This window comes from Dicentrarchus labrax, unplaced genomic scaffold, assembly GCF_905237075.1.
Source record: "Dicentrarchus labrax unplaced genomic scaffold, dlabrax2021, whole genome shotgun sequence".
In the NCBI taxonomy this organism is placed as follows: domain Eukaryota; kingdom Metazoa; phylum Chordata; class Actinopteri; family Moronidae; genus Dicentrarchus; species Dicentrarchus labrax.
The window spans coordinates 22,424,320-22,567,983 of record NW_026136710.1 but is presented as its reverse complement, the minus strand read 5'-3'; the positions used below and the strand labels follow the sequence as shown (position 1 = coordinate 22,567,983).

Here is a 143,664-nt window from a genome sequence, read left to right as displayed (position 1 = left end):
TTACTCTTGATCTTGTACTATCATATCCTTTCCTATCTATATTATTTAATATTAATATTTAATAACTTTTGAATTCATACTATTAGATTATAAGCCATTAGGCAAAACTTCCTACAGCAGATGTCTATCTGACAGTGCTGTAGCTAAATTAAAGGAGGAGATTCCTTCAGTGTTTAATTCAATGCCATGTCGGAATTTAACAGAGTCCTATAACGACTTTAGTCCCTCCAAAATTGATAATCTTGTTGATAGTGCTGCAGGCTCACTACGAAGAACATTAGATTCTATTGCTCCTATAAAAAGGAAATTATTAAAACATAGGAAACTAGCATCATGGTACAACCACCAAACCTGCCAATTAAAGCAAAAAGCTAGGAAATCTGAAAGGAAATGGCGCTCTTCCAAATTATCAGAATATCGCTAAATTTGGCAAGATAATCTTAAAACCTATAGAAAGGCCTTCCGTAATGCCAGAGGAGCCTATTACTCAGCACTAATAGAAGAAAATAAGAATAACCCTAGGTTCCTCTTCAGCACTATAGCCAGGCTGACAGAGAGTCACAGCTCTATTGAGCCACATATCCCCATAAACTTAAGTAACAATGACTTCATGAGCTTCTTCTATAATAAAATTATTACTATTAGAGAGAAAATTAATCACCAACTGCCATCAACAGTTATCAGTGGCTCTCCAAGTTCAGGAACTTTAACTAATGTAAACTCAGATATATATTTAGACTGTTTTTCTGCTATCGATCTTCATCAGTTAACTTCAATAATTTCTACATCAAAGCCATCAAGCTGTCTGTTAGACCCGATCCCAACTAGGCTGCTTAAAGAAGTCGTACCCTTAATTGGCACTTCTTTACTGGATATGATTAATCTTTCTTTATTATCAGGATATGTACCACAGTCCTTTAAAGTAGCTGTAATTAAACCCCTTCTTAAAAAGTCCACTCTTGACCCAGGGGTTTTAGTCAACTATAGACTGATTTTTTAACCTCCCCTTCCTCTCTAAGATTCTGGAGAAAGTAGTCGCCAAAGAGTTGTGTGACTTTTTACATAACAATAGTTTATTTGAGGATTTTCAGTCAGGATTTAGAGTTCATCACAGCACAGAGACAGCTCTGGTTAAAGTTAATAATGACCTTCTGATTGCTTCAGACAATGGACTTGTCTCTGTACTTGTATTATTAGATCTTAGTGCTGCATTTGACACCATTGACCATGATATTTGACTTGAGCATCAAATTGGCATTAAAGGAACCGCACTAAGCTGGTTTAAGTCATATTTATCAGATCGTTCGCAGTTTGTACATGTTAACGATGAATCTTCAATAAATACTACAGTAAGTCATGGAGTTCAACAAGGTTCTGTACTTGAAACATTTCTATTTACTTTATATATGCTCCCTTTAGGCAACATTATTAGGAATCACTCCATTAACTTTCACTGTTATGCAGATGATACGCAGTTATATCTATCTACCAAGCCCGATGTTATTATTATTATTATAAGTATTAATATAGCTACGGTTACTGTTGTTGCTGTTGTCACTGCTCATTGTCCCCCATCGTTGCTGTTGTCATGTTCATCATCATCAGTCACTACTATTAGTGTAGTTGTTGCTACTGTTGTTTCTGTGCACCTGTCTGTCTGTCTGTCTGTCTGTCTGACTCTCTCTCTCTCTCTCTCTCTCTCTCTCTCACCCCGAGACAGACGACCACCCACCTAGAGCCGAAGGATCTGTCCTAGGTTTCTGCCTTTTAACAGGCAGTTTTTCCTTGCCCTTGTCGCCAAGTGCTTGCTCATGGTGGTACTGTTGGGTCTCTGTAAATAATGTTATAAGGAGTTCAATCTAGACCTGCTCTATTTGAAAAGTGTCCTGAGATAACTTCTGTTATCAATTGGCGCTATACAAATAAAATTGAATTGAATTGAATTGAAATTTGAACACAAGCTTGTGCTTCACTGAGGATCTTTGTCCTTATGGATGGCAGTGAGGCAGTGCTCAGCCTCTTTTCTGGAGGTTAACAACACATTGAAAACAGGAATTCTGAATAGGCTATACAATGTGGTTTATCGAACCTTATACATACCATTTATGTTTGAATTGAACTTATAGTATTATTAATTTAGAAATTGTGCATGAGTAAGTATGTACGACTAACAGAAATACATCTAAAAGTATTGGAAATTTGTTTCGATCCAAATTGGAAATTTAAGTTCCTGTTAACTTCTCTGATATTGACTTTGTTTCACCTTACATGACTAAACATTTATAGTAAAAAACCAAAAAGGTCAAGTCCTCCTTGCAGTACAAAGTATTCCCAGGGAACATGTACCCCTATTTAAGAAACACTGGGTTAGTATATTTACTCGTGTTGTATTTAAAGGCAGTTTTGAGTTTCCATTCTATGTTACGTTTAAAAAAGGTGCATGATAAGTTTAGAATATAAAGTGCATCATTAAAGATGAAACCACTGGTTCCCTCGCAACAAAGCAGCATCTAGTTGGAGCCTCATGTTTCAGATGTCTATGAGTTGTTAGCAGTTGCAATAATGTCACATACTGTAATGTATCAGCCAATTTTCTGCTTTTACTTTCACTTCTAGCACTTTAAGTACATTCTACTATAACAATTACTTTTACTTAAATACTTTTACTTAAGTCAAATTTAGAATGTAGAACTTTTACTTGGATTGATACAGAAAATTTCTGACTTCTATATACGGCACTCAGCCCCAAGCCCATTGTTCCCTGCTGAAGACATAAACCTTTAAAAATGTTTCACAAATATATAGTTCCATTTAAAGAAAAAAAAAATTGAGCAACTGAGCACTGTAGTTTTTAACAAATGTCACTCAAACTGAAGCCAAAGGTTGCATTCGGGACTATTTTCAGTGGCAGATTAATCCACATTTGTTGCTTTAGTGAGCATTTGGTACAGCAGGGCATTGTATGTGGGATTGAGTCAAAATAAACTGCTGTGTGTGTTCATTGTAATGAAGGAACAGTCACCAAGTGCAAATGTGTAGCTCACTGATGTGTTTTTAATAGTTGTTAGACAACAATGGAGCTCTCTATTTGTTGACAATAAGAAATATAGAATATTGCCAGACTCATCTTTCAGGATCGAGACTCAGTAAACTCCACCTGTGAGGAAGTGGGTACTTGAGAAATAAATAAATAAAGGCTTAATGCACCAGTCCTGTTGTGGCAAGCAACTTAACTTGCTTGAGAAAACAACGCACATATGTGAGTATTTATAATCTCAACCAATCCTTTGCTGCAGGTTCATGTGATGTTTCTCCGTGTTCAGTCATCATTCCCTAGACTCATGAAGCCTGAACATTATGTTTTTGTATTTAGAACATGTGCAGATTACTTTATGTTTGGAAGTTTCAGATTGAAAGTGGTTTAAAATATGAAGAGTTAACTCTTTCATTCTCCTCTTTTTCTTTTCTCTTCTAGTCAGTCTGTCTCTCTCTCTCTCTCTCTCTCTCTCTCTCTCTCTCTCTCTCACACACACACACACACACACACACACACACACACACACACACACACACACTCTGTCTCTCTCTTTCTCTTCCCCAGTATGATGTCATCAGGCCTGTTTGTTCAGATGATGTCATGGCAGCTGATAACTTTCAGATGTGAGTGAGATTTTTTCCATTACACTCAGAGGACTCTTCCCCCGAACAGCCAAATAACCTCGGAGTGAAGTCACTTTCGCTTCATGCGCTGTGTTTCCATTCAGAAGGTCAGTTTACAGTCTGACACTCAGTGTGTCGCACTCTGACACCATTCAGATGATTTTTGCTCTGCTTCTATGCTGGACGCATTTACTTTGTTGTCTTGTTGCCTTTTTACACTTCGGTTTGATTCAGTATCAATGTACACCTTTTCTCGTTTTAAGGACCAGTTTATTTGGCTCATTCTAAGGTCACAAAAACAATAGATCCTCCTCAATGTTACACACTGGACCTTTAATATGGCAGCAGCATGCGGTTTCCTCTGTCTCTGTAGTTTATTATCTTTATACACTTTGTTGGTGAACAAGGACGTCACAAAGTCACATGTCAAATTTCAACAATAATAAACAAAACTGAATTCAAACAAAATGTGTGTTTTTCATTTTAAGATCAAACTGATGTTCTTCAGTTCCCTTGTTTTTTCAAACATGTTTCCCTCCAAGGCAGGACGACTCATCTCATCTCTGCATGGACAGTGTGTGTGTGTGTGTGTGTGTGTGTGTGTGTGTTTGTGTGTGTGTTTGTGAGTGTGTGTGTGTTGGCTGCTCCACCTACAGTGAGAACTATAATTACTTTGCCCTGCCAAAGTAAACACACTGATCTGTCATTACACACACACACACACACACACACACACACATACACACACACACACACACACACACACACACACACACAGTAGTAATTTGTTGGTTGGTCTTCAGGCAAAATATGTGGACAATCAATAATCAAATATTCATATTCCAAATGGCTTGTTCAGTGACCCTCCGCGTCTGTTACACTGGAGGTATCTCTCAAGCATAATTTGTGCACAAGCAGGGCTCTGTGGTCAAGTCAGCAATAAATATACTACGAAGACATCGTAAGTTATGTTATGTCTCTCACGTCACTTCAGTACATTATGTACGTATGTTATTTCAAAGAAATCAGCGGCCTCCAGGCATACAGGGAGGGGATCATGTGTTTGGTTGTGTGTGTGTCCGTGTGTGTATCTGTCCACAGACAATAGATCCTCCTCAGTGTTACACACTGGACCTTTAACCGTCCAGTAGCGGCTCCAAGTGATCAGCAGCTGCTTCAGTTTGGAACCTGGTTTCTGCGGTCTGCCGGTCTTGTTAGTTTTCACTATTTTGGGATTGACGGGGTTAGTCTCCATATAGCCTGTGTACTCTGGTCACACCTCGATAATGTGACCTGCATATTGTCTCTCCTTTATTCAACCGCTCATGCATACACACTGGACACACAGCCTGCCCTGCACTCCCTGGTCCTCAGATCTTCCCTCTTCCAATTTAAGTAATTTAGTTGAACTTGAGTGATGGTAATTTAATCATTTAAATACACTAAAAATAATCAAAGCAACACAGAAAAGCAAAAAGTAATATGACATTTCAAACATGGCCCTAAATAAATGACTTCATTAGAAATGTGTTAATAATCTAATAAAGAAAACGTCAGAGTGAGTCACTATGATGGAGAGAGAGAGAGAGAGAGAGAGAGACTGTACACACACACACACTCTCTCTCTCTCTCTCTCTCTCTCTCTCTCTCTCTCTCTCTCTTTCTGACTCACTCTGTCTGCTCTCGGATCGGTCAGCAGCTCTCTGCGTCTCTCTGTGAGTATGAACCTTTATCAAACATTTTAAGAGTTCAGATGGACGTCCAGACGATGTGTTCGGCTGTAAAGCGGCTGTTTCGGATGGAGCCATTCGCCGCTTCTGGTCGTTAGTTAGTCCGGATGCATGCGCTCATCCATCGGATCGCGCTGCTGTTCTCTCCCGGTGTGAAGTTAACGGCCGTACCGGGAACTTTAACGCGTTTACAGCGGGGTTGAACATCTGATAGAGGAGTGGAGAGATCAAACTGTTTCTATATTGAGAGGTTAGCACTGTCTGTCGAATTCAACCTCTGAAGGAAACTAATGATTAATGATTGTTTCTTATTCATAATGGGCTGTGGAATGATGTGATACATATGTATCTGGTATATCATTATATATGATTGGATTATTATTGTTGGGTTAACATGTAAGCAGTATTTTAATGTTGTAACACTGTTGGGTTGTATAACAATTTTATGAACTGATCATTTGCTTTGTGTGTAAAATGTATCTGCAAAGCAACTCCTGCTGTCCAGTAAATGTATATATAGTATAAAGCACAGTGCATTTCCCTCTGAAGTGTATAGTAGAAGTATAAAGCAACAGGAAACAGAATTATTCAAGCAAAGTACCTCAGAACTAGACCGATAAACTGGCCAGCCTTCATATCTTCTGATATCACCTTATTGAATACAAACTGTATCAGAATTGGTGTATCTAAGTTTTTGGAGGTCATTTAGAAACAGTATTGCAGTTACATCGTTTGTCCACCAGAGAGCACTGACAAGCAGTGGTGTGTCATATGAGCTTTTAAAATATATTCTGCAAGATATTTATGCAATAATAAGAATATTTATGGCAATATGAAAAAACATCTATAAAAAAGTTATACAGTCCGCTCCTGAACTGTGTCTGTGTTTCATGGTGGACTCTTTTGGAGGAGCAGTCAGAGTTGTGGTTCTTGATCCAAACTGAGCAGCTGTACTGTTGTTAGTCAGCCAACTTCAGCTCATCAACTGGATGCAGCTGGTGACTGTCACACTAACTCCAACCTGGTGTTTGTGCTCCTCTGCATGTGCGGTGACATTTTCTTTACACTGCACATCCCTACCTAAATGTGAGTAATGAGCTGTTTATGTCATAAAAACCTGTGTGTGCTGGAGTATGTGTGATTTGTTGTGTGATGTAGCCTCAGACAGCAAATAACTCACGTTGCCTGTGTCTTGGCCAAAAAGTCAACTAGCTCGTACGTTCTGTGCCTGCGCATGAGGCAAAAACTGGATTATAGTGGCGGTAGTCTGCGTTCCTCATTTAAAAAAGAACATGGGAAGACCTGGGAATGCAGATATAAACAAAAGCACTCGGTTTGAGTGGTCTCACCCAGTCGGTTTTGTAAAACAGCTGCTTGTTGTTAAAATATTGGTATATCTGAGTGGTCGGATAAGATGAAATTGAAAAATGAGATAATGCTTTCCTGCGTGCCACTTTTAATGAAGTCGTCACTTCCATTTCTCTTCTCGTGCCCTGATTCAATAAAACTGAACAGCCAGTCAGAGTAATTTCTTCCACCGATGGTCTCCGCTGCACGTGCAGCAAAGGGCCACAGATTGGAGTTGAACCCCTGGCAAGGAAGCCTTGGTACATGTGGCGCCAGCTCTACCAGGTGAGCTACCAGGGCACCCAAGAAGTAAATTATTTATATTTAACATACATAAATTCACTTATTATTAACTTATGTAGCCAACTTAAGTTGTGTCAGGTGCATTACATAAGTTAAGTTTTACTAAAGTTATGTCAGGTACATAACGTAGCTTACGATTACATTTTCCTAATCCTAACCGAGTAGTTTTGTGCCTGAACCTAACCAAACTGCAACCTTGTCACAACATAAAGCATGCAAGTTTAATTTTGAAAGTCCAACCAGATGTTTGTTATTTACTATTGCGAACTTGCTATGCACGTTGGAGGGATACCTACAGCGACATATTTTGAAGCAGAGCTCATTGACCAAGTGGCAGTATCTGAGTGAGTGAGCAGCAATGATACTTTTGTATTCAGTCATGTGTGTTGCTGCTGCACATATAAACGTCAATATGCACAATATTGTTAATATCATGATGTGATATGCCATCATCAGATTTTTTAAAACTGTTTAATTTTGGTCAGGCTATACTCAGAATTATACTTAAAGGTAACGAGGTTTAGAACATTAATTTAGCAGCAAATATAATGTATAGACAGAGTGAAGTTATGGTGTCCTGAGCAAGAATGGCATCACACTCCTGTGTGTGTGGTTCTCCAAGCTGTTCTGTGCTTTGTTTATACAGCCGTCCCGGCTGTGCATGTTTGCGCATGTGAGTCCCTCCGTATGAAACTGTTGGCTTTGAGTGTTTGTTTTCTCATCACTGTCGATGAATTAATGATTTATTTCGACCAAACCAAAGTAAGTGATTGTTGGAACAGTGGAAAGACTAACAGAGACTGTTTAGTGAGTTTAATTTTGTTTCTCTCCACTTTAAATGAAGTTATAATGTTACGATGATCAGCAAGGCCAATTGCAGGTTTTGGTGGTGAGCGATAGCTGTTTCTGGTTAAACAAAAAGGAGCTTGCTCTTTAACAAAAAGGTCCATCTCTGTAGAGATCCTTTCCATAATGTTGTCAGACTCTTAATAATAACAATCTGAGCCTGTCAGTGGCAACAACAACAACTTTCAGTCGACGTACTTTGACAGGCATATTTGTTCCCAAGGATTAGTTAAGGTTACATTGTAGCCATAGCATAGAATATTTTTTCATCTTACTCCGTGAAGTAAGGGTTTATTTTAACAAAACCGGTGTGGAAAGCCTAACAAGGACCTATATTGTGTTAGTGGACTCCTGACTTTGTACTCAGGGTCCACTATGGCTTCTTCCTGAGCTTTCAACTACATCCCCTTCAGTTAACCTAACTGTCCCATTTGAAAGACTAAATTCAACTGACTGAGATAGAGGGATAACAGTGAAACTGACAGTAGTATACAGCAGAGCTTTATTGTCCAATCAGGTCAATCTCACCTCTCACACACAATATATACATAACATATACAGAAATACACACACACATACAGCAGTAGTATCAGTAGTCTTAACACCACCTCCCAGTTTACACCTAAGTAATCTTTCAGTCCTCCTCATCCTCTCACAGACATGTTTGTTTTTCCTGCAGGCGCACATCTTCTCTTCTTCTTCTTCTTCTACTTCTTCTCTTCTTCTCTTCGTCCTGCCTTCATCCTCCAGCCGCCGACGTCAGTGGAATGTTTCAATCCCTTCTGATATTCAGGTTAATCTGATTATGAAGATTCCCTCTGAGACGCCCCTTTGTCAATGACGGCCAAGATGGAGACTCCTTTCTATCACGATGACTCCCCCACCATCCCCGGCTACAGCCAGATCGCAGAATACGAGCGTTACCAGGGAAACAAGATGCTGATGAGTAAGAAGGCCATGTCAATGGCGGGCAGTCATCACTTTGGCGGTGGTGCAGCGGTAGGGAGGGGCGGGAACCCCAACAACCTGGGGCTCACTGGCAACAGCTCCCTGATGACATCAGCCGCGCCCTCCGCGGACATGAACCTGCTGAAACTTGGGTCCCCCGACCTGGAGCACCTGATCATCCAGTCCAACCAGGGTCTGGTCACCACTAGCCCTGTGTCCAATTCCACCAACCCGTTCATGTACCGCAACCAGGCCACCAACGAGCAAGAAGGATTTGCTGATGGCTTTGTCAAAGCGCTTGCTGACCTTCACAAGCAGAACCAGCTGGTGGGAGGCGGCCCCATGTCCCCGTCTTCGTCCTCCACTGTCTCCCTGCAGGCGTCCTACCAAAGGAACCTGATGTCCAGTGGGGATATGCCAGTCTACACCAACCTCAGCAGCTACAACCCAGGTCAGATGGTGTACACTGGAGCACAGATGGCATACGGTAGTGGTTCGGGACATGGTGGTGGCGGAGCCCCTCAGCATCACGCCCGAGGCCTGGACACCCCTCAGACCGTCCCTGAGGTGCCTCACCCGGCGGGCGACCCCACGTCGCCACCTTCCCTCTCCCCGATTGACCTGGAGACGCAGGAGCGAATTAAAGCGGAACGCAAGAAGCTCCGCAACCGCATTGCCGCATCCAAGTGCCGCAAGCGGAAGCTAGAGCGGATCTCACGGCTGGAGGAGAAGGTGAAGGTCTTGAAGAGCCAGAACTCTGACCTGGCCTCCACTGCTGCCATGCTGCGGGAGCAGGTCGCTCAGCTCAAACAGAAGGTCATGAGTCACGTGACCAATGGTTGCCAGATCGCCGTCGGATCGGCCACCAAGTCCAGCGGCGGAGGTGGGGGCACCGCCAGTGAGGACTCCAGCTGCTGAGGTGGCGGGACATGGGGTGTGAAAATAAGCCGAGAAGCAACGGGTTTACTTTTACGATTTTGGCGTTTCGCTCGCACTCTCGGTCAGAGCGAGCAGAGAGTGAGGTGTCAACGACTCCTCAGCAGGACAGATGGATGTTTAACGGGATTTATGTAGCCCCGTAAACAACCGTCAGTCAGCCAGCCAGCTTAAAGAAGAGAAAAGAGACAGGAGAGATAAGTCCCTGAAGTTCAAATTTGGATAATTTGAATGTTGACTAGGATTTTTTCAAAGACATGGTGACAGATTTCATTTGAAGAGACTGTTTAGAAGCAGGGTTTGACATGTTTGAAGAGACACTTTTATTGGACAGGTGAAATGAATTTATGGACAGACTTTCAAGTTTCCGGTACAAAAGATTTTGTACGGTTTGAACAACTCATGACAATATTCTTTGTTTTCAGATTACATCTCAGTTAATAAAGTGTACTGGAAATTGTGGGAATTATTTCCCAGCAATGATTATTATTATTTTTTTCATTTTTAGTAAAAACATTGTTTGAATAAATCACATGTTAAAATTAAAATTTTTTTTACAGTGAAGATAACAATTTATGTGGAAAACAGTATCAAGTAATCTGATTACTTTAAGCTACAGAATGAGGGCTGTAATTTGAATATTCTTGTCATAATTTCCTATAATCAGTGTTTTCAAATTTACAACAGCTGATGCTGCAGTTTGTTCTGTAATCTGGTTACAGTATTCTTTTTACTTTTTACATCCAACTGTGTTTTAATGCACCTAAAACACTTAAGAACACCTCCACTTTGACAACTCTGTTTTTACAGTAACTCTTCATGGTAACTGTGATAGATTAATGTAATTTGATTACTACAATCTCTTGTCTGTAACTGAAGTTCAGCTATGGTTGGTAATAATCCAGTGACTTTTCAATCGTGTTTCTGTGTTTTCTGTCTGTTGCTGCTGGAAGTCAGAAAACCTTAAAAATTGGAGTTTGAAGTTCTGTCGTTCTGTTCTTCTGGTGGAAACTTTTCTCACTTTCTCTGGATCTTTCGGGAATCAGGACTGAAGGGAAATGTTCAATTTCAGATCTGCCGGTGAGGACGACTACATGTGGTTTGAGTGTGGAAAGCAGACTCATGTTTACTTTAATCTAAATCAATGAGAGTTTTAATCTCTCATTTAGATTGAGATTTTTTACTTTTCAACTTGTGGAATAAAATCCTGGTATGGGGAAAGAATTTCACTTCCGACAGCAGTTTAAAAAAAACTTACGTCTACATATTTGACTGGTTGTTTACATTGATAGTTTCTATAGCAGAAGAAATCGTAAATGAAGACGAAAAATAATGCTTCATATCTCATTTTTTCTCATTTCACATAATATTGTGCAAACCTAATATGACTATTGAATTATATTTATTATTTTGATAATAATAATGTTAATACTTGTTATTCCTTTACCTACAGTACACAGTAAAAAGTATCATTTCATAACTCAATTTATTTTGTTATGTTTCTTGCAGGTTTGTATGGAAGCACATTTCTGTCAAGGAAAGAGAAAAAGATGAAATGTTAGGAATGATGAAAATAAAAATACTCATAATCCTATATGTCAGAATTTGAACAACTATTTTGTCATTTTGACTAAAAAAAATTAAACTTTATTTTTTACTTTACCTTGCTTTCTTCCTCCCTGGCAGTAATGGGCTTCCACAGGTTAAAGACTTAATAAAAGGCAGAACAGTATCTCTGCCGCTGGTTCTAGTGTACAGTACATTCCTTATGGAAGTTGATTTTGTTTACGCGAACATTTTCTCAGGGGAATATGATGTGTTCCACCTGCTTTGGTAAGAAAACACCTTTAAGACTCCATTTCAGGTTAAATTACTTAATAACTTGGATATATTTTTGTAGTGTAAAAAAGACAGAAAGAAAGAAAGAAAGAAAGAAAGAAAGAAAGAAACAAACAAACAAACAAACAAATACACAAAACAAAAAACTAACAGAAAGAAGCAGAGCTCTAAAGGCAAGCTGTGGTCCTTATGGGGTTCTTGAGGTCTATGAGGATATTTCGGTGGTTCTTGAAGGAGCTCTGATGAGGTTGTAGAGGTTTCTGAAGGGGTTTCTGAAGACCTTGATGAGGTTTTAGAGATCTTTGAGGGGGTTTCAAGTCCTTTAGGAGGTTGTAAAGGGCCTTGAGGGGGTTCCTGAGGTCTGCCAGAAGTTAGCAGAGGTCCTTGAGGAGGTTAAAGAAGGCCTTGGGGATGGAGTAACGGTCTTAAAGGAGGGTCCTTGAGAGGTTAGTAGAGGTCCTTGAGTAGGTTCCTGAGGTCCTTGAGGAGGTTGTAGAGATCACTGAGTGAGCTCACCGCCAACAGAGACTGAAGCATCAGTACTGTTGCCATGGTTACCTGCAGTGTAGTGTAGTTTAAGGTCTGATTTAGAACAGTGGTTCAACTGTACTATGTTTGAAAAGTCCATATAAGATTTTAGCAGACACCTGTCAGCCAATCAGAGAGCAGGATATTGTGTTACTGTGGTATAATAAAAACACTCACTTTTGAGAGTGTGATATTGTTCAATAACTGCACATTTTCTTTTGGATTTTCTCACTTTACTCAAGTTATTTGTCTGAATACACCTCAGATTTATGGTGAAAAAACTGACAGATCGGCCCTTTAATATCTCAGTCCACGGGCAAATTCACTAAACAAAATAAGTAGACGTGTTGTTGTTAATGCAGTGTGATACTAATGATCCCTTTATTTTTTTGTCCAGTCAGCACTTCTGTGTTATGTTACAGTTTGTAAATTGCAGATAGAAAAACATGTAACTGCAAAGAAAGGAAATAAATCAGATTGTTTATGAAAATATAAAGCTCTGCTATTCTACAGACAGTAGTAGAGTTTAAACTGAACATTAATACTCAAGTATAAAAACATAGTTTCAGTTGCAGTTATGTGTTTTCTGTCTGACAAATGAAGACTTTCAAAAATACTGTTGGTGATCTTGGAGCAAATATTTATTTTTTTTAACATGAACGAGACTTTTGACGTCTCTGATGATTCTATTTTTGTACAAATGTATAGAAATTGCTGTTATTAATATTCCAAAATGATGTGTGTGTATGAGCTGTTCACTTTATGTCTCTATTTATTATGAATATCTTTTGTTATACAGATGTGTGTTTATTTCCCTCGCACTGTTCTGCTGTGTTGAGATGTTCGTGTCAGTATATCAGTGATGAAATATTTGCCTGCTGCTGCTTCGCTGTCTGTAAATTCAGAGTTGGAGTGAGGGGTTTTCCACGAGATTGTGGCCACTTGTTGTAAAAAAGTGCACTTTCCTAAATGCATTTTAGCCAGGGATCAAACATTTCATAAAAAGGATGAAAAGCTCAACAATCAAAATGTAATTTCTGTGTTGAAACTGCCATCATTTCAGGTAAAACAGATGTTGGTTTCATGTTGAGAAATTCGGGGATTGTTGTAATTACAAGGTACATCCTACACTTCCCTTTTAGGAAGCTTCCTAGTTTTGTTTTTGCTGTAAAATGAGACACTCGACAGAATGAATCCTGGTGAATCCTTAAACCTGCAGAAAAGACATGTAGGTATGACTGTAATTACAGTGAAAACACTTCTTTGTTAGCAAGGCTGGAGCCAGAACATTCCAGCCAAATGTCACACAAATAGCAACGAAAAATGTGCAGGTGTAACATCCTGAAAAGGCAGAGAATCAATAAAGATGTCCACACACGATGTTCACTCTCTGGCATCTTTATGAATATATTTCTGAACAGAAAAACATATTAATGAAACAACGCAAGAACAATGATGTTCATAATAAGACTATGTTCACTCTGATTGTTCTGTCCTTCTGTTCTTCTGGTGGAAACACTTTCTCTGGATCTTTTGGGAATCAGGACTGAAGGGAAATGTTCAATTTCAGATCTGCCGGTGAGGACGACTGCATGTGGTTCGAGTGTTGAAAGCAGACTCATGTTTACTTTAATCTAAATGAATGAGAGTTTTAATCTGTCATTTAGATCTAGATTTTTAACCTTTTAACTAGTGGAATAAAATCCTGGTGTGGGGAAAGAATTTCACTTCCGACAGCAGTTTAAAAAAAGTTGTCTACGTATTTAACTGGCTGTTTACATTCATAGTTTCTATAGCAGAAGAAATCTTATTTCTGAACAGAAAAACATATTAATGAAACAACGCAAGAACAATCATGTTCATAGTAAGACTATGTTCACTCTGATTGTGAAAATAACTGAATTATCTCAGTGTATACAGCTCCTTTAAATGTCCAGTTGAGTAACATATGAATGATCCAAGAAATGTCATTAATTACCCCAGTAACCAAAGAAAATGGTAGCCTATACACATTTCCCATGAGAGCTGACTGGTATGTGTCTGCTGTTTCTACAAATAACTCAAATAACCATTACTTTCTACATCTACATTAAATGTGATATAATGCATTCATGACATATAGTATATAAATGCATCTAACACAACAGTTCAAAATATCAACATGTACATCAGCCATTTTTAGAGGATAGCATATGTAGCTACCATCAGTGGCTGAATGTTAATTTTTAGCAGGTTGGATGGCCCAATACTGACCTTGTCAGAGTAGCAACACGTGAAATGATTTACAAACACATTGCAATGGATCTTTGAGTTTGGCCGTTAAACCAATGCCATCAAGGATAGAAACCTTGCGACAGTTAAAATAGAAAGGTTGTGTCAAAATGAAATAATTTTCAATAATTTGTCAGTTATAGGTCTAGGTATAGGATGGAGTCTGGGTCCGGACACCGACTGCGGTCTACTTATCAGTCAGCTTGGTACTAAAGGATGGTGAGGGTGGTTGTCAGGTTAACGACATCTTCCCTCAATTCGCCTAGCTACCACTGATTGTCAAGCTATGGTAACTTTAGCTGTCATCTATCAATTGTTCATTATCAGAAATGTATAAAGTACACGTGATAGACATATTTTACCAGCATTTGGCTGATGGCTGGTACTAAGTTTTGTCCTGACTGTCACTAAGGATGTTCAGCAAAAGTAACATACATTCATAGAAAAAGAGAGAGAGATAGAGCGTGGAGAATCACAAAGGCAAATCTCCCTTCTAAGACAATCCATACATTTATATATATAAGATACATGGGTTATCATACAATTCAATTCAATTTCAATTTTCTATTTTATTTGTAAAGTGCCAATTCATAACAGAAGTTATCTCAGGACACTTTTCAAATAGAGCAGGTCTAGACCGAACTCTTTATCACTTCATTTCAATTCAGGGACAATGCATTTTAGCATAGAACAATTTGGTGCGATTCTATGTGATATGATCCAATCTGTAAGTCACTGCTGTCCGACACATCTTACAAATGGATAGACTTATCCAACTTTCCTTTCTTCTTATAAAATCCAAATGTCTTCCAAACAAACATACCATCTACCAGTTCATGGTACATTTAGATTGATCCAGTTGCCTGCGTAGCTATGTAGTTGCATCCATAACGTTAAAACCAATTTCCGACTTGAATCGGTAAACCTTTACGCCTATATAAATAACGCTGCACCATAAAGTTGTTTAAAAAGTATTGGTCAGTAAAACTATGTTTATGTTAGCGACCTAGCTGTTAGATAACATTTTAATTCCCTCCCTTGTTTAGACTGTTGGGAAGAATGAAAAGTAATCCCATGATCTAATACTTGTGCAATTGTCTATTGGCTTGACAACAGTGTTTACTGACCAAGTTGAGTTGAATTGGTTGAGGCTACCAAGATTGACAGGTCATCGCGGTGTGCAGATAACAGTTGGTGTCCAAAAATGTCCAACATGCTCTTGATGACGTAATATTCCGATTCCCTATAGCTATGACGTCTGTGAACACTAAACTCTTTAGATTTATGCATTTAGCTGAGTTTCACAAGAAAAGAAAGAAAGAAGCAACCGCTGTGAGAGCTCCCCCTTCTGGACGTCTGCAGATATAGCTAATCAATCAACAATAACATCTCCTGACAGCTACTAGGTAGATGAGCTTCACTTTAATTAAAAATTCATATTATGTTTTCATGGAGATTATTTCCTTCCTCTTTGCTCACATAACCTGATGCTTTTAACCAAATAATGATCTAAACAAATGATAATTTTCATCTCATCTCAGTAATAGTTTTTAACCATTTTAACCTGTATTATTTATATAATAAAACTACAGTTCATCTATCACATCACAGAGAGGAAAAAACACCCAAAAGGGTTTATTAATTAACTGTACTGAAATAATATCAATTATTAAGATAATAAAACAGAGACTTTTTAAAATACGCTCTGTAGGAGTTTAAGGAAAACATCATTTTAACCAAACAGGAAAAAGAGTTCCTGTCTCTGACTGAACCTTGACTTCTGCTTGCAAGACGTTTGGGAGGATGACTATCAGATGACTGTCTGGTTGAGTAAGAGTGAAACTGTGAATTTGTTTGAAAATAAGACATGAAATGATCTGCGTAATTTCCCTCTTTTAACTGTATCTTGTACATAAAAGCCGTCGCCAAGTGCTTGCTCATGGTGGGAACTGTTGGGTCTCTGTAAATAATGTTATAAAGAGTTCGGTCTAGACCTGCTCTATTTGAAAAGTGTCCTGAGATAACTTCTGTTATGATTTGGCGCTATACAAATAAAATTGAATTGAATTGAATTCAAAAGTAAATTTATATCGTAGATTGGAAATAAAGAAGCTAATTTGCTGATTTTTAATGGACTGCATCTTCCGCTTTTGGAGGAAAAAGATTGATTTTGAAGGTAGAAAATGTACTTACCCATGTACAGAATGTATGAGAAGTAAGGTCAGTTAAAGGCTGCGGAAATATTATCCACAATATAACGTACAGTACAAATAGGTTTGGTCACTTTATCATTGACATGGATCAGTGTGTTCTCTCAAAGATGACTGCTACTTGCGATCCGTGAAGAATATGCAATACGTCCTTTCAGAACTGACAATAATGAAGTTAGAAGATTACTTTATTGTCAATTGAAATAAAGGGTTCTTAGGAAGAGATGTTGGGCACAGTAGATGAGAAGTTGGGTTGTTTCTTTAGGTATCTGGTGACAGTTTTTCCGCTTTGAACTATGCTGCATACACAGGCAAACCAGGTAGCTTCTTTGATCAGTGAGTGAAAATCTTAAAGAACCAATGTTGTGTCAACTGTAAATAGAGAGAAATTATATTGGACACATTTGGTAAATTAGATTAGGGCTCTTTGCAGGCCCTCACCTTTGTACATGGGCAAGTTTTCATGGCAAAACAGGAAAGGTTCTTCCCGAACTGTTGCCACAAAGTTGGGAGCTCAATATTGTCCAAACCAGGCTCAACCCAAAACTACACTGCAGGATGTAAACATCCACAAACTTTTGGCCATATAGTTTATCTATTTATTCTCGGTGGCTTTTACTCGTTTAACTCATCGATGACTCATCAGGATGAAGTGATTTCTCTCAGTGAATCAGAGCAGCAGAACAGAAGCAGCTCTTTTATGCTTCACACTATTTATTAATCACAACAGCACATATAAATATGTACATCTCAATCACATACTTAATACATATTAATACATTATTGTTGGCATTATAATTATTATTTTACATTTGTACCTTGTATTTTCTGTTCTTGTTATTGTTTTATATATTGACTAACATGTTTTTCAGATGAAGACATATGACTCCCCAGTAGCTCACAGGTGCGTTCCATATACAAAGTCCTTACCAAAGTGACTTTTTACTGCATGTCATCCCTCATTTCCTGTAATTTGGTTGATCAAATTAAGGCCAAAAAAGCCCCAATGAACACATTATGTATAGTTTTTCTGCTTGATGTTAACCTATCCCTTATATGTAGAAACATGATGATTAACCATGAGATACTGACCAAACAGTGTTTGATCAGGTGGTGACACACTCAAGAGGTCCTCCTAATGTGTTAGTTTCAGTCAAGAAAGGAACTCACAGTCATCTGGGGATTTTTACAGAAATGTTGATTCAAAAACACAGACTTCACTTCATGTACCTTTAGGCATTTTTAGTATCTCCACAAATCTAACCTTAGTTTTATAATAAATCCTCCTATTAAGTCCCCTCCAGTCAGAAATCAGAGTTTCTTTCTGTTCCTACAGTGTGCTGTTTGAATGCTGTATGTGCAGAGTTTGACAGTGGAAGGATGTTTTCACATTAATCTGCTGAAAGTGGAAAGTTTCTCTGTGCTCATTGAAAATCAAATTTTAAGGGGCGGGACCTACCAGCATGATTTAGGACATCACAAATAGTTTGGAAGCAGTCCTGGTCCGGCAGGCAATTTACAGTGAAGTAGACATCTTGAGTCTACTTAAGAACTTTAGAAATTAACAACATTTGCATATTCATACATTTTGTCAATTTTGTCAGCTAAGAGGAGTAGATGCCTTTTTATGGGTTTTAATGTGAAATTTCTTTTTTTTTTGGCAGGAAAAAACACATCTACATACGTATATACTGTATGTCTTATGAAGCCTTAAAATCAAAGACTGAAATCTCAGAACTCTCAGAGTTGGACGTAGCTGAGACCTAACAGGTGAAAGTTTGGCCTCTTCTCTGTTTTGCTGTTGCAAATAGAGCCAAACTGAGTCACCTATGTTAATGACAGTATTTATGGAAATCCTTCAATGATAGATCAGTTAGGCTGTTATCAGTGAAACACACAGGTCAGTCATAGGAAAACAGGAGCCTCGACACTCCTTAGTGAAACCTTCCATCTTTTGACTTTGATGATAACCCTGTAAAACGTCTCAAACTCCATCTGCAGAGGAAGACCCTAACGGCCTGTCCTCACGAATACGTTTTTCTTGAATCCAGATAAATACTTTATCGTATCGGCCTCGCGTCCAGACGGATACAGCGTTTTCGGGATGTGAAAACGGTATTTTTTGGAAATGGGTCCCAGAGTGGGAAAATCCGAAAACGCAAGATTGCCCGGAGTCGTTTGGACGGCGAAAACGGATTAGCCCCGCCTCTCTACCGTTTAACCTCAGCCGCCGCTGCTAGACGCGTCATAACAACAATAGCGGACTACTACTACTTGTTTGGAAACAGCGCATGCTCCATGGCTTCTCTTCCGGTTTTAGTGTATTGGTGTGGCGGCGTCACAGTGCCACATACAGGCCTGGCATATGTACTACAGCGTTTTGGGTCGTTTCAGTGAATCCGTGTGGATGCAGATATTTCTGGAAACGACGCCGTGTTTACGGAGATTTTTTTCGAAACGACATCGTATTGGGTGAGGCCGCGTATTTGTGAGGACAGGCCCTTAGACAGTTGAAAGCTCGTAAAAATTAGTTATGTGCTACATGGCATTTCAGTCACTGGCATAGCCTCTTCTTCTGGAAGATTCACCATGATTCACCAAGTAATCCAACCAACTTCTCACAGAAGCTCTGTCTCCTAAAAAGTACATTTATATACATCTTATTTATAACAACAAAAATGCTGACTAAATTCCATTTTCTATTAAAATAATGAGGAAATGTTGTTAATTAACTAATTAATTAATTAACCTGGCAAGTTGCAAAACTGTTGATACTGAAGGCATCAGTAAAATGTTCACTGATAAATTTAATTAGTTTTTACCCAAATAGTAGGGATGTCAACATTTACCGATATGAGTCAGAAATCATATACCATGATCGATGGTCCGATTCTAAAGTTATGGTAAATGGCCTAGCCTTTCTAGTCTTCCAACCACTCAAAGCACTTTTACACTACATGATTTTTTAAAATTACATTCAACCAGTCTTTCCCTAAACTTAACCTAAGTGCTTTTGTTGCAGGATTCTTGATGTGAACCCTGGACTGTGGTGTGACAGTCGTGCACTTTGTACGCCCACCATCACTCCCCCAACCATGTTACATAAACGCAGTGTCTTAAAAAACGTCTCTGAACAAAAACCCATCGGCTCCTTCCAGGCCAGAAGCCAAACCTTCTGCCAAGCTGAACAAAATCCAGCCACCTTGAAGAAGAAAGCCAGTAAGTAGACCCTGAGTTGAGAGTTGACAACTGATAAATGTTTCAGAAGTATTGCTGACTAACAGACAAACTGGATCAAACCTTCCAGATGATGGTATTTTTCTCATAGACACAAATCACTGTTAAAGCTACCTTAATATCTCAGTATATGGGTTTATGAAAACACTTTGACTTTTAAAGTCCAGATGAAATGAAAAATGCCTTTATAACCCTTTACATCCCCAGTCATATTGTACCCGTTTGACAATGTATGCCTCAGTTTCTTTATATTTTTACACCGATTTCATATCATTTTTCTTCCTGTAAAACAAAATGTGATGTCAACTTTTAACGACAGAGTGAATATTCAGTAGTTAGCTAGCCAGCAACAGCATGCGCTTTATGCTGGAGCGGAATGTTTCTGGTGGCCACCATAGTTTCTCCTTGACACGAGAAGTATTCAGTTTGTCATGATGTCACTAAATCCTACACACCCTTTAAAGTTGCAGTAGGCAACTTAAAAAAATAACTTTTTGTCTTATTTGCTGAAACTTTCACTATATCCTGACAGCAGTACATGAGACAGATATCTGCTGGCTCCTCTTAGTGCTCCTAATGACAGTTGCAAAAATCCTGAACAACCAATCAGAGCCCAGAAAGATAGTTGACGTAATAATCAACTATCTTCAAGCCACCAATCCAAAGTGTCTTTCTATCTCTTTGGTCTCTGATTGGTTGTTTTTATTGCAGCGTGGTGGATTATTAAAAAGCACTAGGAGGAGCCAGAGGAACCGGATTTTTACACAGATTATATGTCTCATTCACTGCTGTATAAGGATATAGTAAGTAAAGTATGACAAAGAGTTCTTTTTATAAAAGTTCCCTATTGCAGCTTTAACACATAAATAAATAGCTACTTTAAAACCATCTTTATTAATGAACTACAGTCTACCTTTTGTCTTTATCACTTCAATGGCTTTTTTCACATTAACAACCTTGCAAACCTGCACAAAAGCACATTTAAAACATCTATTAATTAGCAGAAATAAACCATTTAAAAAGGTCTCTTAAACCAACTCTTCAATAACAATTCATTTGCATTTAAGGGAAACATTAAGGACATTTAAGGGATAAGATCTTGTTGTTTTGGTTGGTAATTATGCTGATTTAGAGCAAATCTAAAACCTAAAATCTAAAGGAGTGATCCAAGCAGCTGATCATCTTACCGTTGTACTGCTTTTACTTCGTACTGACTTCAGACTGACAGATTTTTTTGTGTTGAACCCTTTGGTAGAAAACGTTGTGTTGCTGTTTTTCCATATTCTGCTCCAGATGGAGTGACCCACTTACTGAGAGAGAGAGAGAGGCTCTGTGCCATTTCTGGTGACTAATACCCCCTCCACCCACACCTCAACACACACACACACGCGCACACACAGAGCTGTATTGGTGTGTTCGCTGTCTTGTTGTTTCTCTGTGTTTCTGCTCTCTGATGATTCTGTTTGTTAAAAATAAAGACGTTTGTGAATAAATGAGTGTTGACAGTGAACGTCAGCGCCTGTTATTGTAGTTTTACATGTTTTCAGCTCAGAAACCTTTAGTTCCAGCACTCACTGCTGCTTCGTGCCACTTTTCAGATTCAAGCGGTCAGACCTTTAAATCGAACGAAGACCAAATTCTTACACTTTTTACATGAACTTTTCAAATCAAATATAACAGAATTTTAACTTTTGATTAAAATACATACAACATACAACTTTAATATAGATGAGTCTAAAAATTGGACAGAATTTTTATTTCATTTTGACAATATTATTATTTTCAACATTATGTTAATGCTACAGTCAATGCAACTGAATACCATTGTGACATTTAATCACTACCCAATACTTACTTTAATGTTGACATTTAAATACCACTGAATTCATCAATTTCAAGTTGTGGAATGTAGTAACAGATTCCAAGTAACGCGGGGTGTGTGTGTGTGTGTGTGTGTGTGTGAGTGTGTAAGTTGCACATTCTGTAGGTGAAAATAAGAAGGTTAGCCAGCTAACGTTAGCTATGTTCATTTTTCATGTGTAATGTTAATATTTGATGTTATGATAATGAGGTTATCTTATCTTGTAGGTAGGTAGAGGTAAAGCACACTCCAATGTTAACGTTCATTTTATAATTGCAATGGTAATCACACCCACAAAAATATTAAAATAGAAAATGTAACTTGGACTAATTTACTGGTACTTTTTTACTTTTAACTTTTTTTGTAACTTTTTATGGGAGTAATTGTACCTCCAGTGTGTATGTTTTCATTAGTGTGTAATCACCTGAAAATAAGAATCAATGTTTTTGTTATCTTAGCATGAGCTGCTTTTATCTACAGAAGGGTGGCCTTCCATTGGGTCCGCCACGTTGAACCGCCATGTTTCTACAGTAGCTCAGAATGGACAAACTAAACACTGGCTGTAGAGAGGGCTTTTTTGTGGTTTTTATGTTACGACACACATCAAATAAAGACACGAGCAGTATTCAGTTAGTTGCAATCTGCAGCTTCCTGCACATCCTACACACTGGTCCTTTAACTTGAGTATAGACTCAGTTCTCTACCCTCTGCTGAAACTGTGATTGAAAAGAATCCACCAGGATGAACTGTTAGAGGTCAGGATCTGGCATACATAAATAAATACACTGTTGTGGGGAGAAAAGAGGAGTTTGGCAACAGATATGTAAATCAGATTAGTTTCAGCCTCCTGCTCTGAAGCTGACCTCATGTCAGACTGCTCTGAGCTCCGCCCCCCACCTGCAGGGAAATAGTTGTCCGGTTCAGTAAGGCGTCCTCCTTCATCCCTTCTTTCTGCCTCATTAAATATTCATGAGACTCACCTGAGGCGTCGCAGTGCCCGCCTTCTGCCCCGAGCCTCAATGTCACACTGAGGTGATGGTGGTTTTCTTGATGTGAGCGGGTCTTTGGGGGTGAAATGATACAACATGGTGCATGTCAGTGAGGATCTGATGGAAAGGGGAGATCTGACTGTCTGACAGCCGCTGACTGACAGCAGAGTCTGCTTCACTTCCTCCTTCACAACTAATAGGGTCATTGGCTGAGCTGACAGACCAGCTGCAGGATCTTTCCCACTCCAGGATCTGTTGGATCTAGAACCCCTAGGAATGAAGATCACCTGTTCCCATCTTGGCTCTGATCCCAGATTCAGAGGCTCCACCCACACAGGAAGTAGTCCATGCAGGGTAGGGGAAGGATGGGATGACAGAGAATTTTTACACAAACTCTTTTTGCTTTTAGGTCAACAAACTGTAAATACTTCCTTGTTTTAGGACTACAATGTGTAAATACGTTGTGCTAGTAGGACAACAAACTGTAAATACGTCATCCTTTAAGGACTACAAACTGTAAATACGTCATCCTTTAAGGACTACAAACTGTAAATGCTTCCTTTGTGATTTAAAACATTTTGCTGGTAGAGTTCACATCAATATCCAAGAAGTAATTTTTCTGAAATCCGCAACATATCCAACTTGGTTCTTAATAATACCAAACCACAGGCAAAGAGGCCTCATGTGATCCGTCTATCACTGAAGGTAATTCAATCATTAGAATACTGTACCATACATAATGTACTATGAATGCACAATATATAAGTCTCACACAACCAGCTCTGTAATCAGTACTCCAATGATGTGAACACTCACAAGTCATAAATATGGGAATCTTTCCCACCTCTACCATCCATCCCATTATAGGACAACAGTCTGAGAGGTTGATAGGTCTCTGCGCTCTGCTCAAAGTGTCCTCAGCAGAGCAGGTGTCAGGATAAAGCCCTCTGATTGGCCTGCTTATCCTCACTCTCCGTCACTCTCTCTCCCTCTCTCTGTTGATGTTGTTGGCTGACTCAAAGAGTTACTGCCTGTTACATAACCACACACACACACACACACACACACACACACACAGAAAGTTTTCAGCTTTGTCTTTGTTTGGTGTTTGGGTTTGATGTTGCTATGGCAACGCCGACTAGAAACAAAAACAGAGGTAGAAAAAAAGAAGACAAGCATGACAGGAGACTGTAAAACACATCTGTAAACATTCATAAACAGAACCAATTATGTATTCAACCAATCAGAGAGTTGTTGTTAACGTGACTGAGCACTTTTGAACCACCTCTCACCTCAGTGCATGCTGGGAGATGGTTTGCTCGTTTGGACAAATGGTAGCAATAAATAAATGGAAATCCTTCATTCAGCTAAATGAATGAATGACTGGAGCAGAGAGCAGTTGGTGAACGAGTGAATGAATCTGTTAGAATGTCAGTGAAGCTGCATGGACGTGTGAGAGTGAACTGGTCACACTGGTGAGAAGCTGAGTTCAGAGCTGATGTGTTATGCAACCAAATGTTTGTTTGTTCTCTGAAGAAAAAAACAACAGTTTGCAGTTCAGCAGATCTGATAAGAAAACACTGAGTGAAGATTTAAGAAAATCATCTTTATAATAATCAGTGCCATCCTGGACCTGATGGAGGGATGATGGAGGTGTGCAGGGATGGATGGATGGATGGAGGAATGTATTATTGGCTCCGTAGTTGTTTGAGGGTGACTCAGATGCTCCGCCCACAGACGCGCTGAGTCACCATGAACCGCCAAGTACTCTGTGTGTGCGTGTGTGTGTGTGTGTGTGTTATGTACCTGATTTAAATGTCAGTAAAGTGAGAATCTGACTCTCTCTCACAGTTTATTTTCTTCGTCTTGTGATTGGACGATGTGACTCGGAGGGGTTACAGCAGGAACACACACTTAAATGATCGGAAAGCACAACGAGGCACAAACTCGTTTACCTCCGTGTTGTTGTCATGTTGAGAAGCATTTTACTCTCTGTGAAGACCCATAAGACTACCCAGAAACCCTGCTGGTTGTTTTTGCTTGTTGCTCAATTCTTTAAGATTTATGACTTCTGGAACAAAAATGACACTGTTTTCTCTGAAAAGACAGGCACTGGCCACCTCTAGCAGCCGCCAGTGTAAACTATCAATTAGTCGATCAACAGAAAATGAATCATCAACATTTCTGATAATGAATGAATCATTTATGTAAGCCTGAAACTGTCTCTGGTTCTCAAGTGAGTGTTTATTGCAAATGTTTTACTGTTTTCTGGCTGCGCTGTCAGAACATCCACAGCAGGAGACAAATTAAAGGAATAACCCGAATGAATGCAGAAACCTGACAAATGCGGATGTTTTCATACAAAACCTGAGCTGTCATTAACTGGTTTGGTGAGAATGAAAATCATCTGAACGAATACGACACCTACGGGAGAATCGCGAGACTGGGAGGTTTGTGTTGGTTTTTCCTTTAAATTGTCACCCATCTGTAGCCACAGACCCTTCAACACCTTCATATCTCTGCTGCTACTCCTGAAATCAGGCTGTCCAAACCTTTCATGGCAGACAAAAGTATATAGTCCTGGCCCATGAGTCTTTCAGCCTAAGGACCAGTGTGTAGGATTTAAGGGCAGGTGACGCAACGTTACTAAGGTAACACAATGATTCTTATATCCAGGTGATTATACACTAATGAAAACATGATAATAAATAATAAATATTAAATTCAATTTCTGCCAATAGATCCTCCTAAGTGTTACACACTGGACCTTTAAAGGTGCTGTAAGTGGAATCAGGTCTAACTTCCTGTCTGTTCTTGCAGTCAGCAGTCCCCTCCCTCTTCCTCATGTCACCACACTGAAATCCTGGAGCCTTCATGACCCCCTCTTTGTGGAGTTCTCTCTCCTGATTGGATAAAATGTGAATGGGATACCAGTAAAATGTATTCACTGTTTACTGCAAAAAGAACGGACTGGGAGACCATGTTACTGACTGAACACTCTATGTCAGTGATAGCTGTCAAAGGTTATTTAACACTTATTTAAGCAAAAAAATAATAATTTAAAAAAATAACTATAATCATAGATAATCACTTACTTACTTTACATCTACAGTAACATGATTTTATCACTCTGCAGTAAAAATACATCCTAATGTGTAAGCGTAGATTCAAAGTACATCACAGATGTGACTGTCGGTCATCTTGGACCTCAGTCTGCTCTCTTTAAGCACGATAAGAGAAAACATTCTAATGTTCTTCCAAATAAGCCTTCCAATAAGCCTCATCTGGAGAAATACGGACTTCCAACTCTGACAGCGGAAGCACTGTATCAATAAGCTGCACGTCCTCTTGTTTCTCTCCACAGAACACAGTGTGGAAAGGCTTTGTCCTTCTCAAATCTAGTTTTGGAACATTAGAGTTTGGAAAAGTGGAGATCATTTCCCACAGAGCTGCGACGTGTGACACTGATTTGCTGCTCAAAAAGTCAAAGTTTTGCAACATACAAATGATTTCATGTGCACATACATTTGCCACAGCAGTCCATCTTTTCCTTGCATGCTTTTGTTCACATGGCATCAGCTAAAAAAAGCAGCAAGGTCTGCCAAAATCTCAGGGTTGCTCAGTTCAACATGTGTCATTTATATATACATTCAATTCAATTCAATTTTATTTGTATAGCGCCAATTCAGAAGTTATCTCAGGACACTTTTCAAATAGAGCAGGTCTAGACCGAACTCCTTATAACATTATTCACAGAGACCCAACAGTACCACCAAGAGCATACATATATCTACTATCATTATATTCTACCATTGTTCGCGTGGATTCGGGCAGACGGTAGATGGACAGCACCGTCCTCACAGTGTGGGAAAAACAAACAAACCTTCCCATGATATGTTGCTATGGTGCTGTCATATTGTTTACAAAGAATGGAATCATCCTCATCATTATTCATCATTCATCGTTATGGCTGTTGTCGTCATCGTCATTATTATTAGTGATTTCTACAAGTATAGTTGTTACTGTTTCCATTGTTATTGCTGTGCATCTCTGTCTCTCTTGTTTTCTTCTTTTGAGTAGTAACTAAATACTGTTGTGGACAAAATTTTTTAATATATTTTAACTTTGGACCATTACTATCACAGGTATTCTCTGCCGACCTCGCCTAACTTTACCGTCCTGCTCTCACCCACTGACATGCATCCAGTTTGCTGTCTACCGTTAGCCTGAACCCATGTGAACGCAGGATTATTATCATCATCATATGACCGTAGTATGGAACTTTTAGAATGTGGTAAGACATGAGCATTCACTGAAGAAGAAAAGACAGTGAGATGCTGTCGCTGCTGTTGAAAGCTCTTTTAATAAAATCTAGTTGGTATTTTGAGTCATTTTGTCACACATACAGTTCACAAAGATTGAGAATAAACTTTCATTGTCAGACCTTTTTGAATTGACTCTGACGTTCTCTCCTTTTATAAGTAGTGCCTTTATGTTGTTTCTCTTTGTGTTTAGTGCGCTCACACTCATAAAGCTTCTGTCTCAGTGAGACAGGTACGTTCCTCGGCTGTCACAGCTCATCAGATGCCGCCACAGTGTGATGCAATGACTTATTTAGCATGCTGTAAAAAGTGAAGCTTCTATCTGACTTCTGCCAGAAGTGATACAAACAGTGAAGCTCCTGCTGCTACAGCAGATAAAGTCCTACAAGACACACTAAGATGGAGATGTTTTACAGTGTGGTGTTGTGAGTGTCACGGCTTCATTCTGAGACAAGAGTTCAGAAGGTCACATCAGACCATGACCCTCCTCTTCTTCCTCCGTCCTCGTCCTCGCTCCATTCGCACGCATCACTTCCTGCAGGCGTTTGGTTTTTTTCTCTCTAAATAACAAACAGCAGCTCATTCTTCAGTCTGAGGAGCAGATTAGGCTGCCGGGACGTCAGTCTGGATTAAACTGCGCCGAGGTCCAATCTCGTTTTAGCTCTGACCTCCGGGCTCCAGCACACATCAGACAGTCTGTTTCCAAAGCTCAGAGAGGAAGAGTCCGGTTAGCAGAGGCAAAGTCCCTGAGGGTCCTGTGAAAATATAATGAGATATAAACTGACTTCTCATTTAAAGCTGTGACCCTAAAGTGGATTTACCTGCAGTCCTCAGCTGGTTTTACTCCGGTCAGCTCATCACTGACACAGAAAACTTTCTTTCTGCTTAACAGTGAACAAATATTGGACTTCAGATACTGGAGAATCTTTTATTTGAGTAGAAGTGATACCACAAAGAATGTGGGCCCTCCAGCAATGTGCAGTGCCGAGCACAGGCCCTTTTAAGTGATTCAGATTGAAATACATCTACGTGTTCAAAGATGGTTTCATTTGCAATATTTATACTCAATAAGCCTATCTCTGTCATTGGTTTTTATATAGATAAATATGTTATTCTACATAAACTTTAAAAACTCTAAATAAACGATAAGAAAACAACTTAATTACATGAATAAGTTCTTATTTTCTTTTGTATTTTTTTCATACACCAAAACACAGTGATGATTGCTGGGTAATATCTAGGGATGAGCGAGTAAACCATTGTCTGTATCTGTTCAAACAACTAAATTAATTACTGTATTTCTATTCGTACTTCGAATGGGTGGGGCTTAAACTGAACAAATATAAGAAAAAATGCTTCTGAAATACATTACCTACCCTAGCTTTACAGGTCCAGTGTGTAACATTGGGGAGGATCTCTTGTCAGAAGGTATGTTTTTATTAGTGTATAATCATCTAAACATAGGAATTGTATTTTTGTTACTTTAGAATGAGCTGTTTTATCTACAGAGGCAGCGGGTCTTCTTCTACAGAGTCCACCATGTTGAACTGCCATGTTTCTACAGTAGCCTAGTCCATCTAGGATTATAAAGCTTTTTTGGGGGATTGTTGGTGCCAAAACTGCCTGATTTCATGACAGCTTATCTAAAAACACAACAACACTAAAATATATATGAGTGTATTTTTTTTTGTATAATTCATTAAAAACTCAAGGCAACTCTTTCCAGTGAGAATAGAATCGCTGGTAGCTATGATTGGTGAAACTCACGGGAAACTTTGCAGAAAACTTGCAGTGACTGAAAAAAATGTCAAGGTTGCGCAGAATTCATGGGGATTGGTTGAATTTGTGTTCATCGATCGAACTTCCTGGAGGACTGCTTTTTGCTTTTTTCTTCCACATGCTTGGGAGGCAAGCAGAATTCAGTTGGTTGCAATCTTCAACTTCACTGCTAGATGTCACTAAATCATACACATCCTACACCTACTAGTCCTTTACAGTAACTGTCCCTCAACTTGTGAGTGGGGTGAAAGTTTTAACAGTAAAGGTACTTTGTGTTTGTTGTTCACAACAAACTTACGCAAATGGTTTGGGATAGAATCAGAATCAGTGTATTATCAATATAGTTTACACAACAAAGCTTCCACAGAATGACAATGGAGAAGTGGATGATGCTGCAGTTGTTTGACAAGTTTTAATTTGAACATTGTTAATCTTTTGTCTGTCTTGAGAACTTGTCTCATTAGATTCCAGTGGAACTGTAAACTATAAACTGTTTGCAACCACATCTAAATCCTATGGGTTTTTGATGGATTATTCCTTTAACAAAGATTTTACAACTTTAGGAACAGGAGTAAATAAAATAGATTAACAACCTAAACAAAATAAAATGGAGATGTGAAATTGATTTCAAAGCAGAGAAGAAAATGGTAAAAATAGATGAACTGGTCCAAATATTTGAATTCATTAAATGTCAATAAACCAGTAAGATTGAATATACTCTCTCTCTCTCTCTCTCTCTCTCTCTCTCTCTCTCTCTGTGTGTGTGTGTGTGTGTGTGTGTGTGTGTGTGTGTGTGTGGGTGTGTGTGCGTGTGTGTTTGTTCGTTCTTCACAGCAGTCTGTGGCGATGCGTTCAGACAGCTGCCGTTTCCTTGCGGCTACACTGGTCGATGCCTGCAGACACACACACACACAAGGTTTTTTACAGTGCTCTACACTGTAAAAACAAATTTGTCAGACAGATCTTAAAAATGTGTGACCTTGTGAATAGAGACTTTTTTTTTTTTCATTTCTCCTCCCTACATGATGTATCCAATAAATCAAATACATTGACTGGAAATGCTTGAGATTGGAGGCAATGCCCAAATATGTCCTATAACAAGGTTTCCCCTGTCACACCAACAGTGTGTGGACAGATGAGTGTGATCATCCAGGACAGAAACAGAAGCATCAGATTGGCGGGAAGCCCGAGTGATATGCCATGATGAGACTTTTGTTGTGCTGTGTTCAGTACATTTTCACAAACTGAGGTTTTGGATAGAATGGTACAGTAAAGGATCAGTTATGAAAGCCTTGAGGCTGATAAACACAGGACTGCTGCTGAATGCTGCCACCTGATTCAATATCACTTTTTTCATATTCAGGAAGACTTTTGATTAAAGGAAAAGTTCAGCATTTTGGGAAATTAACTAGACAGAGCTAGACAAGAAAATTTATACCACTCATATCTATATGGTAAATCTATCACCAGCAGCCAACTAACTTAGCTTAGCACAAGCACTACTAACAGGGGAATACAGTTAGACTGGCTCTGTCCAAAGATAAAAATCCTCCTACGAGCACCTCTAAAGCTCACAATTTTTTATATTTCATTTATTTAAATGTACAACATGTAATTTATGAAGCGAACTAAACATGTTTATGAATTATCCCATTGGTCTCCTCTTTTCCAAAACAGACCCGCCGAATAAAAATCAGTTTCTCCCACGCTGTTGGACAGACAAAGTCCCAGGGGGCTGCGAGCTGGGCTGCTGCTAACGTTAGCTCAGCTTGTTTCTCTGATAACTTAAGATCCAGACGTCCGATGACTATTCAATTCAATTCAATTCAATTCAATTCAATTCAATTTTATTTGTATAGCGCCAATTCATAACAGAAGTTATCACAGGACACTTTTTTTTTTTTTTTTTACATATATACTTTATTTTTATTGCCTTTTTTTAATGCAACATATAAACACTGGTAAAGATTTTAAGAAAAAAAAGGAGAAATAAAAAAAAGAAAACAAAACAACATCAAAAAAGGAACATGCTGGGTTGCCATGTCTCTACAGTTTGTTCCAGTGATAATGTAATAGTCCTTATCCTGTCATTGATGTGTGGACAGTCCATTTTTCCCACTTTTCTCGACTTTCTTCCTCTTGAGTCCTTATCTTATGGGTCAACTGCTCCATGACATATACTTCAGTCATCTTGTGTTGGTGGATCTGGTTTGTACCATTTTTTCGTAATTGCTTTTTTACAAGCTGCTAACAAGATTTTCAACAAGTATCTGTCCTCTTTTAACACAACATTCCCTGTCATATTGCCTAAGTAAAGTAATACACATGACTTGGGTATATCATAATCCAGAATTCTGACAATAACCAGGTGAACATCCTCCCAAAATATTATAATTTTAGGGCAAAGCCAAAAAACATGAGAATGATCTACATTTGTTGCCCCACACTTTCTCCAACATGGCTGTGGTACCGACAGGTATTTGTTCTGGATTTTAGGTGTGATAAAGAATCTAATTAAGTTCTTCCAACAAAATAATCTCCAAGCACGTGATGATGTGGTTGACTGTTGTGTTCTCCAAATATGTGGCCATTCATCTTCAGAAATATTCACTCCCAGTTCTCTTTCCCATTTCAGCTTCACGTATAAAGTTGTATTCCCTCTTCTCTCCATTAGATTGCAATACATTGTAGATATTATTCTGTATTTCTTTGAATTGTATATTCCAATTATGGTTCTGATTATTCCGTTATTATCTAAATTTACATTATACTTTATTTCTTTGTCAAAATAGTCCCTTATTTGTAAATACCTGAAATGGTCCTGATTGTTTAATTTATATTTTTGTTTAATCTCCTGGAAACTCATAAAATTCCCATTTTTAATTAGTGTACACATTGCTGTTATTCCACTTGAAATCCATTGTTTAAATGTCTGGTCAAGAGAACCCATATAACCCATATATACCTTGAAATGTTTTTATCCCATATTCTAAATTGTTTCTCAGGTATCTCAATAGGTAGCGACTGAAACAGGTAGAGAATACAAGGGAGAATATTCATTTTTAAGGTCTCTATTCGTGAACCAATGTCTAGTGGAAGGACAGCCCACCTATCCATATCGTTCCTAATTTCCTTATCCACTTTGATGTAATTGGCTTTGTATATTTCGTCGATTCTTCGTGTTAGGGAGACCCCAAGATATTCAATTTTTGTTGCATTCCAATTCAAGTTGTACTTTAATTGTATGTGTTTAGGGGGGTGATAATTTAATGTTAAAATTTGTGTTTTAGTCAGATTCAGCTTATATCCCGAGCAGAAACCAAACGTTTCAAGTTGGTTGATTAATATGGGAATACATGTGTCTGGGTCCTCTAAATAACAAATCACATCGTCAGCAAAAAGCCCAATGGTGTGTACTTCTCTCCCAACCTTTATCCCTTTGAGATCTTTATTCTGCCTGATTGCTTGGGCCAGGGGCTCTATGAAAATTGCAAACAAGGTTGGTGACAAGCAACAACCCTGCCTGGTAGACCGTTCTAAAGTTATGCGCTCAGTCAGGCTACCGTTTATTCTTATCCTTGCAGTTGGTCTTTGATAAAGTGTTTTAATACATTCAACGGCTTTGTCGTTGAGTCCGAATTGTTTAAGAGCCAGGTATAGAAAAGTCCAATTAACACTGTCAAATGCCTTTTCCGCATCCAGGCTTATCAAGGCCGCACTAATATTTTTGTTTTGGATATAATCCATGATGTGTAGAGTTCTCCTAATATTATCATGGGTTTGACGTCCGTTAATAAAGCCTGTCTGATCTTCCTCAATAATGTCACTAATAAAATGCTCATATCTTTTGGAAATAATAGAAGTATATAGTTTATAGTCAATATTAAGTAGTGATATAGGTCTGTAGTCTGAACAAGTCTCGCTGTTATTTTTCTTAGGGATCACTGATATTACTGCTTCCTTCCAGGATGGGGGGATTTCACCATATTCAAGTGTATAATTAAATGATAATTCAAGTAGTGGTATAAGTTGCTTGCTAAATGTTCTACACCACTCAGATGGTAGGCCATCACTGCCGGGAGATTTACCTGTTTTTAATTTATTTACTGTCTTTTGTATTTCTTCTTTTGTAATGGGTGAAGTCAGGAGGTCGTTCTGATTTCTCCCAATTGCTGGTAAGTCCAGTTTCTCAAGAAAAGCTTTCATTTGGTCTGTATCAGCAGATGGGGGCTGGCTATATAAATCTCTATAATAATTCATAAATTTAGTTTCAATCTCCTTGGGTTCATTGACTATCTGATTTGTGTTTATATCCCTTATCTTATGAATTGTCATGTCCTCTTGTTGTTTTTTTAATCTTTTTGCCAATAATTTGGTTGCCCTCGGCCCCACTTCATAGTAAGATTGTTTTAGAAATCTTGTCTTCTTTTCAATTTCTGTAACTAGTAGTCTATCTATATTATCCCTGATTTCTTTAATTTTTGGAAGCAGTGAAGAATCTCGTGTATTTTTATGTTGCTTTTCAATTTTGAGCAGTTTCTCCTTTTCCTTCATATAAGTTTCCTCTTTAGTTTTTTTAATTGCTGCTGTCTTTGCAATAAGTTTTCCTCTAATCACTGCTTTCAGGGCATCCCACAAAACAACGGGCGTGACCTCTCCATTGTTATTTTCCTTTTGATAAATTGTGATGTCTTTCTTTAGCTCTTCCACTATTGATTTGTTATTTAGTATTCCTACATTTAACCTCCATAGTGTACTTTTCTCCTGCGGTTTTAATTTAACTTCAAGATAAACCGCACAGTGATCCGATATGTCTGCTTGTAGAATTTCACATTTCTGTACTCTATATAACTCCTTTTTATTCATGAAAAAATAGTCAATTCGGGCATAGCTGTCATTGGGGGGCGAGTAGTGTGTGTAGTCTCTTTTAGAGGTATGTAATTCCCTCCAAGTATCAACTAAACCAAATTCTTTAAATGTTTTCTTAATTACTTTGGTGACATGATTGGTACTTCTATTCTTGTTTGTTGTATCTAATTTACTATTCATCACAATATTAAAGTCTCCACCACATATTAGTATTCCATCCATTTCTAAAATTATGGTATCTAGCAAGGTTTTAAAGAATAGCTTTCCAATATCGGGTGGAGCATATACATTCACCATTTCGTTTTCCAGTTTTCCTCTCACAAGGACATATTTCCCTTCTTTATCACTGATTTCTTTGATACACTCAAATTTCACCGAATTGGGAATAAGTATGATAACACCTCTTCTACACCCATAGCGAAATGAACTATAAAATAATTTTGTGTAGCCAAACTTCTTGAGCTTCTCGCTTTCCTGTCTAGACAGATGAGTTTCCTGTAGGTATACAATCTGTGATTTATCCCTCCTTAGTTTAGTCATCACCTTCTGTCGTTTCACGGGATTATTCAGGCCATTAACATTCAACGACAGTATCTTGGTATTATGCTCCAACATTACTGTTTATGAATTTGTGTGGCAATCCAACTCTGAACATAAAAAACACAATATAACTATAACTATAGAACAACAATAACAATATGACTTCCAAAAGAAGGGATGTGTTTTGACATCCCTTAAGGTCCCTGTTGGTGGGAGGAGGGTAAAGTGCCTCATTTCTATGAGGGCCCTCCCTAGTTGTGAGAAGATACCCACTATTACTAGAATTGTCCAACATTAGGTGCTTGTGTAAACTACATACTGCCAATCGGTTTCACTAACTTAATAACATAAGTCCTGAGTCTTTTATCCTGTGTGGCCCAGGGTTGGATGTTTTCAACAAAACCCCTCACTCAAAAGTAAATATTCATTCAAGTAGGTAAATAATAATAAAATATATCGTAATAGTAATGTTTGAGTTTACCGGGACCACAATTATCTCCTTATTCATTTCAGTTTTCTCACTCGGTGCCTCGTCTGAACTCTGTCAGCCTCTCTCTTGCGCGCAGAGCTGCGCTCTCTGAAGCGATGGTGCGTTTCCATGGCATCACCGCTTCCAGTCGCTCCTCGGCGGCCGTCGCGGCGCTCACCTTTGTTGTCACCGTCACCTTGACTCCGCGTCGAATCAGGTCCTGAGCCGCTTCGTCCGCTGTCCCGTAGATCCTCAATCCGGAATCCCAGTGCACTCGCATCTTCGTGTAGGGCGTCTGATACCGGATCCCCTTCTCCTTCAGCGCCGCTTTGATGGGCCCGTACGCCTTGTGTCTCTCCATGATGTCAGTCGCGTAATCGTTGTCAAAGTAAAGTCGTTTGCCGTTCATCTCAATCTTCTGTTGCCAAACTTTCCTAAGAACCAGCTCTTTAACATGAAACTGTAAAAAGTTTACTATTATTGATCTCGGGATGAGGGAGCAGCTGGTTTTGGGATCAGTGCTCTGTGCGCCCTCTGGATCTGGAGCTCCACTCCGTCAGGCAGGGTAAGGCGGCTTTTAAGCAGTTCTTTTACAAACTCACTTGACTTGAACTCCCCTCTTTTTCTTCTGGCACTCCGTAGATCCTGATATTATTTCTTCTTGAACTGCTCTCCAAATCGACAATTTTGTCTCGCATCTCCATGTTCTGCTTCACCACCCATCAACAGCGTGTCTTTCATCTCTAGGCAGGCTGACTCCAGGTCGGCTATCCGGGTTTGTGCCTCTGCATTGTTAATGTTTTGGATCTGTAGCTCTTGCAAAACTTCCTCTTTAAACTCTGCGAAGTCGTCTTTCACAGCTTTCTTAATTTCGTTTTTAAATTCGCTCAGGTCCTTTCTCATATCTTGTTTGAAGCCTTTTAGCTCCTTAGTGAGTGATTCAAGCAGAGCGTTTTGGTGGATGCAAGCTGCTGTGTTAGCTTCACCTGTCGATGTTCCTCCATGGTCGCCATCATCCACGTGTTCGGCAGACTCGGTCACCTCCGTGTTTTCTTGTGCTTTGTTCATTTTCCTGTCAATCCTCTGACCGCTTCGCAGTTTCCCTCCTTTCATACTTGATTTAAAAATGTTTTCAAAGCTACTTCTATTGATAGGAGGTACTTTTCTCAAACCTACTAGTGGGAGCTCACTGCTACGCGTCCATATTGCTGTAGCGTCGCACCGGAAGTCTCAAGTTCCTCTCAGGACACTTTTCAAATAGAGCAGGTCTAGACCGAACTCTTTTAATATTATTTACAGAGACCCAACAGTACCACCATGAGCAAGCACTTGGCGACGGGGGCAAGGAAAAACTGCCTGTTAAGAGGCAGAAACCTAGGACAGACCCTCTAGGTGGGTGGTCGTCTGCCTCGATCAGTTGGGGTGAGAGAGAAAGAGAGACAGAGAGAGAGACAGAGAGAGAACAGAGGTAAAGACAGAAGGACAGAGACAGAGACAGAGGTGCACAGCAACAACAGTAGCAACAACTACACTAATAGTAGTGACTGATGATGATGAACATGAACAACGATGGGGGACAATGAGCAGTGTTTATAGTAATAATAGTAACTGTAGTAATAATAATACTAATAATAATAATAACACTAATATCAGTAATATTAGCGATGGCAGTCAAGCAGGACCATGGCAGGAGGCTCCGCCAGGATCCATGAGAACCTGCGAGACAAGAAAGCACAAGAACTCCGGGGAAGAAGTGAAGTTAGTAACATGCATTAATGGGACATGAATGAGTACAGAAAGAGAGAGAGAGAGGAAGAGAGGAGCTCAGTGCATCATGGGAAATCCCAGATAGTCTAGGCCTATAGCAGCATTACTAAGGTATGGTTCAGGACTCACCTGAGCCAACCCTAACTATAAGCTTTATCAAAGAGGAACGTCTAAAATTCTTCATCCGGTTCAAATCTAGAGTTAAAAAGCACCAAGATCTAAACAGTGGATGGTAAAAATGTTGCTTCAGACTGGATAAAAATTCCATGTATGACAGCTTCTGGCAGACAACCACAACGCTGGCGCAGGCACAAAGGGGTTATGACGCCATTGACAGGCGACCGGTGAAACGCGTTACCTGAATAAAATGACAGATTTCTCTGAGTTTGAACATTTGGGATAATGGAAGTACACAACTCAACTACATATAGAAGATATTTATAGATATTTATTGTGGAAATGTATTATAGCATATTATAGCTTTAATTTGTACAAAAACTTTTCTTTTAAGCCTTTTGGTGTAATTCCTTTCCACCAGAAAAAAATATTTATTATCATATTCTTGTACCATGACATTTCAATTGTAGAAACATGGCTTTAGATGTACTATTCAAAGCTGTGCAGTTAATAAACAGAAACAGCAGGTCAGACCACAGATGATTGTATACTGTACGTCAGCGTTCCATATTAGTACAAGAGGGTTGGTGAACTAGGACTTACACAGACGACAACACCGACATGTTTTAACATTTATATAAATTGCTTTACTTTGAATAATAATTTGTATCTGATATGTTGTTTTCAAAAAACTATTATTACCAATTATTTATTCATTCATACTTCACTGTAAAGTCCATTCTCAGTGGATGTGCACTTCACTTCTACATCACACTGTACAAGTTGCATACTGGACCAGCACTGACTTCCAAACTATTTGTGATGTTACAAATCATGCTCGTTTGCCAAGCCACTTAAATTCATGATAGATGAATATGAGGGGCTGTACAAGCCATAATTCATCCCGACCCTGCACACGAATAATGGCTTATACGACCCCTCATAGATGAATGTGAAAACATCCTTCTAGAGTCAAACTTTGCACATACACCATTCAAACAGCACACTGTAGGGACAAGAATATTTTTGACTGGAGGGGGACTTTAATGTTTTGTCATATTTAAAGGGTGCTTTTAAGGGAAATTGGTTCTCCACGTCACTATATGTGGTAGGAAGGTGGAGATAAAGTCTAATAATAAAAATTTAAAATAAATGTGTGCATTATGGGTTGCAAGGTCAGTTTGAGAGTCAGATAAAAACAATAAAAAAAAATTAAATCCCTGCAGAGGAAACTGATGACTCTCATGTGTGGAGATATGAGGTTTCGGTCTCTGTCATTAGCATTAGTGTCGGTCTGAACGCAGCACATTAGCTACAGGTTTTACTGCGCTATAATTAATCCTCTTCACGCTCATCTATAATTCAGGGAGGTGTTTTTTTTTCTTCTTGGATTTGGAAGAGAGAGAGGGGCTTATTTAAATTTGACACAGTTTGATGAAAATAAGGTGGTGGCAGTGGTTTGTCTGTCTCTGTAATTAAACAAGCTTTTAATGTATAATTTAGTTTTTTAATCTTAATGGTTTCACCCACGGCATGTCTCTGGCCTTCGGGGGAAAAGTGATTGTAACCTTTAATCCTCCAGAAGACAGAAAACCAGTAAAAATCAGTACAACTCAGATAAGAGAAAATACAAGAATCAGTCTGACGATATTGAGATCTGATTCTGATTAAAGATGCAAAAAGACAAAAATCCTCTGTGTTCAATCCTTTCATTTTGTCCTCATGCATATTTAACATCAAAAAGCCTTTTTAGACATTTAAATTAAAGCAACCCTTCATTTCACATCAATCTGATGACTGTAAACTAGCTTCAAATTCTGAAGGAATTAAACCTCTTTTATAAAAATTGCAGTGCAAAAGAGAATCTCTTGAATCTTCTTATTTCAGATTAAAAGATATCAAATATTCTCTTAAAAGTCAAATCCAAACTGTTCATGTTCAAAAATCTCCTTATGAATTAAGAAGTCATTTTTGTGTAACTTAAAACAAATGAAAACAAGACTAATTCTACATTCACACATACAGAAAGTACCACACATAACACGAGGAAGTGCAGACTATCTTTGTGTAGGGTCTTTTTTTAACGTGTTTAAATTCAGCTTAAATTGGCAGCTGTATATTAGATTGTTGCATAGGGAGTTTTGATCAAGATTTTAACTTCTATTTTTATTCATCTTTCTGGTGTTCTTTTTCTTCTTCTTCTTTCTTCTTCAGCAGTGACATCCCTTATTTTGTCTTGTTTCAAGATACAAACACAGATTGTTACTAGAAACAGGTTGAAATACTTTTTTGTTCACTTCTTTTAAGAACAACCAAGGCTGGACAAAGAAGGGGAAAAGTTGTAACTAAAAATAAGTTAATTTTTACTAAAAGACAAATTAAGTTAAATACAACGAAAACAAATCGCCTCCAGCCTACATAGTCTTGCCACCAGACCAGATGAACTGGATCTCGACGATGACCCGACTCCACCCACCAGGCTCTTGGGAGACACCTGCTCAGAGGAACATTGTTTTCTGCACTCAACTATAGACAAAAGTTTCTTGAGAGGATGGGGATGTTTTGTTTCTATGATAAATTTCTTCTCAAGGTCAGTTTCTTCACAGTTAGAAATTATATTTTCTATCTTTAGCACAAGAAAACCTAAAACCCTAATTCTTTGTCTGCACAATATATGGTGTTAATATTTTGTTCACGCAGGTTGTCCCCTCATCTGTACATAATAATAACTTGTGAGCACTAGAAATTGATCCAGTATCTTGCAATATAACTTTTGAACAAAATATATTGAATTAATACAAGATATGGATCTTGTGTGTGCAAGCCAGCAAGTAAAAAATGATCATCTTTGGGACCACACTTGTTGATGTTGTCTCTTTACACACAGATTTAATGACCAGAAGTGTCTTTGAACGATCAAACGTGTAATCGAGAAAATAATACATAATCCTGGATCCTGTAATTAAAAACACATTGGTTAATAATTGTCTTTTTCTAAATCAATCCCTCATGTTTTTTTCTTCTTCTCGAAGCCCCTGGGAGAAGATCACAGTCTAATCAACATGGATGTTTAAAAGAATCACTCTCAGAAACGCTCCAACATCCTCCTGCTCGGCGTTACAGAGCTGTGAGTCACTCCACTGAAGGAACCCGGCGAGGGATGAAAGTGGTATTAGTGCCGGTTAATTCGTCCTGACAGTTGGAAATGTTAAATCCTGCAGGGGGCTCAGCTTAGTGCGCTCGCTCTCTGCCTAAGTAGGTTAAATACAAACCAGTGTGATCAATCTGCAGACACTAAATAAATCCACGCAGCCGAGCCAAACACCAGCTGGAAACTTGTAAGGAGGAAACAGGGGGAAAGTAAAGGAGTTGAAGTGGAGCCAAGACACCTTGGAGCAAGGCACTAAACCTGCTCAACCAGTAGAGGCAAAGATGGATTACTAACCAGAGCAATGGGGCCAGCACTGAGGAGACTCTGACAGCCAGGAACCTCTGACCACCTCTGAAAAGAAGGAAGAAAAATTCACAAGTTAAAAAGGGAATAAAGAATTGAAGAGGGGAAATGAGAAGGAAAGACAGGATGAAAAACTTGAACAAGATACATGAAGAAATGAAAAGGAGAGAATGAAAGAAAGAATAGATGTGATAAGTGGAGAAGAAGAAGGAGAAACAGGGAACAAAGGGAATAAGAGAAGCACAGAAGTGAAACAGAAAAGTTTAATCTTTTGGGATTGTGGTACCTTTCATACTTTGTCACAGCAGCAGGGTGTAAATGTCCACATCCTCAATGTCAGCTAATTTATTTCCACATTTAACAGACACACAGGGCAACATTACAGAGTCCAATGTGAAGTGAAAGAGGGAACTGTTCAGAGCCAACTTTTTCTTGAGTAAATGAAGCGTTACCTTTATGAAGGTATAGGCCTGATGCAGTTAGCTTTAAATTGGTGCTCCACCCTAAAACGTGTTCTTTGAGCTGTAAACTAAATTATATGACTATACTAGAATGAAACACATCAATACTGGTATTAAAATTAGCATTATTACCAAAGTTACAAAAATCTGCATTTTGTGGGTTGAAAATGGCTCGACCGGCTCTCTATTGTTCTGAGAATGTAAGGCCAATGCTGACAGTGTTGACACCTCTTGCAACTCTTTGTCATGAAATGTATATAAAAACTGTTTTAACGCCATAGCTAATCAGAGAAGGGCAGCCTACCTCCCCCAGCTTCCGCTTTGTGAAAGTTGGAGTCTGTGAAACTGCTTTGCTCATTTTCAAAGTATTTTAGTCTTTGCTAACTCTCTTATTAGTATTTTTCTTTTCTGCTACAGTACACCCTCAACACTGTAGAAGCACCAGACTGCAATCTTTATCTTGATCCCACACTGACAGTCCCCCCTGGACATATACTACGAGAGAGTTAGCCTCTCTGAGCACTTAGCTCAGCTACAACACAGGTACCACACAGAAACTTTTACAAACAGCCATGAATCTGCGACAGTGGACTCTGTGTTTCCAGTGCAGACATCAACATAAGAAAAGATGGAGGCTGTGTGTCTACTTTCCTCCCACTATACAAAAATTAAGCCATAATATCCCAGATACGGCCGCTGCTCTGGTGACATCATTAGGAGCCAGAGTCTGGGGTTGGTGCTGTGGTATTGAGGCCCCGCCCATATGCCCGGCCGACTCAGTCACAAGCAGGACTGTGCTGACAATCATGACGAAACACCCCCTTTTTATGGCTTAAAACCAAACTGATCAGAAAAAATTTAACTTTAACTTAAATCAGTGTGATAAGAGCTATATAAAATGCCAGAAACCCTCTTTGGGAAAAATGTATTTGATGTGTGCTTTGATTTTTTAGTTTCGCCCATGTCCCAGCTTTATGACCTATACTGCAGTGAGCCACCAGGGGGCCACCAAGATGTTTAAGTTTCACTTTTGTCCATCTTTATATATGACGATGGTCTCACAGCAGCTGCTCGTGGGTGGTTAGCTCTGACTACCAGCTCTCTGTTCCTGCTACACTGCTTAAAGGCCCAATCCATAATCTGAAAATGGCACCTTTTTTGGAAAACTATGCCACATTTTGCTCCACTGTTCATTTAGGGCAGTCAAAGGTCCCTCAGAGTGGGGTTGTGCCCATCAGTGACAACATACATAATGCTGCCAGCGAACAAGATTCTCTATTTTGGCTATCTAAGCACAGAAGACCAGCTTTATAGAGAGCCTCTGGGAATCATGTATACAGTACACTGTCCATCAAACATCAAGAGCCAGAATCCCGTCCCTACATGAGGACCTCAACCGAAAGGTACTTTTATAGAATTGAGTCGTAAACATGAAGGGATACATCATGTTTTTCCAAGTGGGTGTTTCTGTGACATTAAAGGCAACTGTTGACAGAACTTGTGTATCCAGTGGTGTGTCTTCTATTTCACAGCAGTGTGTTTTACTTGCACAGGGAGACGTTGGTGCACAAACTCCATGACAAGCAGATTGAGCTGTTCCTGGCTTGCTTCCTGAAAGGGGAACACCTCACTCAAGTGTTACCCAGGGCTCTGGGAGTGATGGTGCTGAGGGATAACATGCCGCTGCATGCCAAGGAGATGTATCGGGACATGAAGCAGACACATTCAGAACCAGGAATCCCAATCATGCTACTAGTATCCAAACAACATTTGAAAAAAAAAATTGTCATTGTTTTGAGAAAACATGGTAATGTAATGTACTATATTTCAGCGACTAAAGCCTTTCATGGGAAATGGTGAGAAAAGTCTACACCACTGGCTGTATGCAGAAGGCCAGACCCACTGCTGAGAGGCCACTCAGGCAACCATCCAGCCAACCAATAAGTTGAATGGAATGCTGGGCCACCTCTTAGCAGCTGGCAGTGATATTCTCCAAAAGATCATACAACTATGATCTGTGCCTGGCCAGGTTCAAGTAAGGAGAGAACATCGAAAGGTAAGTACCCACCCCTCAGTGCAATGGTCAAATGTGCCCTCTGCATCTTTCATGAACCCAGCTCAAAGTCATCTTTCAGCCTGATGAATGAGATCATCGACCCCAGAAGCGGAAACATGCACATCTCAACATTCATAGCCATCCAAACAGTCAAATACACCCTTCAGTCCAGGGAGGCTCTTCAAAAGGGAGGTCGGGTATAGAAGGGTGGACTGTACACTCTATAAGAACATCCGATCAGCAGGAACCACTGACCAACGCCAACAGCAGCAGAATCTGCTAGAAAAATGATGGAAGCAGAGCAAGTATAGCTGCCAACCATCTGACAGTCTGCAGAGCAAAACGCAGACAGCTAAAGAGCAGAAGGCTTGATACGGGAAAACAGCAAAAGCGGGCCCTTGAGATACTGGTCCAGACCAAGGAGAAAATGAGGACAGACCCCTCACGTTTTGTGTATCATTCATAGTCTTTTAAGACCGGTTTACTTTTAGCCCGGTGGCTCAGTGGTTAGCACTGTTGCCTCACTGCAAGAAGGTCCTGGGTTTGAATGGGCAGGGCCTTCCTCTAGGTGATCCAGTTTCCCCCAACATCGAACACATATATGTTAGATTCTCCAGTCAGTGCCCTTGACCAAGACACCAGCCTATAACTGGAGTTGGTCCGTTTTTAGTACATCAGTACATATGTGGCCTACAGGTGAATATGTCTGTGTTGGGGTTAAATACAGATTTAATATAGATTTAATATTCATTTAAAATTAGCGTGTTACTTGTTAATTATTTTGCACATTAAATTAAACACAGTACCATAGTACGGTGGCCCGGAGGTGCAAATCACAACGGCAAATCAGAAAACACATAGATATGGACTATTGGAACCCCTGTTTCTACCTCTCTTAGGTATCCCACATTAACATGGACGTATTAATACAATATTTTCCTTATTTAGTGGTTTACATTTTTCAGATTTGGCAACTTGAACGCATAGGTCTGGCGGTGTTGTGTTTCCGGTTCAAAGGACGGACCAGTTCTTTTGTCCAATCAGCGACAAGGGTACCTACCTTTTCCGGTTTGGTTAATGTCGTTGTGTTTTCTGATTTGCCGTTGTGTTTTCTCTTTTTGTGTTGTGTTTTCTCTTTTGTTGTTGTGTTTTCTCTTTTTGTGTTGTGTTTTCTGATTTGTCGTTGTTTTTTCTCTTTTTGTGTTGTGTTTTCTGATTTGCCGTTGTGATTTGCACCTCAGGGCCACCGTACCATAGAGATACTACATAAATTTATATTTTATATTTTATACTTGACTTTTGCAGTACTTTTCTCTTACTATGCTTAATGTGCCCGGTATGCACCAAAATACCAAAGCAAAATATGTTTGTTTACTACTTAAAGAACTAGGCTGTAGGATTTAGTGGCATCTATTGGCGTGGTTGCAAATTCAACACGCAAACGTGAACGGCCCTATCTACAGTCAGTGTTTCGTTTGTCCCTTGTGGGGTACTGTAGAAACATGGCAGTTCATCATGGAAGGTGACCTGTGGCATCTGTAGATAAAAACTGCTTATTCTCAGGTAACAAAAACAGGTGGCCTCAATCAACTATCAGTTAATTAAAAATGTACAGCTTGAAATGTACTAGTTTGTACAACATGTTGTCCGATCACAACTGAAGCAAATGTCTTTATAGCTGTTCTGAACGGCCACACTGGGAGGCAGAGTGAAAGGTCTGCTGTCATAGAATCAAGCAATAATCATTCCAGTGGTAATAATAGCGCAAACTTTCTGATATCTTTACATAAAGACAATCGTTTGCACACACAAATAGTGACACAAGTCGCAAAGAATAAGAAGAGTGAGAGTGAGAGTTTGAGAGGGAAGTTTAAAGTTTATCATGCCTGGTTTCTAACAATCTGGGTCCAAACTCACAACAGGCCTTCAGTTGTCTTTAAAAAGTAGAATATTTGCTTTCAACAGAACCATTTTATGATGCAAACAGTCTCATAGTGTGGTTTCAATGCGCCGTTATCTGTTTCAGTTAATGTCAGTGTGGGTTGGCTTGAGCTTCGCGTTGGATAAACCTCTTGACGTTCATCTTGCGACCTGCTCAACTGGGACTGGAAGCGTGGTCAGACAGTCAGATGGACGGATGTTGGAGGAAAAGGCCCCGCAGCTGCTCTGCTGCATGAAATTACAGAGAAAAACACGGCAAGGAAATTTATGCTGCTGCCTCTTTGTGTTCACGCTGTGAGAGAGAGCAAGCTGAGCGGAAACTGATCAGATCTGATCAGAGCCACGCTCAGGACGAGGCCAGCGGTGCAAGGCTGACTCTGTGAGTCTGTGTGTGTGTGGGGGGGGGGGCACACGTTCACGCAGCCATAAACTAATTTCATCCAGAGTCGTGGTCGCAGCTCGTCTAAAAATACTAACGCCTCACATGTTTTTTTATCTTCAAACTGGAGGTCAGAATCAGAATCAACAGCAGCTTTCAGTTCTTTACAGGAGCTGTCCTACATTCAGAGTTTGGTTTAAAAGCAAACAATAAAAACTTTTGTTTTTCTTTTTGTGTCTTTTAACATTTCTACAGGCTGACTAGCATGTAATTATATTCCTTTTGTGCCTTTAATTAATACATTTTACTAATAATGCCCATTTTAACCTTTTTTTAATACATGCATTTTTAAACAAATTTTCATATCTTTTAGTATTGATTATGAAAATCAGAGAATATCAAACTGTTTCGACGCTCAGTGTATTTCATTCTGAAGGTTGAAGGTCATCACGTAGCTGCTCAGCCCACTTAGCAGCGATTAGGCAGTCAAGGTTGAAGATGATATTTAGAGAAAAACTTCAGGCCAAAAGCCGAAAACAAATAGCTGCTCATTACCATTAACGGGGTCAACAACAAAATTATGGCAACATGTCAATAAAACAGAACTGACACAGAGCTGTGATACAGCTGACACCAGAAATATATTTTCAAAGGACCAGACTGCTGTTTTCATTTGTTTTACACAGCATCTTTCATCCAGCAGCTGTTTAGAGTCCATTGTTTAAGGCATATTCTTACTAGACAACACTACAAATACACTACCATATACTTAAAGCAATATTATGTCATTTTTCTAACTGCTTCCAAGTAATTTTGATGCTACACTGAGTTGTAATAGGTTGAATGGCGCTTCTGTCATGTTTGCTGAAATCATAACAAATACAAGTGTACAGCTGTCCACATTTACCACAGTGGTATTGCACTCTGAAACTTGGGATGCCAACTTGTAACAAATACCAAATCTTACATAATGTTGCTTTCACTATTTTGGATGGACCCTGGGTGGAGCGTAGATCAATCTGAACACACCCAACTTTAAGCTTTAATGTCTCCTTAATGGAATTTTTATTCAGAAAATATGTCCTCAGATTCACATCAGAGGAAGGTAAATCTTGTCAGAAGAGCGTAAAAATGTTCTTGCTTTTGTACTTGCAGAGAAAAGTAGGGGCTTTTTCAACCACCTCAATACAGTGTGGGTTTTCCTGGAGCAGCAACTCATGGACAGTAGAGGAACTGCAGCTGAACACACTTCTCTGACTGAGCTGAGGACACTTGTGCTTCTTACTTCCTGCAAACTTTCTGTTTGCAGTTTGTCTTGTAGCAGATTAATGTTCCCGAATTAAATCTGACAAATCCCAAACAAATGACTGACTGACATAGATGTGTGTGTGTGTGTGTGTGTGTGTGTGTGTGTGTGTGTGTGTGTGTGTGAGTGTGTGTATGTGTGTGTGTGTGTGTGTGTGTGTGTGTGTGTGTGTGTGTGTGTGTGTGTGTGTGTGAGTGTGTGCATGCGTGTTTTTGCGTGTCACCCTAAGCCTTGTGGCTAATAATAATCTGAAGGTACAGGCAGTGTAACAAATCAACATTGAATATGTATGTCAACATCAACAACGCACGCACGCACGCACGCACGCACGCACGCACGCACGCACGCACGCACACACAAATACATTTGAATTATTCATTATTTTGTTCACATATATTCACGTTCATCTTAAAAGTGAAGAAACAAACTAAACAGTTAAATCAGTTAGATTCCTGATTTGGGTTCTTTCTGTCCCATTTGTATCATCTATAATAATAATAATAATAATTATTATTAAATATATAACTAAATTAATATATACTCATTAGTTTGAAATTTGTTATTTTTGTATGATTTATATTTTGGATTACTTTAGGAAACAAACTAAAATATTTAGGGACAAAAAAACCCCCCACAACAGTTGACAGCTGACAACCAAACATGACAGCTGTCATTATATTCTGTGTATCATTCGTTTACTCTATTGTTACATCATCAAGACGATGGCAAAAAAATGGCACACTAATGACAAAAAAAAGTCATTATTCAGTCTTTTAAGGAAATCAAAATTGGAAGATGACTTTTAGTGTTTTCATCTTCAGAGTTAGTAATTTCATTAACAAGGACCCGCTGTCTACCGTGTCAAAGGGTGAGAAAGGCACTGCAACATTTTTTTCATACTCCATCCATTAGAGTTCACTTAAAATTACAGCAACATTCATGTGACCAGGTGCATGTCTGAAATGGGCTCTATAAGAAAACAACATGTCACTCATTAATGTTAATAATGTTAAAGATGTGTATCAACACAGCCGCTGTTGTCAGCTGACAAACACAAATTAATAATTTTTTTATATCTGTAACTCATATATGAATGCATCAGTCAGTGTTCCGAGTGTGTTGTGGTGTGATATTCAGTTTGTGTGTTCAGACTTTGTCGCCTGTTTTTCTCACAGACAAACTTTCTCATGACATCAGGCAGGAATTAAACTCAGACGTGACTCAAACCAACAGCACACACCTCTGCTGCGTTAATGCTGAACCACACACACACACACACACACACACACATATAGGAGGTAAAACCCTGTCGTTATGGTTACGGTGTGTCACAGCAACGCCCTTTAACCCCAGAGGAGTGATGTCACATGGTCTCCACCCAGGCGTGCGTCACGGAGACACCGACACAATAACAGGTTTCTGTTTACGGAGCCGGACACTAACACACACACCGAACATCAGCATTCAACTGGTACTCAGTTTGTCTCCTGGAATAGAATAATTGTCCAACAAGAACTAGAAATTAATGGAAGTCTTGTAAAGACAAAACTTACAGTGTATAAATGTGTACAAATACCACAATCTAACAATTAAGAAATGATAATGAAGTTGGTTTTTCACTTAACGTACTAATGGTATTAAATTAACACTTACCAAATGTTAAAAGCAGGTTTTGGGCTTGGTCAGTAAATAATTTTGGAATTGCCTCATAGGGCCAAGTTTACACTGCTGTGAACCCTCACTGTCCACCGTATAATACAGCTAGCATTTGGCACGTTCTACACAATGTCTGTCTATGTTTGCGTCAACACATTTCCGGCGTTAAGCCACCAAAAAGAAAAAATGAAGACGAAGAGAAAAGTAACGAGGGCGTGAAGCAGGAGCCCTGAGATCCTGGCTAAAATATGAAGAGGAAGGTTCAGAGAAGAAACTTGAGGTCATTATTTTTCCATCTGGGAAAAAAACACTTTTGGCAGATGAGCCAATTTTGGACTGTGGGTAACAGCAACTGGAGAATCGGGATTGGGGCATTGTTTATAGCAGGTGCTACTGAATTTGATGCAATAATCAGTAACTAATAATGCTACTACAGAAAAACAAAATTCAGTGAACCCGGGATAATATTTGAAATGCACATTACTATATTTTTAGCATTATACAAATGCAAACACAATTAATTCTGTTTTAATTCTGAATTTAGAATGAGGAAATCAAATAAAACAAAGTAAAAGTTTACAAAAACACTGTAAATCCTAACAGAATATTTTAATAAAATAAGAAAGTTAACATAACACAACTCAAAAATGAATAGTTGAATTAATCAGTTGTTTTGAGTTTACTTAAATATATGCAGTATTTTAAGTATTGGTGATATCATTCCAATTTGTTCCACATTTTTTCTTTAAGTTGACTTTATATCATTACAAGAATGTAAGCCCCAAAGCCCAAAATTGATTTGCTACCATTGATAATTGATTCATTTATATATAGTTTTTTTATCTAACTCTCTTTCTGCACACATTCATGTCCCATTAATGCATGTTACTAACTTCACTTCTTCCTCGGAGTTCTTGTGCTTTCTCATCTCGCAGGTTCTCATGGATCCTGGTGGAGCCTCCTGCCATGGTCCTGCTTGCCTGCCATGGCTAATATCACTGATATTATTATTATTATTATTATTATTAATATAATTATTACTATAATCACTGCTCATTGTCCCCCATCGTTGTTGTTGTCGTCGTCATCATCTTCTTCATGTTCATCATCAGTCACTACTATTAGTGTAGTTGTTGCTACTATTGTTGCTGTGCACCTTTGTCTCTGTCTCTGTCCTTCTGTCTTCACCCCATTCTCTCTCTCTCTCTCTCTCTCTCTCTCTCTCTCTCTCTCTCTCTCTCCCCCTCTCACCCCAACTGGTTGAGGCAGATGGCCACCCACCTAGAACCGAAGGGTCTGTTCTAGGTTTCTGCCTCTTAAAAGGCAGTTTTTCTTTGCCACTGTTGCTAAGTGCTTGCTCATGGTGGTACTGTTGGGTCTCTGTAAATAATGTTATAAGGAGTTCGTTTTTTTTTTTTTGTCTGAATTTAACAGAGTCCCATAATAACTTTAGTCCCTCCGAAATTGATAATCTTGTTGATAGTGCTGCAGGCTCACTACGAAGAACATAAGATTTTATCGCTCCTATAAAAAGGAAATTATTAAAACATAGGAAACTAGCACTGTGGTACAACCACCAAACCCGCCAATTAAAGCAAAAAGCTAGGAAATCTGAAAGGAAATGGCGCTCTTCCAAATTATCAGAATATCGCTAAATTTGGCAAGATAATCTTAAAACCTATAGAAAGGCCTTCCGTAACGCCAGAGGAGCCTATTATTCAGTACTAATAGAAGAAAATAAGAATAACCCTAGGTTCCTCTTCAGCACTGTAGCCAGCCTGACAGAGAGTCACAGCTCTATTGAGCCACATATCCCCATAAACTTAAGTAGCAATGACTTCATGAGGTTCTTTTATAATAAAATTATTACTATTAGAGAGAAAATTAATCACCAACTGCCATCAACAGTTATCAGTGGCTCTCCAAGTTCAGGAACTTTAACTAATGTAAACTCAGATATATATTTAGACTGTTTTTCTGCTATCGATCTTCATCAGTTAACTTCAATAATTTCTACATCAAAGCCATCAAGCTGTCTGTTAGACCCGATCCCAACTAGGCTGCTTAAAGAAGTCGTACCCTTAATTGGCACTTCTTTACTGGATATGATTCATCTTTCTTTATTATCAGGATATGTACCACAGTCCTTTAAAGTAGTTGTAATTAAACCCCTTCTTAAAAAGCCCACTCTTGACCCAGGGGTTTTAGCCAACTATAGACCAATCTCTAACCTCCCCTTCCTCTCTAAGATTCTGGAGAAAGTAGTCGCCAAAGAGTTGTGTGACTTTTTACATAACAATAGTTTATTTGAGGATTTTCAGTCAGGATTTAGAGTTCATCACAGCAAAGAGACAGCTCTGGTTAAAGTTAATAATGACCTTTTGATTGCTTCAGACAATGGACTTGTCTCTGTACTTGTATTATTACATCTTAGTGCTGCATTTGACACCATTGACCATAATATTCTTTTACAGAGACTTGAGCATCAGATTGGCATTAAAGGAACCACACTAAGCTGGTTTAAGTCATATTTATCAGATCGTTCGCAGTTTGTACATGTTAACGATGAATCTTCAATAAATACTACAGTTAGTCATAGAGTTCCACAAGGTTCTGTACTTGGACCGATACTATTTACTTTATATATGCTCCCTTTAGGCAAAATTATTAGGAATCACTCCATTAACTTTCACTGTTATGCAGATGATACGCAGTTATATCTATCTACCAAGCCCGATGAAATTAATCAATTATCTAAATTACAAACATGTCTTAAGGACATAAAATCCTGGATGACCTGCAATTTTCTGATGTTAAACTCAGAAAAAAACAAAATTCTTGTACTTGGCCCCAAAAATCTTAGAGACTCACTGTCTAAAGATATAGTTACTCTAGATGGCATTACCTTGGCCTCTTGCACCACTGTCAGGAATCTTGGAGTTATCTTTGATCAGGATTTGTAATTGAATTCCCACATGAAGCAGACCTCTAGGACTGCCTTCTTTCATTTCCGTAATATTACAAAAATTAGACACATCCTATCACAGACAGATGCAGAAAAACTAATCCATGCATTTGTTACTTCTAGGCTGGATTACTGCAACTCTTTATTATCAGTTTGCCCCAATAAGTCCATTAAAACGCTCCAATTAATTCAGAACGCTGCAGCACGAGTACTGACAGGAACTAGAAAAAGAGATCACATCTCTCCTGTACTAGCTTCTCTGCACTGGCTCCCTGTAAAATTTAGAATAGAATTTAAAATTCTCCTCCTCACCTATAAAGCTCTTCATGGTCAGGCCCCTTCATATCTTAAAGAGCTCATAGTACCCTATTACCCCTCTAGAACACTACGTTCTCTGAATGCAGGGCTACTTGTGGTTCCTATAGTCTCTAAAAGTAGAACAGGAGCCAGAGCCTTCAGTTACCAAGCTCCTCTCCTGTGGAACCAGCTTCCAGTTGTGGTTCGGGAGGCAGACACCATCTCCACATTTAAGAGTAGCCTTAAGACATTCCTCTTTGATAAAGCTTATAGTTAGGGCTGGATCAGGTGAGTCCTGAACCATCCCTTAGTTATGCTGCTATAGGCCTAGACTATCGGGGGATTTCCCATGGTGCACTGAGCTCCTCTCTTCCTCTCTCTTTCTGCACTCATTCATGTTCCATTAATGCATGTTACTAACTTCACTTCTTCCCCGGAGTTCTTGTGCTTTCTCGTCTCGCAGGTTCTTATCGATCCTGGTGGAGCCTCCTGCCATGGTCCTGCTAGATTGCCATTGCCAATACTGTTGTTGGTGTACACCTGTCTGTTTCTCTCTCTCTCTCTCTCTCTCACCCCAACTGGTCGAGACAGACGACCACCCACCTAGAGCCGAAGGATCTGTCCTAGGTTTCTGCCTTTTAACAGGCAGTTTTTCCTTGCCCTTGTCGCCAAGTGCTTGCTCATGGTGGTACTGTTGGGTCTCTGTAATTAATGTTTTAAAGAGTTCGGTCTAGACCTGCTCTATTTGAAAAGTGTCCTGAGATAACTTCTGTTATGAATTGGCGCTATACAAATAAAATTGAATTGAATTGAATTATTTTGAATTGGGTCTTGAGATAACTTCTGTTATGATTTGGCTCTATACAAATAAAATTGAATTGAAGTGAATTGTTTTGACAGATAATGTAATAATTTGCTTGAGTGGAAGAAAACTGAATAAATTCATTTAAAGCAGTAACATTTATATAAAGAAGATTCATTTAAGTTACTTTATTCAGATAAATTCTGTTTGCATATTTTAATATACTTACTAGTTTAAGGCACAATCAACTTAATTTACCATAACTAAACAATAAATGAGTTGCTTTATTAAAATCATATATTTTTTTCATGCTTAAATTGTTGGAATTAATACATTTAAACTGTTTAAGGCATCAGTTTGAGTTGAACTTATCTTCAGGTTTTACAGTGAAGTACGGAAACATAATCACAATCTAAATCACAGTCACCAGTAAATAAATATCTGTGGAATCACAAAAATACTGTAACAACTGTATCCGTTGTTACAGTACACTTGCAATAACAAAAGTAAAGCGGTCCATAATTAGTTTGAACACACTAGAACACACTAGAATGTATTTCACCAAATCCAATCTACACTTGTAGGGACTGAACTGCTGAATAGAGTAGAAACAGCTAGAACTGTTAACACCATCAGGCATATGCCTTATTGAGGGAAACAAACTGTAAACTGATTTTGAAAAATGCGGGGCAAAATGCTTTCTGGTTGCCCTTAACTTTTGTTGCAGTACCACAGTTAACCACTGGGACAAATTGGTCATTGCCCCTCTGTAAATACATCTGACGCTGACCAACAGGCTTCAGTGGAACACTAGGAGATACCCATGTATCGTAAAAGTCTTGGGAATAAAGAAAAACAGACCCCCACCCCACTTGCTGTGTGGCCCCATCTAGAAACTCATCCATAAACTCTGCCACAAAGGAGACGTAGCATGGTCTGCAGTCAGTCAACAGATAAGAGTCAGTGCATCAGTACATGTCTTGAATTAAACATTTGAACTGAGTGCTGCAGGAATGAGTCCCGCAACTCAGAAATGAGTTAGAATTTTAGCACCAGTTTCCTCCTTGCAGTCAATGTCCTGATCAGGTCAAATCAAGTCTCATTCTGAACTTTAGATGAACCCTTGTGAGTTTTGGCAGAAAAAAACCCAAATATCTTGCATCCCCTGAAACACAAACAGGAGCATAAGTCACAGTTTCATCCTCTCCCTCTTTCCTCCCTTCACTCTGGTTCATCTCACAGATTTTCCTCTCTGAGTCATTTTCCTTCACTGCCTTCAGACCATCCAGCAGCCTACAGAGCTGTACTGTCAGAGGGAGAAATCATTTGAATACAGAAATTAAGTCATTCTAGAGCATTAATTGCTAAATGTGGCTAGTGTTCACAAATTAATTTGCACAAATTAAGTAATAATTATAACACATTAAATGATTATGAAGCACTAAGTACTAATTAATGTTCATTAAGTAATTCAAGTACAGGCATGGCCAAGCTACTAGAGTGCTAATTACTAATTAGCGTACTCAAATTAAATAATTCTAAAAAACACATTCATCAGTGTGCACAAATTAAGTAATTCATGTGCATGAATCAAGCATTTCTAGTTAGTACACACATTTGTTATTCTACAGCACAATTTGTACAATTTGAAGGTAGGAATTCTAAAGCATGAATTAAATAACTATAGAGCACAAATTTCAAAATTCTAGAGCACAAATTGTTAGTTAGTGTGCACCTATAATTGATTCTAGAGCACCAATTACGTAATTTCAAACCACGAATTAAATAACTGCAGAGCACAAATTATGTAATTCTAAAGCATAAATTACTAGTTAGTGCACTCATAATTAATTATGATTTATAGAGGACAAATTACATAATTCCTGAGATAACTCTAGAGCCTGAATTATAAACTAATAGTTGTACAAATCACTGATCAGTGCAATTCAAGAACAGAAACGTATGATTTGTTCAGAACCTTAATACGTTCAAATTAATCAAATTAAAAGAGCACTTTATTCTTTAAAAAATATGTTCTATAACTTCAGATACAATGCAACTCATGTTATTTATCTTCTATCATCATATTGTATAGTTTGACATCTTGGTTTCCTCAGACAGCAGCTTTGCTCAGCAGCACTTCAGCAGCAGCATCATCATTGTTTCATTTACCCTCTCCCTCCTCTGATCTCTCTCTTCTCTCTGGGATTTGAACCGACAGCTCTCTGCTCACAAATAAAGCCTGTTTCCACCCTCTTCCCCCCTGTTTTCCTCCCCCGCTCTGTTTCCTCCCCTGGGGCGTTTCTTTTGTGTGTGTGTGTGTGTTTTTGAGGAAACAGCAGATCATTGGCAGAGAGATCAGACCGTATTATAGATCTGATGGACGCTGCCAGGCAGAGTTTAGATTTATAGCAGTGTTTATATTTATATACATTATCATCATTATCATCATGTTCGTCCCGCTAACCTCCGAGCTTTACTCCGGCTCGGTGCTTGAGGCTGAATGCTGTGAGTCCAGAATGAAGAGAATAAAGAGTGAAGCTGTGTGGTTTCTATCTGGGTCAGAGGATGAACAGATTCACAGCAGCAGAGTCTGAAGAGAAGAAAACGATCTGATAGAAGAAGGAAACTCTGATGTGCACACACTGTTCATCTTTAACCTCCGGGACCCTGATTTCCCCCTTAAATGTACACTTGAGTGGCATTAAGTGGCTTGATTTCCACTTCACTATCTGACAGTGTCACATCCACACTTCTGTCATATATCAACACACACCACTGAACTTATTAAGTTTACGTTACTTACATGCATCTACATCTGACAGTTTCAGTGTGTTTAGAAAAATATTTGAAAAAAAACCAAACTATTATCTAAAATATACTTTTTTTTATTACATAGAGGTAAAGGAATATGGAAATAACAATTAACTTTAATCAAACCTATTTATTTAAAAAAATTATAAAAGACAGTCCGATGCAGTATCAAATCCAAATCCAAAGTTTTATTTATACGGGTATACATATTGGAATATAAATGTATGTATGGAATGTATGTATAAATGAAATACAAACATGCATTCTCTTTCTTTTATCACCCACTTTCTTCTTTCCGGTATGTTGGGTTTTTTGTATTTCTGTGTAATTTAAATTGTTAGTGTTTTTGATTTCCTTTTTTTGTCTTCTTTTGCTTCTCCAGATGAGAGCAGTTTAGGGCTAAAACATTAAGCAATACTAAACATTCCAGTGTGTGAAAGATTGAGCTTTAAAGTCATTTATCTGTCCTTGCACAACACAAGGATGCACAAAGAAATAGAAGTTGTAATTCCTTCACACTACACACACATAGAACAGACTAATTTAAAACAATATAAAGCAGTTATTTATATTCATATATACATACACATATATCCTGAGGAAATCATTTTGCATTCTTTGAATTTGCGTCTGGGAGAATGTAAACAGCAGCAACAAGATAGTGATGATAATGAGCTCTGCTTACATTTGCAAAGCAGCAAAACAACTGAGTAAGAGTCATCTCACATGTACAATGGTTGTTAAGTCCTAACAATGAGCTACAAAGCTGGTATACAAAAGGAACAAAGCGATACATTATGTATCTTTCAGCTTGTCAAGGTTGGTCTAGTTATTCTCCAAAAAAAACCACCCATATTTTATTACATATATTATTTATTGTATTTACTTATTTGATCGACCAAATAATGTATATTTTTTTTATTATTGTTGTGACTGTTTACATTATTTTTGGGTAGCTTTGTATGAAGATTTTTGGCCACGGGAGATGAGGTAGGACAATGCTGACTGAGGAGGGGCGGGCTACATTTGTAAGTCTTAATGCGCAAAACAGAATTTCAATAAATATATTTTATGGGGGGGGGGGCAACTCTAAGTTGTGTTACAGATTGGCCTGTAAAAATGAAAAAAGGTCTCTCATCTAAAAAGTCCTGTAAAACCAGAAGCTAATTTCTAACAGTAGCTGAAACTGATTACATTGAATATTTTAAGTAAAATGAACTTAATTTTGTATCTTAAAAAAACATGCTTGATCAAGTAGCTTTAATCATTTTTCAGTGACACTGACTTAATTTGGTCATTTTTATATGTACTATGAAAACAAAATACCTAGTGAAAAGTTAGTGTCACTTTTTGCATTACAATATACACATAAAACCCAACATCACCATTGCTTTTGGTTGCTGGTGGCGGCAGCAGCAGAGCATGCTGGGAGAAACCGATCATCCAGGTGCTGTTTAATCAGAGCGGTCAGTCTGCAGCCGGAGGAGCGTTACAGTTCAGACAGGACGACCTTGATGCTACACCGGGGGGGCCCAAACACGTCCACCTGGATCAGATTCAGCCCTGCAGATGTCTGTTCACCTGAGGAGGGTCGAGGTCAGTGAGGAGGTGAAATCTGCTGTCCAAACTGAAACAGCTGTGAAATATCAAGGACTAAGGACCTGCTAGTGTCCCCTAGAGGACACAGTGTTCATTACAGCCACAATATGACAGAACAACATCTTTATGATTGAGCCATTAGCTGTACAGTCTTACTGGTAGTGGAGTAAAGATGGTGGTGCTAGAGGAGAGGCCACAGGGTCATCTGGGGGACAGGAATCCAGGTACAGAAAAAGTATTGTTTTTATAACTATTCCATGGGTCCATATAAAAAGTACATAATCCACCACAATAATGGGACCCAACCTGGCAGTCGGCCCCTCAGAGGTACCCAACATAAATGTAAGGGGTCACAAGATGATGAAAAGGGGATACAAAATATAAAAACTTACACTAAATTCTATTTATTACAATTCTCTATTTTCTGCCTTTTATTGTTAAATCCTAGATACTTTCAGCTCTTCTGGCCTCTAAAAATAGCTAAAATGTTTAGGGACCTCTGTACAACAGGAAACAATACAGTTTTTAAAAAATATATAATTATTACCATTGCACTCAACAGAACAAAATTACCCAGAAACTACAACTTCATTTGTGTAGCACATTTCATGCAGGTAGGTGTAACTCAAAGTGCGGTATTCACAGCTAAGTGTCTATCTGTGTGGGTTTAAGTGTACTGCATGTTGGCATTTTTAATAAACAATGATGAAGCACACTTTCTACTGTGGTGCACTGTGATCAGTGATCAGGACTACAAGAGGGGCTCTGCTCTCCGACATACAACTCTGTACCACCACCTGCTGGACAAATGTATAACTGCTGTTCTTCTTTTCTCCTCACGAAAAAGATCCATGGTTACATGAATTTACTAAGTTGAATGAAAATAAAATCAATAAATAAAATCAATTTTAATGAATTATAAGTTTAACAACCAAGGGGAGAAACAAAGGAGACGCAGTCAGACAATGGGGGAAAAAATACTCTTTTTGTGTTTTCTTGCATTTTCTTTCCTTCCTTGTAGCAGGGGCGTGACTTTTTGGACTGGGGTGGCACGAGCGGGGCACTGACTTATGCAGGGGTGTCATGAAGTGTGTCTCAGCTTTCCAGTCATTCCCAATTTCTGCAATTCCATATCACAATCTGCAGAAATATTCAAATACACGTAAATAACACATTTATACCAGATGCAAAAAATTGCATGAATTGCCCAAAACTACACCTTATTAGCATAAAGGGGAGACTCATGGGTACCTCGTGGCTTGGACACTTGAACCTTTTATATTCAAATACTTGATACCTTCCCCCAAGCACAAAGATGAAAAAGTATGTTGTTTAAAAAGTGTGCAATTATTTATTTCCTAGAACAATTCACATTAACACTTTTAATTACCAGCAAAATCGACCCTTAATTCCCCAGATCCACTTTGTTTGAACCAATCCGACGGCATCCATGTAGCACTAACGTTACGTTACTACAACTCCAGCTGGAAAAGATGATACCAAAGATCCATTTGTTTCATTGGTTCCGTTGTTAAATGCCGGTACATTTGGTGAGGACTGAATAATAACTTGTCTAGAACTAAAAACTTAAAGTTTACTATCTCGTAAGCTATCTCAGTGGTGCTAGCTTAGCTAGTTAGCCGTGGAGGACGCCATTATTGTTTACATCATGTGCTGTCATGAGCACAAGCCTCCCATCAGGCAGCAGACACACGTTTCCTTTTGCGTATAATACACAGAAAGAAAATAGTTCCTACATGAAGATGCTCACAGCATGCTTTCTGGAAAAAGACATCACTGTTTGAACACTGCTCAAAGCAGCACAGGCCGAGTGCACGCGTCATGGCTTCAATGTCATTCAAGTTTATTGCACATTAGCAGCTGTTTGATTCCACGTGTAGAAAACACACAATTTTTTTTGCATCATGTTTATATGAAGAATTACAAATTTAGCATTTGTAAAACAAAAGAGAATTCAAACCCTTGGTTATGATTTTGTAACTTTTTTCCTTTAAAGAAAAATATAGGCTAAAAGTGACACGCCCAATCCCAAAACCCCACACCAGGATCTCTGAAGAACCAGGTCAACATTTTGGGAAACAGTTTGCTTTCTTTCCCAGACTGAAGAGAACAGATCCATTTAAATGTCAAGTACAGAGCTGGAGTCAGGACATTTAGCCTAGCTTAGCATAAAGGCTGGAAGCAGGGGGAAACAGCTAGCCTGGCTCCGTCTTAAGTTGACCTACCATCACTAAGAAGCCGGCTGCAGTGTGTTTGTTCAAGCCTTACTCAAACACAAATATGGGAGTTCCACGCTGGAAGTATTGTCCTGTAGAACAGTTGATCCATCTCTAAAGTACAGTGCAGCGTCTCTGCTGGTTACCATAAGACTCATTACTGTGATTTCATTTCCAAACACTGCTATCTAGCAGTTCGGGGTTTAAACACAAAGATCGTTAATGTGTTTTCGGGAATCAATACAATATTACAATATTTTCTTACACCTCTAATCCAAAGTGGCATTTCAGTTGCCCGGGGCAATCCTTATCATTGCCCTGAGTCTCCAGGCTGTCACAGCCCGTGGCTGTTGGTCAGGAAATCGTTTGAGCACCGAACTCCCACTAAAGTACTCATTTGATGTGAGAGTTGACTCAAAGTCATTTCTCTGAAGCTCCGACAGAAAAGAAACTAATAAGTAAGGTTGGATCCACCGAGTCAGACTGGAGTTTTGCACATCCTACTTTTGCGTTCCCGAACAAGCTCGGAGGTTCGCTGCCTCTTCAACAGTCCGCCTGGTTGCTGACAGATGAGACCGAACCTGCAGCAGTTCCACCTGCCGCTCACTTTGACCACTCTGGTTTCTCCTCTCTGTGATTACTCGATGCCTTTGAGTGTGTGGTAGATGTGTTTGGGTAAAATCACGTATCCCTCTCCGAACGCTGCTGCTGGCTCGCGGACGGTCCTGGGCGTCTCGCACGCCGCCTTCAGCCTCTTTAGCTGTCTCTCCTGCCGCCTGCACTTCTGCTGCGTCGTCTTCAGCTTCTTCCTCAGACTGCCCAGCTGCTCCTCCAGCTGCTCAATGCGCTTCTTCTGCCGAGCGGAGTCCTCTGCCGTATAGTTGTGGTCGCAGGAGACCGCCGCTGTGTCGCCCCTGGGGTCAGGCAGGCTCCTCCCGGGCTCCTCCTCCTCCTCCTCCTCCTCCTCCACCACCTCCTCCACCGCCAGGTCAGAGGTCAGAGGCAGAGAGAGAGGGAAGTGGATGACTGAGGGGAAAGGATCCTCGAGGGACTCCGACTGTCAGACAGAAAACACAGAAGAGTTCTGAAGCTGCTTTTGGAACTAATCCATGATAACGTGAAGTTAAACAGGTCTGGAATCAGATATCTGGTTAACACTGATCAGCTAGTGAAAGACTGTTTTGTTCAGTTTAGCTGAAGTCTTTGATAGCAGCATGCTGAAACAAAGACAGGACGGAGACTTCTAACACTGTGACCAACCTTAAAATGATTGTGTTATAAGCCTCCTGAACCCCGGACTGTCCTCCAGCTCTCTGTCACAGTGCAGCACTAGTTTCTGACCGATGCAGGGTAAGCTTCATTTTTACGCCCAGCGTCCACATTATCTAAGTAGCTGCACCCACGGTTGGGTTGGTGGCCAGGTGCATTGTTGGTTCACTGATTTCTTGCCATTGACTAGGGCTGCACAATTAATCGAATATTAATCACGATTCTCAATTACGGCTTCCTACAATTAAATGCTCGTGATAGTCTACGATAATGACGTTTAGAGTGCGTGCTAGGCTCATAGAAAACTGCTGCATATCTAACAGCCAGCCACCACAGGGGATCCAGATGTTATCGTTTCACTTTTGGGGAACTACACGCACATTCTGCAGCTGCATCCTGGATAGTTTTATTACTGGAAATAATGCTGTATTAAGTTGACCTAACCTTGATTTGACTGGCTGTGTGAGCCAAGTGTGACATTGACGAGTGGCTTGTGCTGAAGGTTACAAATATTTAAACTTTTATGTGCTAGAAAACCCTGATGGCACAAGAGAGGAGTGCACGGCAGGTGCGCTGTACCATAGGAAACCATCGGGTGGCTGGGGCTCAGAGGCAGAGCGGGTCGTCCCCTAATCGGAAGGTTGTTGGTTCGATCCCCGGCTGCCTCGTGCAAGATACTGAAACCCAAAGTGCTCCCGATGCCGTGCATCGGTGTGTGAGTGTGTATGAATGTTAGTTTCTTTGTCATCACTGAGTGAATGTGTGTGAAAGAGTGAATGTGTGGTCAGAAGACTAGAAAGGCGCTGTACAAGTACAAGCTATGTGTTTCTGTGTTATCGGCCTAAGAATGGGGACAAGGTAGAATTAGTTTTGTCTTTTAGCCTAGCAATAGATGTAAATATTTAGTCACATCTCAATTCTATATAGGAACCAGTTTATGTGTTGCACCTGTTTTAATTTAGTGGTGTGTAAATCTACACTTTGCAAACACTTATTATAACTAGGATAAGTTTGAACTAAAAGTTAACAGTGTGTATAATCTTGGTCTGGATCAAGTGTGTGCGGATGGAAGAGCTCTGAGCTGCTTCACCTTGATGTTGAGGTTGAAGGTGAAGAGCGACGGCACGGCGTTCTCCTTCAGCACTCGGTTGTTGCACTCTCTCTTGAAGCAGTCTTTGGTGAAGTGCTGTGAGCAGATGTTGCTGTACTTTGTGGGCTTGAAGTTGTTCCTCCTCATCGCTGCCACCCATTTGCCGCAAACATCTGGACGTGCTAGAGGAAACCTGAGAAAATCAATGCGGTAGTCAGTAAACTGAGAACAATCTTATTGTACTTCAGTCACCTCAGGATTTGTTCATTCTGTTGGATTTAATTCATCATCATCATCATCATCATCATCAGCAGAATATTAATCAGTCCTTGTTTGATTATGAATAATTGGTTTAGGTTATTTAGGAAGGAAACTTGATGTCACAATTGTTGTGCCTGGTCCTGTCAGATTCCCTTTCCTGGTAAACACTGGAGGACATGTAGTCCTACAAAATCAAAATTGACTTTAGCAGTGAATTCACCATTTAACTCTTAGTACCTCGTCAGTGCCTTGTTCCCCCTGCTGGGACTAACAGGGAAGTGAACCTCTCACCTTTAACACTTTAACACTCAGCAGGATGCTAAATGAAAGTGAAGAAAGGAACTTCAGCTGTATCTTGAGTGCTCTGTAAGTTGGCAGTAGACTTAAGTCTGGATCAACATGTATCACATGGTCAAACCTACAGGTCTCCACATGTTTACCCTGTTCCAACGCTAACATTAGCGTAACGGCCAACAAGCGCCGACACATAAGGAACTGTAACCGGACTCCGCCCAGAACTGTTTTAGTTTCTTACTCTCGTACTTCTGGATATATCAAACACTATATACTAATAGACTATTAAGTGCTTTTACGAACATGTATTGTGCCATTGTAAATTCGGCATGTGGAATTCTGTGAAACAGTCATTAAGTTAAGTTTTAATAGAATCTAAACTGGACTGTTTGGCTATCGCAACCGCAAACAGAGTGTAGGTTAACTTGTTACTTTGGACTGTGCGGTTGGCAGGTGAACTTAAAAGAAAACTATCAATTGGTAAAAAAAAATGGTGCTTGGTGAGTTTCTCTGTGACCCGATTTCACCAGTAAGATCTACCGATACAAGAAATGTCTTGAGTCAAATTCTACCACGCATGTACTGTTAATAATGAGCAATTACCTTTTAAAAAAGCCGATTAGTAAAGGCAACCTGGTAAACTCTCTCGATACTCTGTACCAGCATTTCACAGTGCTTATCCATCGTGTCTGGCCAGCTAATGCTAACTAGCAGACTCACACAGTTTAAAGGAACTTACTTGTGGAAGGAGATGTCTCTGTCTTTGTGGTAGCGGTTCTTACAGCCGTACGCTGAGCACGTCTGAACCATGGCTGCTGCCCGGACAACACTCACTGAAACTCAGACCGATACTCCACGAAGCTCCGCTGGTGCTTCTCCTCGTCCTCCGCGCAGGCTTCACTGCCACTAACAATGATGGCGGCGAAGATTGGGTCACGTGACTTACGTTTTCAGATGTGATTGGCGGAGCTCGCTTCCCATACCTTCCCTAAATATCTGCGTCCACCAGGTGAAAACTGCCCCTTATCTCATGGCTGTCATTTTATATTTTAGTCATATTGTAATTGCATAAGATGTAATTGAATTACTGATATTCAACCTGACAATTACAGGAGTTCATTTTAAGGACAGAAAACGGTAATTTAATTGGTTTTAAACTAAAAAACACTGCAATATGACCCTAATTATTTCCCATAATTCCCTTAATGCAGTGCATTAATATATCACATTAATATATCACATCCAGATACATTTACATTGATATAACTGTGTGTAAATGTATTGTTTGTAAAGTTTGTTAAGTGTACATTTTTTAAATGTTATGCATATATTTTAAAACCTTACAAATCTGATATTAAAAATATTCAGTGAGATTATTGTGTAGTACACGGAATCTATTGGTAAAATATGGTTTTATTGGCAAAAGAATGTTATACACAAATGTATTTTGACCCAATCACGGATCCATTGTTGATGAATATCTTTGTAAATGTAATATTATTGGTTATTTTATTTCTGTGTACATTTTTATTTTATTTTATTTATTTTCATGGCTAAAAAGGAATGAGACTGTTATCAAAGTAATTATTAAATGCTGTAGTGGTTTGTAAATAAAGAGTTTTGAGAGAAAAGTATGTTTCCACGGTACCACAGACAATATACAGTATACTGGACATATAATACAGCAACACTGGCACCGGCAGTGTCACTGCTGCTGATATTTGTAGTTATTTGTACATTGTTTACAAGATAATGTAGAGGTGTGTTGCTCTTTAGGCAAACTAGCACTAGAAAATGTAATATAGAGGAAGTGCGAATGAGAAAACTGGAAGAAATACACATGTAAATACCAAAATAGTTTTAATTTCAACAATTTCAAAAAAATGTCGCACCATTTTAGAAAAGTGCAAAGGTGCCAATACTTTTGGCTGCAGCTAGCTGTATGAAGGTTCTGTCAAAGCATCATGGGAGCTGTAGTTCTTTGTCTAGTAGCCAAACTCAGAAACTATGTGTTTTGATATTACTATCCTGAGGCTTCAGCACTCTGGTTTATCATGCAGTTTTCACATATAAATGATATTAATTCCCAATATTTTACAGCTAAGCCAGGCTGATTCATAGAAAATGTAGTTATACGCTACCAAAGTTAAAATGTGATGATTTCCAACACAAGATTTGTTGGTCAAAAAAAGAGACTTTATTAATAAAAGAGGTGTTTTCAACAGGGCAGGTTGGTCTGAGGAGCTTTATACAGCAGCAAAAGACCAGAAATACACTGGAAAACAAGTAAATACACAGCACTGATATGTAACTGTGACAGGTGTGTTTGTGTGTGTGTCGCCTCTATTCTGTATTACATACTGAGTCCAGTAGTTGAGCGAAAAAAGCAGAAAAGGCCACAAGGCTCTTAAACACTCTGAGCTGCTGCAAATTGAAAACTGGACATAAAAAAAACATTCTTTACAACTCGGTTTCTCACAAGCTGACAGCCGACAACTTATAGGGATGTCTTTTCTTCCTATCTGTATGAATGCACTTAAATGCACCATTACAGACTAAGAAAAAAGAAGAAAGAAAGCCTGGAGGAAGGGAGGAAATGGGAAGGAAAGAATAAATGAAGGGAATATTTAAAAAGAGCTTAGGCAGGACATTATTTGTCCAATTTTTACATTAGCATATGAATTAGCACACACTGTAACAGACTTTAAAGAGGAAGAAATAAATAGAAAAGTATAAAGAGAGTTTTTGGGTGGGCAGCCCAAATTATTCTATATACAGTTCAGGAAACACTGTATATATTACCATTTACAAAAAGGAAATGCTTTCAGCGAATGAAAGAAGTGAACTGTGATCCATTTTCTGCATTTAGAAGAATTCTATAGAATCTCTATAGAATCTTAGATGACATGTATGAACTTAACATAAAATCACTACGTCTGAGTATTATTTTGATAGTTCTTTGTCCTGTTAGCTGTGATAACATTTTACTGGAAAATTTTCGGGGTGTGTGAGGTCAGTTAGACGCACCTCCAAACTCTAACATTATGTTTCAGCTGTTTTGTATGTTTTTTTTTCAATTACAATAAACACACCCATTTCATTAATTGTTTTCTATAAAATGTCAGAACATAGTGAAAATGTCCTTTTCCCAAGCCCAAGGTTTCGTCTTCAACTGTCTTCTTCTCTCTAACCACAAAGACATTCTGTTTACAATGATATAAGACAGAGAAAAGCAGCAAATCCTCCCAATCAGAGTATGGCTGCTAAGTCAAATGTACTTTAACTCACAGAAGAGATGGACAGAACTACCAAAAAATACAGACATTACTGCCAACATTACTTCAAAACAGTAACAAATAAAAAGCTACTGTACAATAAAACGTGTTTCAGTTCGTAGCTGATATTCTCTGCTGACATCAGCCAGGAGCCTGTCAGACAATAATCGCAATAAAAATTAAATAAAACGTCTGATTTGCAGGAAAAGTATCCAATATAATCTCTTGTTTAACCAAAAAGTGAATGAAAGACAAAGAAAGTGCAACCAGAAAGAATCTGAGTGCTGTCAGTTGGGTATATCTATAAATACTGCAGTACCCAGAAGCCTCAGCAGCCACTGTACATCCACACCTGGGAAGTCATATTCAGAACACTTTGTCACTGCAGTCAGGAACAAATCAACAACTACAGCCTTCTGATTGGATGTTTCTTATAGCAAAGCTCTCTGGGACTTGTAGTTGACCTCTCTCCTTTTATCGACAGTCTGTTTCAATAACGGAGCGTTTCTTCATCTCAGTGTCTCATTGTTTGCACAGATATTTCAGCCAGGTGACATTCACGTCCCACAGGACGTCAGCTCACACTGATGAAGCCCCGCCCACTGAGCTGCTCTTCTTTCTCAAGCTAAAACACAAGATCCAAGGAACCTAAAGCCTCTGGAGCAGAGTCTCAGCTCAAACCAACACTGACGCTGCAGCAGCCCTGACATTAAAAAGTGGCTGATGGTGCGCTACTCTTATTTCACTGTCATCTGCCAATTCTGAGTATGCTGATCTACCAGTATATGGCCATTATAAACAGCATGTGCAGGGCTGAGTAGAGGGACAAAATGATCTCAGCTCAAGCTCCACTTACCAGCTTTTTGTGGAGCTTTCAACCATGACAGCAGCAGACAGCTGACAACTGAGACAACTGACTCTTCCTAAGTCCCGCCCCTTTTGCTCTGTGCTCCAAATAACAGTTGAGCAAACATCTGTACTGTATATGTCGCTTTTATCTTCAGAATGCTTCATATAGCATATATACATAATCACATCTTGTTAGCTAGCTACTGCTAGCAAAATGCTAGCTTACTAATGATTAATGTAAATTAGCTAGCTAGTTGGCTAGTGTTTTGCTGACATTAGCTAGCTAACATAAGTTTTGACTATATATATATGTCAGCTTTATCTTTTAATCGTCTTGAAAAAGGACAATAATATTACAATATAATAAAGACTTTGGACGCAGTGCGATGGTAGCGAGCTAGCATTAATGGCCTAATCGGGGACATGTTACACATTTGTTGTGCACCGATACACGTTAAGACTCTGATGGAGTCCAAGCTATGTCCAACAGCACACACTCACTATGCTTGCCGTACAGGGATATACAGCTAGCTACAGCTAGCCCAAACAGCTTATACCACATTCACATCAACTTTAAAGTCGTCATTACGACTGGGAGACTTTTCTGAAATAATGTATGTATCAAACAAAGAAGGACACCTTTAGTCAGCCAAAGAACACCGTTCTAGGTGATCCAACCCACAGTACAGGAGAATGTGTTATACTGTCAAAGCACATTTTTAACCCTCACTTGACCAACACTGTAATCACACAACCAGTTGTCTGATCACATGAACGCTTACAAGTCATTAAGTCTTTCTCTACCATCCATCCCATATGATGTCAATGTGCCATTAGCAAACACACAATGATCCCATCAGTGACAGCTCCCTTTAAGGAGTGGCTATCTTCCACTGGGACATTATAAGCCCCCAGACTGAAACAATACCTGTCAGTGGAACATGATCATTCTTATCTGCGATAAAAAAAATGACATGACGTGTCAGCAGATCAGCAGGGGTACATCGTTAAGAGTTATCACATGACACTGCCCCAGAAGGGACATATCCATGAGACCCTTTTGGATCTCAGCATCACTCTGAGGCTGCGTCCCATTTCTGGCTCCGCTTCCTTCACAAAATACACTTTGTAACGGATCAAAAGGCTGCCCAGATGATGTCTTTTTGTTGCATGTCTGTTTCTATAGCAACAGATATGACCACAAAACTCCATATTTGAGTGTTTTTGTTTTCCACTCTAAATGCTGCAGGAGGAAAAAAAAACTGTACAAGCTAAAAGTAGGGAGACATTTTCAGACGGTTTAAGTTCTTCACATTCAAACTCCTTCTTTGTCCCCTATCACGGTGTGGATCTACTTCTTCCCCTTCCCCTTCCCCTCCTCCTCCTCATCCTCATCCTCCTCCTCCTCCTCCTCCTCGCTCTCCTCCTCACTCTCCTCCTCCTTGTCTTTCTCCTTCGCTCTGCCTCCATCGTCGCCTTCCGATGCCTCTTTCTTGCTGCCGTTTTCTCCTCTGCCTCCATCTTCATCCTCAGCTTCTTTGGACTCTTCCTCGTCGCTCGCACCCTGAAAACACAAACAGATTTCAGACTTTGATTTGACAGTCGGCTGCTGAAAAGTGCGGCAGTATTTTTTCAAAATAAAAGTCCAACTGACTAAACTTTGACAACTTTAACACTAAACTCATGACAGAAAAGGTTGATGATCTAAGGGACTGTGTGTGTGTGTGTGTGTGTGTGTGTGTGTGTGTGACGGGGGTCAAAAGGTGTACCTGCTTCAGGCGGCTCCTCCTCCTGCTCGGGACCCGGGCCTTCATCCTCCGGGACAGTGCCAGCAGCTTGTTGTGTCTCTGCCTCCTCTTCGCCTTCTCCGCCTCCTCTCTCCGTTTCTCCTCCGCATGGTCTGAGTCCGATTCGTCCTGCCGCTGCAGCCTGCTCCGCTTCTTGGGCTGCACCATCCTCTTCGGCTGGCTCCTGTCCTTCTCTTTATCCTCCTCCTCCTCCCCGGAGCTGGAGGATGAGGAGCTGTCGTCGCCTCCTAGGAATGAGCGCTTTCTGCGGGTCACTGAGCGGCTGTCGTCGCTCGAAGTCGCCCCGGAATCGCTCCGCTCCCGACCCTCCTGCTCGCTGTCCTCCTCTCGGGAGCTCTGGAAGTCGGATTGGGATCCGGAGGAAGAGGAGGAGGAGGAGAAGGAGCCTTCGTCACTGTCGTCCAGGATGGAGGCGGGTAGGCCGATCTGCCGCTTCTTCGATGCGTCCACCTTGGTTTTCCGCATCGACGCGAACATTTTCCGCTTGTACAAGCTCTCCATGTCTGCACGCGGTACCGGAGCCCAGTGACATTAAACAGAAACCCGAAAGAAGAGAACCGGACTGACTGGAAACAAGCTAACGGTGCGGCTAGTTAGCTCCTATCGTCTGCGCGTCACAGCAGCGACAGCATGTCATTTCTGTGTTAAAAACACAATATGGCGCCTGAATACACCTCCGTCAAGATGTATTTTGGACTCTGTTCATGGAAACGTTCTGCCTGTTTGTGTTAAAGCAGGATAAACAAGCTACAAAAAGGACATTTTGTAGCTGTTCTCCTCAGTGTAGCTAGCTGTGTTATTGTTGTTGCTCCCGCGTCTTCTTCGCTGGACGGAATTACAGCGTAGTGTGCTAGAGCGCCCCCTGCGGCGGAGAGCAGCTGCTGCTCAGCGCTGACATTAAAGGTCCAGTGTGTAACATGTAGGAGGATCTATTGTCAGAAATGGAATGAGTGAGCTGTTTTTATCTACAGTGTTTTTCACAGCCACCTTAGTTTCTCCTACATGCTTGGAAGCCGAGGAGTATTCAGTTGGTTGCAATCTTCAATCTCACTGCTAGATGCCGCTAATGTTTACACACTGGTTCTTTAGTGGTGGTAAAAATGTAAAATAAAAATAATGACACTGAAAAATATTAAACTAGATCAAATTAAAATGAGACTAAAATAAAGTAAATTGTAATTAAAATGTTAACGCAGCTGAAATTACATATACAATATGAAATCCATGAAAAGGGAAGCGCTGTTAAAGACAATGTCACTATATAAAATAATTAACTAACCTGTAGGCAAAACCGCCAACAGTAATTACCAATGACCGAATTAATGTTCTGTTCCATTTAGTGTAGCAGAACCTTTACAGCGACTCAGCATGTACAATAGCAGCACCCTGACTCGGTTTGACCTGAATGGAACAGAACCTTTTAGTATCATAGGTAACACCTGTATTTACCCTAATATTTCATGTCAAAATCCCTGCTGTGAAAAAGGTCTACAAAGCACTTATAGGGCTTTTCACAGAGCACATTTTGACATGTGACAGTAGGAACAGCACAGGTGAAAATACTGAATAAATGATGGCTGAATTTTCATTTAGCTGCTTCAGTTTCAGGGGCCTGTTATGGTGCATGCTGGTTCACTGTAACACTTGCTGCATGACCAGTAGGGGTGGGCGATATGGGCAAAAAATAATATCTCAATATTTGTTGGGATTTTGGCGATAACGATAATCAGTCGATATCCTTTAAAATGTGATTAGAATTGTCTGAGCTGGACTTGTGTCCACCAAACGCATTTACAGCGCTGAGAGCGCTCAAAAACTCATTTTCCAAGCGCCCAGCGGTGTTAAAAGTTGAACAGATTTCAACTTGAAGCGCTCTGAGCGCTGCGCTAAAAAAAACCTGTCTTCGCTGACATCTTTTTACCGCTGAAGGCGCTTAGCGCTCTGAACACTGAAGCCCATAGGACCCACGTCTCGGCACTAAATCATCTGAAGTACCAGTAGCTTCAGGGACTGGAGGTGCTTGTATTTTCTCTCTCTATCATCACAACGCGCTGCTAAACTGTTGCAAGGAGGATGCTAGCGAGAGGTCACGTGATCACGTCACGTCACTAGTCGTGTGACTGAATCCTGCCATGCTGTAGAGAGCGTTGCGAGTGAGGAGTTTCCGCGGGCGTTTCATTGTTTTTGTCGAAGTAATTTAAATACTCGATAATGGAAATTTGCACATCGTCAAAACAACAATGACGATATTATCGCAAACGATATATATCGCCCACCTCTAATGACCAGATGCATGTTTCATAAGTTATCGCCCTCGCTGTTAACTTGTGTGACGACCTTTTGAGCAGGTCTCTCCCAAGAGCCTGGTGGGTGGAGTCGGGTCATCAGCAACGTTCACTTCACCTGGTCTGGTGGCAAGACTATATAAGCTGGAGGCAAGCCAAGGGGGTCGCACTCTCCCTTGACTTGGTTTGGTTGAATTTAGTTTGTCTTATAATTTCTCTTTTAGTAATGTAAAATAAAAAAACCAACATATTTTTAGTTACAACTCATGTGTTCTCCCCTTCTTTGTTCAGCCTTGTGACAAATGGGGGCTCGTCGGGATAAAATGTAAAATTTTTGTGAAATTAAGTCTTTTTGGTAATTTGGCCCATTTTGTGTTGCACTACCACCTGTGACAATGGGGGTTTTGTTAATCAGTGTGTTGGCATATGTTTTCAGATGTTGTGTACTTGTTAATTTGGGGAGTATCATACATGACTTTATTTTTCTGTCGGAGGTAGAGCAAGGAACTAGTCCGTGGTCCTCTTTTTGTTTTTGGTGAACTTCGGAGGAATTGGTGCAGACCAAACACAGAGATAAAAGGAGAGTCAGTGTTGGAGAAACACAACTCCAATGGGATGACAACATTGCTCTGCTGCATGGGGAATTAGGCTGCTGCCAGCTAACACAACAACTTTATAAGGCGATGATATGTCAGGGCTGTCAGTCTTTTGGACTGTTTTGGATTTCCTCTGTCCCCTAGAGGCCTAGAAAAATCAATGAAAGCAGCTTTAAGAAAGAAACATGCTTTTACACTGAAACTTCAGTGAGATTTTAATGTTAATATGAATTTATAACAGGTTGGTGAGTTTGTATCAGCTCATGATCAACACAACAAACTGTACTACATTCTGGAATAATCTCTATCAGTGAATCAGTTTATTATAAACCTTTGCAGGTCTTCGTTCAGGACTTCTGTGCCAGGAGCGTGCTCAGTTTGATCTTCCCATCCATGGAGGCCGTCAGGCAGGTGCCGCAGTCCACAGCAGAGCACCAATCAACTGTCACCACCGGTGCTTTGTGCCCGCCCAGTGACAGTACGTTCTCCAGAGCCGGCTCCCCATTGGTCAGCTGGAAGAGGGGAATTGAGAGGTGACAAAATTAAAATATAACATTTATTGTAAATAAAACTTTTCTTTTGATCGATCTGAATCTGAATTTAAAGTCAGAGCAGTTCAGTGTGGATGAGAGTGCTTATGTGAGGAAGAAGGTGAATTTACTCTGTATATAAGTCCTCCGGTGTTGGAACAGGTCAGGACGTGTTGTCCTTCAGAGTCAAAAGCAAAGAGCCGACCTCGAGGAACCTGAACCTGAACAAGAGTTCATTCACAAATTCAGTCATTACACTTATTTTATTTCATCAATTTCAACTTTTACCCAGTGTTCATCAGCAATCCATCAAATATAAAGTTACAGTAGTCTTCGATCTAAACATACACTGCTTACCTGTTTGTATCCACTGTACCCTGACAGGACGAAGGGCCCTGTGGCATCCTGAGGTAAGACCTGCTCCGACTGCTTCACCCCACACCGATGGATGTTCCACTGGATGAACTGAACACACAAACACACACATTTAAATCACTTAACTCAAAACTGCTACGCTGCAACATTAAAAAACGATTTCAAAAAGATTTAAAAGACATTTTTAGGATTGTAATAATTCTGTCACCATCATGGATTTTCCACAAAATACACACACACACACACACACACACACACACACACACACACACACACACACACACACCTTGCCATCTTCTCCGATGCTGAAGACGGTGTTTTCATCGTAGCTAAACTCCACGCTGTAAACTTCTCCATCGTGAGCTCGCCAGCTCATAGCGCTCTCATACCGCTGCATATCTACAGCAGAGAATTCAGAGTACAGTGTATTATGTTTTGGAAGGCGGTTAAAAGATAAAAGCTAGATAACTAACAACCGATGTAAATTAGATAGCCAGTTAGCAATCATTTTGCTATCAATACTAAACTAACTTAAAGAACCGGTGTGTAGGATTTAGTGGCATCTTGAAGTGAAGTTGCAGATTACAACTAACTGAACATGGTTCACATCTGTATATTTGACGACCTGGGAATGAGATCGGGCTACTGTAGAAACATGGAGGTTCAACATGGCGGACTCCATGGAAGGCGAACCGCAGTGTCTATAGATGAAAAACGGCTCATTCTCATTTCTGAGATTCTACAGTGTAAGAGATCATAAACAGTCAACAGAAGAATCTACAACAAAAACAATGATGTTGTGTCCCAGATAAACACTGACCGAACAGTCTGATGACTCCGTCAGCAGCTCCGGTCACCAGCAGGTTTCCATTGTGGTTGAAGGCTGTGCAGTTAATGGCTACGGGTTCAGGTTCTAAAGAGAACTGGAGCTGAGGGACAGACAGGACACTGATTATACCACAGCCACAGGAAATCTATACGCTAATGCTAATGCTAATGCTAACTCATGCTAATGCTAACACTAATCTAAGCAAATTTTGGCCAATGCGTTCCGCCTCTTTTGATCTCCACAAGAACAGTTAACCTGCACACAAACAAAGCCTGCTCAACCGTGATTAGTCAATGCTACTCTGACTGCAAACTGAAACTAGAACGATTGCATTGTGGGTCATTTCAGGCACCAGATTTTGACAGGCAAGACGAATGCGTGAAATAAAACAGACAATATCTCTGGTTCTGCTGCATGGATTTTGATCCTTTATAGCCAGTTAGTGCAAAATCAGTAGGGTACTCTTTACTGCTACTTACTACTTAGTATCATAATAACTGTTACTGAACTGGCTGGATAATTACCTGTTGTTTGACAGTCTTGGTGTCCCACAGCAGCAGCTGTCCTGACACAGGGATAGGAAGTCGAGGGACAGAATCGGAGCTCCCAGATCGACTGAGAGCTGCAGCTGAACAGACAAACGACGAACCGCTGGGACTGCAGGCTAAAGACAAGATACTGAGAGACACAGGAGGGATATTAGTATTATCAGAGTTTGTACTTTAACAACGGATATTATTTATTGCCACGGGATAAAATGCAAATCTCAAGCATAGTGTTCACACATCTCTGGTGTATGTATAGTATAAAGTGTTTTTGTACTTGTATCATAAGTGGAGGTCCTCCAACATTACATCATTTCACAATCCTGCACTCAGTGCAGTTACAATACTGTACACCAGATAGACACAGGCTTACCGTGGATGAGTTTCGTCGATGTTCATCTCATAGAGATTCTTCTTGGCGTCCGTATCATACAGCCGCACTGTGCCAACACCGCTGCCTAGTAATAACTGACACACAAAGAAACTTGTTTTTCTTATCTTTTCTTTGACTTACATTAATTACCTGTAGACTTAAACCTAATTGCTACATGCCTAACATAGGCAAACCTGACATAACCTTACCTAAAACCCAAGTCTTAACCCTAAAATGTAGTGTTTTAACTTGTGCCATGCTTTATCTGTATGTTTGTCTTGGTTTTCCTTCTTTACAGTTTTGTGTAATGTATATATTTGTACAGGTGTTTTATGTTAACACCTAAAAGTTTTAAGGTTATAAATATGAGATTTAAAACTATTATTATTAATATAAATTAATAATTATATAGTCATGTTGTCCTTAGCAGAGAATGATGTCACTCTCCCTCTGCCTGTGTTGCTATCACAGCCTCTCTGTGGTTTGTTTCCATAGCCGGTGTGCTCAGTGTGCAGCTGAATAGAGCGTCTGAAACTGCTGTTTTTATCAACTACATCAGTGAATTAAGGATTTATTTCAACCAAATCAGAGCTGGTGATTGTTGGAACAGTGGAAACACTTCCATTGTTGCATCTTTTGCATACACAAATATATTATTAGGAATGACAGGCGTGACAGTAGCACAACGTCCCAAGCCCTTGGATAACAGAATGAAACGTGGCTGCAGTTTCCAGACGCAACATCTGAACGTCCCCTGACAAAGACTGTTTTGGTGAGTTTTATTTTGTTTCTTTCCACTCTGAATAAAGTTTCAAATAATGAAATTACCATTTTTGTCTATGGAGTCCAGTGATATTACGACTGTTTCTGGTTAAACAAAGGGTCTATCTCTGTAGAGATCCTTTCCATAATGTTGTCAGACACTGAGAATAACAATCTGATTTCAGCAAATTGAGCTACAGTAGCTCGGCTGCATCAAATCTTCACTTGCTGTGTAATATATCCCACCCACAGACAGGTGCCATGATAACCAGATAATCAGTGTTATTCACTTCACCTGTCAGTGCTCACAATGCTTTGGCTGATCGGTGTATAACATTTAAAGACAGAATATGACCAAGGATTTTTTTTTTGTAGAGAAACTGTAGAATTTCTCACAGGATTAATGTGTCATTTTAGTAATGAGGTTATTTCCTGAGCACAGCAGTTTATTGACGATTGCGTAAATGCTCTTTACTTTATTAAGTTAATGCATTAATACAAACCTTATTAAGACTGTCAGTATCTCTGTACTCAGTACATACCAGTCTGTCGGGTTTGGTGGCCCACTCCAGAGATAGCAGAGGAGACTTAGACATGATGGTGGCTTTGGTCTGCATGATGGGGTTGAACGACCACACCTGTGGAAGAGGAGGAGGAAGAGGAGGAGGAGGAGGAAGAAGGCTTAACTATGTGTTTCAATTAGTTATAAACAGTAGTAACAATATGGATGTTTTTCTTACTGTCTATGTTAATACAATGCCCTAAAGATAAATGACGCAGATTCACCTTGATGACTCCGTCTACATCCAAACTGGCAACCCGGCGACCAGAACAGTCAACCCTGGAAAACAGAGGGACAGATGGATGAGAAGAGAAGATGGTGTTCAGAAACCAAGCAGACTCATATACATGTGACCTATTATGAGAAGGAAGGATTAAGCGCTTGGTATACTCGCCGTTGCCGACCTGTCGCGCGACAACGTGACATCAAAATTACGTAGATCTCGCTGGCGTGCTAGGATTTTGGCCCAGTTGCGCGAGGTCACGCACCACTCTTTTTTTCTTTTTTTTTTCTCAGCTGAGCACCCCAAAGCAGAAACAGGAAGATGGACGATCTGTACGACCCTTCAATGAAGGAACACAGGGATGCCCAGAGGTGCCAGAATTAATGGTGAGAAATCGCCATGAATGTTGGAAAAGAGGAGGCCTTAAACTGGAAAATTTGGAAGAACCTCCGCGACCGATTTTGAAAAAAAACCAAAACATTTTCTTCTTCTAGTGCGTAGAAATAGCAAAGTCGGTAGCCTTTCCTCAGTAGTGACACCTCTGTTCAGGAGAAGACTGCAACTAGTGTCGCGACCACCACGCGCAAGTATAAATAGTTACGGCGCTCCCGTGACGTCACATTGTCGTGCGACAGGTCGGCAACAATTCAATTCAATTCAATTTTATTTGTATAGCGCCAATTCATAACAGAAGTTATCTCAGGACACAACAGCGAATATACCGAGCACTTTAGGGTCCATCACCCTAGTTTGACCAGTTACGTTGGAGGCAGACCTGCAGTGCATGATGGAAGAGTGGTGTTCTCCATATTCCTCCTGGCTGAGTTTGATGAAAGGCTGTTCTGCTGACAGACCTCCTCCCTCCTCCCTCCCCTCAGGAGGTTCACTGGAGGTCTCCGCAAGAGGCTCTACCTCCCCCGCCTCCCCCTTCTTCTCTGGTGTCTGAAGATAACACATGGAGGGATGTTGTCAGTGCACACTAAACTAGCTGGCTTGCTGCCAGTTAGCCAAAGCGAGCCTGCTAGCACAGTCATACTCAGGAAATAATTAATACAGGTTTTTCAAGGGGATGTATTTATAGCATGTAAGTCACTACACCCAGCTGTTGTCCAACCAACCAGCACGCTCCACAAACCACAACAACTCATTTTTACATTTAGTTTAGGTGAGGTTTGAAGGTGTTGGCAGTATGTATTTTTTAACTTTGGAGAGACCTAGGCTAGCGGTTTCCTCCTGCTTCCAGTCTTTATGCTATGCTAAGCTAAGCTAATGACCTCCCGGCTCTACATACATGAGAGCGGTATTATCTTGCACTCCCCAATAAAGCAAATATGCTTATTTACAAAAATGTCAAATGTGTGACCACAGCTTCAATGCTCAATTTCCCCCTTCAGGTACCTGTGATGGTGGTTTGGAGAAAAGCTCCTTTCTCTCTTTCTCATGATCCTGGATTCTCTTGTGTCTGGGATGTGTTGACTGGCTTGCAGGCTGGTTTGTTGACTGGTTTGTTGACTGTTGGGACTGGGAGCTCACAGGTTCACTAGTTGATGCCTGGCTGTAAACTGGCTTCACTTCCTTAGGTTGGACTGCCTCTTTTGACTTTGCAGGCTAGAAAAGACAGAGATACAGAAGATGATCACAGGTCAGAACTCTGTCAGCCACTCACAATACTGATAACCTCCAATATGGCTGCCAATAAAAGATTACAGCCATAACTTGTAGAAAAGCAATTGGAACATCTGTGTAGCCTTCCACAGGCTTCTGAAGGGACGTTTTAAAGCCTGGAAAGGCCATGCCTCCTCAGGGCAAAGGGGTGAGGCGTTGACACCTGTCAATCAAAGCATACCCAATCAAACCAGCCAATGGGAGATGGTCAGTTCAGTACTTGCTTTCTAGCAGGCTTCACACAGATTCAGGGTTTGAAGTTTCATTCCCTTTAACTTACAGTCAATACAGTCAACATTTTCTTGGAGAGGCAACTAGAGGACATTAGAGGAACTGCAGCTGAACATGCGCCAGCTCTGTGGCTGCTGATTGGTCACACATGAAAACAATTCTGTCAAACATCCCACCAGTTGTGGTGGAAACTTTGGAATTTAGTGGCTGTCGTGACCTCAAAGATATTCAATTTCCTGTTTTCAATCCCACTGAACTTTTAAACACTAGACTTGGTCTCACCGGATTGGTCGCTGGGTCCTTCCTGCCCACTGCTACCTGGCTTGGTGATGACCCGGTGGTGAACTGAGGCAGTTTCCCTGGAGTGCGTCTGCCCTGTGGTAGGAATGTAGAGAAGAAGTTTCTGGAAGGAGTGGTGGCGGTGCTGACAGCGCGCTGGCTCGACACCAAGTCCCTAGGAAGGCGGAGAGACCAGAAAGTGAGGAAGTATAACAACAAAGCACTGACTGAGTACAAAATGAATCTGAGCTGTAATGAAGTCACACTTTTGGAGGATGCCCCTCCGTTTGTTAACCTTGCGAGGCAGCTAGACTCACAAGATCACAAAATCGTGATTATGCTGCTAGCTGCTAGTTATATCAGATTCTCCGACCGGCTTCAGATTCAGACAGACTTCCAAGATAACATCTGACAGAGTCAGGTTATCACATTTTAGCATCCCCCCAAAGCTGCTACAAGCTTAATAAGTAGGAGAATAACTTCACTATGGAACAGGATATTCAGGACTAGCAGGAAGCCACCAGAAGCCAATAGCAGAACAGAAATACAGACCAACATAAAAGGTTTGGAGGGACGTTCCCTTTGCACTATATAATAGGTAAACTGCAATGCTTTTGTGAGTATCCTAAGCAGACTTGAACCTCATAAAATATAAGGTTCCATTTGTGTCAGCGATGAAGTTTTGTATGGTACATTTGCCCATGTTTGTTGCCCAATTTTTAGGCAAAAGATTAGCTCCTGCACATTTGCCTCGTCAGAAAATAGAAATTGCAGACAAAAGAAAATGCAAATCAATTCACATCCAGGTTCCATCCAATCCCGCTATGGGAATATTAGGAGTTGTGCACTAATTCTCCAGTTGGGTGCCGTTAAACCATTGCAGTTAAAGTGACTGAAGAACCTCTCCTATCAGTGGACATTTCAGTCACATGCTGCATGTGAGTCATAATTTGTTTTCAAAGTTTGTTTCCATTGCACTTTATAGGGGTGTATTTTACCCATACACCAACTTTTCCACTTTTCCAAGCGTAAAAACTTTTCTGCAATAATATATTTCATTTTTCCTTTTTTAAATTTCTGGTGATTCCATCCACCTGGTTTTATGCAAATTATTTAATTGAAAGGTGCATAGTTCCATCAGTGTGTCCTTGTGAAATAGGTGGTGGTAAAGCTAGTTAGTAACTATCCGTAGCTGGCAGGCTAACTGCTAATATGCTAGCCACTAGTCAGTCATAGTGGCTATTCAAGTTAGCACTTTACAGGTCAGCACTTTCAAGGCAGATTGCTATTGGTCAACAGTTCATATTTGTGCATCAAAGTTCTAGTGCTTATTCACTATTTGCTGTTTTAAATTGAGTCTTTAATGTTTTCTTGTAGAGGAAATCTATGACTTTACATTTGAAAGAAATGAGGGAAGACAACATCAAAGACAAACACGTCGGATGGACTAGAAGACATCGGCAATCATGCCATTAAGGTAATAGACAAAGATGCTGCCAAGCAACACTAAAGACAATGTAACATGAGGCGCCCTGGTTGCCTTAAAAGTGGATGGTGCTGAACATGAACCGCAACATCATTGCTTCAAGTCTGGCCTTGGACCTTTGTTACACGTTGTTCCTCATCTCTCGTTCCCATCAATTTCTGTCATCTCATTCCTGCTGGCTCTAATAAAAGTTGTACAAATGCTACAGAAATACGGTTTAATATGGTTTTCTTTCCCGTACTGCAGTGAAAGGACAGAATGTGAGAGTCTGGAATGTGTTCGGCTCTGTAAGTAGCAGTAGTTTTTAAAAAGGATTTTTATAACGTGCACCTTGTATGTCAATTTTGTATAGAGTCTCTGCTGTAGCTCACCGTGCAGCTATTGTCAGAGCCTGTGATACAGCATGGCACAGGTGGTTTTTCATGCAAAAGGACTTCACTTACCTCAGTGACGTGTTGGAGGTTTAACGTTGGCACAAACAAGTGGTGGGGTGGTTTCTTAAAGGTTACACATATATATATATATATATATAAAACAATATAGCAGCAAACAACTATTTGCTATGTAAAGATATAGCGGAGTCATGCTGTCCTGAGCAGAGAATGACAGCACACTTCCTCTGTCTGTGTTGCTATCGCAGCCTCTCTGTGGTTTGTTTACAGAACCAGTCTGGCCGTGCTTGTTAGTGCTTGAGAGTTCCTCTGCTTCCAACTGAGTAGAGCAATTGAAACTGCTGTTTTTCTTCATCTACGTTGGTGAATTAAGGTTTTATTTCCACCAAACCAGAGTTGGTGGTTGTTGGAAAAGTAGAAAGGCTAACAAAGATGGTTTTGGTGAGTTTTATTTTGTGTCTGTCCACAACTTTTTATGCTGTTACATTCTAAGCTGTCAGTTGGTTTTATGTAGGGATGCACAATACTTATCAGGGCAGAGAAATTATTAGTCGATAATATAAATAATAATAATAATAATAATAATAATAATAATCTACTTTTAATTTATGTTCTGTTTTATGTTATATAAAGGCCAAAGTATGTTTGTGAAGTTTTTGATGTACTTGATGTACAAGAAACAATAAATGAACATTTAAATAGTCAAAACTGTTTGTTGTTGTGTTAACAATAATGATGTCAGTTAGATTTGGTTAGGACAGAAATATTAAATCGTCCATCTTTGCTCACTACCTCTTAGCCTTTCTTACCCTCAGGAGTGCATAAACTACAGGTTATGAACTTATACAAAATACAAGAACATGAAATTATATCTTATTGGTATCGGCCATAAGAGGCAGGTAATTATTGAACTCCATATCGTGCATCCCTACTTTTCTTTATTTCTTTTGGATATTTTGTATATATTGTTACATATCTTTTTACATATTCCATGTTAAACAAACATTTCAGAGCCATTTCTGATCACGACTTTTTAGGCTATTTTGAAGGCTTCTTTGAAGAACAGACTGTAAATGTTTATTATTAATATTATTTGCAAGCACAGTATTTATTACTATGCTGATGACACCAAACTCTGTATTAGGTTTTGATCCTAGTGTTGCTTTTTGTCCTACCAATCAAATACTGAAAATACACAAAATTAACTTCTCCATCATTCCTGTCAACAGTAAAATTGTAACCGCCATAACTTCCGCCGTAATACCGAGAACCTGAATCCACGTTTTGATATTTGGGGGTCAAAGATCAACTGAAATTCTGGTGTCCAACCTGGCAGAAATCAGTGTACTGCATACTGCTATCACTTGTGCAGCTGCCTGAGAGAACCCTGCTGTTGACCAAATTTGTGTCTGTGGTATGAAAGCTGTTTTTTATGATTTCAAGATTAAAGCATTTTTCATTAGCAACCCAGATCTAGTTTTACCATCTAAGAAATATTTCCACAATTGGTTTAAAAATTTAGAAATTTTCATTTTGTCACCTGTTTCCTCAGGACTAGACTAATGCACTGGACTTTAAGTACAGAATGCAGCTGCTAGACTTTTAACTAAAGCCAGAAAGGAGAACATAAAGCTTTTAGCATCACTACACTGGGTTACTCATTTTTTTCAGCAATTGAGATTGTAGGACGTTACAGCTTCAGATTATATCTCAGAGTTGCTTCCCACCTCAACAGCCTGAGGTCCTCAGACAAGAACCTACTGGCTGTACCTGTGGCTAGATTCGGGACTCTCCCAAACACAATGTTCTTTTAAATCACTTCAACTTAAAAAGGACACTAGTGTGTAGGATTTAGGGGCATCTAGTGGTGAAGTTGCAGATTGCAACCATTTGAATACCAGTTTCTTTCCAGGCGTGTTGCAGAAATTACAGTGGCCGCAAAATTCACAAAAAATGTAAAAGGCACCATCTACAGATACAATGTTTGGTTTGTCTATTCTAGGCTACTGTAGAAACAGTTCAAGATGGCAGACTCTGTACCCTCATTCTAAGATAACAAAAACACCATGATTTTTGTTTTCATTTGATTATACACATTCCTATGAATATTATATTCCATTTCCGCCAATAGATCCTCCTAAATGTTACACTCTGGATGTTTAATATTAATTTTTACCTACCGGCCTACCAATAATTTAAAATGAAATTCTATGCTCGAAATCTAATTATGTTTTACTGTGTAATTAAGTTTCCGATTAGTCATATTAATTTTAGAGCGTACTGTATTTGTCAGCGCAGTCAGTCCTCCGTCAGCATGTGAAAACTCGGAGTGAAAATTAAAAAAAAAAAAAAAATGGATTGTACTGACACGAAACTACAATTCATAAGGTGAATTGTTTATTTGGCAACATCAACTGCATCACAGCACACAGTGTAAAAATATCATAAATACTGTATCATTAACAATAAGTTAGTTAAAAGCTTTTAAAATATATCTTTTATATGAATTAACACATAAAATAACTCAGCAGTTTTGTCTGCTTGAAGTACCTAAAAAATCTATTAAAAGTGATTCTGTGATGAAGATATATGAGGTCTCTGAATGACAGCCTGTAGCTATACAACTTCACTTCCTACTAAAACTTCCTCACATTTCTTCCTCCTCATTATGTTTTCTTCTCTTGATACAGCCGTTTCTACAGAAGACCATTAACACCAGAACGAATCAATGCTACGTAATCCAGTAACAGTAGTAATAGTAAGTAGTCACATCTTTAAGTTAGCTAATGTTAGCAAAACGTTAGCTAACTAGCTAGCAAATTTAAATAGTTAGCTAGTTAGTTACATTGAATAGCTAATGTAAGCAAAATGCTCGCTAACTAGCTAATTTACGACAATCATTAGTTAGCTAGCATTTTGATAACATTAGCTAACTGAAGATGTGACTATATGTCACTTTTATCTTTTAACCATCTTCAAAATGTGGTTGTCTTTAACGTAGATAGCATGTCTATGTACAGGAAAGGAGAAAGTTGACCGAGGCTTGCTCAACTGTTGCAAAATGGAAATGTAATGGGTGAGGCTTAGGAGGAATGGATTAATGAGATTGAAAAGATGAAATAATTGAGAATTCTTGTTTTTCATTTCTGTCATTACTAAGAATTTCAGACTTTATCCTCAGAATCTGTAAATGTCAGGACTCATATTTTTTTTTACTTTTCAGTGGCATTAGCAAAGAACTTTGGCACCCTTCATTTAGCCGGAGGTTAGCCAGGTTATTTCCTAACATTAACCAAACAAAGAATTCTATTCCATACAATTGGCATATTAGACTTCATAGTGAAACCTTTAAAATAAAATACCAGTAAAACAAATGCAGTCAGTCAATGCAGTGAGGTAAAACTGAACAACAAGCTAGCATGCTAAAGTGCTAAAATCAGAAACAACTGATGCGTCTGTCCTGTGTTTGGTGGTAAGAAAAAACCCCTTCAGGATGAAAATGACAATATTGCAATGGATGGATTCTCTGGATAACATTTTGAAAGACCTTTAAGAGAGAAGATTTAAGATGGCTGTCATCTGTAACAACACATAATACAGATAAGTGCGTAATCTGATATAAAACCAGACCTTTGTTTATACCAGCTAATGTATCTCTGTTGTAGCGGTTTACATCCAGAGATTCTAATACATCGGAAGCACAATACTTTCATTTCATTCAAAGCATGGCAACCATCTTGAGTACATCAAAGAAGTGCCAAACCCCCCCGAGCTCAGTGAGATCAGATCAGAAAAGTATCAACTCCTGGTCCAGTAAAAACTTTGGTTAAAAGCATTACGTTGTCTTTTAAATCAAGTCAACACATTTAACATTTAAAAAAGCAACAGAATGGCAGCCATCTTAGTTGCAGTCAGTCATCAGTAAAGACAGTGATGTTAATGTCTCACAGCTCAGTGTCTCCAAGTCGGTCCATGTTCTGGACGTACACCGGCAGCTTGTGGTGGACCATCTCGTCTCCGTCTCTCTGGTCCCGACTCTCTGTCTGCAGGGCAAACAGCTGGACGGGATAAGACGAGACAGACAGGTCAGATACAACAGCAAGAAGAATTATACCCCAATACCATCGAACCAAACCTCAGCTTAAGACTGTTCCAAATCATTTCACTTCAGGACTGTTGGGACATTTAAAAAAAAAAAAGGCTAAATGGTTCTTTTAAATTAAATTGTTCTTTTTGAGTCTAATGATCACAAGTGAGAAACAATGACACTTTTAAAAGATTAAGGATCTTCTCACTAAATCGTCGAGCATTTTAAAACAAATGATCAAACCAAATTTAATCTTTAAAATATTTAATGGGTCTTAAATCCCTCCATTCATTTCTGTGAGAGTTGCTCAGTCTCTGATCAAAATACACCTGGTGGAGCTGGGGAGAGGGACGTCTGGACTACCTTGCTTAGCCTGCTGCCACTGCGAGCTGGGCCCGGATAAGCGGCAGAAAGTGGACGGATGGAATACGGCTCTTTTTAAAGTCACTTTTAAAGCTAATCTTGGTATATGTCATTGTCATGGCCATGGATATAAAATATAGAAATAAGTAGTGGAACTATTTAAATCTTCAACTGACTTTTTTTTAAAAGTAAGTTGAATAGAACCTGTTGAACCATTAAACAGAAGTCTGCATTTATAAGAATATAAAAATATTGCATGTTGAATGTTTTAACAAGTATGTTTTCTTCTCACCAGCTGGCGGAGCTGTTCATTCTCTTCTGTTACGCTGGTTGTCTTCTGAACTTCAGCATCAAAACTCAGCAGGACCGGCTGGGGTGAAAACCAGTTAAGGAGTACAAAGTAGCAAATCCAGAGTTTAAAAGAGCGGATCAGTGTGGCGCCCTCTACAGTTTTAGAGGTACATTACAACATGAATTAAACCACAGGGTTGCCACTCTTTCATAATGATACATTTTAGGATTTGGACAAATTATTTTCATATTAAGGGCCTATAATTCCATTTCACATATATCAGTCTAACCCAGGACAGTACTGTACTAAGACTTTAGGTTTACTTTAATTAGAAGGCAGCAGAACGTTAAGGCTAGCACCACCCGGAGAATAGGGAAAACTTATTTTATTCCGTCAGGATGAAACTTTGCCAGATTGATATAGACTTTTTATTTTTTAATCATTAAAGTAAGCAAATTCTGCAACATCTATCTTAAATATGCACAAATCTGCATATCAGATAAATCATTTTTAGGCCCAGCAAATACAGTAAGAACTTATTTCTTGACTTATTGTGAACAATAACTAAATATCTGTTACTGGTCAGAGGATATATTGTTTTGAACTTGGAAAAAACATGTCATGTGTTAAAAAAAAAAAAAATTTGAGCATGTTTTTACATAAAATGCCTCCTAAAATGAAAATTAAAAAAAGATTTGAGCACTTTCAAGCACTTTCCAGACCCGTGGCAAACCTGAACTGTAACCCTGTTAACATCACAGCAGTGGACTGAGCTGAAGGATATGCATACACTGGAAGAGGACAGACAGGAAGTTGTGCAGTGAAACCAGGAAGGTGTCGGCCCACTGGCGGGAGAAGTATGGAGAGAATGCGGGGTTCTGCTCGGGAGCGGGGATGAAAGGCAGTATGAACCAATCGCGCCACTCGGCCTGGCCCTGCAGCTCCAACGCCTGCTTCTGGAAAAACTCCTGAGTCTTCTCCAGGTTCCCTTTCTAGAAGGACGAAGAGAGGGTTGTTTTTAACTGTTGCTCTGTTTCAGAAACATGCGGTCTGGTTTGTGGATTTCTCTCCAGGGTGTTACCTGGATGGTGTTGATGATGTAGTATCTGTACAGGCTGGTTCTCAGCTTGTTGACTGTGGATCTGTAAACGTCCTCCAGTCTGCAGAACAGACGTCTGTCCAGGTAAAGCCAGTACTCCTTCAGACCAAACAGGTCGAAGCTCTGGACAAACTGCTGCAGCTGATCGATGATCTTATCCACCTGCACACCGAAGATACTTCATATTAAAGACAAACCTAAAGATTATAATCCCTTTTTAAAAGAATGTGTGTCTAAAACGCCGTACCCTGAAGCCTTTCTCCTTGTCGGCTTTAACCTCGCTGTCCAGGTGTTTGAGAGTGCTGGTGAAGCCGCGGTAGACCAGATACTCTCTCACGTGTTCGTCTGTCCTCTCCACTGCTGACCCCATGGTGACCTCTGACCCTGTATAATACAGTTATATACAATACAGTTTTCCTGTTCATTTACAGCCAATCAGCAAGAACAGACCTGTTTGTACAGCGTCTCCTACAATCATCCAGTTACACCTATACGTCTGCAATGATCAGACAGTTAATCAATGGTTATACTTTAGTTTGATAGTCCGCCTACAGACAGTTTGTGAAGTATTTCAACTGTAGAATATATTCATGAACATATTCATGAACATACCCTAACCAACCCTAACCACTGTGGTAAAGTAACCACAACTATTTTCATAATCAAATTCTCAGCTTGGGCTTTGGGAAACAGTGCTCGACATTTTTCACCATTTTATAGACCAAACAACTAATCGATTAATCAAGAAAATGATCAACAGATTCATTGATAATGAAAATAATGAGGTAAAGTTAGTTGCAGCCCTAATAAAGTCCAACCTAATCTCATTCAATACCTTTTTGGTTGTTTTTAAATCACACCTCACATGAAGAGCAATACAACAGCAGTGTTAAACCTGCACAGCAAAGCACATCCCTCTTATACAAGTAATTATGTCCTGCAATGTATTCCTTAAAGCTCTATGAGAATATTTCAACATTTCCCAAATGCAAACCATATTCATTTCAGTTATTTGCTATTTTCTATATTCTATATTCTAATTAGATGTTCCAATACCGATTCAGATATCTGAACTTTGCATATCGACCTATAGCGAGTACCAAACTGATACCTGTGAGTTATAAAAACATATATAATGAGTGTACACTACCCAGCCTGTATTGTGCTAGCATTGTTGTATCTCCTGGCTCGTGTTAAACCCTTTGTCAGAGTCAGGCATGCCATGACTTCACTATCCTGGGAAGGAAAATGGTGAACAGAACAGTGCTAGGACGTAGCAGGGTCCCGTTTCAGGGCTAATAAATTATGTGATATTGGATCAGTGCACTGATACCACATTTAAGGCAGTATCGGATAGAATTTTAAAACATGGACACTGTACTCTTTACTGTTGATCATTTCCTAGATTAATGGATTAGTTGTTTAGTCGATAAAATGTCAGAAAATGCAGAAAAATGTTTTAAAATAAAAACAAAAATGTTTCCCAAAGCCTGTCTTGTTTTGTCCTCAACCCAAAGATAGAGGACTAAAGAAGGCAGAACATATTCACATTGGAGAAACTGAAAGCAGAGAATTTGACGTTTTTTCTTAAAAAATAGAATAAAGCACCCAAACCTCATCACATTGTTTATATTGGGCTACTAACATCACAATACCAGGCCAGTTCATTTTATTTTACACCGACAACATTAGAAATCTTCACCTACAGTCCTAACTAATCGATCAATAACATAACAGCTTAAAGCTGCAGTAGCTCATTTTAATAAAATGACTTCATTCATTACGTCATATTTGATGAAACCTGAACGAAAACAACCAATCAGAGCCAAGACAGATAGCTGATTGAGTCTCATTCCCACGGCGTCACATACCAATGCTGGGAATCAACTATCTTCAAACCTCCATCCCAAAGCATCTTTATATATTTCTCAGCTCTGATTGGTTGTTTTCATTCAGGCCCGGTGGATTCTCGCTAGGAGGAGCCAGAGGAACCTGATTGTTTCACAGATTGTCTGTCTCATGTTCTACTGTCAGGATAAAGTGAAAGATTCAGTGAATATGACAAAAAGTTATTTTTTATAAGAGTTACCTACTGCAGCTTTAAAAATAAAAGTAGCTTTAAAATACGGCAGTAACTTGTAAGAAGCATGAACTATGTAAACTGCTGTAACTTTATTAAAAGCCTAAAGCTAAATGATGTCTGTCTCAATCTAACGGGTTGTGCAGTGAGTAGTTTTGATTCCTTCCGCTTTCAGTTGCTAAAAAACCTTCGAGCCAGACTCCATTCAAGAATCTCAGAAAACTGGACACACAGTTTCTGTTGCACTCACTGTACACCTCAGCAAACATTAGATAAAGTCAGGAGATTACTGTTACATGTTAATGTCACAGAAGCTCCAGTTAGTTGCTTCTCGCCGTAACGACGTGTACCACCGTAACCAACGATTTTATCTTCTGACGACTTTAAACGATACTTGGACTGTTGGATATATGCGCCGAGTTAACATGCGGATCGCCTTTATACACAAAATGCCTGAAGTCGTGGCTTAATATTTACGTACCTCGGTTGATGTACAGGATTATCTTCAATTGGCGGAATTTTTATTGTAGTTCGGTTTCTTCGCGCAAAACAACAACACGTACCGCCGGGAAACAAAACCTGCAACCGGCGAAAACCGAGCAACGTTCTTTAACATCCACGCTACCACCTGGAGCACCGAGCTGCTCACCTGACACCTTCTGACTGTAATAAAATGAAAAATACTTACAGCAACAAAGAGGAAACTCTCTTCCTGTTGTGTTTGCCCACCGACAGTCATGTGACGACTTTATGTGACGTAAACAGCGAGCGTTGGACCCGGAGCGCCCTCTGGCGGCCAACAGGTTATTCTGCATATTGAATGTGAAGAGCCCAAAATTCAGCTCATTGCAAACGTTATGGTTTTATTTGGGAAATGTTTTATTCAAAAATGTCGTTCTTACAGAACACTGTAGAAGCCCATTTCCGCCGATGTAAGGTAAAACATTATTCTGCCAGTCATTATAAGGAGAAACCTTCTCAAAATAATGACTTAGTATGACAAAGTCACGATTTTTGGATAATATCTCAAAATATTGAGAAACTCATTATTTTGAGATTATTTTGAGACACACAATAGAATATACTTATATATATAGTTTACTCTTTTTATATATTAAATCTTTCAAATTAAAAGCACAAAAAAAGGATAGATTAAATGTTATAATTTCCCATTTAAAAACACAACAACCTGATTTTGTTGTATTTATTTTCTGATTTCTGCATTTGTTCCTTTTTTGTTTAATTATATTTACACATACTTACACTGTATGGCAAATATGTTTATTTATTTTTCTGTTGGTTTTGTTTACAAAAAAGCCCTCTGTGCAGGGGCCTGCTGTTTCTGTGCCTAATGTAGGCTACCTTTCTGCTGTAACAGCTTTGTGAACAGGATTTGTTGAGAGGATAAATATGTGAATGTAACAACTCCTGTAAATCTAGAGGGATGGTATTGGATCAGCTGCTGAATTTAGATTCATTTGAAAATATTGTGTATACCACATATAGCCTGGTTAAATGATCTGTTATGGCCACATAGCCAATGTGCCACAGTAATGTCTTTGAGTTCTGATACCTTCATTTGGGGGTTTTCCAAACAAATATTGATATATGTGATTGTTTGTGATTAAATCAGCAGATATTCCTTAAAGTCTCCATGGCCAATATTTCTCTAGATCTATAGGCCTATTCCTATGTCCTATCTTTGACTTTTTGACCGTTGTAGTGTTGTTAAATATAACATTAAAAAAAAAGTGAATGGGAAAATGTTAAATAATATAAATATAAAGTCAACTACAAACAGTGTAAACAGTTTAAACAGTCCAACATATGGTGCTTCACAAAACCTTTAGAAATACAAAGTGCTTTATAGCAGATTTAAAACCTAAAGCAGAAACAAAAGCAAAAACTATGACAGAACTATTCACAGAACACAACGACTAAAGTAAATATAAACATGTGGTATCTCTCAATATCAATAATAATCATTTACAAAACATATTTCAGATCAGAAAATATAAAACAAAGCAGAGGCGTCATAGGGTTGCTATGGTAACGGTAAACAACAGAGTGCAGGTAGAGCTCAGCTGCTCTGAGTACGGTTACCTTGGCAACAGGTAAACAAGGAGCTCAGAGACAGAAGAGAAAATGTCAGCGAGGAGGAAAGGAAGAGCAGAGGAGGAGAACCAGGAGGTTTTCTCAGAGGAGGAGAGGAGGAGTGTTGAGGAGGAGGACTTTGAGGAGGCGATGAGGGAGGCTGCCTCCTCCACCGCTTCCAGGAAAAAACCTGTACCACCCGAACAAAAAATCCCCCCCAATATCCCGGAGGCAGTGGACGACTTCCTGAGGAACTCCCTCCGGAGAGCCGGCCTGAGCCGCACTCTGAACAGCTTTGAGGCTGAGTGGTACGGCTCAGCTCAGAAACTCCTCACAGAAACTCTGATGATGCCAACGACGGGCATCTTCTTCATCCCCGACGCCCTCACACACAGACAGCTCCTCCAGAGTGAGCTGGAGACGGTCCGCAGAGAGACGGACCGGCTCAGACAGGAGGTGCTGGTGGCAGGGGAGAGCCTGGTGAGGATGCAGAGGGAGAGGGACTTCCACCGGCTGCAGTACCGACGAGTCGCGGAGGACAAACACAGGCTGATCGCAGACTTCCAACAGCTGAAGAAACACCTGGAGTCCTACGAGCCGGTGCTGAGGCAGCTGGACGACAAGTATCAAGCAGCTCTGAGGCAGAAAATGCTCATCAGTCTAAAAAAGGACCGGCTTCAGAACACTGCGGACGCAAGACTGAATCAGGAAAAACCCCAAATGAAGAAAGAGAGAAGCATCAACCGGATCCACAGCGCTGAGAACCCACCAGCAACCAGCACCTCCACCAGGAGGGAGAAGGACTCAGAGTTTCCCCTCTGCAGCCGGCTGCTGAATCCTCTGCTGGATCAGGTGACTTCTGAAAAATGGAAAAGCCCCAGTTCCTTCAGCTTGTCCTGCTCCATCAGGGCCCACGAGCTTCCCATCAGCTGCATCGACCTCCATCCACGGAAACGGATCCTCGCCTCCGCCAGTGACGACCGCAGCTGGAAGCTGTGGGCGCTGCCGGCCGGCGGAGAGAAGGTAAGAGAAAGGTGCTTGTGTGTTCAAATCCATGAGAAACATGATGAGATTAACTGACATGAGATAGGATCACATATGGAGTGAACTCTGACATGGGTTTTAGTATTCCTTATGAGATAAAGTAAACTGAGAAGTTGAGACATATGAAAGGAGATATAAGATAAGACTAAATCAGAGAGAGACTAGAGATTAGACACGGTGCTATCACATTGCAGGCAAGAATACAATTAAATAAAATGTGATGAGATTAAATCAATTGAGAGACTATGAGATCAGTTAGCAGATGAGACAAATGAGATGAGATACTAACGTTAAGATATGAATGAAAGACACAGGGAGATAAATAATACCCAATAAAGGGCGAGGGAATAGATTTAGCATTATATGAAATGAGATGAGAGAAGATGAAAATAGTTATGAGATGATACAGAATGACACATCTCAGCCAAAATGAGATGAGACTGAGATAACTGTGATAATGCAGGATGACACTGTACAGCTGACATCATTTAATGTGTGTTGCCAGGTTGGTGAGCTGGTGCTGACAGGTGAGGGTCACTCTGATTGGCTGTCTGGCTGCAGTTTTCACCCCAATGGAGCAAAATTGGCAACAACCAGCGGAGACACTATGGTGAGTCCATCCTCATTAAAGGTCCAGTGTGGAACATTGAGGAGGATCTATTGGCAGAAATGGAATATAATATTCCTAGGTATGTTTTCATTAGTGTATAATCACCTGAATATAAGAGTCATTGTGTTTTTGTTGCATTAGAATGAGACCTTTTTATCTACAGAGGGAGCGGGTCCTCTACTGGCGGAGTCCGCCATGATGAAGCCCCATGTTTCTACAGTAGCACAGAACGGACAAACCAAACACTGACTGTAGAAAGAGTCTTTCGTGTTTTTCATGAGTTTCGGGCCACCATAGGCCACTACTCACTTGGAAGGCTGAGCTGTATTGCAGTCTGCAACTTCACCACTGATGCCATTAAATCCTACACACTGGTCCTTTAAAGTAAAAGCCAACATGGTGAGGTTTCTGCTCCCCTGTTCTCCTGATCTTCTTGACCTGTGGTTAACTCTCGGGTCGCTCTTTGTGCAGGTGCGGCTCTGGGATTTCTCTCGTGGCTGCTGCGTGTTGACGCTGTCTGGTCACAGCCAACCCACCTGGGGCTGCGCCTTCCACTGGTGCGGCCACTTTCTGGCTTCCTGCTCTGCCGACAGAACCGCCAAGCTGTGGGACCTGAACAGCCAGCGCTGCCGCCTCACACTCCGTCGCCACACCGCCTCTGTCAACAGTGTCCACTTCCTGCCCTTCTCCAACCTCCTCCTCACCTGCTCGGCTGACAAAACCCTCGCCATGTGGGACGCGAGGCTGGGTGTCTGCACCGCTACCTTCCATGGACACCAGCACCCCTGCAACCACGCCATTTCCAGCCTGGCCGGCGATGTCGTGGCCTCATGTGACTCCTGTGGTGTCATCAACCTGTGGGATGTCAGAAAGCCTGCGTTGGCAATGGCCACGGTAGATGCTGGGCCGCTGGCTGCCAACCAGGTAGCGTTCAGCCCATCGGGGAAGACGCTAGCTGTTGCCAGCAGCGACGGTCTTGTCAGACTGGTGGAGGTGGATTCCTGCGTGGTGAGCAGCCTCTCGGGACACAGCGATGGCGTGCAGAGCGTGACATTCGACCACGAGGGGGAGACTGTGGTGTCAGCGGGGAGTGACGGAGTGATTAACATCTGGGCCTGACGTAATGTGGATGAAAATCAGGTGAAACCAGCTGATGGTGTCTGAGATGACCATCAGATTGTCCTGTGGTCAACATGATTTTTAACATTTTGTTTTTTTGTAGTAATGTGAAAATAAATCTTTTCTGATAGCCTAATGAAAACATTTTCTAAAAAAATCTAAATAAGGTTAACTTTTAATGTACAGTCTATAATTATCATAATTTAAATAAAGAACTTCGGTCTCTACATCACACTGTACAAGTTGCATACTGGACCAGAACTGACTTCCAAACTATTTGTGATGTCACAAATCCTGCAGTTAGGCCCCGCCCCTTAAAAATCTGCTTTTCAGTGAGCACAGAGAAACTTTCCACTTTCAGCAGATGAATGTGAAAATATCCTTCTACTGTCACACTCTGCACAAACAGCATTCAAACAGCACACTGTAGGGACAGGGAGAAACTCTGATTTCTGACTGGAGAGGAGCTTTAAGGGAAGTTGTTAAAGAGGTTCAACTCCTGTTAATGTCCAAATTATCCTTGATAGAATTAAAAAATAAGCTGACACCATGCTGGTTGTAAACTTATTTTGTTTTAATACATCCCAGCTCAGAGCAGCTGGGGACGAACCTGTTACAAGGAAATAAAAAAAACATTAAAAAAATCAATCTGTAACAAAACAAATATCTTTTCATATTTAGCCGTCACCTGTCTGCCTGACCGCTGATTTGACAATTTAATGGTTCCAAATGTAAAGCCGGAGAGAAAACACTGACAGTCTGTCTTCATCAGCTGAGAGACAAAGAACACCAATGCATCAATAATCTGATTTCCTGTCCAAATCACACTGAGTAAAGTTCATAAAGATAAATAAAGATAAAGAGGGAACAAAACTAAAAGTTTAACTTAAGACAGTAAAACAGTGAGGGTTACAAACACTGCACGTTGCATACCGCACTGTATCCATTAGATTTAAGGTTAATGACCTTGAATGAAAGCCTTTAGCTGACATGAGGCGTCCATGTTTGTTTTTTCAGGCACTTCTGTATTATTACACTCTAAGTTAGACATATTTAAAGACATTTTAGGACATCTCAGTCTCTGGACTTTGTCAGCCTCAGTTAGAGCTTTGCTTTCAGCTCAATGCTTAGTGGTAATTTGCTAATTGTACCACGTTAGCATGCCAGTACAATGCCTTTGTGTTTTTGTACAAATACCAAAACTCTCTATACCTTAGTTTGGGAAATAAAAATATTATATAACATTCTTTTTCATTCAATAAAATGTGATCAGTAATTAGTATTAAATAGTGGTGTCTAAATACATTACAGTGCATAGTTACAAAACAACCTCCTTGTTGAGGTTTAGCATGTGACATTTAACATGTAAGACTTGGAATATGCATTATAATAAGGAAATTGGCATGTTAGAATGCTAATGTTAGAATAGCAATGTGGCTACAGTTAGCATATTAACATCCATACTGACAATAACTGGATGCTAACATGCTGAGGTTTAGCATGTAACATTTACAGTTGACCTGTTAACATTAGTATTTAAAATGGTCAAGTTAGCATGTTTCCATCCATTATTTAATGTGTAAAGCTACCATTATAACACTGTCATCTCCAGGGTCTTGCTGCCAGCCTGGCTACAAATACAAATATGTATCATGAAAAAGATCATTTTCAGTGCAGTAACAAACAACTCATTCATATTGGCACATTCACACATCTATTTGACAATATTGGAGTGTGCTGTAAGACGATGATACGTTTCTCAGTTTGAGTCGGATTGTCCCGAACATTGCTGTGACACAACAGAGCTTCATTCTCATCTGGAATTTAAAGGGCAACATAGACATTAAGAGAAATCCAGGGGAAACTGCTAGCCTAGCTCAGTCAAAAATCCACCTTCAAGGCATCAAGGCAACTCCATGCTGCATATTTTTCATTGAACCAGTCCCTCGCTCTGATAAACGGGTCTGTAGCCTCAGGAGGGTTTCTGCTGAGTGCAAATGAGCCCGTCAGCAGATGAGGAGGAGTAGCGTCCTTCATCTTCGTCCTTCTCCTCTTTGTGTTTCTCTCTGGGTTCTTCCACCAGCACCTTCAGACGGCTCAGATGATGCAGAGCTCTGAGGATAGAAATATTCAAGTATTTCTCTCTACAAGGTTGTTTTGAGACATTTTAAACTAAATGGGGTGTCCTTTTAAATTAAACAATGCAACCTTTTCAAAGGAGTTTCTAAACAGAAAAACTTATTAATAAACCTTTCGTACAGCAGCCATTTTAACATGAAATAGTAGAACAATGATACTAATTAAGGTTCTGTTCCTAAATGGAATGGAATCTTACTGACTAAATGTCATGAAATGATTTGTCTTTTTAACACAATTAATTAAAGTATTTTCGACAATTTAAACCAAATGGTAGGAATAGTTTTATTTGAAACGTTTTGGCATTCTTTTCTATTTTTAGTCGACTAAACAAACCACCAAACTGGGTGATGCCATGTGACATATTGACAGTTTTGTCAGTCATGTGGCATCACCCAGAGGCTAACGTTAATGAAGAGGAGCACTGAACTCTAGTCTACAGTCATGCTAGCGACTGTGTGAGGCTGTATTAATGTTAATGTTTGTACTAAATTTCATGGCAATCCACCCAATGGTTGTTGAGACATTTCAGTCCAGACCAGTCAGTGGACAAACGCTGCTAGCATGGCAATGTCTCAGAAAAGGATTTGTGACCAGATTCTGGTAATATCATCAAGTTTCTACAGTGCCGTTTTACTCTACAGTCACTCTGATGTTAATCCTGCTGTGAGAAGTCAGCTGTGTGGTTACCTCTGAAGTGATGGTCCACCAGGAAAACTCTCCAGCTCTGCTTCACCTTCAGGCCTCTGCAACACAAACACAACTCCATATAACCTGATTCAATACATACAAAACATGTAACAACTGACCCTTGCAAAGTCTCGCCCCTTTTTGCTCTGTGTTCCAGTAACAGTTAGGCAAACCTCGCTCAACTTCCTTCTTTCCTGTACTAGATAATGCTATGTGCTAGGCTAATCTATGTTGAAAAGACAAGCATATGTATATCTATCTATCCATCCATCCATCCATCTCTATATCCATCTCTATATCTATAGATAGATATCTATATCTCTCTCTCTATATCTCTCTCTCTCTATATATCTATCTATAGTCCCATCTTATATTATTGTTAGCTACCTAACGACTAGTTAGCTAGTGTTTTGCTATCTATTAATGCAGATGAGCTAGCCAGTCAGCTAGTGTTTTGCTGTGTATCAAAACGCCAGTTTTCTAACTAACTAGCTACTAATTGATGTAGCTTAGCTCTCTTGTTAGCTAGCATTTGACTAACATTAGCTAGGTAACTTAGGATGTGACTGTATAGAAGTTGCTCTTTTTTTCTTATTCAAAATGTAGTTGTCTTTTCGATATAGATTAGCCTATCACATGGCATATCTGAGTACAGGAAAAGAGGAAGTTGACTGAGGTTCTGACCGAGGCTTGCTCAACAGTTATTGGAGCACAGAGCAAAAGGGGGCGGGACTTAGGACGGGTTAATACAGAGTCCTGTGGTGTATCCAGGAGTGCTATATGAATGATGAATAGAGGAAATAAACCCGATTCAGCGTTTCTTTAATCTCAAACACGAGCTATATTTTTTCCCATTAACAGAGAAACATGCTTCCTGTTCAGGCTGGCAACCTGCAGTGTGAGTGTTCGTACCGGCTTCGCTGGAGTCTCCTCTGCCTGTGTCCTGTCAGTGAGCATAGGAGCGACTGATGCCTGTTGTTGTCGCTGAAGCTCTGCTTCCACTGCCTGCAGTCTGAACAACATCTGCTTCAGAGCCTCCACTGGACCAGGCTGCTTGAATATGCTGTTTCCGTGAAGACAGCACCCTAGAGCCTGGGATAGACAGCAGACAAAAAGGAGCGCTGTGATCCTGGATCTGTCAGAGGATCCTTTAGGTTTCAGTGTGCCATAGGACTGGTTTGACAGTACGGCGCAGACTGACTGTTGTGTCGGCAGCCCCTCAATTAACAGTGAAGGTACTGCAGTGAATCAGTGAAAGGTAAGGGGTGAAACAAGACAGACTTAGGTCTACCTGAGCTCCGCTGTCAGTCAGAGCCTCTGCGACGCCCCCCGCTGCTGCTGCTGCTGCTGCTGCTGACTCCCTGCAGGTTCAGCATACAATCACATATCATTCAGTGTGTTTAGTCACAGTGCATCAGAGCTTACGAGTGTAAATAAGTCTTACAGAGTGACTGGATGACAGTGTGAGGAAGAACGGAGCAGCAGCTCCTCTGTGTTCAGTGGACTGTCAGCTTCTTTAACACAATCAGGAGGACTGACTACAACAACAACAGTTACACAAGAGATAAACATCAGGACATCATTAATGATATTTGTCAATAATGAAACTTTAATTTTGTCAAGCAACTGTATCTGCCACTATCTGAGCTGAGTTTGTGGTTGTTTGAAACTAACTGTGTCTGTTATGTCAGTGAGCTAACATAAGCTTTGCTGCTTACAACAGTAGGAGGAGAACCCTTGTGTGAGTCCTGGGCTCACCTGAATCTGCCAGACTTCCTGCTCCTCCAGAACTCTGAGACAGAGAGTTCAACACCTGATCTGCCTTTTGGATTAGAGACTCAAGCCTGTTGTCTGACAGGAGGAAAACATATTTAGGGCTCAATAACGCGCATATGATGTAGTTTTTACATCAACAGTTTTTTTTACCTCTGAAGAGAGTTTCCATGATGTCGGAGCTTTTTTTCTCTGCAGCGAGTAGAGAAATCTGTTCAGCGAACTGGAGCCGCAGCTCTCTGAGAGTCTGCTGGCTGTCAACCTGATAAGACAGACAGACAAACAGACAGACACACAAATAATTGGGCATGGAAGTTCATTCTTGACTTTGGGACATTTGGATGTGACAAAATAATCTCTAATCAAAGCTCCTCTTTCTAGCTTTTTCAGAGTATTTGAGTGATCAAACTGAAAATTCCAAAGAAGTTTGATTCTCTCACCTGTGCAGGCATTTGGTCGCCATCATCATCTTCCAGCTCTGCTACCCAGGACGGAGCTCCGGGTCTGAGAGCTGCAGGTGGAAGAACACCCAGAAGAGAAACATATTACCTCACTAAAAAACATAATGCTTATTAGACTCTTATCACTGTAAAATTATTATTATGGTGTGTTAGGAAAACACAACACTGCAGAGTGTGGTCGACTGATATGGGTTTGTCAATGGCAGATGGCGTGATTTTACAAACTATAAGACTTTGGGCCTAAACAGTGCAGGAGCCATTTGATCCAGCTAACTGTCAATAAGCTGTACTTCTGCAGGCTTTCTTGTTGCTCTGACAACAGTTCCAAATAGGAATGCACAGTAGGTATTAGGCTGGTAAACTATCGGCAGATAAGGGGAAATGTATTGTTATGAATTACCCCGATAATTAAATTATTAGTCCATAATAATCATAATGAATTTAGATTTTTTATGCAAAACGATTGGTAGACTTTATGTTCTATGAAAGCCAAAGTACTTAAATAAATGAATAAAAGAACATCTGAAGAGTCAGAACTGTTGTTGTTGTTGACAATAGTGATGTCAGTTAGACTGGGTTAGATCAAAGCTATGGAATATTAAATCTTCCATCTTTGCTCACTACATCTCAGACTTTCTTACCCTCAGGTTATGAACTGAAATGATCAATATCTTATCAGTGTCAGCCATGAGAAGCAGGTAATTAACATATCGGCGGAAAAAAGATCCATATCATGTATTGCTAGTTCCAAATTAATTTTAAAACAGCTTTGAAGAACCCAAAACTCCAGACTTATGTCAAACTGTCAAACATTCTGATCTGGATTAACCTGGTTCATAGATCGGGGTCCAGAGCCAGCTTCCGCACAGTGGGGAAATACCACAGGGCTTTTTAATGTGACCTGTAACCTGCAAACTTATGTTAGAGCAGATAAACACACTTTGTCTTTCCAAAACCCCAAATTTTATGAAAGAATCAACAGACACGTCAGTCCCGTGCACGCCAGTTCAACTTGTGGAGAAATCCAAATCTTGTCAGGCCGGCTGTGCCTGGTAACGGTTGCTAAGCTATGGACAAATCACAGCACGGGGGAGGGGTGGGGTTAACGGTCAGTTGGAAGAAGACATCTGCTAAGGCTGTTAATGCATTAGTCCGGATTAAATACAGTTTTAGGGTTTCATGATAGTCTTCATACTTTCAGAGGCATTAGTCCGGATTAAATACAGTTTTAGGGTTTCATGATAGTCTTCATACTTTCAGAGGCTTTTCCACAGTGACAATGAAACTCTGATGCAATCAACAATATTTGTTTGGCAATAAAAACATTACATTTAAGCCCAAATGACTTTCTCAGTGAGTCAGTGACTCTATTCTGAAACATCTGCACCCTTTTTTGTTTTGAAACTACTTGTGATTCTATAGCGCCATGTGGGTTCGGTAACATGGAACGATATGCAATATGTGTTATGATGCCATGTTGTACCGTGGTCATCCCACAGCTCTGACTCTGCGGGTGGTGGCGGCTCGCTGAGGTCACAGCGCTGGATCCAGGCTGGGTACTTTATGTCCGGCACACTGGTGATTCCAGAACAGTCCATGTCAGTCTTGTTGCTGGTGAACCAGTGAGGGAGGTGGAGCGACAAAGACGGCTCCTCGCACTCTGACCTCGCTGCTCGGTGTGCAGATTGCTGGAGACAGAGAGAGAGAGAGAGAGAGAGAGAGAGAGAGAGAGAGAGAGAGAGAGAGAGAGAGAGAGAGAGAGAGAGAGAACACTGAGGTTCACTACAGCAGCAGTGAAGGAAAAAAGGACGTTTTCAGGCTGGATGGAAAACTGTAAAACAGATCGAAAGGTTGTAATGCTTTCAGTTTGTGTCTTTTTTGGCTGATTATTTTATCCATAAAAATCACTGCCATAACCCCACGCAGTACCTAAAAAATGCTTTCCAGGACATTTTCCAGGAGTTTTTCTTGACAATACACTGTTCTCCAAACAGCCCATTTTTTTCCATTTTCAGAATGAAAACATTAATTTGGCCACAGCACAGGCTAAAATACATTTTACATTTTCCAGGACAACACAGATTATTTCCAGGATATTTGGTCATTTCCATCAATTTCCAGGCATTTCCATGACTGGAAAACTAGTCTCTAAATTTCCCAGAAGCGTGGGAACCCTGAACATGTGTTGATTACTTACATTAAAACAACTATTGTCTGTATTAAGTTTCCTGAAATGTTTTGTGTAAATATATAAAGAGTAATTTTCTTATTAAAATGCGCAGATGTGCATACATTTCCATTACACAAATCTGAACATTGGATAAAGCCAAGTTCAAAATGATTTTATTTTGCCGACATTAGAATCAAAGGTTTTTACAGAGGGAATTTGGGATCTTTTTTTTTTTTTTTTTTTAAAGCACTCCATAATCTGAAAATACTGTCAACAGCCATAAAAAATACATCAGGCTGTGAATGATATATGTAAAAACCTTCAGAATACAGACAGGAATAAAACTGAAGCTCTGCTGAATAACAAGGCAAGTAGCAGCTTTTAAAGATATGCTTTATAAAATGCATACATTTTGCAAGACACTACTAAACTGATGGCAGTTCATAAAGATTCCTTCATTTACAGATAACGACTAGAGGAAAAATATTAACTAAACTGAAAGCTGTAGTTGTAGTTACAGCTGCGGATTTCTCACAGCTAGCTTTTACTTGATAGCGCACTCATTGGCTGTCTATTTAGCTGCATTTCTATGGCACAGAGCACACACATTACTGAGCCAGCAGCAGTACATAGCCAGAATACAGTCACTACACAGCCAGAGAGCAGATACCACATGCAAAAACAGTGTCCCAGACAGAGCATGTGAGCGGAACGGGTGAAAATTTCCACTCCTCGCTCACAGACCTGTCCATTTGTGCCGCTCGTCAGCTCCGCCTGGTTCTGCGCATTCTCCGCTCCACTCCATCATAAATTTTAGCCCGCTCCACCCGCTCACCACTCCGCTCAAAAAAAAAAAAACCAGTGAGTTCCTGTAGTAGACTGCAGTGTTTCCGAGAAATGTGTCCTTTTAGATTCCAAAACGACTCTTTACCGACTGCAACAATGTCGCCGCATTCTTTTTCTTGTTCCACATTATCCCCATCTGTTACTTTTACAGGAATAGTACACTTGTACGACTTATCAGTTTCTTTTCTAAAGTACACATTAAACTCCATAGTTTTGAAAGAAAATAGTGTGGGTGTGCGCGCAGGTGCAAAGATGCATTCTGGGTGGGGCATGAGCAACCGGAGCGAAATTGGAGCGAGAGATAAGGCTCCGCTTCACCTTTAAAAAAAATTGTCGCTCCGCTCATATGCTCTGATCCCAGACCTTGAAGACAAAATATGAATGATACTCACCCTGTAGCAGCTGGCAACATCTGGTTTCAACATGGCTCCCCCTGGTCGTCCTCTGCACCTGGAGAGGAGGAGAAGGTAATGACATGTAAAATGTGATGTAGGCCTTTAACAGAACAGAAAACTTCCAGAAACATCGCAAAGTGCAAGCAGCATGAACCTGGAGCTCCTGGGCGTCCTGGCTGGATGAGGGTGGTTCTGGTGGCTGAGTTGGGGGGCAGGGTAGCTGCTGCTGAGTCTGTCCCAGGTTCTATGTGCTGGTCTGGAGAAGGAGGGGCAAGGCTGGGAAGCTCCAGACTGGGACAAGAGCCCTGGATCGGCAGAAGACATGATTATTGATTAATCTATCAATTATTTATTTTATCAGTCCATTCATCATTTAACCAAACACACATTTTTGAAATACATCATCTCAAAGGGATGCATTTGAAGACCTGGGATAATGGTGGAGGTGGGAGTGATGTGTTTAAAGACCTGGGATAATGGTGGAGGTGGGAGTGATGTGTTTAAAGACCTGGGATAATGGTGGAGGTGGGAGTGATGTGTTTAAAGACCTGGGATAATGGTGGAGGTGGGAGTGATGTGTTTAAAGACCTGGGATAATGGTGGAGGTGATGTGTTTAAAGACCTGGGATAATGGTGGAGGTGATGTGTTTAAAGACCTGGGATAATGGTGGAGGTGATGTGTTTAAAGACCTGGGATAATGGTGGAGGTGATGTGTTTAAAGACCTGGGATAATGGTGGAGGCGATGTGTTTAAAGACCTGGGCTGAAGGTGGGAGTGATGTGTTTAAAGACCTGGGCTGAAGGTGGGAGTGATGTGTTTAAAGACCTGGGATGAAGGTGGAGGTGAGAGTGATGCGTTTAAAGACCTTGCATGAAGGCTGACGTGTGGGTGACAGGCATTGAGCCATCGTAAGGGATAGACAGCAGCTCATCTGTTGTCATGGAGAGTCTGTCTCGGTTGCCAATGTGATGGAGGGAGCTGACAGGGAGGTTCAGGAAGTCCAGCTCCCTGTCCGTCAAACGCTCCCTGAGAACTAGGGTAGCAACAGAAAAACAAAAAACAAAAACAAAACAGTGGTTTAGTCATACTTTTTTTTTTTTTAAAGCCCTCAGATCTGCAGTAATACCAGATCCTACCATATAGATATGACTGAATACATGTCGTTTTCAGTAACAGCACCTCCATCTGGTGACCTACCATCTTTGTTTCTGAGTGTGCTCGCTCTGGGCCTGCTTGGTGTGGTGGGCGGACTGCACGGCAGAACCAGTGTTCCTGTCAACGATTTGCTGTTCCGAGGACTTCTCTCAAAGTCTGCAATGTAGGCATCCAGCGCTGCCGAGGCTGAGCCATAGTTCTGCAATCAATCAATTACTTATTATCAATAAATCAATTTCTTCCTCAAAAACAAAATGCAAAGCTTCCATCTAAAATCTGCCGTTTAAATTCTGAAGAGCTGGGTGCCCGGTTAGCTCAGTCGGTGGAGCTGGCGACCCATGTACGGAGTTGCTGCAGCGGCCCAGGTTCAAAACCGACCTGTGGCCCTTTGCTGCATGTCATCCCCCCTCTCTCTGCCCCCCTTTGCTGTCTATCTTCGGCTCTCACTATCCATTAAAGGCAATAAAAGGCCAAAAAAAAAGCTAACTGGGAGCTAACTGCCATGTTGGTCTACAAAAAAGTGGCATCTTTGTTTGTTAGCTCGGCTACACGGACGGAAAACGCCCCATCACTGCTGTAGAAAACAGAAACGAGCAAAAGCAGAGTGAACCTTGTTTCTGTATCTGAAGGTGGTGTTGTGTTCAGGGGCCAGCAGGCTGCTCCTCAGGTGCCCCGAGCTGGACAGCAGGGAGGTCACCGTGGACTCTGGAGACAGGAAGTCACCCACCAAGCCGCTGGACGCCATGCTACTGAAAACAACAACAATAATGAGCACACTCTGAGGCTTCAGATCACTAAATGACAGAGAAGAGACAGAGAGATGGTGTGATGCTGGAGAGGAAGTGTAAAATGTGAAATGTGGCTAAAGTTGCTTTTTAAAATCTTAAATCCACACTTGGCTGATTATGTCCTCTTTTCACCAGCACAAACAAAAAGGTGAGGATCTTTTCTTCATTTGCTGCTGTATCTGTGGGTCTGTGTCACAGTCATCCCACAGCTGACAACCCCAGCCAGGTCAGACAGACAGACAGACAGACAGAGTAGCCGCAGAGCTAACACACCAGTGGAAACAATCTGTCTCCTTTAACATCAGTGGTTTGAACGTTAGGGTTGACATTCAGACACACACTGATGTTATCCTAGCTCACAATATAGGATTTTGGCCCGTTTGCTTGTCCTGCTTTTTAAAACAAGCCTGTCAATATCGAGTTGTTTTAAAGTTAAAGTTTATTTGGCTTTAGCCTAGCCAATAGCTAGCTAGCGTGCTAGCTAAACAGCAACCAAAACACAAAGCAACCAGCGCTGTAACGTTAGCTAACTGACAGACAGCGTCATTAACGTTGATAAGGGTGTTCTACGTAACGGTAGTTTAGTCTCTAACGTTATAACGTTATATAATGCTTATATGAGCTTTTACAACCGTGTTGACTTAGTTAACAACTAAAATATAATCAAAATCTCAAAAGTTAAAGTTAGTTAAACTCCTAACTGACGTTAAAATTCAAATTAGCATCACTAACGTCACCATGCTAAAAGCAGGCATTCTAATCCAAACCTGCTACTCTGTCTCAAACTACAATAACACGCTTACACTTTTACACTTCTACTCCAAAGGGTCTCCTTCTCGGTGGATTTCGAACCCAGCCCTCTGCCTACAGCGTCGTCCAAAACAGACAATTCAAGGCTCCCGGGTAAAGCTAACTAACACTGTTAGCTGGTCTGGAATCAGTTAAGCCCAGACGGGCTCTGCCAGAGACGCTGCTCCATTTAAAAATCTGGCAATCAAATCTGTTCATTGTTATTAGCGGAGGCGGACATGGCTGGCATAGTAAAGTATGACATCTTACGGACTTCTAAGATCTTCAGGAACTTAGGGAATATTTACCAACCGGGGCTGTCGCTGTAAACTTCCACTGTCCAAGGCACATCATATGAGGGGAACCGAAAACGAGGTTAAAATGACATTAAAAAAACGTTATATTTGTTCTATGGATTCATGTCGAATTAACGACACACTCTTCCAAAACAGGAAAACTTATAGATTTGGTTGTAATACTAGTTGAACTTTCTCTAAACGCAACGCAAACTCTAGCCTGCCAGTTTGTTAAGGGGGGTCTGGTGTGCAAGTGACCTCTGCAAGTATCCGGATCACATTATTTTCCAAAGCTTCCTAACAGACCTGAAGTAGTGTGAGGCAGACATGATATACGTAGACGCCTCATAGACTGACGCTGCCTGTTGCAGCTGACGTATCAGCGCGGCCGCCATCTTGGATGGCTCTCCAATGCGCCCGCCCTGCATTTATTTCTACTGAGGAAGGTGTATCCCTAACTTCACTATAATTCCATCCATAAGTAACACACTGATAGCATGGATAACTATTGTTGTTGTTGGTTTCATACACTTTCTGTAATAAAACGTCTGAAAGTAAAAATGCTGTCATGCGGGGGACCCTGGGACAAAATCGTATCAAATGGGGGTCCGTGGTCTAATTTGTGTCACTTTAACAATGTATAGGCATGGTTTTATTTCTTCTTTTCCTTCACTATGTATGTATCTAGTGTATGACTCACTTGTACTTGCATATGTGTATTTTTACTATGTACACTGAACACCACTTTTCCATTTCAAATTAACATTGCCATTCCGCATAACATTTTATTTACTATTTTATTTGGTACATTTAGCTGATTACATGAGTCATTTTGAATACATTACTTATAATGGAGGAAATTCTGTTTTTCTATTTCCTTCAGGTTACAATATTCTCCGGTCTCTTTTTCATGCCACTGATGACCGGTTGGATGTTTTCACACAATGAAAAATGTACTGTTGAGGTTGCTGTGTCCAATTCTCCGTCTGCCTGTATTTTGCAGTTCTGGTTTTGTTGTTTGTTGTGTTTTTTGATTTGTTGTTTGTTGTGTTTTTTGATTTCTTGTTGTGTTTTGTTGTTTGTTGTGTTTTTTGATTTCTTGTTGTGTTTTGCACTCCCATTGGCACTTCAAGGCCACCATCTGCTTATTGTTGTTTGTTCTTTACCATTTGTTTTGGATTGAGTGTAGATGCCATCCTTTTGTTGTGTTTTCCCAACACTGTTGTTCATTTATTTTTCTTCCACACTATACCTCTCCATCCAATTTTGAGTCTGATATTCATTTTTGGATCACTTCTTTCACCAATTTATCTGTTTTTGTGTTACTGAGACCCACATGAATGTCATATTATTTTTCCCATATAACTATCCTTGAACTGGTGAACAAGAGTTTATAAAGCATATACTGATGGATGCTTCTGAATGCAGATACAGACTTTATATTTTGTTGATCTCTCCTGTTCAGTCATGCACTCCCATATCTCGCCATATGATCCCCTGTCCACCCAAATGTCATTTAATTCCTTCTCCCATGTCTGTAAGACCCTTGTTAGATGACTTCATATTTCCCTGCTTATGTTATCCTAATATTATGGATTTACTCCCTCTCATCACTACTGAGTTGTTGTTGGGAACCTTTCTCTCTAAACTCAGTGCTGTTGTTGTTAAAGTTAAAGCTGCAGTAGGTAGTTTTTATAAAAATAACCTTTTGTCATATATGCTGAAACTTTCACTACACCCTGACAGTAGTACATGAGACAGATTATCTGTGAAAAAATCTGGTTCCTCTGGCTCCTCCTAGTGCTCCTAATGGCATTTACAAGGATCCACCGGGCCTGAACGAAAACAACCAATCAGAGCCAAGAAAGATATCAAGACACCTTGGGTTGGTGGCTTGAAAACAGTTGATTTTTGAGTCTCACTCCCAACATCAGTATTTGATATGACAAAAAGTTATTTTTCTGAAAAATAACTACTGCAGCTTTAACGTCAATTCCCCTTCCTGCAATCCTGTCAGAGTTCATAAGGGGGTCATTCCTGTTCCCAGGGCCTTATTTCTCCCAGTTCTAGGGTTAGGGTTAAGGGGTTAGGGAACTTAGGACCCTTGGAACATGGGATCCTGGGAACATAATACGCTGCCCTTGTTATTGCGAGGAACAGTGTAAGAATATGGTTGGTCGATATCCCTACACAATGTCCCCCACAATCATATAATTAATTAATGACAATGTCCAGGAATCCGTGGTACATAACAGAAATAACAATCACCACACAGCGGTTCAAACCTTCCACAACAATGACCGCTTCCACTATCCACTGCCCCCTCTCCCAGTGCTCATGGTTGTACAGGCCCCTTTAACCCAGAGCCTGTGACGTCAGTAGGGGCAGAGGGAGGTGTAACGGGGTAAAAAGCAGCGAGTGATCACTCTGCCACAAAGTACGGGCACCAGAAAGTCATCCAATCAGAGCAGCCTAGCCATAAATAAATGATCTGTATACTTTGTTTGATCTCAGTTAATATAACATTTAATTGATTCAATTTAATTTGATTGTCTAAATGAAGTTTCACAAAATTGTTCCGAATAAAAGTCATTTGTTGAATTATAAAACATTTTGACTGAATTAATGTGAGATCACGTTCGCTGGAAGGTCGCATTTATTTTCAAATAACTGTGCAGGTTAGCTTGTTTTAACTTTTATTTAACCTGCTAGTGTTCTCATCCAGCTCTCCTTTCCCCCTCACATCTTTGCCTGCCCTGACTCCGGCCTCTGCTCCCCCCACACCACTTTAATTATCCACAACTCTGCCTACCACCAGCGCCTCCTTGCTCCCCTGCTTACTCACTTTAGATTTCTTTTCTGAATGTGGATCAGCACAGGGGTGGTTCTCCTGAAATTTGGAGAGGATGTTTCTACCTCCCTCTCTCTTTGATCTATTGTATGTCTATTTGTCTGTAGGCTTTTAGTTTCGTTTAGTGATATTCTATTAAAAAGTGAAAGTAGACGTCTTAGCCTAGACGTGGTGTATTCAGACATAAACTTCCTCTTTTTAACTTATGCAACCAGGGTTTAGCTAGACTCTTTAGGTCTTTTAGACATCGAATAAATAACACAATGGTTGTGTTGACTCAACTGAAACGGAAATGAGAGTGCTATTTGCTCCCACACCTTTACGTATTTCCTGTAAATACAGGCAGTTAGCACTGCATAATATGTCCCCGAGTCAAGCAGCTGTAGCGGACCCCTTAGCTCCTGAGCCCCGTTCAGTTACACGCTAACAAAATTGTACCCTACTGGTTTACATACATGTTACACAGCGTCAGAGGTGGAGGTTGTGCTCACTGGGAGGTCTGAGCTCTGTGGGGCTAAAAGTTGAAGACTGATGAAGGGTGATTGTCATGATATTATTGGTTGAAATCAGTTCATACTAATGTAAGGACACGTCTCATTTTGTTTCACAGGAAAACTAAATTCTTTGTATTTTGATATAAAAATACAAAGTAAGGGAGTTTTTGTTGTTAAACGGGGATACAATATAACTGAGGGTGCAATCTTAAAGCCTTATTTTTCATTTCAACTGGACTTTAAAGAGCAAGCTTTGTCCATAGAGCAGTGTGAAAGTGTCCTGAGATCAGTTGTGGCTACAGTCAGTAGTTCAACCAACGCAAACTGCGCCTGTGCATCATATTCACTGACATGTTTCAGTAACAGACAGTCCTGCTTAACTCAACGGTCTAAAAATACAGGCTCCACCACTCGGCTTCCGTATAATTGAGACGTAATGGGTACGTTTTTTTAAGACCATCACAGAGTGATTACTCTGTCACAACAGACGATCTAAGAGGGAGCGACTGTGCGTGTGCGTGCTTGCGTGCATGGGTGTGTGTGTGTGTGTGTGTGTGTGTGTGTGTGTGTGTGTGTGTGTGATGTCGTAGACGTCACAGCCTGCCGTTGGTCCAGTTCAGTTCAGATCAGTTCAGATCATATGGACCGTTGGTTCTCTCCGGAGGCTAACTGAACTAAATCTGGACCAGAACCAAGTTAAACCCGGGACACCCCTGCTCGCGATCTGAACCGGGACACTTTATATTTTTACTTAACCCGAAATAAGCAGCGTAAACAGCCGGGGCGGAGGGAGGGAGAGCCGCCGTTAACGTAACGTCCGTGACGTCGGTCCGCCCGGGCTGCTGCTCCGCTGGCTTTACCACGCTGTTCGTCAGGAGGGTCCTCATCGGTGTTTACTGAGCGATCGCTCGGTCCGGTCGGAGCCTAATCGCGGGATCGATAAGTGTGTGATGATGGAGAGGAAGAGGACGGACTGTCCCGCTCTGCCGCCCGGCTGGAAGAAGGAAGAAGTGATCAGGAAGTCCGGACTGAGCGCTGGAAAGAGCGACGTCTACTACTACAGGTACTCCGTCACACTGATCAGCCGGCTCCCACAGGAAACTGGTGATCGATCAGTCAGCCTGTGGTCATTGATCCATTAGCAGTTCTGATAAAGTGTGAAGTGGCTCAGTGAGTTACTGTGAGAGTAGTAAGAATGTAACGTTAGAGTAACGTTACATTCTGTAGTTGTCCTGTTGCTGGTCGACATGGTGTCAGTGTAAATGATTTGTGCTAACAACCCTGTAATACTCTAATAATTAGAATGACATCATTAAACAGTTGAGTCATATTACTGTATGTTCACTCAGTGGCTCTGTGGTTGGCGGCAAGCTGTTTCAGTTGCTGACACTGGCGGTTCCTCCAGGGCCGCAGCCAGGATTCTAACTCCTGAGTTCAGAAGTCCTGAACTGTTTTATTCCAATGCTCCAAAAGTCTTCCTAAGTCCCGCCCCTTTTTGTTCTGTGCTCCAATAACAGTTGAGCAGCAACTTTCACTTTTCCTTTATGAGATCATCCATGTATGAAAGATGGACATTGTGTCTCCACTTCCTCCCACTGCAGAAACATTAAGTCAAAAGCCCGGGCTTAACCGTCAGTCAGGACGGGAAACACCCTTCTTACAGCTTTAAATAACTCATTCAAAGCAAACACAACAAGAATAATTCTACAGAGTCAATTTAATCTATGTTGGACCAGATTTGGAAAATGATTTAAAGACAAGATTTGTGACGTGTATATATACATAGTCACATGTTAAGTTAGCAAATGTTAGCCAAACTAACCAGCTAATATACATCAGTTGTTAGTTAGTTGGGTAGTTAGCTAGTGTTTTGCTCTAAAATGCTAGCTAACTAGGTAGCACATCTACAATACTTGTTAGCCAGCTCGTTATGTTTGATAGCTAATGTTAGCAAAATGCTAACGCTAAATGAGCTAGCTAACGATGAAGTAGATTAGCCAGGAAAGGAGAAAGTTGACTGAGGTCACTAAAAGGGGCCGGATTTAGGAAGGATCGCTGTTTAGCTGGAATAATTGTTCTAACTCATTCCTTTTGTGCGCAATAGAACTTCTGAGAAAGATTTGATTTGCAATTTGAGCTTCAGTAGCTCATCTGTTGAATCAGACCCCACGTGCATCAATGAGCCTCGGTCTCTCTGGTTCTGTTCCTTCCTTGGACCACATTGATAGGTACTGACCTCTGCAGACCGGGAACACCCCACAAGAGCTGCAGGTTTGGAGATGCTCTGACCCAGTCGTCTAACCATCACAATGTGGCGCTTGTCAAAGTCGCTCAGATCCTCACACTGCCCATTTTTCCTGCTTCTAACACATCAACTCGAGGACTCCTGGCAGTAGAATGATCAACTATAGGCCCAGTCATCCGTAAAAGGAAAAAAACTAAACAAAACGTAATATATCATGAAAACGCCACAACTGTGTGGTCATACTGCCCAGCACTATTAGGCACACCTAGCTTTAACCAATGCAGTCCAGTCCAACAGTCCTGCAATAAATCTGTTTTAGAGAAGTGGGTCTCAATCCGGGGGTCGCGACCCCATCATCCCTTTAATGACATTCAACACAGTGAGCAAGAACTAAAAAAAAAAGTACATATTAAAGGCTGTATACTCTGTTTTATACATATTAACAGGCCTAGTTCAGCTCTTCAGATGTAAGAAAACATGTTTGTTTGGTACAGACCCCAACAAATGTCACATCATCATGATTTTAATAGTTTGTTAATTTGTGATGCTAAAATGATAATCGCAATATCTATCAAAACAATCGCAATATGATGTTTTTACCCTACGTGCAGCCCTACTCCATTACTGTGCTTGTAGGCCTAAAGCAGACATGTTGACTGTTGGCTGTGAAGGAGCCGTTATTTTAATTAAACTAAAAGCACGACTTAGTCCTTGTTCTGTCTGCGGGCAAAGCAATGGTCTTCCTGTGTGAGTTTGGTAGCTTTCATGTGTTAAACATGGGGGTTGGAGGTTGGTGGGGGACTGATTATTCTAGGGTGTTGCGACTGTAAAGGAACCACTGCTTTAGAGAGGTGATGATTCCACTTTATGATCATTTTCAAGCAGCTAGTGTGCAGTGCTCTTGAATTGTATTACTAGCATTATAAAGAGAGGTGTTTCTTTTATTTTGTCCACCCCATTTACATTGATTAAGCACAGTTCTATGAATATTGTACGTTTTGCAATGTAAGCATTTATTAAGATAACTTGTGCACTCTTGCAATAACACATTAAAAATAGGACTACTGACTGAACAGAAGGATATCTCGGCCTCTGTTGATTCCGACCCTTTTTTCTCTCACACAAGTCCTCCAATTCTATGGAAATGCAGGCCTTAATCACTCCTTTGATAAATCAATCAATACATTAAGTAATGGGTAAGTTGCTGCGTCAGTTCTGTTTCGTTCTTCATGCACTTTTCCTGCACATTACATTTTATTTTGTCCAATCAAACGTACAATAATTCACATTCAATCGGAACAAGAGCTATTCAGCATGTTGTTTAACTCTTCTCTAAAGCAGATCAAAGTTGAGTCTGAAGCTTTTACATTCCTCCCGGTTCTGTATCTTCACCAACAACTACTGCGTTAGATCGTAGAGGAAACAGTGTCACTCGCAGTGCAGGTCTGTGGTGAGGCTGTGACGCCGCAGAGCCGTCTGCTGTTTTCAGAGGCTGCGTTCACTTCCTGTTTGATCAGCGGCAGAGGCAGGGCTCGATCAGATCGACCGCTCCGTCACATCTGAGCTCCGTCACATCCTGAACCTTGAACACGAGGGTAATCAGCGGCTTGGAGCAGAGACTCGCCTTTACTTTCAGTTTGCTTTGTAATGTGACCCATCAGTGCTTAATAATAATAATAATAATACATTTTATTTATAATACGCTCAAAGTGCTACAGGTTAAAAAAAAAAAAAAAAAAAAAAAAAACATCTAAAGGGGACCAAAAGCTTTGCTAAAAAGAAATGTCTTAAGACCTTTCTTAAAACAGTCAGTGGATTGTGGTGCCCTCAAGGTGTCAGGGAGGGCATTCCACAAACGTGGGGCAGCAACACAAAAGGCCCTATCTCCCGTGGGCCTGAGTCTGGTTCTGGGTATGTGGAGGAGGTTTGAGTGAGTGGAGCGGAGGGAACGTGTTGTGTTCTGTGAGTTGATAAGTTCCTTGAGGTAAGGGGGGGCATGTCCATGGATACATTGATGTGTGAGGAGGGAAACCTTGTATTCAATTCTGGAGGAGACGGGAAGCCAGTGGAGTGAGTGGAGAATGGGGGTGCATATTGCTCATGTTCTCAGAAAGGGGGGGAGTTTGGAAATGTTACAAAGGTGGTAGAAGGAGGTCTTGCATAGGTGATTTATATGGGCTACAAAAGTGAGTTGGGAGTCCATTTTTACACCAAGATTTGTGACTGTTGATGAGAGGGGGATGTTGGAGCCAGAAAAGGTGATGCTGGTTATGGATGATGATTTGGTCTGGTGGGGGGTGCCAACCAGGATGGCTTCGGTTTTGGAGCTGTTGAGTTGAAGAAAGTTATGCTCCATCCATACCTTTATCTCCTCCAGACAGGTGGTGAGTTTTGGGGATGACTGTGAGGGTGGGGTTGCAGCTGTGGCATTTACATAGAGCTGTGTGTCATCGGCCTAACAGTGGAATGACATTTTGTGACGGCTGATGATTTGACCAAGGGGAGTGAGGTAGAGGATGAAGAGGATGGGGCCACGGACTGACCCCTGGGGGACACCACAAGTGACTGTGTGTGGATTTGATTTGGAGTGGCCCAGGGAGATGTATTCTGTCCGATTTGCGAGGTATGATTCGAACCAACTGAGGACAGTGTCATTGAGTCCAGTGTTGAGGTGGAGCAGGTTTAAAAGAATGCCGTGGTTGACAGTATCAAATGCAGCAGAAAGGTCCAGGAGGATGAGGAGGGAGGGAGAGCCAGCATCGGATAATATGAGGAGGTCGTTTGTGACTCTGACAAGGGCAGCCTCTGTGCTGTGGCCAGAGCGGAAACCTGACTTATGGTTATTATGTTTGAGGTGGTCCTGAAGGTGGGTGGCAACTACTTTCTCAAGTACTTTTGATATGAAGGGGAGATTGGAAATGGGCCTGTAGTTGGATAGGACTTCCGGATCAAGAGTGGGTTTTTTGAGTAACGTGACCAGTTTGGAGGGAATGATTTATAACAGCGGTGATCAGGGGACTTAGGACAGTGAGATGGATTTTTACCAGGGAGGTTGGGAGAGGGTCCAGGGGACAGGTGGAGGATTTCATCTTCCTGATGATGTTCTGCACCTCTTCTGATGAAACCTCAGGAAAGCAGTTTAGGGGTTGGAAGACGGTATATGTTGGGGGAACAGTTAGGGTAGGAGGACCAGAAAGGGCAGAGCGAATATGTGCAATTATTGATGTGTGCTTGAGCAAGGAGGGTAGTCAGCAGTCGACTTACTGGAAGAGCAGCAACACCTAGCTGGGGCCTCCGCTGGCTCCATCTTTACCACCACTTCCAACTCCACAAACTTCATTCAAACACACGTTTTATTTTCATGTCTGATTGACGCGCTATATGTATATTCTCAGTTTGAATATTTTACTCAGTGTAAGCGTCATATAGCTTCAGTGAAGAGCTGGAGCAAAATGAAACAGTATATGTGACACACTCTCACACACACTCACACTCTCACACACACACTCAGACGGCCTCTGATCTTTGTTGCTGCTGACCTACATGTCAGACACAGCTGAGTGACTGTGTGTCTGCTCTTGTACTTCTATCTTTATGGGGACCAATTACACTTTCAGACCTTTAGAGACCTTGAAGACGTTTTAGAAAGTGGGGACATTTTGTCTGGTCCGTACTTCTTCAAAGAGCTGTTTGAGGCGTTTTATTGTTAAGGTTAGCTTCGGTTAAGGTCAGGGGCTAGGGGATGTATTACTGTATGTAAGTACTGAAGCGCAAACGTTAGTGTGTGCGGAGCAGTGAATGAGGAAGTGTTTGACAGTTGCTGCTGGTGTCAGATGGGATGTCATAACGGATTGATTAGGCTGTACAAAGTGAGTTTGAACTTGCATCCTTGGGAGTTCAAAGTTGGCAAGTGGAACAGTAACTTCCTGTAGTCTCTGCTGGTTGCCTAGCAACTGCTCACAGCCAAGAAATTGTCTGGCACATAATTGTTGTTTTTGCACTTCGTTTTAATTACTGACTTTTAGAGGAATTGGACAGATCCAGGCTAGCTGCAAACTCTAAGTCTCTCTCTCACTGGCAAAGAGTAGCCATGTACAGAACATTAAGCTCATTTTTAGCTGGTTCTGACCATCACTTTCACCAGTTAAAATGACTTTGATTTACTAATGTTTTTTTATTTGATAGCAAGCCCAATAAATTTTGCCTGTTGTCAGATTTGTGTGCTCTTTGCAAGTATTTATTTGACCAAAGATAATTTGTGATGAAGGATTTTCCCCTCTATACCGCTGTACAGTTGTGGTGTTTTTGTAGTTTCAACAACTCCAACAGACTCTCCTCTGTAGCGGATTGCTTCACATCAGTTTCAGGAGTTGCATTCTCCCAGTTAAACTTTCATGTATCATTTCAATAATTTAAGATTATCAATTTAATAGGTTTGGTCCAGGACCTTCAGTATTTGTATTAAGTCACTTTTCCATGTGCCAGATGAATATTTACTCAACACTGTATATCTTCTGCCGCTATGTAAAGAATACCCAATATGATACCCAATATTAAAGAGACAACAGAACCATCAGTAAATCTCCAAAGGGCTTGCTGAGATAAGACTGTTCTAACCAGTGATGGATGCTGACCAGCAGGTCTTGCAGAACTGGTGGATCCTCACAACTCCGAAACATCAGAACAAATGATCAAGTAGGCATTATTTTGTATATAAAATATATAATAATATAAATGTTTCATTTCTTGTTTGAAAAATATCTTTAGTGGCACAACAGTAGTAGAACTAAAATTCTAGTTGCGTGAATTCTGACTTGCGTGGGCAAGTCAGCTCCCAAAACATCCTTGATAAAACGGATGGAGCAAGAACACTTCTAGGCATTTGCATAGTACTTGACAAAATGTGAACGCAAGTACAGACAAGAACACAGATTGAGAAAGGCCTTCTGTCTTGAGCTGCGTCAAGGTCCTGTGACTAGGAGGTGTTTCCGTGGTTGCACCATCAGACTGCAGTGAAGACGGCAGTTGTCAGTGTTGCTAATAAGTGTAAAGTGTAATTATCTGAGTGGATGAGAGTTTATTGAGTTTTGTATGACAGAGTTAAACATCAATTCTGATGATCCAAACAACCACTTTGGGCTTTCAGGTGTCCTGAGCCTTTAGTTGAAGATTTCTACAGTTCAGTTTGGAATGAATTCCAGATATCACCACTGATATTCTGTCTCAAATCCAACATACCGACGGCTGGCAAATTAAAGGAAAAATCAACATAAAGTGTCTTAGTAAGGTGTTGGGCCACCATGTGCCGCCACATTGGCATTGATTCTAGTAGATAGATTCAAGTCTCTTGAACTCTACTGGGGGGATGAACACCATTCTTCTGGTGTTCTGATGTTTAAACGATGGTGGTGGAGAGTGCTGTCTAACGCGTCTCATAGCTGTTTCATTGAGCTGAGATCTGGTGCCTGCGAAGGCCACAGTATATGATTCACACCATTTTCATGCTCATCAAACCATTCAGTGAGACCATGTACCCTATGGATGGGTGCATTTTCATCCTTAAAGAGACCACTCCCATCGGGGTAGGAATGTTTCATCATAGGATTAAAGGACATCACTGAGAACAACTTTGTATTGACTTCAATGACCTTTACCTCTAGGGGGACAAGTGGACCCACTGTAGGGGTCAAGAATTCATCTCTTACCATTCTCTTAATACACTTACCCACTTGTCAATAATATGGTGAAGGATGACTCATCTGACCTCTATCACTTTTTTCCTTTATGCCTCTTTTGCACCACTGAACTCTCAAATGTGCATTCATCTTTGTAATGAGGGGTTTATGCACTACCACTCTACCATAATGTCCCTCTGACAGCATCACAATTAACTGCTGCTCAGCATTTTATACATGCCACAGAGCATGATTGGATGGTAAATGCTTAATTGTACCTAGCAGTGGACCTATATGGAAGAATCTGCATTCATTGTGTTTCTCTACTCATTTATTGAGTGGAGAAATTGGTGGATTTATTGTGTTAAGACAACTTAAATTCCTGATTAAGTTGATAAAAAATCAGAAAATGATTTTTTTGGGTGCAAAATTAAGATATATATCTTTAATCACACTTTCTTTGTCTGTCCTGCTTCTGTCCTTCCTTCCTTTCTTCTTTCCTTCCTTCAGTCCTTCAGGGAAGAAGTTCAGGAGTAAACCTCAGTTGTCCCGTTACCTCGGAAACACAGTGGATTTGGGATGTTTCGACTTCCGGACGGGGAAGATGATGCCTGGAAAACTGCAAAAGAACAAACAGAGACTCCGACATGACCCGCTCAGCTTGTCCAAGGTAACACTGATTGATCATACCTGTGGGGGAGGGCTGTGGCCGTGGTTGTGGTTGTGTGGTGTGTTATCAGATTATCAGATTAACGCAGCTCTTCCTGCAACCGGTTCACAGTTCAGCAGGTCAGATGACAACCACTCATTCACAGGAGAGGAAGAGTGTGATGCATGCATGAAACCCCGCCCACCGACTGCTGTCTCCTTCTGCTCTCATCACTCGTGTGACAGTATATACCAGGGCTGTAGTACTCAAGTCCAGTCTCATTATCTTGGTCTTATGTGTGTTCTGACATTGTTGAGGGTGCGGACTCGCCTTGGTCTCGTGGTTGTTTGCCTTGTTTCAGTGTCACTGATGCTTTGGCTTTATGGCCATTTTGACTCACACATGTCTCTGTCCCATGCATGTTTTGCCTCTGACTGTCATGACTAAGAATTGTTCGGGTCTGTTTTGACTTGGACTTGTTAAAATCAAGTGGACTTTTGACTATGACCTTTCCGTCTGTGTTTGACTCAGACTCGTCTCTGTCATTTCAGTGTTTTGACTCGGACACGTCTAGGTCTTGTCAGAGTTTGGTTCTGTGGGTCTTTGGACTCTGACTTATCTTTGGCTTGTAGGTGTTTTAACCTGGTCTCGTCAGTGTCTTGACTAAGAGTTGTCCAGGTCTCTTAGGTGTTTTGACTTGGACTTGTCTTGTCTCGTGGGTAACTTGTCACAGACTTGTTCCGCTCTTGCTTTGACTCAACACCAGTTTGAGTCTAAACACTCAGAAGACAGAGAAGTATTGTGGACATTTTGACTTAGACTTGTGTCATGGGGGGTTTGACTTGGACTTGTCTTGGTCTTGTCAGTGTTTTGATTCATGCTGGTCCGGGTCTTGGGGATGTTTTGACTCTGACTTATCTTTGTCTTGTCATTGTTTTGGCTAAAACTTGTCTGGGTGTTTTGACTTGGACTTGTCTGGTCTCGTGGGTGTCTTGTCACAGACTCGTACCGCTCTTCTCAGTGTTTTGACTCAATACCAGTCCGAGTCTAAACACTCACAAAACAAAGAGAGAGAAGTCTTGTGGGCATTTTGACTGGTGGGGGGGTTTGATTTGAACTGGTTGGGGTCTCGTGGGCATTTTGACCCTGACTTATCTGTGTCTTTTGGATGTTTTGACTTGGACTTGTCTCAGTCTTATGGGTGTTTTTACTCTGACTTTCCTCTGTCTCCTGGGGGTTTGACTCAGACTTGTCTTGGTCTTTTCTTGGACATGACTTCAGTGGTCTTGACTACAGCACAGGCAGTGTATCTGTTGTGACAATTTGTCCACAGTTCTTCAATCAGCTACGTCACATTTAGCATTTTTAGCTGCATTAACTGACGTCTCTGAATACACCTCACTATGAGCAGATGGGACTCATTAACATTAGCTGGAATCCATCTAATTAAATTTGAATGATCATCCAACCTGGGTCAGCACACACACACACACACACACACACACACACACACACACACACACACACACACACACTCCAAAGCATCAGTCCTGTTGCTAAGGTTACCAGCAATTTAATATACTTTAAGTTCTTATTTAGACATGTGGTTAAGCTGATCACCAAAACTATATTTGAGGTGTCCACTTGTATAATTTTAACAGACGCCTGATCAGGAACTGTGGTTTAAGCTATGTTAACAGACTGACCAGTGTTACTGCAGTAATATGCTCCACCCTCACTTGTGTGTGTGTGTGTGTGTGTGTGTGTGTGTGTGTGTGTGTGTGTGTGTGTGTGTGTGTGTGTGTGTGTGTGTGTGTGTGTGTGTGTGTGTGTGTGTGAGAGAGAGAGAGAGAGAGAGAGAGAGGTCAAGTGTGTGTGCTGGCATGCCACTGCGCACGTATGCATGTCTGTGTGTGTTGTTTTGTGTTTGTGCCGCAGTCTTTGTACCAAAGATAACAACAGCACTGACTCCTCCCAAACAACAGGGTGTAGAAACTTCTCTCTCTCTCTCACACACACACACACACACACACACACACACACACACACACACACACAAACAAATAAGGAGTGACATTTGGAAACAAGGAAGTTCAGGTATGTGGAAGGAAGGTTTGACCATCAGGTGTAGCACTGTTTATAGACACTCATGTGACCCTCGTGACCTAAAGTAACCTGGAAAACCAGTGGAAAAGTCCTGCTTGTGTCTCCTACACACTGCAGTGTTTACTACAGCTGGAATATAAAAATGTTGGACACAAAGTCTGTTCTGAGGTTGGCGCCAGAGGAAAGGTCATGGCGTCATTAAAATCTAAAGAGTTCATCCTTTGGGGAACAGGAAAGGGAACAGGGCTTGTATGTTCCAAGCATCTCAGAGTGGGAAATCAATCGTCAGACGCTTGATGCTTTTAGGAGGAAGCACGTTTTATGAACTTTGGTGAAATGATTCCTATCTGTGTTGATATTTCTGAGAGCTCCAGACCCTCCTGCTAAAATATTATATATTGAGTTTTTTTTAGGCTAGGGTTGTTTGAAAATAGACCTTTTCTGTGTGGATTTGCACCGATATGACTCTGCAGAGGTACTCAGAAGACTCTTTCTTAAAAAAAAACTGTTCATTAAGTTAACCAACCAAATCTAGTTAACATTTCTAAAAACTGCTTCTTCTCTCTTACTCTGTGCTGCTTGCCACAGTATTGTAAATCACAGCGCACTCTGATGGATACACTTTGACACCAATGTATTACCACAAGCATTTTTGCTGCATTATATACTGGAATAAAACAGTTTTCATATGGGCACATATTGGATAATAGATAGCCATACCAGTACAACACCAGTATATAGGCCAAGATAGATAGATACTTTATTTATCCCGGGGGAAATTCAAGTTTTTTTTTTTTTAGATAATATGTCGAACAAGCAATAATATTTAATGTTGAGGCACTAAGTACAGAGCGAAAGTCAAAAGCAGGGAGAAACAGCTCCACCAGACTCCATAGACAAAAACAATCATTTTATCTTGCATATCATCATAACATTATTACTTCATTCGGAGTGGACAGAACCAAAACTAAACAGTCTTTGTCAGTCTTTCCACTGTTCAACAATCAACAACTCTGCTGTGGTCGAAATAAATCCTTAATTCACCGATGTAGATGAGAACAACAGCAGTTTCAGTGGCTCTACTCCGCTGCACACGGAGCAGAGCAGTAGATGTTGAGATACTGTATGTTCTCATAAATACAGCCAACATCAACATCCTTCAGCAGGGCAGAAATAACGTGTGTGTGTGTGTGTGTGTGTGTGTGTGTGTGTGCGCTATATTGACACGGTTTGTAACTCTGTGCTGCTGCTCTTCACACATCATTACTTGGGAGTACAAACACACACACACTCACACACGTCCTGTTGTTATCTGTGAAACCTCAGCTTAGAATTAACTCTTTAAGCTCAGCTGCCACACACACACACACACACAGGCACACACACACAGGTTGCGGGTTTCTTATTGCTCTCTGTCTCACGTTTAGGGAGGTAAACCAGGCAAGGAAGGCAGAAAGGGAGAAAGTAAGAAATTAGGAAAGCAGGAAAGGAGAATCACCAACACACAGACTCTGTCTCTGTCTCATCCAGGGAGGTAAACCGGACCTGAACACAGCTCTGCCAATCAGACAGACAGCATCCATTTTTAAACAGCCCGTTACCAAGGTTACCAGTCACCCCGGCAACAAGGTGAAGATTGACCTGCAGAGAGGGACCGAGCAGCCCAGACAGGTGAGAGGCTGACGCACACACACATGCTCATTCTGGTGTCACCATGGTAATGCCTGAGGGCGAGGTCAAGCTGTTGGAGAAGTTGTCATGACAACTGCAACCACAAGAGGATGCTGAGGCATCATGAGAAAAGCAGCATGACACAGACACACAGTGTTCTGCAGGAGGAATGAAAGATGGTGTGATGAAAGTGTAGAAAAGAATCATTAGACTCATCATTTATTCTTTTCTGAGTTATATGTCTTTCATTAGGTAGTATTAAAGTGTATAATAGTGTGGGATAGTATGTGTAGTAGGACTGTTACTGTTATAAATTCATATTAAGAACTAAAAGGTAAATCCTTTAAATGAATTCAAACCCAGCCGTGTAGCTGATAAGTGCACCTATAACTTGAGATTATTAATTTGTCACACAACAGATTTTAAATACGTACGGCATCATTTTGATTCATAGTTCAGTGTACATGCGTACAGAGCGCCGATCGCGGTGATCAGAAGGTCTGCAGTGTAACGGTGTGTTTTCGCCTCGCGTTACACATGGGATCATTTACTTGCAAGGCTGAAAGTCACCTTTTAATCCTGCATACAACGGTGGTGTGATCCCAAAATAAAGAGATTTAGCTGTTGTTTAATTGCAATAAACGGAACACACACGGATCACAATGCCAATTTGTAAAACGTGTGAATTCTTGGGGGGGGGGTTCGTCCACAAGACGATGAGCAAACAACTTTTAAAATGTTCAGTTCGGATTGATAAGGGCTATGCTAACTTAGTTGATAGTAAAGTAATATAAATAGCTAGACTCAAGTAACAGACCCATATAGTGGTTGTAAACATAAATGTTGGATGTTACAGGGACAGTGATAAGTACAAATGCAGATCACAGTGTTCTGATTGCATGAAAAAAGCATTTGAATTTGTAGGAAATCACAATATACTGAATCGTAACCCCTCTATCATGACACATATCGTATCCCCAGATTCTTGCCAAAACTCATCCCTGCCACTCAGTCTTTAAAGTCGTGGTGCTAGACGTAAACGGTGCATATATCATTTCCGTTTTCTTGGGATAGCTGCAGGTTATATGATAAGTTGGACATGAAATATAAGGTGAGAGATTTAACCTAAAACATAACAACAAAGGCACATTTTTAAACTTTAAATGATTTATGCTGAATGAGCTTAATGAATTATGAATATTATTTTTGGATACATTCGAGCCATTATTTTCCTGTGTCAGTAATCTTTTCCTTTGCTCCTGAGTTGTGAAACTCTTTGTAAAGTCTGTTTCAATATGAGCTCTAGAAATGAATCATCAGTCATCCTCCTGACCTTTTATAATGATGATTGAGATATTGTGCGATACCGTGATGATGGTTTACAGGTACATGGGATGAATTAGTGGTACAGGCACTACAAATATCCACATCTGTGCGTATTGGTCGCATATAATGACAATTTCGAGTTTGTAATGACTTTTAGTGCTTTTAGAGAACCTCACTGATGCAACACAGTTGCACTTCTTCTTTGCAGTTATTTTTGTTGACAGGTCTAATGAGTGGTGGTGCAAGTACAAGTATCGGTATGCAAACGGATGTTTAAGAGCATTTCTGCGTCCATTTAAGGCAAACTGTGGGAGTAGAAATGAGGCTTGTGATTGTGTGCCCAGTAGCCCTGACATGTAGTTTCATTTTTGAGGAGGTGCGTGTCAGCCACTGTAGCCTACGGAGTAACCTCAGAGCCTAGTCACCTGCAGCAGTGTCAGACTTTTATTGTATGATAACCATCTCAGAAAATATCACGGTTTCATGGAATAATGGTATAAAATATTAGACAATTATGATTTCATTATCAGTTACAATGACCCTTAAAGGAAGTGCAATTTCCAAAAGCTGCAGGTAAAATGTGTGAGAGAGTTTGCATGTTCTCCCTGTGTCTGCGTGGGTTTCCCCCACCGTGTTCTCCATGAGATCTGGAGTTACTCTCTGGGTGCGGTACAGTGGCTATCGTCAAAGCTTCATGGGGGGTCCAGAGGCCTTCTTGATTTTAAGGCGTGTGAGAAAACTTTGAAAATATACACAGTAGGTTTACTTCTGTGATGAAAACTAATGTAAAGTACATTTTCTAATAGAACAATCGACAATTTCCGTAAGAATTCTGCATTGTTGGGATACCTCTGTGACGTTTTCTGTAGGGCAGGATCAGTAGTAAAGATGCTATGGTTGCATTTTATTGTATTATTCATCCTTGCAACACTTGCTATAAAACTGATCCACTGAAACAATAAAGGCTATAAAATGTCCAGATCTAGATGTAGTCTAGCTTTTTTTTTTACCAATGAGTCCATCACCTGGAGGCGATAAAGCTGCAATTCCTGCATCTGCTTCACACTAAAAGCCTTCCAGTGGTTGCCATTGGAAAGCTCTTACTGTGAAACAGCAACAGGAAGTATTTGGTTGGCATTAACAGGATCTTAACACAGCAGCAGACTCCAGCTGGGGCAAGGGGCAGATCAGAGTGAAACTACCTGAAACTACAGCCAACCGTCTGCCGTCTGTCTGTCTGCAGCTGTTCTGGGAGAGGAGGTTGAAAGGTCTGCGGTCATCAGATGTCACAGGGGAAGTCCTGCGGACCATGAACCTGCCCAAAGGACTGCAGAGTAAGTCTCCATCATGATCCTGGAACACACGCTGTGCTCCAGTCCTGACGCCTGACCTCTGACCTCTCTCTCTCTGCAGGTGTCGGTCCAGACTCCAGCGATGACAGTCTGCTCTCAGCCATCGCCAGCGCTCTGCACATGAGCTCTGCACCGATAACGGGACAGACGTCTGTGGCCGCTGAGAAGAACCCGGCCATCTGGCTGAACACGTCCCAGCCACTCTGCAAGGCCTTCACCGTCACTGACGAACACATCCGGTGAGACACAGTCTTTGTCTTCTTTTTTGTCTCGCAGTAGTCACTGTTTCCACGGCTTTATCTGTCCAGCAACTATCTGAACACTCAGTACTGCAGGTAGTGTTGTGTACTTGTGACATTTTAACCTAAAAGATGATGAGGAATGTGTTTCTGCTCCTGACTTCAGGACTGAAGGCATGCTAACGTGCTAATAGAAGCATTTTGGGACAGTTTGGAGTGCTGGTGTTTGTGCTGTCACTGTTTATGTCAATTTTGGAACAAATTGGAATGAATTAGCACTCCAACCAGCGGGAGGAGCTTTAGTCTGTCACCGCTGAAACTGAGAGAAGGGAGAGACGTGAGGCAAGGCAAGATATTGAATGGGGTACAGGTGCATGCTGCTGTTAAAAACAACTGGAAGTCAGTTATTGTGGTTTGTCCCACGGATAAATGTCCACAAATCCACTTAGAAATTAGAGAAAAATAGACACTCCTTATAATTCCAGAACTTCCCTAACTTATCAGTGAATTTGGTGTGAAATGAACTCAGTGATAGTGGACTGTGGATCCGTGGGTACGTTGCAAACTGGAACCACTCATAGCTCATTGGGCAATGTGATGCCAGTTTGATTACACTCAGTGATAATGCAGCTGGAGTGCTGCCCCGTTTGCCCTCTGGGGCTCTCCTGCCAAAACCACAATAATAAGTTATCATTATTATAATTCAACAACAGTCTTATTGTTTGTTTGTTTTTGCCAAACATTAGAAGAAAGCGCCCATACATGCCCAGCTCTCGTTTAATGAGTGACGTCAACATCTTCAGTGTCTGCATTTGTTTCACAAGAGGTTTTTTCCTCTTCCTGTTTTTCTTTGTTTGTACATAAAAGAACAGGGTGTAAATGATTTTTAGAGGTTATTTATTCAGCAGTAACTGTATGTTTCCTACTTTATATTCTTACTGTCCGCCTTGAACCTCTGTATGTGTATTGGTACAATTGCTTTTATTGTTTCTTTCGACGTATTTACACTGACACATTCCATCATATTGCATCGGACATCTTTGCAGCTCATTGTTTCTTTAACCTGTAAAATGAGACTATAATGTTTGAAAGCAGAAACGACACAATCTTTCTGTTCCAAATGAAAAGTTAGTTACTTCTGCTGTTTAGCACAGTTATCAGAGGATGACGAATCATCTCACCGATTTGATTCTTCATAGATTTGTATCGCAATTTAACGATATCGTGACATATTGTTACATTCCTAGCCTGCGATCATCACATTCCTATTTGGATATTTGGATGTCTGTGCTTGTGGCTGTGACTCCAGTGTGTTTCTAAGCTCATCAGGCAGCTACAGAGATATTTCAATCAGAATCAGAAGCAGAAATAAATATTGATCCCCAAGGAGAAATTTGTTTCATTACAGTTGAAAATAGCAATAATAAGAAGAACATTCAAAATATGTATTTTATTACAATATTTAACAACAATATATATATAGAAATTGGATAGAAAATAAAATACAAAGTCTATACATTATAATACAACGTCTGCTCAATATCACAGAAACATGTGAAAATGTCACTTCCACCCTCTGATAAAACCCTGAAGCGTCCCCCTCTCCAGCCTGAAGACAATTAGATGAGTGCAGATGACTGATGCGTGCTGGATGGGGGGAGTAATAAGTTGTAGGGAGAGAGGAGGATGAGAGGGTGATGAGAGAGACGATGAGAGATGAGGACTAATGAAGCATGAAAGAGGAGGAGGAGGTTGAAGAAAAGCAGCCGCCACCACTGTCAGGCTGGGAGATTTACAGCAACCTGTGATTCAAAATAACATCCAGGTAGCTGCTGTAAGAGAGGAAGCAGCTGCGAAGTCAGTAATCAGCTAAAAGTGATCATCATCTGCAGATCCTCCCAGCTCACCTGCTGTTACAGAGTTGTACAACACTGGGAAAGGACAAGGACAATAGCACATTACCTACACGTCCCATTTACCTCCATCATCCAGTCAGCTTTTAGAGTATGTCCTGATGGGAGGAAAGGAAACACATTACTTTAAAGGTAAAGAGTTAAAGATTGTATAATCACTGTTTTTATGTTACTAATGTATACAGTGTTTAAATAACATAGGCGTAGATGTGGTCATTGTATGTGAATGTATGTGAAAGGCGTCGGTCGCAGTGATGACACAGATAACTGACTGTGTAGTTACCCATAGCTCTTTGGAGCATTTTAGCCTCTTCGATCGCATTGTTTTGGTTTTTACGGTCTGCAGTTTTTAGGTATTTGGTTCACTTACTGCGTTCGTCGCTGTCATTTCCAGATGCAGCAGGCAGCTGTTTTCATTAAAAACCTCTGTGACTGTTCAATATCTTCCCAACACCAAACAGCAGACAGACAAAATTAGCGACTAGCTTTTCAACATTGAGCCAGATATTTTGTAGTTGGTAGAGACCATAAAACAACAAAAGAGAGAGAATATTGGACTCAGTTGACTCTTCCTAAGTCCCGCCCCTTTTTGCTCTGTGCTCCAATCACAGTTGATCAAGCCTCGGTCAGAACCTCGGTCAACTTTCTGCTTTACTGTGCTAGGCTATGTTGAAAAATACTTCTACTTGTCCACTAGTCCAGGAAAGCATCAGTGACCCGAGATCATTATTAAACCACAACCGGGCGGTCGAGGCTCAGGAGGTAGAGCGGGTCGGTTCGATCCTCGGGAGTCATGAGCAAGATACTGAACCCCAAACTGCTCCAGATGCTGTGTGTGAATGTAAATGAATAAGTGTTAGTTTCTGTTCATCACTGTGTGAATGTGACATGTAGCACTCTGAGTGGTTGCACTGGTAGAAAGATGCTATATAAGGACAGTCCATGTAACCTGTTTTTCTTTATGTTTTCTCGGGCCCCTTTTCCTCCGAATTAGTTCTGGTTTTTGATTCGTGGAACCTTGTTGCACTCTAGCAAACCCACTCGCTTTTTTCACCAGTTTTGAGTAGAACCATTGTAATAAGGTGCATCATCATTAAAAAACAATTTAATTCCAGTTTGTTACAGACACTGTTAGCCCTGAACACTGAAACAGGAAGCTGTTCCTGTTTAAATCTACACAGCTTTTGATGCTTCGCTTCCAGTTTCTTTGACTGCTGCTTTCTTATATTCTTATTGAACTGTTGCTCAGAGGAAACTTTGTCTCTTCTGCTCAGTCAGTCTGGTTGAACCACTGTACAACGTTTTGTTCTCCAGGTACAAAATATTCTTAATCTATTTGTAAAGAAGGCTTTCTCCAATCTAAAACAATGAAAGAGCATTCAGAAATATAGAGCAGTCCTCTCAGCCAGCCCATTGCACCAAATCTAGCTCTTATGGCAGGTGACCCCTTTGAGCAGGAGGAGAAAATATGAGTGACAAAGGACCAGATGGAACTTTTCCAACATAATTAGTTTCCACAGAGGACAAAAGAAAAGTCTGCTGATCAGTCAGCTGATTATCCTGTCATATATTGTTGTTGTTGTTGTTGTTGTTGTTATTTCAGTGCTGTCTTCTCTCCTCCTGCCTGTAATTTATTGAAAAAGAGTCCCTGTAAACCACAGAGACAGTTACTGCAACCTGACAGCAGGGGGCACTGTGGGGACACACACTGACACACACTGAGTGTCTGTGTCTGTGTGTGTGTGTGTGTGTGCGTGTGTGTGCGTGTGTGTGCGTGTGTGTGTGTGTGTGTGTGTGTGTGTGTGTGTCCAGTAGAAAACTGAGCAGAGAACAGCTGGCTGAAGCCATTACAGCGGAATCACTGGAATACATCACTACATCCTCCCTCTCCTCTCCTGTCTCTCCTTTTCTATTTCCTTCTCTCCTTCTTTCGCTCTCTGCTGTCCTTCCTTTTTCTTCTCTTCCATGATTTCTTCCCTCCTTCCATTTGTACATCCTTCCCTTTCCCTTCTCTCCATTTATTTCCTTCCCTCCTTCCTTATCTTATTCCTTTATCATTCCGTCCTTTCCTCCTTCCTTTAATATCACCTCCTTGACTCTGTCACTCCTCTCTCTTTAGTAATTCCTTCTTCCCTACCTCAAGTTATTTCCTTGCTTCCACCCTTCTCTCCTTCCTTTATATTTCCTTCTATCCTAATCTTTTCCCATCCCTCTCTCATCTCTCCATTCTCCCTCTTTTGTTTTCCCCATCTCCATTCTCTTTTACCCCCTCCTCCTCTTCCTCTCCTCTCATATCTCCTCCCTCCCTCCAGCCTTCCTCCCGCCTCTCCTCCTCCTCTTCTTATCTCTCCCCTCCATTAATTTCCAATTCTCTTTCTCTTCCCTCCTCTCTCTCTCCAGTTGAATGTGCTTGTCATCCTAAATCGCTCTCATTCCTCTCCTCTCCTCCCTCCTCCTCCTCTTCATCTTCCCTCCTCGTACTCCTCCCCTGCTACATCAAACTCACACCGCTCTCTTGTTTTGGCCCTCTCATCTCTCACTTTTTCCTTTAGTTTTTCTTTCTCGTGTAGCCGTTCTGTCTCACAGCTTTCCTACAATTTTTCTGATTTTGTTTTTAATACACTTTTGTTTATTTTTAACTATGTTCTTTTTTCTGGATTTATCCTTTAAATTCTGCCCTAAATTGCTTTGTATAGCATGACCGGGTCCCCGTCTCTCTCAGGCTTCATTAATCCAGGTTCAATCTCAGACAATGGACCTAATTCCGTCTCGTCTCGGCATTCCTTTGTCTCTTGCTGGTGTTTGACAAAAGGTGGCTGACATGTTCTCTGTGTCTGTGGCAGGCAAGAGAAACAAACACACACACTCCTCTTAAAGAGCTGGTGTTCTCTGACTCCGAGGGAGTTGTCCGAGTTCAAACCCCCGTCATTCTCAGCAGCTCAACATGTGTGAACGCTGTTTTTAATCACAGAGATCAACCAGCTTTGTTTCCTTTTTAATTTTGGTCAATTAGAGGTGGAGCATCAGGACGGCGACGTCAGTTTCAACTGACAGTTTAATCCGGAGCAAGAGGCACCATATGGCCAAAAGTATGTGGATGCCCAACCGGTCTTATGAGAGGGCTGTCACGATATCAGAGCAGTGACGTGCAGTGGCGGCTGCCACTCCTAAAAGATGTCTGATTACTCCAGTTTGGTGTCAAATGCTGACAGTAATCTAATGTTTTGGAGTTCAAATATCTTCATTTGGGGGCTTTTCCAAGCAAATATTGATGTATGTGATTAAGTCAGCATATATTTCTGCCCCTTAAAGTGTCCATGCAACCAATAACAATATTATTGTGATATCGATAGTAGGGATGGGACCATTTCCGATTATTATCGCTTATCACGATAAAAAACAAAAAATGTATCATGGTGAATTTCCATTTTCATGATAACTGTGAATACCCTCACACGGGTTGACTTGAAAAAGTTGTCCAGCTCTCCAGCACACAGCATCTTTCCAGTCATTCCAAAATCCTAAGCCTGTCACTATGGCTGAAGGCTCGGCTTGCCCGTTGTATTCCCCACGAAAAGAATTACTGGATGTGTGGAAATAGTATAGAACAGGAAACTATAAGGTAAAGTGATTACAGTATGTTTTAGTGCCTTTTTAGAAGTATGTAAGTATATTTTTATATTTTTATTATCATGTTAATATCATGTATTGAAATGTTAAAATTTTCCATGCCTACTCTATAGAGAATTTGAAAAAAAAAAGTTCAATTATACACACAAAAGTCTTTTTATGATATCTTTCAAATTATTTACACTCAAAATATAAGTGCATGAAGGTGGGAACGACTCACGTAACTAGAGATACACACACTGAACCATGTCATCTGCAGGGCATGTTTTTAGCCATGAGTGAAGAAGACATGAGACTCCTCCCCACGCGTGTAGCCGTGGAAACAGAATTGCAGGTGAAAAAAATCCCAAATGTGTTTTTTGGGCGGCTTTATAAAACGTACTGCTGACTTTCTGAAAGTCAACAGAGCAGACACATGCTGGGAGAGAGAAACAGAAAGAGCAAGCCAGTGTGTGCAGTAAGGGAGGTGTGGGCGTGTGCGTGGAAAAGGGGAAAGCGAGGTCAGCACATTAAAGTAGTATGTGAGTAAACGCTAAAATGAGGTGAAAAATGGAGTGGAAATCAGAATGGTAAAATAAGATATACTACAATGTTTTTATTATGAGAATTTCATTTCATTCATTTGGACCCCGCTGGCTGTAGCCCGAAGCAGCAGCTATTCTTCCTAAACGTCCCACCACCACAACAACAACCAAAACCACAATAACAACATACAAAAACACAGTATAACACAGCACAGGACCAAGCTCTAGTTAGTGAAACCTGTAAACAAAGAATTCCTACAGTGATATAAAAAGCAGTATTATAAATCAGATTCAAATCAAAATTGACCCTACAAAAAGCCCTGGCACTCTAATTCGTTATGGCACTTCCATCATTCTACAAGACAACCATTGAATTTTCCATCAAAGAAAAGTTACAAAAATGATTCTTAGAAAGAAAGACAATCTGTGCACCTCTGTCTGGAACCACTGTACAAAAGCATACAGAAGTAACAATTACAGTGAGTGTGATCCACAAAGCGAGAACAGGAAGAAATGGAAATGATTTAAGAGGTGCTGGATTATTGACACAATATTACCATATGTGTATTATCAACATGAAATTCCTTTTGAATTTTTTGAATTTTATTTCATTGTCATTAAAATTATATCACAACACCCCGATGTTTGTATGTCATTCCAAAACTGTGTAACTTTTAAAAGTAGGACTAACAGACCTTCTCTGCCCAATGATAGGATGTCTGTGTGACTTCTGTTCAGTCTTGTTACAAGATTTGCTGTTTTAGGTGCAGACCTGCTCTGTGGGGTTTGATAAATCTCCACTGGCTGAAAAAAAACAGATCATTTGTACTTGAAGTTTGTATTATGTAATAATGTAATAATATATCGATTCATGACATTAAATGAGAAACATGTGGGCAAATGGAACACAAGCAGACAGTGGAATAGGAGTCATAATAAGACATCCTCTCCCACATCTGTGTGTGTGCAGGGAGCAGGAGCTGAAAGTGTACCAGGCCAGGAGGAGTCTGGAGGAGGCGCTGATGGCCGACGGTTTGGCGCGGGCCGCCGAAAACACTCGAGAGCTGCTTGAGGGGAAGACGGCCTGAAGACACACAGGTGAGTCATCTGTGAACTAACCATGTTTGTAGTTCTTTACATTCTTGCTTTGGGTTCTACTGCAGTATATTCTTCTAAAATTGCCCGCTCACCAGGCCAGACAGGTGCTCCACAAGATTTGTATATTTCCTTTTGATGACTTTAACATTTCGTCACACATAAAAGAAGAGTACATTTTTATATTACTGTGTCTGACATTTCTAAGTGGAACAGGAAGTGGAAATAAAATTGAAATTAAACATGTTAAAGACCCTTCCTCAAATGTGCACATGAACTGCAGAAGGGATTGGAGAGATGATGACTAACATTAGCCCGTTGTCGCGGTAACACAACATGCTTTCAGGCAGTCGAGATGAGGCGCACATCAGTCAGAAACAGAGTCTGTCAGAGTAACGAGGGAAGAGAGAAGCCACCGTGAAGTGAAGATTGTTTAAAAAGTCTGCATTTTAAAAATGTAAGAAACAAGACAGCTGACAACACGCCACACACATCTGCTCAACCTCTGCACGCAGCAGCTTCCTGCTCAGACAGACATTTGTTTTTTATGTGTGTGCAACGCTTCAGTGTATGGAGTCAAGGCTACGTTCACACTGCAGGTAAAAATGGCCCAAATCAATTTGCCGGTACAAGTTTTTGTCAGATCAGATTTCTTTTTCATGACCGTGTGAACAGCACAATCACATGGAATCTCATCTTTTCAATTCTGACACAGGTCTGTTTTCTTGCAGTGCAACCTCAGTGTGAACAGTCATATCAGAATTCGACTGACATTTATCACAGTACTGAGTCACTTAGCTGTGGTGGAGGTAGTCCATGTGAGCACAGTGAGGTGTTAGGACTGATATATAGTTGTACATACAGAAGGCTCTATGCTGTAGACCTACGCCGTTGTGAGCCTCTGTACTTGTGTGCTGGTGTGTCTGCTTTGCTTTGCAATTAACAGTGTGGGGTTTCTATGCCACTGTGTTGTTTTGTTTGGGTTTTCTATTATTTTTGGGGCATTTATTGACTTTAATTGAAAGTTGAATTTATAGTGACAGCTGAAGAGTGACAGGAAAGAGAGAGAGAGAGAGGGAGAGAGAGAGAAGGGCTGACATGCAGCAAAGGTCAGTCAAACCCATGGCCACTGCAGCAAGGACATCAGACGCCAGCTCTACCAGGCGAGCAACCAGGGCGCCCCGTGTTGAGTTTCTTCATGTACGTCAAACTGTGGCGACTGAAACCCTCGTCTCTCTCCTCAATTTGTCTCGTGATTTCCTTGTTTACCTTTTCCCCTGCCGCCATGAAAGGAAAGCACGAGGGAATACGAGGGGGCAGACAGGAGCATGTTGTCACGCAGCGAGACAGCGTCCCATGTGTGCCTGTTGGTCTGTGTGGAGGACACACTCTTTTGAGAATGTGTTTGAAGAGGGATTCTCAAACAGCATTATTAACTCATCTGGGTTTTGCATGAGTCGGCTCCCGTTCTCAGGCAGCACACACACACACACACACACACACACACACACACCCACACACACACACACACACACACACACACACACACACACACACACCAAGTGGAGAAATTACAGTGTCTGTGTCGTTGCGATGTGTAGTCACATTTCTGCAGAGGTTCACATCAGGCTACTCATACCCAGTATAAATCATGCATCAGACGTCCTTAGTATTTGGGGTGACACTTCTGTACAAGCAAATCTTGAGGGGTTGAATCGCAACCGGTCTGTGTTTGCTCCAACTTCCCATCCACACACACCTCCCTACCGAAGGAGCAGCCATTGCTCCACAAAAAGCCATCATTTGTCCTTTTCCTCGCTATCATCTGCTCACAAATTGGCTGGTATCAACTCGTAAATGAAACTGTGTACGTGAATCTGATACGGGCTACATTTAAAAAATAAAGTGAACAGCCAAACAAAAGAATCAGAACTGAGCAATGAGTCAGAACTGGGCACTAAAGGCCTATGCATACCGAGACTGTATTTTTCCTATGCGTGTTTTATTCCATTGAAATTGTTTGTTGTTGTTTTATTATTCTATTGGTTGGGAAATTCCCAATACGAGATGCAGTCGTCACACAATGGAGATGATTTCGTGGTCCTATCACTTGAAAGCAGAAAAAGAAAAAAGAAATATTGGGTCTAAGTTGTCAAGAACAAAGAGTTTCACCTGCTGATAAAGGAGCTGTCTGCAGCAGCTGTCTCTCTCTCTCTCTCTCTCTCTCTCTCTCTCTCTCTCTTGCTCCTTGTCTCCCATTTTCTTCCTTGCTCTTCTCCACTCGAGGTTCCTCCGCAGGCTGTTTCCACTCACTGCCCGCATCTTGCATTTGGCACCACGGCTACAAGAGGCTGAGCTGAACCCCCCCCCCCTCTGTGTGCTGCCTTCATCCTCTTTTTCCCAAAACTTTAATGACGGATGAAAGCTTCGGATCGTCGGTGTGTAGACGTGATTGACACAACGGGAGGTTTATTTAAACGTGCAACAACTTTGAATTAAAATACGGACTTGGTGTGCAAAGGACTGTGAATGTAGGCAGTGGGAATGTAGCCGTTACTTTACAGCTCACAACTTCTGACAGGGGGTCACTTCAGGAACTGATAGTGATACATTCATGTTAGCCGCCACTCACATTTTCACTGCTGACCAACAACAAGATTGACTTCTAATTGAAGTAATGAACTAGCTACTGAATTGGTAAAGAAGTAAACTGCTGAACTACTGAAATGCAGAACTAAAGTACCAAAGAATGATATGATATGAATGACTCTATCCGTGCTGCAGTTTAAACGTGAGCAAAGTTACAGATCACAGCTTTAAATGTCTTGAACGATGCAGGAGCAGAACCAATCTGCTCTGTCAGAAACCCTGTCAGTGTGTGTGTGTGTGTGTGTGTGTGTGTGTGTGTGTGTGTGTGTGTGGAGACCTGTTGTGAATGCTGATGGGATTCTCAGCTTCTGATTGAAACTCAGCCATGCAGCAGACTGTGTGTGTGTGTGAGTGATTGATGGGCTGTGGGCTTGTTGGAGATTGTGTTAATGGTTAATGCGATGTGTGTGTGTGTGTGTGTGTGTGTGTGTGTGTGTGTGTTGTGTTTTAGTTTGGTTATTGGTTATATTTCACTCTGCAGAGCCTGTAAACAAAACCAAATTAAAAAACATTTACTTTCAGAAGTTCACATATCCATCCATCATCCCTCTATTTCCCTGCCGCTTATCCAGGTCAGGGTCGCTGTGGCAACAGGGCAGCATAGCTGACCAGAGGCGGCTTTCAGTGTGAAAAGGTTTTGCTGCAGAGTTTGAGATATTTTTCCCCACAAAGGAGATTCACAGAAAAGAGTCTCACCTGGTGACTGCAGCCTGGATCATTTTAACTTAAGTTGGACTCCGGTTCCTATTATTCAGACCAGCTTTTACTACTGTGATTTACCAACACAGTGCAGTTTGTCCTGAGGGTGGCACTAAAGGAAAGTTTGTGAAACGGGTTCATCCTCTGGGGAGCAGGAATGTGAGTACATTCCATGGAGATCTGTTCTGGGCCCCAAATCTTCAAATATGCCCTGACATGATTGTATCTCGCTACGATGATCCAGTTAATTCTGACTTGGGTCTTCAAACACAGCTAGATGATTTCTTCATCGTGGGAATCAACAGACCATTCTCATTCTAAAATAAAAGCAGAATGTTGAGATACATCTTAAGCCATCTTGGAAGAACTTTATAATCCAGACTGGATCATCAATAGTCAAATTAGCTACGTATACAGAACATGGCGCCGTAGTTGCGATACCTTGATCTGGTGATCAACTCTTAGAAACTTTGTCTACTAACACATTGATTGCATTGACAGTAACTCCCCAAAGCATGCAGCCTTACTTTAGGTTTTGTAATATTTTGCAAATTGTTCAGATTTTCATAATCATTTGTTTCTTTCCCCTTAAGACTCAATACTATCAGACTTTGTTTTTGCTGCCCCCTGCTGGCTGTTAGAAAGAAGGCTGTTTTAAGACACTTATGCATTGCCTTCAATGCCCTTCTGTCAAGTAATTATAAACTGTCAATGATCCCACTCTTTCTCCATCTTTTCCTCTCCACCCCTCTTTCCTCCTCATTACTGCACGTTAGCTTAACTACTTTCTAAAGCACACCAATTTAAAAACCCAACAGACCACTAGCTACAAGATAAGTTAATCTCATTACCATAACATCAAATATTAACGTTACACATGAAAAATTAACATAGCTAACTGTAGCTAGCCAACTACATTTTCACCTTCACTGTAAAAACTGTCAAACATTTTACAGTGAAACACTGTTAAACCAGGACAGTAAAAGGCCGTAAAATAGGTTATATCATATTATTTTGATGGTAAAAACCAAAAAAAGGGAAAATAGGGAATAAAACTCCAACTTTATCAATACAATCAACCGTACTCATATCATTTTACCGCGATAGTAGAAAAGTTCTACCATATATATTATTGTAAAGTTCTGGCAACCACAGCTGTCAATTTTTTGCCATAAAAATAATAGTCAAAAACATACTTAAGTATATTCTCTCTACTGTATAGAGCAGACATACAGTTTTTAAAAAGGGAACACAAGGAGTAGTCGTACCTTAAACCTCACTTCTAATGTAATACTGCCCACCCCTGGAATTGGGAAATGGTTGTTATTAATATACAAGGATGCATACAGGATATACTTATGCAAAACCCCAGGTATGGTTCTTTAGTAACCCTGTGGCCTTTTCTCTGGTGCCACCCTCAAGACAATCATCAGCATTTGTTTGTCAAGTACAACACTCATGTTATATTACCTTTGTAAGTGTTGCTGCTGTGATATATGTGTCATGATATACAGTATCTGTTGTTAAAAGAAGCTGCAATTGCATGTGCGTGAGTGTTGTCAGATGGATGGTGTGTGTGTCTCTCTGCTCTCTGTTTCCTCTAAAAGCCAACTGATAAGGAGACGTTTTTTAAAGCACATTTGTTTTCTGTGGAGGGAAAATCGGCCATTAATGCAGATTTATGCAGATTGGCTGGATGGAAGTCGTTTGGGCGAAAAGAGCCGCTGAGAGTCGAGGAGTGATTACTAATGGGTTTTTATAGCTGGACCAGAGAGAGAGGGCAGCGGCCAGCCAGTGTGTGTAGTGTGTGTGTGTGTGTGTGTGTGTGTGTGTGTGTGTGTGTGTGTGTGTGTGTGTGTGTCTCCTTGGCTGCTTTCGAGCTGTTGAAACAACCATTTTAAATCTTTGCAGAAATCTCAGACTGTTCAGTTTGTTTCCTGCTGCTGTGACTGTTGTTGCTGCTTCCTGTTAATTTATTTATGTTGGTTTTATGGCCGGGTTGGTTTCTTCCATTCTCTTTCATTTCTGCCTTTCTCTCTTGGAAACATGGTGCAGAAGGTGGCAGTGACACACTAATGCTGCCTCTACACTGCAGAAATAAAACAAGAAACCGGTCGAACGCCATTATTTTGTTGTTAAAATATTTCCATCCGTTTTCAGGGTAGAAGTGTTCAGAGCCTATACTAAAGTTAAAGTTGCAGTTCCACAGTGCTGAAATATTGCTTGTAAAAGTTAGAATTTTAGTAAAAGCACCCCCTGCTCTTTTGTTCTATCAGCAAAATACGTTCCAAAGGTACTCATGCAGGTACCAGCTTAAATATTTTAGAAAAAAAAATCTCAAAATAACAGCTGATTTTTTTTTTACATTAACACATAACATAAAACATGTTTGATAAGGATCCATTGAATTTGATTATTTAAGAATTGACCCTCCTTAGTCCCGCCCCTTTTTGCTCTGTGCTCCAATAACAGTTGAGCAAGCCTCGGTCAGGAGCTCAGTCAACTTCCTCCTGTCCTGTACTTTGATGTGCTATATGCTAGGCTCGTCGTTTTGAAGATGGTTAAAAGATTAAAGTGACATATATATATTAGTGCTGTCAGTTAAACCTCGTTATTAACGGCGTTAACGCAAACCCATTTTAACTGCGTCAATTTTTTAATCACAAGATTAACGTTCGTTTTGGCCTAGCACACTTTGTAGTTTTTTTTACCTGCTGTTGCAACAACTAGCAATGTTAGAAAAACTACAACACCACACCGGATCTAGCTAGACCGGAAACAAAACAACAGACACGCCGCACACACTTGTTTAAGAGTAGTAGACGTTACGTTTTGAGTGGACGGCGAGCGTGAGACGCCGAAATGGATGCCAATAATATTCTGAATGGAAAGTTTCCTTTTAAAAAGTTGCCAAATGGTTCCATTGACAAGACCAAAGTGATCTGTGTGTTTTGTCGTTGTGAACTGAGCTATCATCACAGCACGTCCAGCCTGAAATACCACTTGATGGCCAAACACACAGCTGATGTGAATTCTCCGACCCCTCGTCAATGCCAGGCGACAATGGATGATTTTTCAATAAAAACAACATTTGCACAAAGCAAGCCGATCCACTTTTCCATGTTGATAAGAGCATTAAAATGAGAAAAAATAATGGGACAAAAAGAAATCAAGGGACGTTTAGAAAAGATAAAAATATGTGATTAATTGCGAGTTAACTATGACGATTAAATATTTTCGTTTGACAGCACTAATATATATGTATATAGTCAAATCTTAATTTAGCTATAATTCGCTAGCTAGCTAATCTACATCAGTCGTTAACCAGCTAATTACATCTGAAAGCTAATGTTAGCAAAATGAAAACTAGCTAGCTAATTAACATCAATTGTTACATAGCTAGTTAGCTAGTGATTTAAATTTTACTGTCCTTACAAGAGCGCACTAAAATCAGGATGGCTTGATATATATATGTCTATATATGTGTGTATATATGTATGTATACCAGTGTATGTATATATAGTTATCGTCTGACTAGCATAGCTGTAGACTCTTAGTCTTGTTTTTAATTTTTCTGTTTAGGTGAGAGTTTTTTTCAAATGTATTAATAATTTGTTTTTTCAGTCTGAAGTGGAATTTGACAAAACAACTCAAACACAAACACAGACATGCACAGCTTGGTCACAAATATCCCTCCATCAGTAAACACTTCACCTTAATAACAATGTCACATTGTGCAATGGGTTTGTTGTGCAGTGCTCCGCATTACACTCTGTGCCTCAGTACAAAAGGACAAATAAAGTATTCAGTCCTAAAACCACCACCTTTCTCCATCACTCTTTTGTTTAATCCTTAAGTTTTGGCCTTTCATAAAGGAACTGATATCCACCTTCTCATCTGACTCTGGGGAAGACAAAGAAGAAGAGGATTTTATTTAATGTTGGACTGTTCCTTTAAATGTGCAGACTGGTGTGTTTATCTGATCAAGACTAAAGATTCACACTGCTGACTGAGAAAAGACTGGACCATTTGATACACACACAAACACCCTAGCTTGTGTGTGTGTGTGTGTGTGTGTGTGTGTGTGTGTGTGTGTGTGTGTGTGTGTGTGATTATTAGCTGTATATCTTGTAATTTCCAGAGGAGCTGATTCAGACTCCTGCAGCATTTTTCAGCTGCTGGTAATTAGTGACTGTTGAAACACAGGGAATTATCTGCTTCAAAGTCATTCACAAGGCTGATAACTGCTGAGTGTGTGTGTGTATGTGTGCTGTCAGTCAGCTGAATTGCTCCGATTAAACAGCAGATTATCAGGATTTTCTAATTATTAGGGAGTAATTAAGCCTGAGCCGAGGATTATCAGACTGTAACATGAAAATACTAAAACACTGAAGGAAGAAAACCTTCAGATACAGACACACTAATACGCTGAAACAGCAAAACAATGAAACACTAAAAGAGAGAAACAGAGTCGTTCTCCTATTGTAAGACTGAGGGATTCACAATGGCACAATGAGGGATTCAAAATGTATAGAAGGGATTCTAATTGTAAATAGAGGTGTTAAAATAGCACAATGAAGGATTCAAAATGGCACAATGAAGGATTCAAAATGGCACATGGAACAAGTCAAAATAAAACAAGAGATGGAAAGATGGGGAATTTAAAATGGCAAAATACGAACTTAAAATTAAATGAGGGATTCAAAATGTAAAGACATTGAAGGAGGGGGACTTAATTGGCTCGATAAAGGAATCAAAATGGAAATGAGGACAATGAAGGATTCAAAATGGAAACAAATGGGGAGGACCAAAAGCAAGGCTAAAAATGGCACAATGATGGATTGAAGATGGCACAATGTGGCGTTCAAATCGACATGATTCAAATTACATAACATTTAAAATGTAAGGATTGAAAATGGCACAATGATGGATTCAAAATGGCACAACAAAGGATTCAAGGGAAAAGGGTGGAGGGTTTGAAAATGCCACATTGCAGGGTTGAAATTGTAAGAAAGAGGGATTCAGAATGACACAATAATGTATTAAAATGGCCCAAAGAACATTAGTAAAAATCTCAGTGGACTGCTGGAAAACCGGGATTTCCCAGCAGTCTGGAGGAAACCTTGATTGTTTTTTTTTTTTTTCATCATGGCAGCATTTGTTCTAAATAGTCCGAATGGGCTGTGCAGCTGAGAGGAGGACGCAGCAGGAGGAGAACATGATAATGTTTGATATCGCTCCTGCTCTCCTGCTGTGCAAACGCTTCACTTTGGTCTTTTATGTATGATGTATAATTAAAATGTTTTCTGTGCAGGCAAAAGGCCTCCGCAGACGAGCGGCCCTAATTGTAGCCACGCCTCCCTCTTTAAAGCGGTGGGAGGGAGGAGGTGTCGAGGGGTTAATGGGGAAGCTAATGATTAGCATGGAGGCTGGTGTTTATTGTTCCGCAGGAGGTGGATGAAGACAGTTTGTTCTGCAGAGTGTTTCATTAAGTGGGTTTTATTAAGACAAGCTTAGTCAATTTGGGTTTAATAGAAGAATGAGGCTGGAGGGGGGGTTTGTTCAGAGGTCTTTGCAGGGAGCCTCATAATTATATTCACACTTTATCTGTTAGCTCAGGACATAGTGTACACCTGGGTGCTCATTAACACACACATGTTGGTACTTCTATACTTGGGAGGGTCCAGGGCCAAATTGAACACAATATTAAGTTAACGACATAGCACACGTTGTCACTCACGCTGTTGAATGGCAAGGGTGTTTGCTAGCCAACTTGACATGCATGATTTGCGGTTGGCATTAAATTACTAGATTTACCTGAAGAGGAAAGGCTGATGTCATCATCAACATCTGTGATGTCCACCACCACACTGGCAGGGCTGGGAGTCTCTTCAATTTGTCCAGCGAGGCCGACACTGGCTGCGGCTGCTGAAGTGCTTGGCCTTGCGTCACGTAGGTTATCAAACACGGTGCATTGTTCGGCTTTAAATAAACTCCATGTGTCGCCAGATGTTTCATCAAATTCGGCAGCAGCCAAGGGTTCGGCCTGTGGCCCTTTGCTGCGTGTCACACCCTCTCTCTCTTACCCTTTTATTTGTTCATGTTAAATTATTTTTTGTTTTTATTCAACCAAACTCCATTTCTCAGATTGCCAGTTTTGTTTCAGTTAACATTATGATCAAAACACAACATAGAAGTTCATAATTGACCTTGGAAACAGTAGTTTCTTAAACAATCTAAACTCTGTGTCCACTTATTCGCTTTATCTGGAGCCATCAATTATAGCTTTTTGTTCCCTCTGCTCCCCTGTTCAAAGGCGCTTGGGGCCACTCCAATATAGCTGCTTAGACAGTCAGCAGAGGCACAAATAGAGTGAATATGAGGTTGATAAAGTTGGCTCCTGCGTTCACTGTGGCAGCCAACTACTAAACTGTTATCAGTGACAGTAACTCTTTATTTCTCTCTGTCTCCCTCCAGAGTCCCTCTGTTCACCAGCCTCAGGTTTATCATCATCTTCATCTTAATCCAGACAACAAACCAAAAAGTGGACCACCCACAGACCGAAGACTCATCAGGCGATTGCTTCGACGTTCCTGTTAAGGCAACATCACGCTGGACATCTATCAGCATCTGGAAATTTTCCAGAGTAACAGCAGCGACCACAGCAATAATGACATCAGCAATGACAAAAACACCAGCAACAACTACAATATGACAACAAAGAACTGCAGCAGCAATGGTTGCAGCAACAGAAAACTGCAACATAGGAACATATGGGGAGCAACAGCTGCAATAAGTTGAGTGTCTATCAGCTTAAAGCAACAACCGAAGCCTTTAATCCTTTTTGTGATTTATCATCTGTACAAACTTTACAACAAGCGCTTATCTTCTTTCACTTTTCAAATTGTGATTCTTTTTAATATAAAAGTAATTAAAAAAAAAAATACTGAAGAGCAACGCCCTCATCGAACCCAAAGTCAGGTTGCAAACTGCTGGACGGCTTTTGCTTACTCTACTCACTCTTAATAAGCTCTTTAATGATTTTGATTGTTTGTGTTGTCAGATTGTCGTCTGTTTTAGAGACGTCTTCAGGGGTTTTTAAATAAATAATGAGAATTTACATGAATATGAAATAGAACAATTGCTTATTTAAGACAAATTTTATACCTTAAGAGAACATAAGTGTACATTTCTTGGACTGGAGTAAATAAATAATTATATTCACATTCGTTTATTGGTGCTTTTTAAAAAGAAATCTGCTTACGAATGACTGTCAATCAATATTCTACACACTGCTGACTTTTCATTTTGCTGGTCATCTCTATTAGTTGGGGTCAGTTGCCTCCTGGGCTCATCTGTAACATTAGCTAGCTCTCCTAGCGCCACTGAAATAGCTAATGTTCAGCCACAGTTTGCGAGTGTGGTTCAGTAGAAAGAAAATAGTTCCTACACGAATCTACTCACAACAAGGTCTGTGGATTATTTTGATTATCCTGGTTTTGATTTCTGGAAAGAGACATTGCTGTTAAGTTTCTCAAATGCATTTTGGTGCTTTGAGCACCCCAGGCGGAGTGCCGTCTGGTTCCATTATATTGGAGATAAGGCAGACATCTCTACAGCCGATATCTCCAAAACTTAGCAACTCACACCAAAACTATCTAGATGAATTAATATGGAGAGAGATAGGTTCCATATTATTCGTATATGCAAACACCGTAATCCACACGTATGATATAATTTGCAAGCACAAAGTCAAAATTCGTGACTTGTAAATTGGTATTTGCACAAAGGTGTAATGATTTACTCAAATGTTTGGAAACTGGCAAATTAAATCATACCAATTTGTAAAAATATATCACGTTTCACGTGTGCATCTGTCATGAAATTTCATTTGCGACTCTTACGTTCCGTGTGTGAAGTGATGAATCTGCGTTTGCAGATCATCCAACATGCACATTCATCCCTGCTTCCGCTTACGTAATATGGAGACATTCCTTTCTCCTTTTTCCAACCCGATCCATACGCGAAGGTCTTAACCCATGCAAGAGTCCACCCCGCTCCCCCAAAAATATTCCAGTAGGTGGCGGTGTTGATACTGCTTTACCGATGTACATTTGTTCCCCACTCTATGAAATCCAACAATACAGCTGAAATAAATGCATGGGTGAGCCGAACGTTGTTTTATGATTGATATACATTCTCAAACGTCTAGATTAACATCAAGCCAATTCAATTACTAATTTTTATGACTAATTTCTACTGACCGATAGCATAGGTCTTGGCATGAGAATCAATGGAAATTGGTGAAAACAGATCAGGTCATTGTAATATTGAAGTAAATTAAGGTTTCTGTCCCTGCTAGCTTAAAACAGAGTCTCATGCCATATCCCAGATTTGACAACGTGTTTTGAATTTGGACACATCAGTATTTTATGGATGTTGAATTACCTTGGCCTGCAGGCAATGTTTGTGTCGTTATGTTGCATTTGGCTTCACCAAAATTATCATTTGCAGCTTGCTAGCAGGCTAGTCGACTTAGCTTACAGTGTACACAAACTGACTGTAGAAGCAGAAGCAGAAGCATAATCTTGGTCTCAAATGAAAGTTAACACTCTGAAGTTTCATGCTTGTATGCTTGTGAATTGTACTTCAGGGGTTCTGATATGGAATGACTACACTAAATATGGAATAATTACAAAAAAATTGGTGTGTATAAGATGGACTATACATCTGCACAACTAATATTGGATAAAATAACATGATTATTCAATTTCTATGGATTCCTGTGAATATTTCAATTCAATTCAATTCAGTTTTATTTGTATAGCGCCAATTCATAACAGAAGTTATCTCAGGACACTTTTCAAATAGAGCAGGTCTAGACCGAACTCTTTAAAACATTATTTACAGAGACCCAACAGTACCACCATGAGCAAGCACTTGGCAACAAGGGCAAGGAAAAACTGCCTGTTAAAAGGCAGAAACCTAGGACAGACCCTTCAGCTCTAGGTGGGTGGTCGTCTGCCTCGACCAGTTGGGGTGAGAGAGAGAGAGAGAGAGAGCGAGAGAAAGACAGACAGACAGGTGCACAGCAACAACAGTATTGGCAATGGCAATCTAGCAGGACCATGGCAGGAGGCTCCACCAGGATCGACAAGAACCTGCAAGACGAGAAAGCACAAGAACTCCGTGGAAGAAGTGAAATTAGTAACATGCATAAATGGAACATGAATGAGTGCAGGAAGAGAGGAGCTCAGTTATATGGAATGACTACACTAAATATGGAATAAATACACAAAAATTGGTGTGTATAAGATGGACTATACATCTGCACAACTAATATTGGATAAAATAACATGATTATTCAATTTCTATGGATTCCTGTGAATATTTCAAGACCCTAGATATAGGGTCTATATATATATATATATATAGACCCTATATCTAACATATTGCTAAGGATATACACTCCAGCTAGAAGGTAGGGAAGCACCAAAGGCGGAGGAGGGGATTTTTGGTTAAATTTAATTGAGATATAGATAAATTAATCTGACAATGTAAAGCACTACACATATTTTACATGAAAAAGATTGTCATGTATTGATTCCCAATAGTCCAAGCCTTCAAATGATGTATAATATGACTATGCTACAACAATTTGATGTATAAAATTGATTTAGAATGTTCAATCCAATCCAACTTTATTTGTTAAGCACTTTAAAAACAACCAAAGTTGACCAAAGTGCTGTACAGGAGAATAAATAAGACATCATAACGTTACATGTAAACAGTGATGGTGATGATGAAGACCACTGTGAGGAACATAGACAGTGATGGTGACAACACTGGAAAGTTCCCGTGGCAGATAACACGGACGAAGTCCGACGGTGATGAGCTCGATGTCCGGGCTGCAGACGCTCTGGCGTTACACCACCTGATGTTTATGAGCACGGACAGTCCCCCTCCTTTCTTCTTGCCGGTCGCGGTGGTGTCCCTGTCGGCTCGAACCGTCTGGAAGCTGGGAATGGTGACGTTGGAGTCCGGTATCTGCTCGTGTAGCCACGTTTGTAGGGTTTAAAGCTCCTCTTCTTCATCCTCCGTTTAACCCCCGCTCTGCAGCCTCACCGTCTCCTCAGCTCCTCCGGTATGGAGGCTCTCTCTCCGGTCAGGATGCTGGGGTACCTCAGGGCGATCATCTGGTCGCGGGTGTAAACAATGCAACTCGCCGTCGCCATGGAGACCCGTGCAAACAAATGGGTGGAATGGAGTCGTGTTAAGGCAGCAATGCATTGTGAGGACAGTCTAGGGACACTCTCAAGAATGACCCAAATGGGGTGTGTTGTAAGGAGAACTTACTCAGTTCCCTGCCCCATGTACCTTGTGCATGTAGACACCAACCATAAACTCATCAGGTAACCCATGTAGCACCCAATACATCTTATTCGGTTATTATTATTAGATTATGTCGGTTTCGAGCCGACAGGGACACCACCGCGACCAGCAAGAAGAAAGGAGGGGGACTGTCCGTGCTCATCAACAACAGGTGGTGTAACGCCGGGTACATTTGTGTGAAAGAGCGTCTGCAGCCCGGACATCGAGCTCATCACCGTCGGACTTCGTCCATGTTATCTGCCACGGGAACTTTCCAGTGTTGTCACCATCACTGTCTATGTTCCTCACAGTGGTCTTCATCATCACCATCACTGTTTACATTTATGATGTCCTATTTATTCTCCTGTACAGCACTTTGGTCAACTTTGGTTGTTTTTGGTTGTCTGGTTGTCAATGGACTCGACACATTCCATGAGATCACTTTTTAGGCCAGAGTAGCTAGAGTAGTGATCTGGAATCCGTATGCGCTCATAACAAGTGCTAGCAGTTGGTAGGTGGTTTCGTCCCCTGGACTTCACAATCTCCATGATGTACCTGTTTGGTGGTACCTCCCAGCCAGTCCAGAACTTCCCAAGCTTGGACAAAATTCCTGGGGATGCTAAGAAAAAAAGAAGTTTATTTTATTGTGTGTGTGTGTGTGTGTGTGTGTGTGTGTGTGTGTGTGTGTGCGCACATGCATAGATAATATACATACAATCACTGGGATTTACAGTATTAAAGTTTGGGATCTGTGGCCTCTTCCACCCAACGAAAGAACCATTCGGAACCATGCTGGTTCGCAGAAAGTGTAGATCTACACACCGGTGCTTGTTCTTGTTTTCAAAACCTAAAACTAAATTACTTATAACTACAGTGTCAACATAATATTGTGAATACTTTTAAAACATTTAAAAAGATAAAATTTAAAAAGATCAAAAAGCATGCAAAGATATTCTACTTAAACCAATTTTGTGTGTTTCCATGGTAAAGGGGTGCAATGTCATCACAGTTATCACAAACATTTGAACTGCACTATATGCTGAAATAACGTACCATCTTCAACAAACCCTGTGATAGCACTGATGGTGCCAGTTGGAATGCTGTCATCGGAGTCATCACTGTCATAGGCTTCTTTGGACTGGGGCCATCTGATGGATTGAAGAATGGCCTGAGAGTATAAAAAAACCCACATTATTGCATGTACAATTTTCATATAAGTGCTAACCCAATTGCATAAAAGGTACTTGTGGGGTAAGCTGGACATCAGCCTCCCGTGGAAAGAAAAAGGGAGCAACATTCAGTCGAGAGGCTAATAGTGGCCAAACACCTGTTTCCTTCAATCCCTTTCTGAACTGTTTAATCTGGGCATGTGC

At 40.6% G+C, this 143,664-nt stretch overlaps 7 protein-coding genes and 1 long non-coding RNA gene across 24 annotated transcripts; 4 read left to right on the top strand and 4 right to left on the bottom strand.

Moving 5' to 3' along the window:
* The first annotated feature begins 5,313 nt into the window (after window positions 1-5,313).
* Window positions 5,314-13,517, top strand: june (JunE proto-oncogene, AP-1 transcription factor subunit). 4 transcript variants are annotated; one of them, XM_051413545.1, is made up of 3 exons: window positions 5,666-6,476; window positions 6,906-7,022; window positions 8,566-13,517. In XM_051413545.1, exon 3 carries the CDS (start codon window positions 8,724-8,726, stop codon window positions 9,750-9,752), a length of 1,029 nt encoding a protein of 342 aa, XP_051269505.1. In that variant the 5' UTR covers window positions 5,666-6,476; window positions 6,906-7,022; window positions 8,566-8,723; the 3' UTR covers window positions 9,753-13,517. The 4 variants fall into 4 exon arrangements, with proteins under 4 accessions (XP_051269503.1, XP_051269506.1, XP_051269505.1 ...); XM_051413543.1 differs by lacking the exons at window positions 5,666-6,476; window positions 6,906-7,022 and adding an exon at window positions 5,314-5,375; XM_051413546.1 differs by lacking the exons at window positions 5,666-6,476; window positions 6,906-7,022 and adding an exon at window positions 5,394-5,640.
* Window positions 13,518-34,854: 21,337 nt separating this feature from the next.
* LOC127371011 (uncharacterized) lies at window positions 34,855-46,223 on the top strand. Of its 3 annotated transcripts, none has more exons than XR_007886336.1 (3): window positions 34,855-39,158; window positions 39,601-41,886; window positions 42,037-46,223. It is a non-coding gene; the product is annotated as an uncharacterized LOC127371011 (long non-coding RNA). The 3 variants fall into 3 exon arrangements; XR_007886337.1 differs by having other exon boundaries at window positions 39,601-43,591; window positions 44,566-46,223; XR_007886335.1 differs by having other exon boundaries at window positions 39,601-46,223.
* Window positions 46,224-58,145: 11,922 nt separating this feature from the next.
* thap1 (THAP domain containing, apoptosis associated protein 1) lies at window positions 58,146-62,378 on the bottom strand. The gene is made up of 3 exons (XM_051413560.1): window positions 62,189-62,378; window positions 60,895-61,087; window positions 58,146-59,592 (listed from the first exon to the last, which is right to left on the bottom strand). Exons 1-3 carry the CDS (start codon window positions 62,257-62,259, stop codon window positions 59,173-59,175), a joined length of 684 nt encoding a protein of 227 aa, XP_051269520.1. The 5' UTR covers window positions 62,260-62,378; the 3' UTR covers window positions 58,146-59,172.
* A 914-nt stretch (window positions 62,379-63,292) lies between these two features.
* Window positions 63,293-69,497, bottom strand: ccdc82 (coiled-coil domain containing 82). Its single transcript, XM_051413559.1, has 2 exons — window positions 67,343-69,497; window positions 63,293-67,137 (listed from the first exon to the last, which is right to left on the bottom strand). The coding sequence occupies exons 1-2, from the start codon at window positions 67,880-67,882 to the stop codon at window positions 66,925-66,927; spliced, it is 753 nt and encodes a 250-aa protein (XP_051269519.1). The 5' UTR covers window positions 67,883-69,497; the 3' UTR covers window positions 63,293-66,924.
* A 951-nt stretch (window positions 69,498-70,448) lies between these two features.
* wdr91 (WD repeat domain 91) lies at window positions 70,449-87,209 on the bottom strand. 2 transcript variants are annotated; one of them, XM_051413514.1, is made up of 18 exons: window positions 87,124-87,209; window positions 84,603-84,739; window positions 84,338-84,517; window positions 84,042-84,248; window positions 83,257-83,340; window positions 82,463-82,572; window positions 76,640-76,811; window positions 75,860-76,069; window positions 75,237-75,403; window positions 74,463-74,517; window positions 74,219-74,314; window positions 72,915-73,009; window positions 72,521-72,674; window positions 71,988-72,096; window positions 71,454-71,566; window positions 71,150-71,257; window positions 70,924-71,013; window positions 70,449-70,774 (listed from the first exon to the last, which is right to left on the bottom strand). In XM_051413514.1, the coding sequence occupies exons 2-18, from the start codon at window positions 84,723-84,725 to the stop codon at window positions 70,610-70,612; spliced, it is 2,238 nt and encodes a 745-aa protein (XP_051269474.1). In that variant the 5' UTR covers window positions 84,726-84,739; window positions 87,124-87,209; the 3' UTR covers window positions 70,449-70,609. The 2 variants fall into 2 exon arrangements, with proteins under 2 accessions (XP_051269474.1, XP_051269473.1); XM_051413513.1 differs by lacking the exon at window positions 87,124-87,209 and adding an exon at window positions 86,917-87,105.
* A 1,417-nt stretch (window positions 87,210-88,626) lies between these two features.
* Window positions 88,627-91,852, top strand: LOC127370978 (sperm-associated antigen 16 protein). Its single transcript, XM_051413530.1, has 3 exons — window positions 88,627-89,552; window positions 90,079-90,183; window positions 90,655-91,852. Exons 1-3 carry the CDS (start codon window positions 88,680-88,682, stop codon window positions 91,300-91,302), a joined length of 1,626 nt encoding a protein of 541 aa, XP_051269490.1. The 5' UTR covers window positions 88,627-88,679; the 3' UTR covers window positions 91,303-91,852.
* Window positions 91,853-91,855: 3 nt separating this feature from the next.
* Window positions 91,856-103,146, bottom strand: cunh18orf54 (chromosome unknown C18orf54 homolog). Of its 9 annotated transcripts, none has more exons than XM_051413521.1 (15): window positions 103,109-103,146; window positions 101,540-101,678; window positions 100,972-101,128; window positions 100,640-100,807; window positions 99,928-100,078; window positions 99,771-99,828; window positions 97,846-98,050; window positions 96,342-96,412; window positions 96,055-96,163; window positions 95,887-95,979; window positions 95,573-95,666; window positions 95,420-95,489; window positions 95,041-95,220; window positions 94,129-94,184; window positions 91,856-93,416 (listed from the first exon to the last, which is right to left on the bottom strand). In XM_051413521.1, exons 1-15 carry the CDS (start codon window positions 103,129-103,131, stop codon window positions 93,275-93,277), a joined length of 1,716 nt encoding a protein of 571 aa, XP_051269481.1. In that variant the 5' UTR covers window positions 103,132-103,146; the 3' UTR covers window positions 91,856-93,274. The 9 variants fall into 9 exon arrangements, with proteins under 9 accessions (XP_051269481.1, XP_051269482.1, XP_051269486.1 ...); XM_051413522.1 differs by having other exon boundaries at window positions 101,540-101,675; XM_051413526.1 differs by lacking the exon at window positions 103,109-103,146 and adding an exon at window positions 102,815-103,102.
* Window positions 103,147-106,717: 3,571 nt separating this feature from the next.
* mbd2 (methyl-CpG binding domain protein 2) lies at window positions 106,718-139,144 on the top strand. Of its 3 annotated transcripts, none has more exons than XM_051413549.1 (7): window positions 106,719-107,210; window positions 114,578-114,737; window positions 118,353-118,493; window positions 120,964-121,153; window positions 121,233-121,410; window positions 128,448-128,575; window positions 138,398-139,144. In XM_051413549.1, the coding sequence occupies exons 1-6, from the start codon at window positions 107,098-107,100 to the stop codon at window positions 128,563-128,565; spliced, it is 900 nt and encodes a 299-aa protein (XP_051269509.1). In that variant the 5' UTR covers window positions 106,719-107,097; the 3' UTR covers window positions 128,566-128,575; window positions 138,398-139,144. The 3 variants fall into 3 exon arrangements, with proteins under 3 accessions (XP_051269511.1, XP_051269509.1, XP_051269510.1); XM_051413550.1 differs by having other exon boundaries at window positions 106,721-107,210; window positions 121,063-121,153; XM_051413551.1 differs by lacking the exon at window positions 118,353-118,493 and having other exon boundaries at window positions 106,718-107,210; window positions 121,063-121,153.
* Window positions 139,145-143,664: the final 4,520 nt, after the last annotated feature.

Excerpts from the sequence above, each read along its gene's own strand:
- ccdc82 (XM_051413559.1), bottom strand. The coding sequence starts at position 67,882 with ATGGAGAGCTTGTACAAGCGGAAAATGTTCGCGTCGATGCGGAAAACC. Across the intron at positions 67,138-67,342 it reads GGAGGAGCCGCCTGAAGCAG|GGTGCGAGCGACGAGGAAGA; the intron begins GTACACCTTTTG and ends TTGTGTTTTCAG.
- cunh18orf54 (XM_051413521.1), bottom strand. The coding sequence starts at position 103,131 with ATGTCTGCCTCACACTACTTCAG. Across the intron at positions 95,667-95,886 it reads AGGAAGTCTGGCAGATTCAG|TCAGTCCTCCTGATTGTGTT; the intron begins GTGAGCCCAGGA and ends TTGTTGTTGTAG. Across the intron at positions 94,185-95,040 it reads AGGAGACTCCAGCGAAGCCG|AGGCCTGAAGGTGAAGCAGA; the intron begins GTACGAACACTC and ends TTTGTGTTGCAG.
- LOC127370978 (XM_051413530.1), top strand. The coding sequence starts at position 88,680 with ATGAGGGAGGCTGCCTCCTCCACCGCTTCCAGGAAAAAACCTGTACCA. Across the intron at positions 89,553-90,078 it reads TGCCGGCCGGCGGAGAGAAG|GTTGGTGAGCTGGTGCTGAC; the intron begins GTAAGAGAAAGG and ends GTGTGTTGCCAG. Across the intron at positions 90,184-90,654 it reads CAACCAGCGGAGACACTATG|GTGCGGCTCTGGGATTTCTC; the intron begins GTGAGTCCATCC and ends CTCTTTGTGCAG.
- thap1 (XM_051413560.1), bottom strand. The coding sequence starts at position 62,259 with ATGGTTCAGACGTGCTCAGCGTACGGCTGTAAGAACCGCTACCACAAA. Across the intron at positions 61,088-62,188 it reads AGAGACATCTCCTTCCACAA|GTTTCCTCTAGCACGTCCAG; the intron begins GTAAGTTCCTTT and ends TGATTTTCTCAG. Across the intron at positions 59,593-60,894 it reads CCTTCAACCTCAACATCAAG|TCGGAGTCCCTCGAGGATCC; the intron begins GTGAAGCAGCTC and ends TCTGTCTGACAG.
- wdr91 (XM_051413514.1), bottom strand. The coding sequence starts at position 84,725 with ATGGGGTCAGCAGTGGAGAGGACAGACGAACACGTGAGAGAGTATCTG. Across the intron at positions 84,249-84,337 it reads ACATCATCAACACCATCCAG|AAAGGGAACCTGGAGAAGAC; the intron begins GTAACACCCTGG and ends TCGTCCTTCTAG. Across the intron at positions 74,315-74,462 it reads ATGTAGACGGAGTCATCAAG|GTGTGGTCGTTCAACCCCAT; the intron begins GTGAATCTGCGT and ends CCTCTTCCACAG.
- june (XM_051413543.1), top strand. The coding sequence starts at position 8,724 with ATGACGGCCAAGATGGAGACTCCTTTCTATCACGATGACTCCCCCACC.
- mbd2 (XM_051413549.1), top strand. The coding sequence starts at position 107,098 with ATGATGGAGAGGAAGAGGACGGACTGTCCCGCTCTGCCGCCCGGCTGG. Across the intron at positions 107,211-114,577 it reads AGCGACGTCTACTACTACAG|TCCTTCAGGGAAGAAGTTCA; the intron begins GTACTCCGTCAC and ends TCCTTCCTTCAG. Across the intron at positions 114,738-118,352 it reads ACCCGCTCAGCTTGTCCAAG|GGAGGTAAACCGGACCTGAA; the intron begins GTAACACTGATT and ends TGTCTCATCCAG.